The 125,558-nt window shown below is 48.1% G+C and overlaps 43 protein-coding genes across 43 annotated transcripts; 22 read left to right on the forward strand and 21 right to left on the reverse strand.

Moving 5' to 3' along the window:
* Positions 1–3,041: 3,041 nt before the first annotated feature.
* EDB91DRAFT_1082198 (uncharacterized protein) lies at positions 3,042–5,278 on the forward strand (the record flags this gene model as incomplete). Its single annotated transcript, XM_041315468.1, has 11 exons — positions 3,042–3,116; positions 3,207–3,379; positions 3,401–3,554; positions 4,057–4,083; positions 4,155–4,170; positions 4,247–4,278; positions 4,335–4,497; positions 4,748–4,849; positions 4,870–4,941; positions 5,005–5,066; positions 5,246–5,278. 11 exons carry the CDS (start codon positions 3,042–3,044, stop codon positions 5,276–5,278), a joined length of 909 nt encoding a protein of 302 aa, XP_041176915.1.
* Positions 5,279–5,718: 440 nt separating this feature from the next.
* EDB91DRAFT_1053589 (uncharacterized protein) lies at positions 5,719–6,180 on the reverse strand (the record flags this gene model as incomplete). The annotated part of the gene is made up of 1 exon (XM_041313762.1): positions 5,719–6,180. A coding segment is annotated over one exon (462 nt), but the record flags the coding sequence as incomplete, so codon positions are not given.
* A 291-nt stretch (positions 6,181–6,471) lies between these two features.
* On the reverse strand, positions 6,472–7,504 carry EDB91DRAFT_1248570 (uncharacterized protein; the record flags this gene model as incomplete). The annotated part of the gene is made up of 5 exons (XM_041322953.1): positions 6,472–6,974; positions 7,034–7,075; positions 7,131–7,141; positions 7,195–7,323; positions 7,374–7,504. The coding sequence occupies 5 exons, from the start codon at positions 7,502–7,504 to the stop codon at positions 6,472–6,474; spliced, it is 816 nt and encodes a 271-aa protein (XP_041176917.1).
* A 3,000-nt stretch (positions 7,505–10,504) lies between these two features.
* Positions 10,505–11,206, forward strand: EDB91DRAFT_1248571 (uncharacterized protein; the record flags this gene model as incomplete). The annotated part of the gene is made up of 4 exons (XM_041322954.1): positions 10,505–10,511; positions 10,562–10,683; positions 10,735–10,928; positions 10,984–11,206. 4 exons carry the CDS (start codon positions 10,505–10,507, stop codon positions 11,204–11,206), a joined length of 546 nt encoding a protein of 181 aa, XP_041176918.1.
* A 10,840-nt stretch (positions 11,207–22,046) lies between these two features.
* Positions 22,047–22,397, forward strand: EDB91DRAFT_1053467 (uncharacterized protein; the record flags this gene model as incomplete). The annotated part of the gene is made up of 2 exons (XM_041313756.1): positions 22,047–22,133; positions 22,194–22,397. The coding sequence occupies 2 exons, from the start codon at positions 22,047–22,049 to the stop codon at positions 22,395–22,397; spliced, it is 291 nt and encodes a 96-aa protein (XP_041176919.1).
* Positions 22,398–23,251: 854 nt separating this feature from the next.
* Positions 23,252–23,861, forward strand: EDB91DRAFT_1037218 (uncharacterized protein; the record flags this gene model as incomplete). Its single annotated transcript, XM_041312829.1, has 3 exons — positions 23,252–23,395; positions 23,447–23,660; positions 23,713–23,861. Coding segments are annotated over 3 exons (507 nt in total), but the record flags the coding sequence as incomplete, so codon positions are not given.
* A 5,241-nt stretch (positions 23,862–29,102) lies between these two features.
* Positions 29,103–31,357, forward strand: EDB91DRAFT_368426 (uncharacterized protein). Its single transcript, XM_041327021.1, has 4 exons — positions 29,103–29,158; positions 29,224–29,283; positions 29,333–30,612; positions 30,666–31,357. Exons 2-4 carry the CDS (start codon positions 29,253–29,255, stop codon positions 31,092–31,094), a joined length of 1,740 nt encoding a protein of 579 aa, XP_041176921.1. The 5' UTR covers positions 29,103–29,158; positions 29,224–29,252; the 3' UTR covers positions 31,095–31,357.
* Positions 31,358–31,405: 48 nt separating this feature from the next.
* Positions 31,406–32,763, reverse strand: EDB91DRAFT_1133891 (Manganese/iron superoxide dismutase). The gene is made up of 5 exons (XM_041318748.1): positions 32,469–32,763; positions 32,296–32,420; positions 32,034–32,244; positions 31,933–32,011; positions 31,406–31,889 (listed from the first exon to the last, which is right to left on the reverse strand). Exons 1-5 carry the CDS (start codon positions 32,695–32,697, stop codon positions 31,559–31,561), a joined length of 975 nt encoding a protein of 324 aa, XP_041176922.1. The 5' UTR covers positions 32,698–32,763; the 3' UTR covers positions 31,406–31,558.
* A 124-nt stretch (positions 32,764–32,887) lies between these two features.
* EDB91DRAFT_1248576 (DAD/Ost2) lies at positions 32,888–33,354 on the forward strand (the record flags this gene model as incomplete). Its single annotated transcript, XM_041322955.1, has 3 exons — positions 32,888–33,090; positions 33,140–33,238; positions 33,288–33,354. 3 exons carry the CDS (start codon positions 32,888–32,890, stop codon positions 33,352–33,354), a joined length of 369 nt encoding a protein of 122 aa, XP_041176923.1.
* Positions 33,355–33,580: 226 nt separating this feature from the next.
* Positions 33,581–34,028, reverse strand: EDB91DRAFT_1053745 (DUF1748-domain-containing protein; the record flags this gene model as incomplete). Its single annotated transcript, XM_041313772.1, has 5 exons — positions 33,581–33,610; positions 33,671–33,708; positions 33,758–33,784; positions 33,846–33,883; positions 33,943–34,028. 5 exons carry the CDS (start codon positions 34,026–34,028, stop codon positions 33,581–33,583), a joined length of 219 nt encoding a protein of 72 aa, XP_041176924.1.
* A 202-nt stretch (positions 34,029–34,230) lies between these two features.
* Positions 34,231–36,791, reverse strand: EDB91DRAFT_368473 (uncharacterized protein). Its single transcript, XM_041327022.1, has 4 exons — positions 35,172–36,791; positions 35,037–35,110; positions 34,796–34,982; positions 34,231–34,740 (listed from the first exon to the last, which is right to left on the reverse strand). The coding sequence occupies exons 1-4, from the start codon at positions 36,409–36,411 to the stop codon at positions 34,625–34,627; spliced, it is 1,617 nt and encodes a 538-aa protein (XP_041176925.1). The 5' UTR covers positions 36,412–36,791; the 3' UTR covers positions 34,231–34,624.
* A 464-nt stretch (positions 36,792–37,255) lies between these two features.
* On the forward strand, positions 37,256–39,059 carry EDB91DRAFT_1082207 (uncharacterized protein; the record flags this gene model as incomplete). Its single annotated transcript, XM_041315469.1, has 10 exons — positions 37,256–37,268; positions 37,522–37,634; positions 37,699–37,762; positions 37,947–37,997; positions 38,108–38,221; positions 38,262–38,353; positions 38,561–38,605; positions 38,716–38,756; positions 38,778–38,823; positions 38,904–39,059. The coding sequence occupies 10 exons, from the start codon at positions 37,256–37,258 to the stop codon at positions 39,057–39,059; spliced, it is 735 nt and encodes a 244-aa protein (XP_041176926.1).
* Positions 39,060–39,560: 501 nt separating this feature from the next.
* On the reverse strand, positions 39,561–41,271 carry EDB91DRAFT_1248578 (uncharacterized protein; the record flags this gene model as incomplete). Its single annotated transcript, XM_041322956.1, has 6 exons — positions 39,561–39,664; positions 39,715–39,901; positions 39,956–40,062; positions 40,114–40,288; positions 40,344–40,709; positions 40,765–41,271. 6 exons carry the CDS (start codon positions 41,269–41,271, stop codon positions 39,561–39,563), a joined length of 1,446 nt encoding a protein of 481 aa, XP_041176927.1.
* A 695-nt stretch (positions 41,272–41,966) lies between these two features.
* Positions 41,967–42,854, reverse strand: EDB91DRAFT_1053501 (Isochorismatase-like protein; the record flags this gene model as incomplete). Its single annotated transcript, XM_041313757.1, has 5 exons — positions 41,967–42,308; positions 42,360–42,517; positions 42,570–42,612; positions 42,660–42,724; positions 42,785–42,854. The coding sequence occupies 5 exons, from the start codon at positions 42,852–42,854 to the stop codon at positions 41,967–41,969; spliced, it is 678 nt and encodes a 225-aa protein (XP_041176928.1).
* Positions 42,855–43,265: 411 nt separating this feature from the next.
* Positions 43,266–47,504, forward strand: EDB91DRAFT_1133922 (uncharacterized protein). Its single transcript, XM_041318749.1, has 4 exons — positions 43,266–43,474; positions 43,521–43,965; positions 44,015–46,609; positions 46,679–47,504. Exons 1-4 carry the CDS (start codon positions 43,412–43,414, stop codon positions 47,119–47,121), a joined length of 3,546 nt encoding a protein of 1,181 aa, XP_041176929.1. The 5' UTR covers positions 43,266–43,411; the 3' UTR covers positions 47,122–47,504.
* Positions 47,505–48,247, forward strand: EDB91DRAFT_1133924 (uncharacterized protein). The gene is made up of 5 exons (XM_041318750.1): positions 47,505–47,643; positions 47,697–47,707; positions 47,761–47,831; positions 47,893–47,986; positions 48,048–48,247. Exons 1-5 carry the CDS (start codon positions 47,590–47,592, stop codon positions 48,067–48,069), a joined length of 252 nt encoding a protein of 83 aa, XP_041176930.1. The 5' UTR covers positions 47,505–47,589; the 3' UTR covers positions 48,070–48,247.
* A 48-nt stretch (positions 48,248–48,295) lies between these two features.
* EDB91DRAFT_1053640 (Aldo/keto reductase family-domain-containing protein) lies at positions 48,296–49,699 on the forward strand (the record flags this gene model as incomplete). The annotated part of the gene is made up of 5 exons (XM_041313764.1): positions 48,296–48,397; positions 48,451–48,572; positions 48,620–48,731; positions 48,792–49,119; positions 49,170–49,699. The coding sequence occupies 5 exons, from the start codon at positions 48,296–48,298 to the stop codon at positions 49,697–49,699; spliced, it is 1,194 nt and encodes a 397-aa protein (XP_041176931.1).
* Positions 49,680–50,992, reverse strand: EDB91DRAFT_368825 (ras-domain-containing protein). The gene is made up of 5 exons (XM_041327023.1): positions 50,578–50,992; positions 50,464–50,511; positions 50,340–50,412; positions 50,161–50,276; positions 49,680–50,034 (listed from the first exon to the last, which is right to left on the reverse strand). The coding sequence occupies exons 1-5, from the start codon at positions 50,743–50,745 to the stop codon at positions 49,801–49,803; spliced, it is 639 nt and encodes a 212-aa protein (XP_041176932.1). The 5' UTR covers positions 50,746–50,992; the 3' UTR covers positions 49,680–49,800.
* Positions 50,993–51,239: 247 nt separating this feature from the next.
* On the reverse strand, positions 51,240–53,425 carry EDB91DRAFT_1248584 (chaperone; the record flags this gene model as incomplete). The annotated part of the gene is made up of 9 exons (XM_041322957.1): positions 51,240–51,383; positions 51,441–51,661; positions 51,715–52,123; positions 52,174–52,630; positions 52,687–52,724; positions 52,775–52,896; positions 52,953–53,118; positions 53,172–53,351; positions 53,417–53,425. 9 exons carry the CDS (start codon positions 53,423–53,425, stop codon positions 51,240–51,242), a joined length of 1,746 nt encoding a protein of 581 aa, XP_041176933.1.
* Positions 53,426–55,414: 1,989 nt separating this feature from the next.
* On the forward strand, positions 55,415–57,565 carry EDB91DRAFT_369116 (uncharacterized protein). Its single transcript, XM_041327024.1, has 3 exons — positions 55,415–56,799; positions 56,860–56,948; positions 57,008–57,565. Exons 1-3 carry the CDS (start codon positions 55,503–55,505, stop codon positions 57,209–57,211), a joined length of 1,590 nt encoding a protein of 529 aa, XP_041176934.1. The 5' UTR covers positions 55,415–55,502; the 3' UTR covers positions 57,212–57,565.
* An 863-nt stretch (positions 57,566–58,428) lies between these two features.
* Positions 58,429–58,960, reverse strand: EDB91DRAFT_1248586 (uncharacterized protein; the record flags this gene model as incomplete). The annotated part of the gene is made up of 2 exons (XM_041322958.1): positions 58,429–58,865; positions 58,921–58,960. The coding sequence occupies 2 exons, from the start codon at positions 58,958–58,960 to the stop codon at positions 58,429–58,431; spliced, it is 477 nt and encodes a 158-aa protein (XP_041176935.1).
* Positions 58,961–59,071: 111 nt separating this feature from the next.
* Positions 59,072–59,721, forward strand: EDB91DRAFT_1133953 (uncharacterized protein; the record flags this gene model as incomplete). The annotated part of the gene is made up of 2 exons (XM_041318751.1): positions 59,072–59,212; positions 59,240–59,721. Coding segments are annotated over 2 exons (300 nt in total), but the record flags the coding sequence as incomplete, so codon positions are not given.
* Positions 59,417–61,336, forward strand: EDB91DRAFT_369145 (uncharacterized protein). The gene is made up of 3 exons (XM_041327025.1): positions 59,417–60,775; positions 60,826–60,926; positions 60,982–61,336. Exons 1-3 carry the CDS (start codon positions 59,521–59,523, stop codon positions 61,183–61,185), a joined length of 1,560 nt encoding a protein of 519 aa, XP_041176937.1. The 5' UTR covers positions 59,417–59,520; the 3' UTR covers positions 61,186–61,336.
* A 2,324-nt stretch (positions 61,337–63,660) lies between these two features.
* On the forward strand, positions 63,661–68,724 carry EDB91DRAFT_369253 (TPR-like protein). Its single transcript, XM_041327026.1, has 5 exons — positions 63,661–63,835; positions 63,895–64,034; positions 64,089–64,207; positions 64,296–68,396; positions 68,459–68,724. Exons 2-4 carry the CDS (start codon positions 63,966–63,968, stop codon positions 68,386–68,388), a joined length of 4,281 nt encoding a protein of 1,426 aa, XP_041176938.1. The 5' UTR covers positions 63,661–63,835; positions 63,895–63,965; the 3' UTR covers positions 68,389–68,396; positions 68,459–68,724.
* A 919-nt stretch (positions 68,725–69,643) lies between these two features.
* Positions 69,644–70,710, forward strand: EDB91DRAFT_1082214 (uncharacterized protein; the record flags this gene model as incomplete). Its single annotated transcript, XM_041315470.1, has 4 exons — positions 69,644–69,793; positions 69,849–70,387; positions 70,468–70,571; positions 70,625–70,710. The coding sequence occupies 4 exons, from the start codon at positions 69,644–69,646 to the stop codon at positions 70,708–70,710; spliced, it is 879 nt and encodes a 292-aa protein (XP_041176939.1).
* Positions 70,711–72,512: 1,802 nt separating this feature from the next.
* EDB91DRAFT_1223105 (fungal-specific transcription factor domain-containing protein) lies at positions 72,513–75,561 on the reverse strand (the record flags this gene model as incomplete). Its single annotated transcript, XM_041320930.1, has 7 exons — positions 75,346–75,561; positions 75,266–75,297; positions 75,150–75,216; positions 74,835–75,102; positions 74,162–74,787; positions 73,147–74,115; positions 72,513–73,077 (listed from the first exon to the last, which is right to left on the reverse strand). The coding sequence occupies exons 1-7, from the start codon at positions 75,507–75,509 to the stop codon at positions 72,513–72,515; spliced, it is 2,691 nt and encodes an 896-aa protein (XP_041176940.1). The 5' UTR covers positions 75,510–75,561.
* Positions 75,562–83,310: 7,749 nt separating this feature from the next.
* Positions 83,311–85,019, reverse strand: EDB91DRAFT_1053571 (Bystin-domain-containing protein; the record flags this gene model as incomplete). Its single annotated transcript, XM_041313761.1, has 8 exons — positions 83,311–83,473; positions 83,525–83,705; positions 83,753–83,867; positions 83,924–84,251; positions 84,308–84,368; positions 84,417–84,561; positions 84,609–84,815; positions 84,867–85,019. 8 exons carry the CDS (start codon positions 85,017–85,019, stop codon positions 83,311–83,313), a joined length of 1,353 nt encoding a protein of 450 aa, XP_041176941.1.
* Positions 85,020–85,410: 391 nt separating this feature from the next.
* Positions 85,411–87,132, forward strand: EDB91DRAFT_1329100 (uncharacterized protein; the record flags this gene model as incomplete). Its single annotated transcript, XM_041325309.1, has 8 exons — positions 85,411–85,440; positions 85,591–86,092; positions 86,151–86,297; positions 86,347–86,389; positions 86,438–86,571; positions 86,622–86,630; positions 86,689–86,852; positions 86,968–87,132. 8 exons carry the CDS (start codon positions 85,411–85,413, stop codon positions 87,130–87,132), a joined length of 1,194 nt encoding a protein of 397 aa, XP_041176942.1.
* Positions 87,133–87,240: 108 nt separating this feature from the next.
* EDB91DRAFT_1134027 (alpha/beta-hydrolase) lies at positions 87,241–89,582 on the reverse strand. Its single transcript, XM_041318752.1, has 11 exons — positions 89,104–89,582; positions 88,966–89,042; positions 88,864–88,917; positions 88,698–88,812; positions 88,615–88,641; positions 88,482–88,559; positions 88,370–88,429; positions 88,216–88,312; positions 87,839–88,166; positions 87,717–87,781; positions 87,241–87,664 (listed from the first exon to the last, which is right to left on the reverse strand). Exons 1-11 carry the CDS (start codon positions 89,392–89,394, stop codon positions 87,390–87,392), a joined length of 1,467 nt encoding a protein of 488 aa, XP_041176943.1. The 5' UTR covers positions 89,395–89,582; the 3' UTR covers positions 87,241–87,389.
* Positions 89,583–90,478: 896 nt separating this feature from the next.
* Positions 90,479–91,922, reverse strand: EDB91DRAFT_1134042 (uncharacterized protein). The gene is made up of 7 exons (XM_041318753.1): positions 91,662–91,922; positions 91,503–91,596; positions 91,119–91,432; positions 90,962–91,059; positions 90,862–90,904; positions 90,664–90,816; positions 90,479–90,608 (listed from the first exon to the last, which is right to left on the reverse strand). The coding sequence occupies exons 1-7, from the start codon at positions 91,680–91,682 to the stop codon at positions 90,564–90,566; spliced, it is 768 nt and encodes a 255-aa protein (XP_041176944.1). The 5' UTR covers positions 91,683–91,922; the 3' UTR covers positions 90,479–90,563.
* A 3,336-nt stretch (positions 91,923–95,258) lies between these two features.
* EDB91DRAFT_1329103 (regulator of G protein signaling domain-containing protein) lies at positions 95,259–97,593 on the forward strand (the record flags this gene model as incomplete). The annotated part of the gene is made up of 7 exons (XM_041325310.1): positions 95,259–95,521; positions 95,583–95,674; positions 95,730–96,277; positions 96,306–96,490; positions 96,551–97,318; positions 97,377–97,479; positions 97,508–97,593. The coding sequence occupies exons 1-7, from the start codon at positions 95,432–95,434 to the stop codon at positions 97,591–97,593; spliced, it is 1,872 nt and encodes a 623-aa protein (XP_041176945.1). The 5' UTR covers positions 95,259–95,431.
* Positions 97,594–98,253: 660 nt separating this feature from the next.
* EDB91DRAFT_1283465 (cytochrome b5-like heme/steroid binding domain-containing protein) lies at positions 98,254–99,492 on the forward strand (the record flags this gene model as incomplete). Its single annotated transcript, XM_041324761.1, has 6 exons — positions 98,254–98,516; positions 98,563–98,827; positions 98,883–98,963; positions 99,015–99,085; positions 99,133–99,226; positions 99,292–99,492. Exons 1-6 carry the CDS (start codon positions 98,392–98,394, stop codon positions 99,490–99,492), a joined length of 837 nt encoding a protein of 278 aa, XP_041176946.1. The 5' UTR covers positions 98,254–98,391.
* An 82-nt stretch (positions 99,493–99,574) lies between these two features.
* On the reverse strand, positions 99,575–100,489 carry EDB91DRAFT_370072 (uncharacterized protein). Its single transcript, XM_041327028.1, has 3 exons — positions 100,035–100,489; positions 99,717–99,983; positions 99,575–99,662 (listed from the first exon to the last, which is right to left on the reverse strand). The coding sequence occupies exons 1-3, from the start codon at positions 100,233–100,235 to the stop codon at positions 99,657–99,659; spliced, it is 474 nt and encodes a 157-aa protein (XP_041176947.1). The 5' UTR covers positions 100,236–100,489; the 3' UTR covers positions 99,575–99,656.
* A 1,971-nt stretch (positions 100,490–102,460) lies between these two features.
* Positions 102,461–107,353, forward strand: EDB91DRAFT_1134068 (nucleoporin Nup120/160-domain-containing protein). Its single transcript, XM_041318754.1, has 10 exons — positions 102,461–103,115; positions 103,169–105,220; positions 105,270–105,555; positions 105,603–105,808; positions 105,860–106,047; positions 106,109–106,274; positions 106,336–106,498; positions 106,557–106,767; positions 106,827–106,916; positions 106,967–107,353. The coding sequence occupies exons 1-10, from the start codon at positions 102,548–102,550 to the stop codon at positions 107,162–107,164; spliced, it is 4,128 nt and encodes a 1,375-aa protein (XP_041176948.1). The 5' UTR covers positions 102,461–102,547; the 3' UTR covers positions 107,165–107,353.
* A 7-nt stretch (positions 107,354–107,360) lies between these two features.
* EDB91DRAFT_1134072 (armadillo-type protein) lies at positions 107,361–110,476 on the reverse strand. Its single transcript, XM_041318755.1, is given in 15 exon segments — positions 107,361–107,611; positions 107,643–107,975; positions 108,030–108,137; positions 108,157–108,247; positions 108,300–108,463; positions 108,518–108,601; positions 108,653–108,732; positions 108,789–109,067; positions 109,092–109,112; positions 109,182–109,209; positions 109,270–109,608; positions 109,659–109,745; positions 109,820–109,877; positions 109,934–110,087; positions 110,140–110,476. The coding sequence occupies 15 exon segments, from the start codon at positions 110,423–110,425 to the stop codon at positions 107,507–107,509; spliced, it is 2,217 nt and encodes a 738-aa protein (XP_041176949.1). The 5' UTR covers positions 110,426–110,476; the 3' UTR covers positions 107,361–107,506.
* Positions 110,477–110,559: 83 nt separating this feature from the next.
* On the forward strand, positions 110,560–112,111 carry EDB91DRAFT_1134076 (uncharacterized protein). Its single transcript, XM_041318756.1, has 7 exons — positions 110,560–110,793; positions 110,844–110,962; positions 111,020–111,254; positions 111,301–111,415; positions 111,466–111,656; positions 111,704–111,801; positions 111,850–112,111. The coding sequence occupies exons 1-7, from the start codon at positions 110,607–110,609 to the stop codon at positions 111,964–111,966; spliced, it is 1,062 nt and encodes a 353-aa protein (XP_041176950.1). The 5' UTR covers positions 110,560–110,606; the 3' UTR covers positions 111,967–112,111.
* Positions 112,112–112,151: 40 nt separating this feature from the next.
* Positions 112,152–112,898, reverse strand: EDB91DRAFT_1082228 (uncharacterized protein; the record flags this gene model as incomplete). Its single annotated transcript, XM_041315471.1, has 1 exon — positions 112,152–112,898. One exon carries the CDS (start codon positions 112,896–112,898, stop codon positions 112,152–112,154), a length of 747 nt encoding a protein of 248 aa, XP_041176951.1.
* An 852-nt stretch (positions 112,899–113,750) lies between these two features.
* On the reverse strand, positions 113,751–115,550 carry EDB91DRAFT_1134082 (NAD(P)-binding protein). The gene is made up of 5 exons (XM_041318757.1): positions 115,458–115,550; positions 115,065–115,409; positions 114,811–115,015; positions 114,446–114,763; positions 113,751–114,391 (listed from the first exon to the last, which is right to left on the reverse strand). The coding sequence occupies exons 1-5, from the start codon at positions 115,511–115,513 to the stop codon at positions 114,074–114,076; spliced, it is 1,242 nt and encodes a 413-aa protein (XP_041176952.1). The 5' UTR covers positions 115,514–115,550; the 3' UTR covers positions 113,751–114,073.
* Positions 115,551–115,583: 33 nt separating this feature from the next.
* Positions 115,584–118,056, reverse strand: EDB91DRAFT_1134087 (uncharacterized protein). Its single transcript, XM_041318758.1, has 9 exons — positions 117,807–118,056; positions 117,582–117,751; positions 117,362–117,527; positions 117,199–117,307; positions 117,067–117,148; positions 116,614–117,008; positions 116,520–116,561; positions 115,973–116,461; positions 115,584–115,920 (listed from the first exon to the last, which is right to left on the reverse strand). Exons 1-9 carry the CDS (start codon positions 117,923–117,925, stop codon positions 115,780–115,782), a joined length of 1,713 nt encoding a protein of 570 aa, XP_041176953.1. The 5' UTR covers positions 117,926–118,056; the 3' UTR covers positions 115,584–115,779.
* A 17-nt stretch (positions 118,057–118,073) lies between these two features.
* Positions 118,074–120,446, forward strand: EDB91DRAFT_1134089 (Alpha/Beta hydrolase protein). The gene is made up of 12 exons (XM_041318759.1): positions 118,074–118,437; positions 118,500–118,585; positions 118,644–118,670; positions 118,729–118,770; positions 118,823–118,922; positions 118,972–119,125; positions 119,178–119,302; positions 119,353–119,446; positions 119,501–119,618; positions 119,674–119,699; positions 119,749–120,162; positions 120,212–120,446. The coding sequence occupies exons 1-12, from the start codon at positions 118,190–118,192 to the stop codon at positions 120,278–120,280; spliced, it is 1,503 nt and encodes a 500-aa protein (XP_041176954.1). The 5' UTR covers positions 118,074–118,189; the 3' UTR covers positions 120,281–120,446.
* Positions 120,447–120,968: 522 nt separating this feature from the next.
* EDB91DRAFT_1037702 (ferritin-like domain-containing protein) lies at positions 120,969–122,027 on the forward strand (the record flags this gene model as incomplete). Its single annotated transcript, XM_041312836.1, has 4 exons — positions 120,969–121,136; positions 121,194–121,527; positions 121,584–121,681; positions 121,731–122,027. Coding segments are annotated over 4 exons (897 nt in total), but the record flags the coding sequence as incomplete, so codon positions are not given.
* A 237-nt stretch (positions 122,028–122,264) lies between these two features.
* On the reverse strand, positions 122,265–123,815 carry EDB91DRAFT_370416 (RNA polymerase II transcription elongation factor-domain-containing protein). The gene is made up of 5 exons (XM_041327029.1): positions 123,579–123,815; positions 123,424–123,527; positions 123,284–123,367; positions 123,142–123,232; positions 122,265–123,083 (listed from the first exon to the last, which is right to left on the reverse strand). The coding sequence occupies exons 1-5, from the start codon at positions 123,727–123,729 to the stop codon at positions 122,335–122,337; spliced, it is 1,179 nt and encodes a 392-aa protein (XP_041176956.1). The 5' UTR covers positions 123,730–123,815; the 3' UTR covers positions 122,265–122,334.
* A 238-nt stretch (positions 123,816–124,053) lies between these two features.
* EDB91DRAFT_1053739 (Gcp-like domain-containing protein) lies at positions 124,054–125,482 on the reverse strand (the record flags this gene model as incomplete). Its single annotated transcript, XM_041313771.1, has 7 exons — positions 124,054–124,163; positions 124,215–124,291; positions 124,340–124,887; positions 124,943–125,031; positions 125,086–125,167; positions 125,213–125,273; positions 125,331–125,482. 7 exons carry the CDS (start codon positions 125,480–125,482, stop codon positions 124,054–124,056), a joined length of 1,119 nt encoding a protein of 372 aa, XP_041176957.1.
* Positions 125,483–125,558: the final 76 nt, after the last annotated feature.

The raw sequence follows: 125,558 nt of genomic DNA on the forward strand, positions 1-125,558 counted from the left end.
ACAGTACTTGAGGACTGTGGCACCTTCTGGTTGAACTCGTACATAGATAGATATACCTTTTCAATGTTCAGATAATTCTCGATAACTCTTGCTATGTTAGAAAAAATCTTGTTTAACATTATCATCTTTAGCAACTTTCTTCATAAACAGCTGTGATTGTGCTAATGTTACAATTTTATGTGAATTCTGCCTAATTTGCCTTGGGAGGGTTTTCCTGATGATGTAACTGACAGTCAGGCTATATAAAGCTACAGGAGCCGCTTCGAGTCAAACTAGTAAATACTTGATCCTGTAGCACACAACTGTATTATGTAGTACTGTAGCTTGTAAGGTTTTACTGATGTAGTAGTATTAATTTTAATCAACCATAGTGGCCACACAAAATGTATCAAGGTCAATATATGGATTTAAGTAGAAATCACTCGCCAACTCATAGGCTGTTGCACTGATCCACCTGTGGTCAACAAACTGTCCCATCTTCGGAATCAGATGACACAGATGAACAATTTCATCAACATGAAAAGTGAAAGTAATTGCCTCCAGAGTCCAGATGAGATGTGCCCTCACAAAGTGCAAAAGTGAAAGTAATACCAGACGCACCTGTCATATACCTGATCCGACCGCTCCGATATCAATATCTGCTCTGCTTTCCGACCACCTCTGCTCCACCCATCATCTGCTCCGTCCAATCACCATCCACATCCACTCCTACGCTTCCGCTCAACCGCCCAACCGGTCACCTTCTATAATGTCTCCATTCAACTGGAACCTCTTTCCCCTTTTAGACATATACTTTCCCCTTCGGTACATAGACCCTTACTTCCGGATCACCGGTAACTCTTCTTACCGCTCGATCACTGATCCGACATGTACATATTGATATCCACTCCGACTTATGTCTTCGCCTGTGTAAGTACTTACAAATTATATCCTTGGTACATAGCTTTACAACATAGTTCTCCTAATCACTGCCTCACACTTAGAAGTATATAACATATCCTGTACTTAGATATTTTCCTCAGTCTTAATATTACTTGTCTTCTTGCAGTTTCTACTTGTGAGAATTCTCAGTAGGACCTTGCCTCCTCCAGACACAAGTTTCATCTTGTTGTCACCTCTGACTTTCTGCTCCAACTTAGAGCCATGCTCTAAGTCTTCCCCCTTACCTCTCCACCTCTATCAATAATCCCCCTTTGCTCCTATCCACCCTCCACACTATCCTCCGCCTTCCCTGCTCCACTCCTAGTTGGCCCTGCCGCTAGTAGCACTTACCTCCCTGACCCTCAAAGCAGACCAAAGCAGTCTACTTGTCCTACCGTCGGACAACATTGGACCTACTCCAAATTTGGGGCACATACTTGGCTAAGGGTGCAGTGCATGAGCTGAAGCCAAGCCCCAACCCCTCTGCTTCTTGAGTCCCGGCACAGGTACCTAACAGCACCCTCACAAAGTGCAAGAGTGAAAGTAATATCACTGATTAGTCATCAGTAAACCGGTGAGTGTTAAGACCGTGCTCAGGGGTAAAGCGGAGTCTAAGGGGCTTGGCTTCAGCTCATATGCTGCACCCCTTACCCAAGTACATGCCCCTAATTTTGGAATGTAGTCCAACACGAGTTCTATGGGTTCCGACAGGACATCGGAACAGGGGTCCTCTGAAGGAGGACCGATGGACTACTAGGTGAGCGCGGGAAAGTTGGGCAGGGGTTGTTCTGCCCGACAGGAGGGAAGTGGGAGACTACTGCGGTCAGAACCAACAGTAGAAGCGGAGCGGAAGGAACTGCTTGGACAAAGTCCAAAGCAGAGCAGAACGGAGGGGACAGATGCAAGAGTGCGGGGTCTAGTTCTGACGCACAGGAAGTTGGAGGAGTGGAGGAATGGGGGAATGGGGGAACGGGGGAACAGGGGAATGGAGGAGCGGAGGATTGGAGGATGGCCAACCTAGGGAGTCAATCCCCTAGGCCGGCTTTTAACAGGAGTTGACTAGGATCAGGCCTAAGTCAGAGAACAGAAGAGCAGGGCTTAGAAAAGGTAATATTCAGACTGAGTATCTACAGACAAATGTACATATGTTTATATACTCTAAGTGATGAGCATAGCATAGCAGAAGGCTATGTGCTGAGTGTACAGGATTACAATAGGATGACTGAGACATATGAGAATAAGGCTCAGGGAACAGTATGTACGTGACGGATCAGAATCGCTAGGGTATAGGGATTACCAGTGATCCGAAAAGTGGAACTATGATACTAAATGGGGATAGGACCAGTTGAGTGGTTCCTGGTCTAGGAGTGGACCAGTGAGGCGGTCAGACAGACTAATAGTTAGGTGGGGGAATATGAGCGGAACTGAAGGATCCGTGCGGGTTGGAAAAGTGGAGGGAGTAGGAATAGGATCAGGCGGACCGATAGGGCGGAGGAGCGGAACCCCAGATAGGGTCGGATGGAAGGGGTATGGGGTTGGAGGACATAGGGGTAGTGTCGGAAGAGCGGAACAGGGTTGGGCAGAGGTAGCAGGGCTAATCCTGCTGAGATGCACTTTGTGCATTGTCGGGGAAGGAGGAATGGAGCGGATGGGGAAAAAGGGGGTCTGACCAGGGGTGGGGATGTTTACAGGTGGTATTGGAGGTGCTCGGATCCGGTATATGACAGTGAGCCACCAATATTCCCATATTTTGTACACCAAAATGCTCTTTCCTATACATGACATTATAAAACAATATAAAGTAATATAAAATAATGTAAAGCAATATATAAGTCTGAACTGAGCATGGACTGGCATGATTACATTGCTTTAGATTGCTATATATTACTTTGTATCATAATATACAGGAAAGAAGCATTGGGCTTACAAAATACTGCAAAATCTACTAATATCTGAGTCTCACCAGTTTACTGATGTAGGTGCACTTTATTTTTCAGGTCCCAGTGCTCTTTATTTTTCAGGTCCTGGTGCTCTTTATTTTTCAGGTCCTGTTGTTCTTTATTTTTCAGGTCCTGTCCCTGACACTACAGATAATGGCACAACACTAGTCTGGAAATGCCATGGGCAGCGAGAAGTATCCCCAGCAGTTGCACCTGCTTTGCCTCTTCACAACACTTCACTTCTGCATCCCAGCGGTCAGTGACAAGTCTTGCATGGCTGGGCATGCCACTGGCAGGCACTATTTCTAACAGTTGCAATTGTTTTGCTTTCTCACAGGCCTTCAGTTCTGCCTCCCAATGCTCCAAGACAAGTCTTCGCAAGTATGTCTAAGAAACAGAGATAGGGCCAGGCATTTGACAAAATGGAGGGAGCAGGAACATGGTGTTAAGGTCGTGCTCAAGGGAGAGGTTGCTCAAAGGGCTTTGGCTTCAGCTCGTGCGCTGCGCCCCTTACCCGAGTATGTGCCCTTAATTTCCAGGGGACAGAGGGGAAGTCTGATGGAAGTCCGGGGAGTTCCGGAGGACTTAGTGTCAGTGGAGTTCGGCGGAACTCCGGAAGGTTTATGCGGGGATGAAGTAAGGCTACTATGGAAGTCCGGAGTAGAAACTGAACAGAGGTTAGACTACCCTAAGGTAGAGCCGGAGAAGTAGTCCTAAGGTTTAACCCCTAAGACTCAGAGGTGGACAAGAGATGAGACTCAAGTCCGGAGATTGCAGGAATGAGCAGAACTAAGATGATATTCAAACTGAGGAGTTCCGGAGTATTACAGGGGTTTATATACTGTAGGTATCATGTAAGTAAATCAGTCAGCAAAGGTAAGGGCTATGTATGAAGCATGTGGAAAGTCTATTACTAAGTATAATGGATCAAAGCAGTGAAGTCGGAAATGAAGTAAGAATGGACGGATCAGTAAGCATAGTGGAATAGGACATAACCGGTAACCGGAGCAATAGCTAATCTAAAAGGAGTTAAAGGTGAGTGCGGAGATGAAGGCAGAGTGCCAGGCGGAATAGTAAGATGGAGGACCGGACTTCAATGAAGTAGATTCGGAATTCCAGATCCAGAGGCACAGGATATGACACATGGGCTCTGCATTGGGCACTTCATGTTTTGGTATGCTGGGCTCTCCACCAGGCACTTCAAGCTTTGGCCTGCAAGCTAGTGAGTATTTTGGGGTGATGAGGAGGGGTAACTTAATTCACCTTTTGACACCAATTTCCCCATCTTTACAGGTAGCTTTAGTGGATGGTGACATTGGGCTGTAATATTTGTCAGAGGATGGTGAGTATTTGACTTGAGCTCTGTACTGTTTTCTGGTTGGAAGTATCCAAATTAACACCCCCAGTGGTCAAAATGGTAAGCCCTCCATTCTTAGTACATGGCTGGTCTGATTTATATTATATATTATGAAGCTCATGCTGTGCATGTCACATGTACATGATGAACTCAAAATGAAGATGCAATCACTCACTAGTTCGTTTTTTGGGTTCTGGTCAAGTCATTTGAAGGAGGTGGTAAGGCAAAACCAAGATCTGGCAGAATCTTTGAAAGACTGGTTCAGCATTTGCCTTCAAGGTATGTAGTGCACAATGGCCTACATGACCCTTTGAGTCCTGACTGTCGGATAATAGGACTACACATTGAAGACAGGGATCTACAAATCTGAATTACTGCAAGACAGTATCAACATTATAGTAATTTGCAAACCAAAATGACAAGGGTGCCTGTCTACTACAAGTATTTCAACCCCATACCTAGTTGAGGTTGTTGCACTCATGCTTATAGCTGTGAATTATGTCTCATATTCTTATGTTAAAGTCAACAGCACTGAAAATTGATAGATTGAATGTTGTATTGACGAGTGGCTTGCAAGGCCTGAAGGAAGACATCAAATTCACTTCGGCTACTTATGCATCTATTTACCAAGGTCATTTTGGCTCATTGCAGGCACTTCCATGAACATATGGCACCTTACAAACTCCTTGAAAGACTTTGCAACAGTTTGCATGACAGGGCTCAGTATGTCACACTGTATTTTCACAAGTGCCAACCTAACATTTGTGGTTTTAAGTTTGCATGCAGGTGTTGAAGCACTCACTATGCTGTTGGCTGCATCCTGGATTGGTGACAAGGCATTTCATGATGTGATTTGAGAGTACCAGCTTGAGGAGTAGGATGATGCAGAGGCTACGGAGAGTTGAGGCTCATAGATGTGAAAGAGGATGCAGAGGATCACGCAAAAATCTATCAGTAGCTCTGTGTTATTCATCTGAATTCATTTGTTTCTGTGCTATTTTGTGTGCTACTCTATTCCTCTATATAGCTGCTAGGAGCTGCTGGTAGTTCCCTGTACTAGGTGGTCCTACTGAACTACAAGGCTACTTACATTAGTGCCTTGTAGCGCTACCTGATTCTACATAGCACTATGGAGCATGACATAGTTACCTCACTTTCTATATACAGGCACTAGTGTCCACTCCTTATTTTAACAAACTTATGACCTTTGGTCAGGGACCCTAAGTGTACATTTCATGACCTTTGTGAAATATTTCATACTTGTTATAAATTTTGAAAACATTGACAAGTCAGAAAACATTTAAAATATCATACCAGGGTACATTTTTGAAACTCAGCCTGGGTGTCAGAAAGCTGTTAGATAGAATGTTTTCAAAATGCATGGCACATTTTCAAAACATTAATATTGCAAGCAGGAGCATTAGAATAGTGGTAGGTAATGATGAGGAACAAACGAGGGATAGGTAGGTAGGCACAATGGTAGAAGCATGGTGAATAGAATTATTTATGGGGGCTAAATAAACACATCAGTGAATAATGATTGACAAAAAAAATATCAACATACTGCTTGCAGAGGGTAGAGGAACCTTGATCATTGTGAGTATTATGCACATGCTTCATGCTGGGGGTGCCAACAGTCACCATTTGACTCAACACCCAAGCCACATCACCCATAGCCTTTGTGAAAGAAATACAATCAGCATCATTAACAATAGCCTCACACCAGCATGCAAGGCTGAGAAGGACTATGAAAAACTCATTCTTCCCTCCACGGCAAAGACACAACCAATCCCCCACAGGATGTGCGTCCTCTTGGATGAGTACCTCCTTGTTGTGCCAATCTGATTGGCAGGAGGTCCACCACATGAACCACTGCTGAGCATAGCCAGGAATGTCAGTAACCGGCACCAAGGGGCATTTAATGGGGCGACTGTTCTTTATCCATGCTCCAACCTCGTGGGGTCATTTTTTGGATGGAAGGAAGGTTGAATGAAACCTAGATAGATAAATTATTTATCATTAGTATATCAATTTAAGCCCAATATAACATACAACATACTGAACTGTCAGAAAAACCAAGACTCTCTTCCAACTTGATCCACATCGCCACAATATTCTTCCAAGGATCTTCAAACTCTAAGACCTCCAAAAAATTCAAACCAAGTCTTGATCCACTGGACCAGAATCAGAATGTGAGTGGACAGTGAAACCTCTGTCTCATTTGGCGACATAATGTCAACATCCATCGAGTCTTCAAGCATTTCTGAATCCTTTGTTGCTGGTGGAGTTGGTGAGGGAGCAGGTGCTGTTGTTGTTGCAGGAGATGACAAGGTAGTCGGCGATGTAGCAGGTACCATTGTTGCAGTAGTTGTAGTAGAGGGTGTTACTGCAAGTACTAGGTGTTGCTACAGTAGCAAGTGTTGGAGTGATACTGAACTTAGTCACAGTGGACATTGTTGACATAGTGGTGGTGATAGCACCAGGTGTACAAGCTGTGACAGGCTGGGCTACAGGTTTGGTTGTGGTAGGCTGGGCTACAGGTTTGGTTGCAGTAGGCTGAATCGTGGTATCGGTTGGTGTGCCACTTACTGCAGGCTGCAGGGCCACAGACTGAGTAGCTGCAGCAACCCTTGGCATGAGGCTACACGACAGGGCTGTGGACTGAGTAGCTGCAGCAACCACTGGTGTGAGGCCACATGAGGAGGTCAACAGTGATAAAATAGGTTGCAGCACTCGAGCTTCACATATCTCAGGCGCTGGGGAGATGAACAGAATACAATTGATATTGTTGCAACATTGAGGGCTCATGACTCACGAAAGACATCTTGAATGAAGTTGTTAAAGTCACCAATCCAACCTTCCAAATCGGGTAGCACTTCAGTCGAACTCTAACTCATCACCCACTGTCTTACCATGATGCACACTGAAGGTATTGCTGATCAGCACCGAACAAACACCAAGACATATAATACATACAACCAAGTTGTGATCTGGCCACCCAGCCATGGCTGAGGACCCCTGATGAGGATTGCAACCATGCAACCAGTCTTCGCATATATCTGGTTAGCAGCCACATCAAGTGTCTTGGGCAAGGAGTCCATTGCACTGTGAGTTCATGAATACATTTTTGTTGTGTGGATAGTGTTTGATCTTACCTTTGGATACCATAGAGGTATTCACTGTCTTGCTCTCCATTGGCAGCTTCATCCTCATTGACTTGCTGACTGTTTTCAGATCTGCTCGACCTCTGCTTTGACCTCTGGTGTTGCCTCTCGAAGAAGCTCATTGAAACAATCCTTCTACCACTCAAGGAACTTTATTGGACTATCCTTCTTCGATGGTTGGAACAAAAGCTTGCACGTAAGCGCCATATTCCTTTCTCTGTCTTCATCTTGAATTTACCTTTGTAATATAGGTGAAAGTATGCTTGCCATGGCAGGAGTTGGCCCTTGCATTTGCCAGCGAGGTCAAGAAGTTTTCGTGACCCTGTACCACTTGTTGTGCCACACAAAAGATTAAAATACCAGTGGTAGATCTGCTGCATGGGGAATCAAGGACTGGAAGTGTGCATACAAACTTGCTTACCTTCTCCTTCTTCTTTCTGTCATTCGAACTGACATGTCCTCGTGCCTACTATGGGCGTCCACCAGCTTGGCTTCAGGTACAAGGAGTAAGCGGATAGGTGGCAAACCACTCTCTGTAAATGTCCTTCCAGAAAATCCTGGCATGCCTTTGTGTCTGTAGCAGCAAGGAACAAGGAAAGTCTTGACTCTAACCAAACAACTTGTTCCTTTGTTGCCCAAGCTGGTTGATCCATGACAGACAACAGAATTTTAAAATTGGGAGGATGTTTTGAAAATTGGCTCTTTTTTAAACCGTCTGAAGTTATATAGTAAGCCTGTTTGTATTTAATATATGCAAGGGTCTGACATGATGTGATATGTGATAATGTGACTTTGGGCAGGTACACTTTACCTACAAAAAAACACTGTTCATAGATGTTGCTGCTGTCTATCCCTGTTGAACCTCTCATTATAATCTGATGACAAGTGAGTTTTTAAAATTTTATGTTTCCACTTCCCACTCATCACTTCCAATTGTGACCCCACTCCAGGATTTTGTGTCTCCAGAGAGATTCTTCTGAAAGAACTTCCAGGACATCAATTGTACTCCTCCATCATGCTCATATCTTCATCGCCGCCACCCATTGTAAGCAACCTGCTGTCTGTGCCACCATATCAGTGCAGGAGGGCTCCAGCAGTGAACTGGAGCTCTCATCAAGCACACCAGCCTGCTATGGTGGTGCCTTACATCCCTGTTCATCCACCACCTGTTGAATCACCTGCACCACATCGAGAAAGGACAAGTTCTTTCAAACCTCCACCACACCAAGAATAGATGGTGTCCTTTGAAGACAAAAACCCGACATATACAGTATGTAATTTGGTAACACATTGTGTATATAGACTTAAGGATAACTTCCAGCATTGCCCTCATCCTAGTCATATAATTTGTGTTCAAAATGTACCACCTCCAGCAGTGCCAATGGTACAATTGTCATATGGAAATTCCCCCTCTTCAGCTCCCTCTTCAACGTCCTCCTTAACTCTCACACCATTTTCAACCCCCTCATCTGAGTTGTCACTAGCCCCAACTGCAACCAGTAGCACACTTGTACTGTCTCCTGCATCTGAGATGCCTCCAACAGCCAGGAGTAACCAACAGAAATTGGGCGCACTTGATTTTCTTGATTCTGCTTCCATCACAAGTACAGAATATCTCAATGCTCAAAAATTCTACTCTGTTCGTGTTGGTTGCAAGATAGGTGTCTTCAGCTCCTGGTATGTGTTTTTCCGTGCTTTGAACTTTAGATAACCTATTTTTCAGGTGGGAGACCTACAGACAAGTGTGTCATTACCCTGCTGCAGAATACAAGGGTTTCCATAGTAAAAGGGATGCAGTTTATGACTTTGTGAGTTACTGTACACGGATTCAATGGGATGCGTAATAGGGTTCTTTTGTATATACTATGAAAGAGAAACCGAAAAGTTACTACAATCATATTTAGAGTTATTTCATGTATCTAGAACTTTAGAACAGTGTTTTTGAGTTGTATATACCAGCAATTTGAAATCATGATGTTTGCAGCCCATAGGACTATGATACAATGGTTTTGCTTAGAATCATGTTTTTGATTAAGTTACAAGTAGTATGGGCATTATTATATGCAAGTTCTCAAGACATTACTTAGATTTGACGGGGAAAGACCAGATACAAGGCAAACAGCTGCACACATGCACTATGACTGTGAGTTTATTATGTTCTAGTACTGCTAAATATTGGATACCAATGTTAAATGACATGCATACACTGGCAGGCTTCACAGAAACATGCATATGTATTTGACAAAGCATAGCCACCACATGTATGCTTTAATCTTTGGCTATCTGAAGTAGCTTTTCCTTCTACTAATCCTGCAATGTCAAAATGTGCAGCTAGCAGCTCTACTGCAGGCTCTTGCAAGAAACCTCATGTTTTCATAGTTGACAAGAATGGACTGTCATGCATGACCATGAGTCAATGTCCTTCACAGTTATACCATTACACACACCATAACCAGGTGTCCTGGCCAACGACAAGTTTGTAACATATCAAAACCTGCAGAAGCCATTTCACATCATCCACCGCAGCCTCCACCACCTCTGATCATGGATGATCCAGTGACCAATCAGCATGAGGGATATTCTTGCCCATGGAGTCAGAAGGATAAGCCTTCAAGCTTCAGGACCGGTAAGTTTTTTGATGTTCCTCTAGTGATTTTGCTGACTTAAATTAGTCACAACTAGAAGCATGGCTTCAACTTTGCCTCTACTGTTCTCGATGAACTAATTCGTTGTGATGGATTTTGGGAGGACCTATCAGGGATATGTGCATGCAGGTCACCTGACCAATATTGTTGTTGCAACTGCTTCAATGGTACCTTGACATGCAAGGAATGTATCATTTCGGTTCATCTAATGCTTCCCCTTCACCGCATTGAGGTAAGCACCTTTAGTGCTGTTGATAGGCAACTGATATTGATCCTTCATACACTTAGGTTTGGCAAGATACTTATTTCCAATGGACCTCTCTATGCTTGCTGGGGTCATCTGTTCAGCTTGGCCATTGTGGCCATTGTTGTCCAATGCCCATCCCAGCCTCATATCAGTTTACGGTCCTGGATGTTAGTGGGGTACATGTGGTCTTGCTGTTTTTTTTTGTGGCTGCTACAATGCACAATCTCGTTATGTCCAGTTGCTCCATGCGGGTTGGTATCCAATGACCATTGACCAACCTTGCGCAGCGGCCACATTTACAGTGCTGGAATTTTTTCATGAGTTGATCCTGCAAGGGAAGCTCAACATCTTTGACTTCTACAATACCCTTCTCCGCATCTCAGATGGCCCTGGAGTTACAGACTTCATGGTATGTGTCATTCATCAATATTAAGTCATTGGCTGACTGTAGCTCTACTAGAATCACTATAACGACCTTTCACGCATTATGCGTCAATGGCAGCATGTCATGTCCCTCAAGCGAGCTGGTCATGGACATGATCCAGCAGGAATAGAAGCCACCAGTGCAGGATCATTGGTCATAGAATGTGCTGCTTGCCCTCATCCAGGACGCAACTTGCCTGATGGTTGGGAAACTACTACTCGAAATTCTATGTTAGTGTGTATTGTTCTCTGTCATGGTGATTGTAACTTGCTCATACTTTACTAGGTACCTTTACACATTATATCTGTCAATGGACACAAACTTTCAGCTTCCTCTGAAGAACCACCACTTAAGAGATATTGAACTTGCCCCAGGGTGGTCATTTTTTGTGGAGGAGTCTGCATTTCAAGCAGTAATAGCTGAGTCTGGGGAGCGCAACAAGGGGAGCACATGTCAAGTCAAGCATGACCCCATTGTTCGTGCCAATGTCCATAACAAAGATGGGTAGAGGAACTTCTTGTTATCAAGGAGATGCATTGAGTGTTGGCGTTTTTTGAGTGGAAGGCTGCATGGTGGTTATCACAGGCCAATCTTCACACCAATATCACCCCAGCTCTTCACCATGGACTGTCTGCCAATGCACACAAGCAGGCCTCCATTCTCACTCAGTGTTAGGTACCATGCCGGCTCAAGAGGCAGAGGGGTCAGGGCTTGGCTTCAGCTCTTGCACTGCGCCCTTAGCCGAGTACGTGCCCCGAATTTGGAGTGGATCCGACGTTGTCCGACAATAGGACAAGTGGACCGCTTAGGTCCATTTTGAGGGTCGGGAAGTAAGAGCTGCTAGCGGCGGGCCGACTAGGAGCGGAGCGGAGAAGGCGGGGAACAATGTGGAGGGTGGGTAGAAACCAGGGGGATATTTGATAGGAGCGGAGATGGCGGAGGATAATGTAGAGGATAGGAAAAGGGGTGATAGGAGGATATTGATAGGGGCGGGGTAATAAGGGAAAGACTTAGAGCACGGCTCTAAGTCGGAGCGGAGGGTCGGAGGGTCGGAGGTGACAACAAGTTGAGACTTGTGTTCAGAGGAGGCAAGGTCCTACTGAGAATTCCCACAAGAGGTAACTGCAAGAAGACAAGTAATATTAAGACTAAGGGAAAATATCTAAGTACATGATATGCTATATACTTCTATGTATGAGGCAGTGACCAGGATAACTATGTAGTAAGGCTATGTACCAAGGATATCATTTGTAAGTACTTTACATAGGAAAGACATAGGTCGGGGCGGATATCAATATGTACGCGTTGGATCAGTGATTGAGTGGTAATAGGAATTACCAGTGATCCGGAAGTAAGGGTCTAAGTACCGAAAGGGAAAGCATATATCTAAAAGGGGAAAGAGGTCCAGTTGAATGGAGATGTTATGGAAGGGGACCGGTTGAGCGGTTGAGCGGAAGCGTAGGGCGGAATGCGGGTTTGTGATAGGACGGAGTGGAGAGGGTCGGAAAGCGGAGCGGATATCAGTATTGGAGCGGTCGGATCAGGTATATGACACAGTCTCTACTAGTGGGAATTCTCTGTAGGACGAGTGGTGTTCATTCCTTTTTTCACAATATATGACCTTTGGTCAGGGACCCTAAGTGTACATTTCACGACCTTTGTGAAATATTTCATACTTGAAAACATTGACAAGTCAGAAAACACTTAAAATATCTTACCAGGGCGCATTTTTGAAACTCAGCCTGGGTGTCAAAAACCTGTTAGATAGAATGTTTTCAAAACTTGGCCAGGGTGTCAGAAAACTGTCAGACTCAACCTGGCCACATTTTCAAAAAGACCCAGACACATTTCAAAACAACTGACACATTTTCAAAACTTGAACTGACTACCAGACATGGTAGAATACACCAGCAAATGAATAACATCAACCTAACACTATGTTAGCTTACCAGAAGAACAACACAATGAAAATGAACGAACCTTCAATCATATCAGGGTCCACATCCTCAATGACATCATTGTCAGAAAGAGCATTGATGTGGTCGTATACTTTGTCACATAGGGCCATAGCACTGCTGATGGATAATGAGACATATTTTGACTGCCACACTGGCTTGACACCACGACCCTTCAGGACAGGCAACCATAGATGGGCGAATTTTGTAGCTAGCTGAGTGTCATATACCTGATCCGACCGCTCCAATACTGATATCCGCTCCGCTTTCCGACCCTCTCCACTCCGTCCTATCACAAACCCGCATTCCGCCCTACGCTTCCGCTCAACCGCTCAACCGGTCCCCTTCCATAACATCTCCATTCAACTGGACCTCTTTCCCCTTTTAGATATATGCTTTCCCTTTCGGTACTTAGACCCTTACTTCCGGATCACTGGTAATTCCTATTACCACTCAATCACTGATCCAACGCGTACATATTGATATCCGCCCCGACCTATGTCTTTCCTATGTAAAGTACTTACAAATGATATCCTTGGTACATAGCCTTACTACATAGTTATCCTGGTCACTGCCTCATACATAGAAGTATATAGCATATCATGTACTTAGATATTTTCCCTTAGTCTTAATATTACTTGTCTTCTTGCAGTTACCTCTTGTGGGAATTCTCAGTAGGACCTTGCCTCCTCTGAACACAAGTCTCAACTTGTTGTCACCTCCGACCCTCCGACCCTCCGCTCCGACTTAGAGCCGTGCTCTAAGTCTTTCCCTTATTACCCCGCCCCTATCAATATCCTCCTATCACCCCTTTTCCTATCCTCTACATTATCCTCCGCCATCTCCGCTCCTATCAAATATCCCCCTGGTTTCTACCCACCCTCCACATTGTTCCCCGCCTTCTCCGCTCCGCTCCTAGTCGGCCCGCCGCTAGCAGCTCTTACTTCCCGACCCTCAAAATGGACCTAAGCGGTCCACTTGTCCTATTGTCGGACAACGTTGGATCCGCTCCAAATTCAGGGCATGTACTCGGCTAAGGGCGCAGCGCAAGAGCTGAAGCCAAGCCCCAACCCCTCTGCCTCTTGAGCCGGCACGGTACCTAACAGACTGCAGGAAGACAAGTAATACTAAGACTGGGGAGTAGCTAAGTACATGGTATGTTTTTAATATACTTCTATGCAGGGGGCAGTGACTAGTAGTCCTTGGTATGAGGCTATGTACTGAGCATAATTTGTAAGTAGACACAGGTGAAAAAACATAAGTCAGGGCGGATATCAATATGTATGCATTGGATCAGTTAGTCAAGCGGTTATAGAAAGTACTAGTGATCCAGGAAGTAAGTGTTATGTGCAAATGGGGAAAGTATATACCTAAATGGGGAAAGAGGTTACAGTGAAGTGGAGACAATGCGGAAAGTAACTGATGAGGTGGTTGTTGGACTCCAAATGATCCGAATGATAACTTGCACTGTCTGAAGGATCCTGAGATGTCAGTGCGAAGCGCAACTAAAAGGAGTGATGGACGAACGACACTTTGACAGTCAGTTCGTACCACTTAAATATTCCATCTCTCGATCAGTTTTATTTTGGTTTCCATCATACGTACTATAAAGTTACGAGCTGGTCCATACGAGCATCTCAGTTCTGACTACAGACTGAGATGTGAGTACCCGTTATTTTACAGATGCGATACAATGAGTTAACGAGTCACTAGTATTGTTCTAACTAGGTACATGACTTGTAATAAAGAGTTCTGACTACAGACTGAGATTATTGTTCTAACTAGCATCCCTCCTGTCCACTTGTACCTGTAATTCACTACAGGTTATGAGCCCTGCCATGGCCACAGATATCTCACTCCCCGGTACCACCTCATCCCTATTCAACATCCCCAAACTTGCTGAAGATGGCTCAAATTGGATTACCTATAAGGAGCGAACATTGACTGGCAATCAGTGCTCAAGGTTTGATGTGTTATGTCGATGGTCGCGCAGATAAACCTAAGGCCTTCACCACTAACCCTACAACAGGTCTAGTACAGAATCCCAATGGTATGAGCCCCACACAGACAGACTTGGACAACCTAGACAAAAGGATTGATGAGTTCTATCAGAAGGATTCACTGGTCAAGCAGCAAATTTTTAGCACCATCACAGATCGACTGCTGCTTTGTGTCCAGAAGCTCGAGACTGGCCTCACTGATCTGGGCAGAGATCTGTCAGATTCACGAAGGCAAACATGGAGCTTGTGCAGATTGACTTACATCATTGTCTGCAGGAGACGAGACAAGGTGTGCATGAAGCTGGGGATGTCAAGGCCCACTTCACTGAACTCTTGAGGCTGAGAGAGTCACTCGCTGGCATGGGCGTGGCACTCAATGATCGAGATTTTCACGCTATTGTTCAAGGCTCCCTTCCTGAGTCATATTCACCCCCTCCTTTCATCAGTAAACTGCCAGCTGCTAAGATAATGAAGAAGCCTCTCACCCCCAATGAACTCATCAGTGTCGTTACAGAGGAGTATGAGCATCGCCAGCTCACAGACCATCACCCGACGAAAAAGGGAGGAAATGCTGCACTGGCGGCCAAGGGCAGGCAGCCTGTGAAGTCACGCATCTCAGGCGCAGCGAGTGGTGCGAATGCAGATGTTATGTGCTTCAACTGTGACCGCAAAGGCCACTATAAGGTGGACTGCTGGAGACCAGGTGGTGGAAAGGAAGGTCAGGGTCTGCAACAAGAAACGAGGCAAAGGCAGACGCACCCAGAAGCAGAATGCTAACTGCGGCTGCAGAACCAGACACCCAGGACCAGTATGCCTTTATAACGTCAGATTTGGCTGGCAGTGGCAAAAGGGGTTGAAGGTACCTGTTGATTGTCATGGAGCCATCATGGACTCCAGCACCACCTCACATTTTTGTCCTGATTGATCAAAATTCACCAACTTCATTGATATAGCCCCACAGGATGTCCACACTGCAGACAGTTCCACACTCAGTGCAATTGGTCGTGGAGACTGTGAGCATAGACTTACCTCTGGGTAAAAACATGACAAATGTCACATTGAAGAACGTCCTATATGCCCCTACCATGGCGTTCACACTCATCTCCACAGAATCGCATAGCTGCTGCCAGCCTCGCCAGTACTTTTGAGGGCCACATGTGCAAAATCCTATCCCGAAGGTCCCAAATGCAAGGTCATCACTGAGATTCCCCAAGTGGAAGGGCTCTATAGCATTACCGCTTGCACAAACACCATGCACATGCAGTGAAGGACGAAACTTACTGTCTCCCAACTTCACTGCATCCTCGGCCATATTTCCCAGATGGCTGTGCAACAGTTAGTCAGGAAGGGACTCAGTCGAAGGACTGGAACTCAACCCTACCTCATCACCCGAGTTCTGTGATGCATGCGCGAAGGTGAAGTCAGCCAAACACCCTGTTCCCGGACTGAAGCAAAGAATAGAGCATTCAGCGATGTGGAACTCGTGCATACATGATCTCTGGGGACAGGCCCAGACCACCAGCCTAGGTGTGACCAGCTACCTATGTCAGTTTTATGGATGACTTTTCCTGTGAAACGAGGGTCCACTTCCTTAAGGCGAAAAGTGAGGTGCTAGAGGCTTTCAAGGACTATGAGACACACCTGGCTCATCAGCAATCCAGGCGTGCTGGCTGTGGAAGATCCGGTCGGATCGCAGTGGAGAGTACCTTAGTGAGGAGTTCGACAAGTACCTGTGGGAGCAAGGAATTGCGCGTGTCAGTTAACTGTCCATGATTCACCTCAAGCAAAACAGCGTTGCTGAACACCTAAACTGTACCTTGGTAAAACTTGCCTGTGCCATGCTACTCGTGAATGACCTACCCAAGTTCCTATGGGCTGAGGCTATAAGCTATGCCACTTGGTTGAAGAATCACCTGCCTGTTGAAGGCCATCCCTGGCCATACAGCCCTATGAGTTAATCCATCACAGTAAACCCAACCTATCCAATGCCCACAGAGTTCAGTTCCACTGTCTACAGTCCATCCGGAGCATGCAGGAAAGCTGGAGGCCAGGGTGGAGGAGGCTCTGTTCGTGGGGATCGACACCGAGTTGAAAGGTTTTAGAGTGTACTGGCCAGGGAAGCAACACATTTTGGTCAAATGGAACATCACCTTTGCGCTGGTAGCTGAGGTTATCAGAGAGGATGTACTGGACGAGGGGGAGTCCATCAATGCCGATTCTAATGCAACAAAGAGCAAGAATGCACCTGTCAATGGCATCCAGACTACCTCTCCTTCCCCATCCCAGCCACCTTCTACCCCACCCAGACAGCAACACCAATGCCCCGAGACCCCACCCGCTGTGGGTGAGGAAAATAGACTCTGGGGTGATTCAGATGTCTAACAAGGGTGCGAGACTAATACTTGTCCTGAGGGGATTGCTACTGGGTAGTGGGTCCTCAAGTAAGTGCGAGGAAAGCAAAGACTAGACTCTGTCTAGTGACCCGAAGGGTTCCGGTCCTTACTAGGACTTGGAACACACTGATACGGAGGGTACGTGACGAGTGGAACAAAGCGTGTGATGAACAGAACAAACGCGCAACAAGTGAAACTAATGCGCAACAAGCGGAACTACACACAACAAGTGGAACTAATGCAGAACAGACGGAACAAATGGCGAACAAATGGAACTAACGGAGGGAAAAGGAAACTATGAGCCTGCAGGATGATTGGGCAAAGTCAGACCAGGCTTGTGTCTGGTACTTGCTCCAAGTCGTCAGATCTGATGTTGGGTGTTTTGACCGGAACTCACAGAGGCGGGAACATTGTGATGAGATCAGGAATAGATTCAGGAAGATATTTTAAACAGTGAGTGGAGTACTGGGAAGTACTCTGTAAGTGGAAGTGGAGTCGGGTCTATCAAAAGGTAAAAAACTAAGATCCCATCTATTGCTATCTATATAGGAAGGGGTTCCGAAAAGCACTATGCTACACCCGGGTGAGGCTGTGAGATAAGGAACCGGTTCCAAGTAGCAGAAGGATCCGTATAAGTATTGTAACACATATGAAATGAGATAGGAACATGTCAGTAACACGGGGAACATAGCTAGTACTCACCAGTGAGGATGGAAGGACGGGGACAGGATGGAGGAGGACATTCCGAAGTCTAAAGGGATATGATGCGCGTGGTGTGTGATTGTTCCGCTAGGTTCCATGTAGCGGATGGGTCGGATAAGATGCGGATGGGTAGTGGAACAGTAGCAGAATGCACGGGAAAATGCTGGTAAGGCTTGGGAATTATATGGGATACGGGCCTACAGTGGGGATGTTCCCCACACCGTGCCAAGAATAACCTGAGTACACCCACCTCCAGGATACTTTGCTGCCCTTAACAAGGGAGAGAGAGCAATGTTGGCCGCCAAAATCTTCGAACTAGAAGACTCAGCCTTGAAGGAGCAGGAGGAAGTCACTCACCAGTATGCCCTAGTGGCTGTCCAACCTGAGCCTACCCTTCAGTAGGCCCTGAATGGCCTGGACGGCAAGGAGTGGCAAGAGGCAGTCGACTATGAGATCAGTCAGCTGGAAAAGCTTGGAACATGGGAAGTGGTTGACTCACCGCGCAGCACTAACATAATTCCATGTCATTTTGTTCTGGCTACCAAGTGAGGACCAGACGGAGAGAAGCTGAAGCTGCACGCCCATCTCGTGGCGAACAGACAATGTCAGCAGTATGGGGTCGACTACTTCAATACATTTGCACCTACCTCCAACATGACAACCATCCAGGACGGTGCTAATGATGGCAGCTCAGTGCGACTGGGAGATACACCAGGTAGACATCAAAAGTGCAGTACCTATATGCAGATGTCCAAGAGGATATTTATATGAGGGTGCCACCTGGGTACTTGAAGGAAGGAGAGAAGGGAAAGGTGCTGCAGCTTGAAGAGAAGCTTGCCAGGATTGAAGCAAGCAGGGTTCAAATGGGTGGAAGAACTGGCCAGTGTTTTCCTGAAGATTGGGTTCAGTCACTTGAAGGTTGACCAAGCTGTCTATTTTAAATGTACCTCACAGGAACACACAGTTGTGACCTGTGTCCATCGACAACATGGCCGTCACCTTCTAGCCATACTTCCCACATTCAGCGGTTCAAGTTGCAACTGCGCTGAGTTCTTCAAAATCTCTGACTTAGGCAAGTTGAGTTGGCTTCTAGGTTTGAAAGTCACCTGCGACCGCATCACACAGACCATCAGCCTGTCCCAGAAGGCATATATTGACACAGTTCTAGAGCGCTTCAACCTGACTGATGCAAAGAGTGCTCAGATGCCTATGGATGCCAGGCACTATCCTATCTGCTGATCAGTCTCCCTCCACTCATGCTGAACTGCAAGCCATGGCTGACGTCCCATACCAGCACACCATCGGTTCTCTTATGTATGCCGCTACCAGCACTCGCCCCAATATTTCTTTTGCAGTCACCACCCTCTCCCAATTTATGCACAACCCTGGAAAGGCACACTGGGAGGGAGCGAAGTGCAGTCATGTGCTACCTAAAAGGCACAGCGCACTTCAAACTCACCCTTGGCTCCACAGATGGAGGTCTTGAGGTGTTTGTTGATGTGGACTGGGCGTCCCAGCCCCATCAGCATTTGATGTCGGGCTACATTGTATTGCTGAATGGTGGCCCCATCGCTTGGAGCACACATAAGCAGCCCTCGATCGCTTTATCAACTGCTGAGGCAGAATATATAGTGCTAACAACTGTTGCCTGAGAGCTACTATACCTGCAGTATCTCTCCAAAGAACTGTATGAGCCCCAAATTCTCCTGAGTCCCATCTACTGCAACAACCAGGCTGCCATCGCCCTGGCATCGAATGAAAAAATTCCAGTCCTGCACCAAGCACATAGCCATTCAGTACCACTTCATCCGAGCCCACATAAAGGATGGCACTTTCCAATTGTTCTACTGCCCCAGCGAAGACAATGTGGCAGACACGTTCACCAAAGGCTTACCTTGCCCCCGTCTACAGAAGCTCAGAGCTCAAATGAGTGTCATATACCTGATCCGACCGCTCCAATATTAATATCCACTCCACTTTCCGACCACCTCCGCTCCGTCAAATCATCATCCACATCCACCCCTATGTTTCCACCTGACCGTCCAACTGGTCCCCTTCCATAAATGTCTCCATTCAACTGGGACCGCTTTCCCCTTTTAGATATATACTTTCCCTTTCGGTACATAGACCCTTACTCCCGGATCACCAGTAATTCCTCTTACCGCTCAATCACTGATCCGACGCGTACATATTGATATCCGCTCCGACTTATGTCTTCACCTGTGTAGGTACTTACAAATCATATCCTTGGTACATAGCTTTACAACATAGTTATCCTGATCACTGCCTCATACTTAGAAGTATATAACATATCCTGTACTTAGATATTTTTCCTCAGTCTTAATATTACTTGTCTTCTTGCAGTTTCTACTTGTGAGAATTCTCAGTAGGACCTTGCCTCCTCTGGACACAAGTTTCACCTTGTTGTCACCTCCGACCCTCCGCTCCGACTTAGAGCCGCGCTCTAAGTCTTCTCTTTACCTCTCTGACCCTATCAAGTATTCCCCCTGCTCCTCTCCACCTTCTGCATTATCCTCCGCCTTCTCCGCTCCACTCCTAGTTGGCCTACCACTAGTAGCTCTTACCTCCCAACCCTCAAAGTGGACCTAAGTGGTCCACTGGTCCTATCGTCAGACAACATCGGACCCACTCCAAATTTGGGGCATGTACTCGGCTAAGGGTGCAGTGCAAGAGCTGAAGCCAAGCCCCGACCCCTCTGCTTCTTGAGTCAGCACGGTACCTAACAATGAGCCTGGATTGCACTCGAGGGGGAGTGTTGGACTCCGAATGATCTGAATGATAACTTGTGCTGTCCAAAGGATCTGAGATGTCAGTGCGAGCGCAATAAAAGGAGTGATGGACAAACAACGCTTTGATGTTGGTTCGTACCACTTAAATATTCCATCTCTCGATCATTTTATTTTTGTTTCCATCCTACATACTATAAAGTTATGAGCTGGTCCACACGAGCATCTCAGTTCTGACTACAGACTGAGATGTGAGTTGTCATATACCTGATCCGACCGCTCCGGTATCAATATCCACTCCGCTTTCCGATCACCTCCACTCCATCCATCCTCCGCTCCATCCAATCACCATCCGCATCCGCTCCTACTAGAGTTTTAAAGTCCAGTTAAGTTCAGTTTTTTTGGTAATTTTGATGCAACTGGTCTTGGAAAAATGACATTATAGTTGGACCTTGAACTGGACTTGTGAAGACTAATTGCTGTTGCAGTTGTATGATTTTGCAACCGGTCTGGACCAGTTGTGGTTGCAACTGGTCTAAGACCAGTAGAGACCGATTTGAACCAATGTTGAGTCAATGTTATAGTACCTACTACATGCATTTAACATGTGTTGTAGCCTACATAGTCACTAAACTGAGTCTACCAGCACCATCCTCCCTCTATCATCATGTCAGGCCATTGAAAATCCACTCATATCATAAGACCGACCGAAAAGGCCAGTGTGGCACCCAATGTATCACATTCTCATAATATGAAAACTGCACGAGCTCATTCACCAAAGTCAAAGCCATCATCAAAGAAGACAGGAAAGAGAAAGGCTATAACCAGTAGCGAGGATCGATCAGACATAGAGTCAGATGATAGAATCATACAGGCACAATGTACCTCGAAGAAGGTGGCAACTAAACATGCACGGCGCTTCAAAGATGTCGAAGTCAAAGTTGAGGAAGACATACGGCCCCGGGAGACCATCAACATAGTGGATGAGCATACTAGTAGGACAGTCAATAGCACTGGGGAAATGGTTGAAGAAAATGGGGACTGTGATGAGGTTAGTTTTTTGTTCTGAATATAATGATATTAGCTCAAGACGAACTGAAAAAAGGACACTGATGGTATCAATCTTGAAGATGTCCATCGTGCCGCACTCCCCAAAGGAATAAAGACAAAGAAAAGTAGCGCCAATGATCTACTCACTATATTCTCAAACGCATGTACTGTCAGGTTTATCAGAACAGACAGCAAGGTGGAGACAAAGTGGGGGCACTGGTGCAATATATGCAAATTAGTATATTGACTCTGAGAAATATTAGAATACTCACCTGCAGTGTTAAGGGAAGATGTGCAATTCATTGCAGAAAATGGCAAACGGAAGATGTTCACGTTGGCAGTAATTCATCTTGCTGTCAGCATATCCAAAGCCACTACAATGTATACAAGAAAAAGTGTGCAGAATTGGGGATATGCGAGAACCATCATGTACTTCCATGAGCATCAGTACAAGCCCAGGAAGAAGCAAAGAAGAAGAATGTTCAGAAGAAGCTAGATGGAATGTTTCTGAAGGCCTCAAAGTTACACCAGTTTTCAAGAGAGGATGTCCTGCATGCGGTTGCAAAATTTGTGGTCTGTGATGATCAGGTGAGCACTGATTAGCCATTGATATTGATCAATTACTGAACTACGATGCTGACTCAACAGTCTTTGGCTGTGGCAAACAAGGCCACCTTTAGGAACTGTTCAGTCACAATGCGGCCAGCTGCTATGAAGGCCGATATTCCCTCAGTGCATGACATTACAACTTACATCCACAGTGCCTTCCTGGATTTCTTTGTGCAATTAAAGTCTGATATTCAGGTAGATGATTTTTATTATCATAGTGCACTAGTACTAGCTACTGACTAACTCAAGTCTGCCAACAGTGGTTGCATCTCAACAACAACAGACCTCTGGTCTGTTGACCAAACTAAGGCTGCATTTTTTGGACTTACTGCACACTGAATTGAGGTGGACGATGCAACTGGTGGATGGACTCTTCAGGCACAAGTTATTGCATTCAAAGGCATCTCGGGGGCTCATAGTGGGGACAATTTTGGGCATTACTTCATTGGTTTATGTGAGCATGCTGGGATTGTGGTGAGCCAGTCATCTAAGGTATGCAATGATAGATTTGTTTATATTATAGTGTTTGCTCACAAGCTCAGCAGCTCTTCTGCATCACAGCAGATAATACCTCAAACAATGACACCACATGTTCCACAATTGAGACCATCCTCCATTGCCAAAACATATATTCATTCGACACAGTTCAAAACTGTCTCCCATGTCTAGCTCACGTTGTCAACCTTGGCGTCGTTGCTCTCATGTCCACAATCACATGCATTGCCAATGTAGAGACTAGCACTGCTATCTGGGAATTCGACCCTACTAATTCTAGCAATTGGGTTCTTGGAAACTCTCTGGACATTGTCGCTGTGGTTTGTACTATTGCCATCAAGGTACGTTATTTGTTATATATTCGTTACTGTAACTAATCTGACCTATTGCAAAGATACAATGTTCTGGGCAGCGCATAGAATACTTCGAGACCCTGCAACAAAACAGTGGCATTGACAAGGTCCTCAAGATCCCTTTGCACAGCAACGTCAGATGGGGAACGGCAGACAGCATGCTCAGTCATGCTTATGCACTGAGACATGTACGTCCCAGTCTTTTTTTCTCCCAATGCTTGCTGAATTATCTCACAGCCCATTAACTTGTTTATAAGCACTGCCGACGAACTCTTTGGACCAATAATAACCATTCAACGCAATGGAAAACTCATCAAGAAGATACCTTGGTCCACATTCACTTTCAAGAGTGCCAACTGGGAGCGTGTGAACAATACACGAGAAATTATTGCAGTAAGTTCATTTCTTATCATTTATCGCACACACTAATTGTTTAAATTATAGGACACTGATAATATTCAGCAGTATTTCTCATCTGAAAAACAACCTACACTCTGGCATGCTATACCTGCCATCAAGGAGCTTCAGACTGCATGGGGGGTGAAGCATGATTTACCAAAGTATGAGATGTACAAAGGTGCCATCCAGAAAGGTCTCGACAAGCTTGGTAAGTATTACAAAAAGTTTGACAACAAGCCTGTCTATGTGCTTGCTCTCGGTGCATCCTAGTTTCTGCATGCGCACATGGCTACACTAACTGTTTGATTTAGTCCTCCACCCATACTACAAGCTTGCATACATTACAATGCAGTGGGGCGGTCCTGAAGAGCAGGCAGCGGAGCATGCTGTGGGGAATCTGAATGCTGTTGATTGGTGTAACGAGGCCCTGAAAGTAGTTGAGTCGACTATGACAGAATATATGAAGCATGGACCCAAGGCACCTGCCCATACCATCATCACAGCAGCCAAGTCCAACTCCCGCATTATTGAATCTGAGTTTGATCATCACCGTTGTATGCTGGTGGAACAGGCATCCCGTGATCATCATGCAGACTGGCATGCTGAGCTTCACCATTATCTCAGTGATGTTCCAGATGATGTGTTGAAAGACACTGATGTCGTTAACTGGTGGTTGGTAAGTTGTTTTCAATTATGCATGTTTTTAGCAAATTAATTCATTTCATTAGAAACACATTTCTACTTACCTGATCCTTGGACGAATTGCAATGGATGTGTGTGCTATCCCAGCTTCATCTGTTCCATGTGAACGGTTATTCTTGGCTGGTGGAGAGACTGCCACTGATCGGTGCTCACATTTAGGTGCTGAGCATTTTGAACAGATGCAGGTCTTGAAGTTTCTGTGGCGGGGTTCTGTTGCCAACCATGCTGCTGATAATTCAGTTGTCATTGAAGATATCATACTCGAAGATTTTGAAGAACTATTGTGGCTTGATGGTGAGGTGTCTGACTGGGAGTGTGACAAGGATGAGCTAGTTATTACTTGATTTTCATAGTCTGTTGTAGTACATACTTTTTGCATTACGCCTTGCCTCGACTGGCAACCGGTTCATAAAAGACCGGTTGCAGTCAGTCTTGGTCAGTTGCCCATACCGCTGGATTTCTGAGCAACTGCAACCACTGGTGTTTGGATGTTCCAGGGACCACAACCGAAGTCCAGTTCAAAAAAGTCCAGTTTTGGTCTGGTCCCGGTCTTTTTTTCAGTCTGGCAACCAGACTTTAAAACTCTAGCTCCTACGCTTCTGCTCAACCGCCTGACTGGTCCCCTTCTATAACATCTCCATTCAACTGGAATCTCTTTCCCCTTTTAGACATATACTTTCCCCTTCGGTACATAGACCCTTACTTCCGGATCACCGGTAACTCTTCTTACCGCTCAATCACTGATCCGATGTGTACATATTGATATTCACTCCAACTTATGTCTTCGCCTGTGTAAGTACTTACAAATTATATCCTTGGTACATAGCTTTACAACATAGTTCTCCTAATCACTGCCTCACACTTAGAAGTATATAACATATCCTGTACTTAGATATTTTCCTCAGTCTTAATATTACTTGTCTTCTTGCAGTTTCTACTTGTGAGAATTCTCAGTAGGACCTTGCCTCCTCCAGACACAAGCTTCATCTTGTTGTCACCTCCAACTTTCCGCTCCAACTTAGAGCCATGCTCTAAAGTCTTCCCCCTTACTTCTCCGCCTCTATCAATAATCCCCCTTTGCTCCTATCCACCCTCCACACTATCCTCCACCTTCTCCGCTCTGCTCCTAGTCAGCCCGCCGCTAATATCACTTACCTCCTGACCCTCAAAGCGGACCAAAGCAGTCTACTTGTCTGTTAAGGTCATGCTCAAGGGGGAGGTTACTCAGAGGGCTTCGACTTCAGCTCGTGCGCTGTGCCCCTTACCTGAGTATGTGCCCTTAATTTCCAGTGGGCAGAGGGGAAGTCCGACAGAAATACAGGGAGTTCCGGAGAACAAACATTGGTGGAGTTCGGCGGAACTCTGGAAGACTATGTGGGGATGGAGTAAGGCTACCACAGAAGTCCAGAGTAGAAACAGAACAGAGGTTAGACTACCCTAAGGTAGAGCCAGAGGATTAGTCCTAAGGTTTAACCCCTAAGACTCGGAGGTGGACAAGAGATGAGACTCAAGTCTGGAGATTGCAGGAATGAGCAGAACTAAGATGATATTTGAACCAAGGAGTTCCAGAGTATTACAGGGGTTTATATACTGTAGGTATCATGTAAGTAAATCAGTCAGCAAAGGTAAGGGCTATGTACGAAGCATGTGGAAAGTCTATTACTAAGTGTAACAGATCAAAGCAGTGAAGTCGGAAATGAAGTAAGAATGGACGGATCAGTAAGCATAGCGGAATAGGACATAACCGGTAACCAGAGCAATAGCTAATCTAAAAGGAGTTAGGGGTGAGTGCGGAGATGAAGGCGGAGTGCTGGGCAGAATAGCAGGATGGAGGACCGGACTTTAATGAAGTAGATCCGGAATTCCGGATCCAGATGTATGGGATATGACATTGTCCTACCATTGGACAATGTCAGACCCACTCCAAATTCAGGGAACGTACTCGGCTAAGGGCGCAGCACAAGAGCTGAAGCCAAGCCCCAACCCCTCTGCTTCTTGAGCCCGGCACGGTACCTAACATGAGTACCCGTTATTTTACAGATGCGATACAATGAGTTAATGAGTCACTAGTATTGTTCTAACTAGGTACATGACTTGTAATAAAGAGTTCCAACTACAGACTGAGATTATTGTTCTAACTAGCATCCCTCCCATCCACTCATACCTGTAATTCACTACAGCGGTCAAGCAGAAGTGCAGGAGCAGATGTAGGGGCCAACTAGGTCAAGCAGAGGACAGACAGAGCGGAGGTGGTAGGAAAGCAGGGAAAGTATGAGGTCAGGCAGAGCAGATATTAATATCATCAGAGCGGTCAGATCAGGTATATGACACTGACAAGCAGACCGGCTCAACATTCACTTGGCTCAACTCACCCCTTCGCAGTCAGCAGCAGGTGAAAACACTTGTTAGGACAGTCCAAATTTGTAGTTGGTACAAACATGATCCTGATATGAGTGTACATTAAAATTTCCATTTACTACAGTGAATCACAGGTCATTGAAATGCAAAAATGATATTTGATGTGCTACACCGCCACATCACAACTCTGAGGCTCCACTGTATTTTTCCCATATAAACAGACATCTCACAAGTAGACCTATATAATTTTTATGAGTAGATTCCCAGTAGTTTGAGCACCATGGCAAATTTAGTGGAGGGACCTTGTTTTCAGTATTTCTCACTGAATGAAACACCATATTATTTCCTTATCCATCATTATGTAAGCTATCTATTGCACATCATTGATGTGGACCCTGAAAAACCTTCCTTGAACTGTACCATGTGCTATATCATTCAAATTTCAACAAGAGTATGCTCTCCATGTAGCCACCATGCTATTAGACTTGATACATGCAATATTTTGACAAAATATGAGTGTTCTGAGTTGAGACTGGATGGTGAAATTTTGAAACTACCAAATTTGGCGCTGTGTAAGCACCCATTCTTTCTGTCTCCAGCATTTTCTCAAATTAAGTTTGCTTCAAACTTGACAACAGACGAGGTCTACAGGATCTTCATGCATTCCAAATATTTTGAGACATATATTTTGTGTGGTTGTTGAGTAAACAAGGATGTGTTTCAATGACCTGTGGTGTTTCAATGACCTGTGATTGACAGTATCTGTGACTCACAGACATTGATACTAGGCACCACCTCCAAAAAAGAAACCAACTGTCAGATGGCAAGATATGTTATCAACCATTTTTGGTGGCAAGCGCAAGCAAGGGAAGGAAGGTGATGACAACAATGAAACTTCTGACATGGACAATGATTTCACAGATGAGGTTGAAGCACCTGACAAGGATAACAACTCAGACTCGGATGTCACTGACCCTGAGGATATAGCCGAAGATGGTTCAAGTAAAGTGGATTCTTTAAACAGCAAAGGTTTTGATGCTGCCAGTATCATTAATCTCGACTCCGGGAAACTAGCTGATGTGCTTGCTAATAAGGATTTGGTACCTGCAACACCGAGAAACACTGTCATTCTTCCACCAGCACACACCTGTGTGCAAGAGAGGGTCTTGACAGAGGCAGACTGGGCATGGTATAGATGCTACATAATATATCTTCACTTAGTATTGGTGAATGAATGCAAATTTCGCGAAAACGCGCTATGGATTGAAAATTTTTGCAGCGCCCGGATCCGCCGGCCCGGCTTTTGCCGCCGGTGGATAACTGACCCCCAATTTCTCCAGGGATATCCACGGTACACTACGCCGCAAGCCAATCTCATGGACATGTCACGAATGCGTCACTGATTATCACCGCAAGTCACACATTGCCACGCCACATACAGAAACAAACTGAGAAACACACTCAAAATAAACAGCAGCTGTCCAGGCTCTAAGGTGCCAATAAGTTTTAATGTTCGAAACAAGCGAGATTGTCACTTTCCCGTCCTTGTCAATATCTTACTTATGTATAGACATTGGCTCTCTCAAGCAGTGGTTGGGGGTCTGACCAAACGAATGTGCTCAGCCGAAGCTGATCCGATGAAGCTCATCACTCTCGCTTGTCTGCGTTTCTGCCCTTGTGGGAGCTTCTGAATCACGCGCTTACTTGTATAACTTGCGAAAACCAGGGAATTGCCAGGGCACGAGCTGGGACAAGTGAATGAGTGGATTTACATAAGGTGCCAATAAGTTTTAATTTTCAAAACAAGTGAGTACTAATGCCAATAAAAGTATCAAGCACGTCGTCGAATCTGATCAGACCAAGATGATGCAGCCTGGGTTGAATGACGCTCTTAAGATACCCGCCGCGTCCGCCTAAACAGATATCATAATATAGCAAGGAACGCCCCATGCATGCACCCACCTCCGCACTTGTTCGATTATACCGTCGTCTTCGAATCGAACTGAAATTTTAGAGTAATTGTCTTCAAGTTCCGCCACAAATTCTCTAAGCAGTTACAGTACTCTATAGTGGTACGCTCATCATCGCTTATATTATCTGGCATTGGATTTTTTCTGTGGTTTCCTTGGATCTACTGGGGTTCTTTCTGCCTTGGATTGAATTAATGCGGGTCCACCCGAAAGCGGCGAAAACGCCAGCAATACATTTGTGTTCGACTGTCAAGACTGTCCAAAGTCCCTCAAAGCCCCCACTAACATGGGAGTTGGGGAAAAATTGGCTCACTCGAGCTCACTCGCCTATCATGAGGCTGTATGCCGTGCACCGAAGATGGCAACTATATCTTCTGACGAACATCATCTGATTGCTTCGAAGTTCGCTGTTGACCAGGAACAGGAACCCGCTTACATGCAAACGACGTCACGGGTGCTCGGAGCACCGACATTCTCGCCGTTTTCGTCTTTTCTTCAAGAACCGCGTTCGCTCGTTTCTTGCCTCTTGTACAATGACACGCTCGTTTTTGGTAATACTGATAATTCTATCCAGCGCCTTCCTTGACAGACACAGGGATTTAACGCACAAGACGCCCACTCTTCACACGATAGTAGACAGAAGCCACCGATCACAATGATTCATAAAACACACTGGTGGCCCACTCTCAAATGTATTTTGACAGTGACATTCCTACAGACCATCCGGGTGAGACATTTTCAGTCAAGCATATCAAGGAATCGATGTTAATTTCTTCAACGAAAATCATACAGTATCGTGCACTATTGGCCAATAACACTGCATGCGCTTGCATACAGGCTCTCAGCTGGCATGTAAGTGCAATGAGTGGGTTTTATTTTCTCATTCATTCCTTCTGCCTAGGTCTCCTACTACTGGTGCACGCTGTCCAACAAGTAGCTGGAGTCAACTTCACTCAATGTCTGATTGGCATTGTAGCGAATGCGAATGCGAATGCTACCCAGAATTTAACTGGTCTACTCAATGGCGACGGAGGCCCCGTTTCGAATGCTTCTGATGCGACATCGATCAGCTACTCGCTGTGTACCTCTGCCTGTGGGACCGGACAAGAACCTTTTCAGTGGTCTGTATTTTCGCAAGATTTCAGTGCATGGCTACTGCCCAACCTTGCATTGATTTCGCAGCTCCCCTTTGGGGCACAGTACAGGCTTGACAATCTCATGTCTGCTGTGTTAACCGTTGGGTCACCGGCACTTGCTGGGTACTCTTTATTCATCACGCTCCTCAATTCTCGCTGGATTACCCAGCAATTTCGTCAATCGGCGAATTACCCCAATTCCCGTTCCGTGGTCTCTATCTTGAGCAGCCTGCAGCAAGTCCCACTAAGACTCCATCTCGATCGCGTCCCCTCTCTCCTTGTCCTTCCGGAAAACGACTGCTGGTGGAAATATTTCTCTGAATTGGTGGACTACACACACACGTGGTCAATTGCGTCCGCAACCTCCATCGCCTGGGTAGTTGTCGCCTATATCGTGAATGTAGTCAACTCACCAGCGGATATGTATTCTGTAGCCGACGGTGATCCCACTGGCTCACTGTGGCTGTGGTTGATTCCAATAGTCGTCGGATGGCTGCAGCTCTCCCCCAAATGCGATTACGATCGCTTGCAAGCGGCTTATGATCGTGCCGACCGACATGCGCACCCAGGACCAGCAGGTGCTCATATGAGAACGCCACTTGCGTTCACACGAAGACCTTTAACAATCACTGCTAAGGAGAAGGATGTGATGTCTCCAGACGAACTCCTTACCCCTCCAGTGTTTAATTACTCGCGTTCGCTGCCATGGGCATCTACAGCCAACGCGATCTCCCTGATGTTCGAGGTAGCATCAGAAAAGGCTGAATGCCGTATTCCCGTTCGTTCTGGGAGCGAATGGGTCGAGTCCGACACTTCCGAATCCATCCACCCCAGCAATCGATATGGGTCCTCCGAGGAAATCGCCAGGTACTGTGCAGAGCCCTACTGTGCAGAGCCCTGTGGTGCAGAGCCATTGGGTGCAGAGCCCAGCCATTGGGGGCCTGGCGTCTTCACAAGAATGGCCATCGCTTCATGCGCTTCGCTCATATTGCAATGGGGAACGGTCGGATCAGCGTTTATAGCGGCATGGTTCACTCCTACGACAGTGCGTTTACTTGATATACATGATATGTGGTCGGGTTGGCTAACTTCAGGCAGCGCATGGGGTGTCGAGCTTTGAGCTACCTCCTCTATGGAGCCATATCGACCTTAATTTGGATGATGCTCCTGACGTCCAGTATTCTCGCGCACTACGCCGCAGGTTATTCCCATCGACCATCACTGTCTGCACGCATTGCTCTAGCATTGTCGCACGGGCTGCGAAGGATGGGCAAAATATTAGCCATTGCAAACTCCATCTGGGTGGTGGTGTCGTGCATTTTCGTGTATTCCAACTTCTACGATACATGCTACTGCAATTCCAGCGTGGTTAGTAGGGGAACGGGTTCATACGATGCGATCATCGAAACTGCACCCCAAGCTGCAGTTCTTAGGGCTGCTTGGATCGGTGCCGTTGCGATGGCATCTACCTCAGCGTTAGCATTCCTTGGTGTCATGAATCTTTTATTGGACAGACTTCCGTTGTAGGGGCCGATATTTCTTGCAAGGTCATACCCGTTATCCCATTTGTCTTGAACAACATTTCTCATCACTCCTTTTATTCAACTTGAAGTACCCTTGATTCCACCCACCTCGGCGTCACTATATCTAGATTTGATTTATATATCACTTGCTTGTCACGATCTACCTTTTGCCAAGTTGTTCATCGTCTTTGGTGTTGTTTTAAAATTGTTATACGAATTTCCAGCTACCAAGCTTGGGCATGTCCAAAGTCTGAAAGCCTCAAAAGTGTCACGCAGATTCTTGCGATCATGCTCTAAGTCTGTAGCAGCCTCACGTCCTGCCAATTTATGATCAATAGATGAAATCAACAGCATTCCGGAGGAAGTTTAAACGGACGTATAAGTATGTACTTTGTAGATCTAGGTAGATCGAGCAGGTGAATTATGCCAATTAATCCAAACACTTTAAACTCCTGCAACTCCATCCACCTACATTCGCAGTGGCTGAGGGCCAGCATTCGCACTTTTGAATGTTGAATACCGTTCGCTAACCTTATTCCAGTTCAGCACGCTCCAGAGCTCCTTCATATATTTCTCCTTGCCCCACACTCCGTGGTCGAGAAGCCAGCAATGCTCGTGAATGCTGACACAGAATAGGGGATAGATCCTTTCACCCAAGTAACGGAGGCTCCTCGTAGAAGGGCCAGACGCCTGCTCTATGGGCTCGCTATCATAAAAAGAACGCGCGCCATCCTGGCGGCTGCGCAGCGATGAGTGTAGTGTTCGTACAGGGGCAGAGGGGATGCAATGGTGCAGGACCCTGCGACATGCCTGACGTGGGAGATGTCGGTGTGCTACCCAACCCTGTGTTCAAGTGCGTTGGCTGTGGGCCGTCGCGGAACCTGCCCTCATGAAGCACCTCGTACTGACCCGCAGGGTTTTCTGTGCACGCACGCGAGCGAACGAGAAGCGTGCCGGCTGCAAATGTGGGCTGAATGGCAAGGTTGCCCTACGGTATCCGTGATAAGCCAGATGTAGCCCGACCCCGACATCCCCCTGGCGGCGGAAGAGAAGTTATTGATGAAATGCGAGAAGCTGCCGAATTGGGAGCGGATGACTGGGGCTATGGAAGTATTGTGAATGAAATCTTCGTAGTGCTTTTCTGTTGGAGTTTGCTGTCAAGGTAAATTAGCAATGCAAGAAGTAGATGGACGAATTAGACATACGAGGCAGTTGAGGAAAAAGGAGTTGTTGAGGGCGTGACTCGCGTAGGAGAAGCCCAGGGCATCTTTCCCAGAGCTTGCAGTATCGATCACGAGCTGTGTGACGCTCTTTCGCTGGTCAGCAGCATCTGTATGTGCATAAGTCATAGGCCAGCTACTCGCAAAACATCACTTACCAGGGAACATCTCGTTCAGCCGGTCGAGCAGGCCTTGCTGGTACTCTTCGGAAACCATTTTGAGCGTCCTTGGAGACATGAAGTTTCCAAGGCCCTCATCGACCTTGTAGGGAAGTTCTATTCGCGAGTGCAGGTGCCTGCGTGCACCCCAGAGTTGCCTTGGACATTTCGTGCTCTTCCACGCAGACAATGCGCTTGATGACGCTAGACGCAGACCGACACTGCTCATGATACGTCCACGCGAAGAATAATGACTACAAGTGGAGGTAGGTCTTAGACGCGACGTGCAAGTTGTAAAAGACTAATATTTTTTGAACGTGACGGGTCGGGGTCTTTTCAAGTCACCGATTGACTTTGTTTGGACGAAACTGTTCCTCCACGTCGTCCGTCAGCAGCGTATTTGCCGTCCCTCGTTCAACATGGCTGGCCCAAAGTCATCCTCCAAAACGTCACCCACGTCCTCCGTCGCAGTTTTGACGTTGTGGAAATCGTATCTTGATCAGACCCCCGACCGCCTCAAGTTCATCGACGCATTCTTGGCGTTCATTGTGCTTAGCGGGGTGCTGCAATTCGCATATTGTGTACTCGTTACGAACTATCCTTTCAATGCATTCCTTGCTGGGTGAGTAGTAGTGATGAGCGTGTCAGACATGCGCTGAGTCTTGTCACAGATTTGCAAGTTCAGTGGGCCAGTTTGTTCTGACTGCATCCCTCCGCGCACAAGTCAACCCCGAAAACAGATCCGAGTTCAAGGATGTCTCGCCTGAGAGGTATGTCCGTCCTTTCATACGTTTTGTATTGACCCTCATTTTCTCCCAGAGCATTCGCAGACTTTGCCCTTGGCTCCATTGTGCTGCACTTCTTCGTGTTTAACTTCCTAGGATGAACATGCATGATATTAGGTGGAACTGGTCACGCAAGAAAACAATGTCTTGATTTGCTGCAAGCCATTCGTGAAGCCTTAAGGCTGTAAGCAAATTCTGTGTTCGTTGGAATAAAATATTACAGAGTAGTGAGTGCGGTCCGCTATCGACAATGCGTAATTGGCAGGAGACATGCATAATTGGGAACATATTGGGAATCGAGAAGTTGCAAAAGCCAGTGACTCAAGTTCAATGCCTCCTCTCGAAAGAACTAGAGCGCTGTTGTACTTGTCAGCGGCATGCACTCGGAGATACGACAATATAATGCCAGTTACATACCCCGAATATAACGACTGCAAAGTCGAATGCGTATTCACCTAGGATACATGAGCAAATGAAGAGCTAATCCGGAGACAGTCTACACACCAACTTCAAGATACGATCGCAGCAGCTCTAGTCGAGAACAATCATGTGAACAAGTGTTCTTAGGTCAAGTAGTGCAGCCGGGACTCACGACGAATGTCCTTGTTAGGAACCTGAGACAGTGCAGGTCTGCAGTAGTATAGAGGGTCAACGTTTCGCACTAAGTATGACATGGATAATAGACGTACGTGAGGCCCGTCGAGCGTCTTATGCCAGCGAGGAATGCGCTGATAATGAGGGCATCCAGACCGAGGTGAAATAGCCACCCAAACATCTTGTGGGTTTACAAATGAAGCGAAGCAAGACGCTGGCGGTTTCCTTCTGGAGTCGTGGATGAGAACGAGTACGTACTTATATGCGACAACGACACACACAGTACATATTCCCACGGTGCTGGTGATAAGATACGTCCAGTTTGGTCTCACTTCAGGCCCAAGACTGCCCAAGAGCGCCGACTACAACGAGAGGGACAATTTCTTCATGTCACATTTCATGCCTAGCCTCAGCGATTAATGTAATATCGAAAAACTTTCAAGTTTCGTTCTAAGGTAAGTATGTGGAATGAATTCCAGAAGGATCTGATAAGGTGAGGTATGTTAGTGCGGGTATGTGAAAGAGTACAAATACTATCCAGCGTCCAGCGTCGTACTATGTACTGTAGTAAGGAAAATGTCCAATGCGAGGATGCGTAGGCAAACGGGAAATTGTGTCGCTACATTAACTGTGCATCTGTCCATTGTCTGTCCGATATGCTTGTAGGATTTTCGCTTGCGATATCCGAGCATAATTTTGTATCGTTCGATTGCATTGACTATTCACACCGATAAGCTTGCTGGCATTAATTCAGCTCCTCTAATGACAAAGAATGACTTAATAAACACCTTTTACAAAAGCAAGGACGTCTCGCGACATGGACGGGACCTGACGCTGGGGCCAGCAGTAAACGCAGTCCATCTTCACATCCGGCAGGGGGTGATCGCTCGTCCCTGTGTAAGAAAAACGCGTCAATACTGTATCCTCGCGATATTACAAGCACCCTACCAGCATGACAATACGGGATTCCGTCTTCCTTGTGACCCCACCACATCACAGGCGACCACTCGTCCACGAGGTTGGCAAGCGTTTGGAGGTGACCGTATGTGGTCGGCTGGGGGCCGCGGGGTCGGCGCAATGCGACGAGAGTGACGAAACAGATAAATATAAAGAGCGCTATACACAGGTTCCAGAACTGCACGAGTGGGTGAGGACGTTGTAGCAGCAGTACTTGCACAGTAATACGAACCTGAGCTGGAAACATGAATATCTTGATCCCTGAATTCGAGCCGATCACAGTAAAGGAAAGACCAAACATCCAGTCTAAGTACATCATTAATAATTTTCAAGACAACTGGTCAAAGGATGCACATGAATGACTCACGTAGTGCAGACTTGAGGACCAGAAGTACAAGACTGAACGCATCAGTGAAAGCCAACTTGAACGAGTTCGTCGCCGTGTTGAGTCCTTTCCTTCCGGTAGCCCGTCTCCACTGTCTTTCATCTCGAATGACATTAGCGATAAGCTCCGCGAAATGCAGCCCGAGTGTCATCCATCCCTGGAGACTCGCCAGGCTGGCAAAAGCCAGCACCCACCCCAGACCACCCGAAACCCGAATGGTATACGAGAGGTAGTCGGACCCCGCGCTGGGGAGGAACGTCCAGGTGAAAGATGATCGGTAAGTCGCGAGCGCGACCGATCCCACGTATATAACGACGATCACCCAAAGCGAAATGATGACTTTCCGGACGCTAGGGTGAGCATGCCACGCAGAGGGCTGTGTTTGTGACGGCTTCGTTGGACCTTCACCTACGTCCAGGTCAGACGCGCCACGCATGCACTGGAGAGGAACCGGGGTCAATTGCGTGTGGTGAACCAGGGCGGCAGTCAAGTTGAAAGGTGAGGAGCTCCACGTCAATATTTTGGCAGCCCGCATCCCTGCCAATGCAATCACGATCTGCAGAAGAAGTGTGATTCCCAACACGAGGAGGGGGAGCCCTGCTGTCCCTATCGTGATTGATGTGGAATCGAAAACAAGGGGCGAAGAAGAAGTAGTGGTGCCTGCTTGGTCGGCGTAAAATACGTATTGTAATACAACAAGCGAGGATGAGCTATAGGATAGAATGAGGAGGACGGCCATGATGCAATTAAGGAGGACGCTATTGGGGTTGTTCCATCCGCGAGCTGCGGTCATAAGACGCAGATTGGTGTTGAAACGAAGCCGAGATTCTGAGGCTAGCGCAGAGCGTAAAGAGATGCCGTGTACGAAGCCTATGGATTCGGTGCATAATGTGACGATTAAGTTCAGTACTAGGGCCAGTATCTCTCTCTGCTTATCGGTGCTGACTGGCGTGTAGGCTAATCCTGAGGCTCCGACCTTGGCTACGATGATAGCCCCGATAGCGATGGAAGTGCAGCTGACGATAGTCGAGCATCCCACTCCAACAAGAGCATATCTGCGACTTGTCAGACTGCTGTCGTAGAAATTGGTTCCAGTCTCAGCAGTGGACTTCGAATCGAATATTATTGATTCAGAGTCATCCTGGCGATTCGGGAGTGCGTCGTGTGCAAGAACATTGGATAGATGCCAATTTTCTTCTATCGATTTGGAAGAAGTTGCCATGAGAGAGGTGACAATGGAGGGCCAGCACGTCAGATTATGTAGAGACTTTGCCCACGATACGCACAGCCTTTGAATTCGATCATCGGGCTTATTTGGACGTTACCTTGACGAAAAATTTAGACATATTGATTGATGCTGCGTTGTGGTAAAGGATGGTCAAGAATTGGCGTTTATGGGCAGTTATGAGCATGGTGCGCCTGTCACCTCGAGCTTCCAAGGTTACTGACGAGCTGCAGACTGCAGTACTAGAGGGAGGTGGTTTGAGACCTCACCACACACAAGTCGAGTGGCAAAGCCCAAATTCTCCTCTCTCAAGAGTCGAGGGACGTAGTCAGAGTGGCCACGAATCTCAGTTACCTGTTTGTACACCAATCTATGACATGTGTGATGTATCGAAGAGATTTGTTACCGAAGATGCGTAGCATCATCCAGTGTGCACGTCGCCAGAGTAAATTAATAGTAGGATCCAGAAGACAGTAAGAAGCGCCTATAAAATCGTCACGAACATTAATGTTTGTCTGTACACACACACATTTATGACGATTTTAGAGTGTAGCTTCGTCTGGCGCAGGTGTTGGGCTGGACCGAGCGTTACTTAATAGGGGCCCTCAAAGTTGGACGCCCAACGCCCAAACGCCCAACCACGTGACGAAAATGAGTATACCTAGAATAAAAAGAAGTAAATACAAAGTAGCACAATCACTTACCTAAACCTTATGGCGCGAAGCGCCGAAACCTTCGTGAATTGTTGAGCGCGCGCTAAACCTCGATACTTATTCCTAACCCTCAGCATTGCTAAACCTGCTAACCCCTAAACCTTGTCATAATTTTTTATCATAGAAGTATGTATGTACTCAGTATGTTAGGAATAGTTTTTTAAAATCCACTAAATACCAAACAGAAAAATCATGCCTAAGCCTTGAAAAATATATCTTGACAATGTTTAGTTCTGGCGAGGTTTAGGGGTTAGCAGGTTTAGCAATGCTGAGGGTTAGGAATAAGTATCGAGGTTTAGCGCGCGCTCAACAATTCACGAAGGTTTCGGCGCTTCGCGCCATAAGGTTTAGGTAAGTGACTGTGCTACTTTGTATTTACTTCTATTTATTCTAGGTATACTCATTTTCGTCACGTGGTTGGGCGTTGGGCGTTGGCCCAGCGCCTGGGCGTCCAACTTTGAGGGCCCCTATTGTCACGCTGCACAGCCACGACTTAAGATTCGGGTGGTACGTCGATCACCGGAACGACTACTAGTCACTCGAAAATGCGAATTAAGAGAATCCGTCCCAGTGGATTAGCCTGAAAGGATCTCAGCAAGAAGGCTTAGCCGTTGCAACGCAAATGTTACGAAAAGGTGATCTACATATGAGGTCTATCTTACTAGAAGGGGGTTGACTGGAGATAAGTCGAGTGGCAAAGCCAAAATGCTCTCTCAAAGATGTAGTCATTCAGTGTGTACATCGCCAGTGTTGAGGAGCCAAAAGGATCCAGAAGTTATTATGTGGAAGCGCTAATCGTCACGATGCATATCTTGATAGGTCCTATCGAGTCTCGACAGCTTGACACAGACGGGCTGGTCACCAGTCTAGGTCATAATGCCCATTGGTCGTTCCTATTTGAAAGGACTGGGCAATAATTTAACTGGGTCATGATCATCCGATCGACTGGGAATGACCTTGCTTCCTACTGTCCCCTTCAGGTCTAATTGATCCCATATCACATCCTAAAAAAATGCTGCGCCTGTTACTTAATAGTGGCACTCAGCTGGTTCGCAAGCCGGTGGATGTGCATACCTTACTATACGCGAATGTATGTTAGTCATGCTGGGCTCGGACGCGCTACCGTTTGTGTAGTCACCGTCACCGTGGGTCTTGTCACGGTAGCGTCAGATTTTATCGTTTTCCTGGTGGGAAAGCGCTCCTTCACAAGCGCTAGAGAAGGGCGAGTGCGGTGAAGGATGTAGGTGATGAAGTGGGGCACTGAGCGGTGAGAAGTCACTCCATCCAGCACTGGAGGACGAGAAGCCTAGGCTACAAATTGTTCGGGTTACAAAATCAGTTACTTATTCGGGCAAGGAATCATGCATCACTGCGAGCGAGGAGGCATGACCAAATAACGCCACTTTGCACCGTGTCGTTCTTCTTAAGTTTAGGAACCGAAGTATTTCGGAACGGTAACAGGTCGAGCGGTCGACTACGTAAGTACTAATACGTATACTGTCCCTTTGTGTATGGAGGCAACCAAGAGTTGGGTGTGACATGCAGAGTTAGCATCACCTGATTGGAGCGTGACATGTGAACAAGTCAGCAATCAGTGGCGTTGGGTGCTCGTCAAGGCTGTCATACTAAGTATGTCTGAGTGTGGCCTAGTTGCTCGGACTCTGTTGCGGAGGCGCAGATTGACGATTTAGTACTGGTAAGTACTTAGACTACCAGTGAAAACTGTATGTTGCCAGCCTGAACCAACCTGAAATGACAAAATCTGTGCCCTCTAAGGCTCAACAGGGCCTATCTTCAGAACCCATCTCTGCTTGTGCTGTCATCCAGGATACTCTTGGTGTTGAAGGGGCTGGTGTCGTGGCTGCTGATACTGCACTCATGATGTACAGCGAGGTGACGGACATGGACTGGTTGCTGCGGGAGACAATGTGAACATATGGGCACTCGTAAACGAGCAGGATGGTGGCCCAGGAGCGAAAAAGCAGTTATAGTATACAATTTCTCAGCTTTTGTCACATACTCTTCACTAGCAACCGACCCTGTGATGCGTTACAGGGGTAAATACACAAAGGTGCAGTGCGCTCCAACTTCAAGTCTTCGACTCACCGAAGATTTTTCAATCACACAGAGTTTTTTTCACGACACCGCGTTCTTGCATACACCGAATTCTTACATCATATCGAGTTACACTAAATACACCGAGATTACACTATCTCTACTTCGATTCATCAGAAATTGTTGTGCGTACGGCGGATTTTGAATTTATCTCGGTGTGAGTAGCAGCCCCCGACACCGGCAATAAATACAGATGCAGAAATGAAAAATGAAAACATTTGAACACGGGAGCATCAGCATCCCTTAAAATCATTAATGAGTAGGTCTCCCCATAATTTTGAATTAAAAGCGCACATTGCAATGTAATTTTCTTTCCTTTTACAAAAGCAAAGCCATCTCACGGGATGGATGGACGGGAGCGGCATTGAAACCAGCATAAACGCAGTCCATCTTCACCTTCGGCAGCGGTTGATCGCTCGTCCCTGTGTAAACGCGTCAATGCAGCATCCTCGTGATCATCCGAGTACCCTACCAGCATGGCAATAGGGGTTTCCATCCGCCTTGTGGCCCCACCACATCACAGACGACCACTCGTCCACGAGGTTGGCGAGCGTCTGGAGGTGCCCGTATGTGGCCGGCTGGGGGCCACGCGGTCGGTGCCGTGCGACGAGAGTGCAGCCACAGGCAAATATAAAGAGCGCCATACACATGTTCCAGATCTGCACGAGTGTGTGAGGACGTTGTAGCGGCAGTACTCGGAGAATAATACAAACATGAGAGGAAAACATTATCAACATGGTCCCTCCCTCCGTCCATTCAAATATGAATGTCACCATGTACTGGTATGAATACTGAGTGAATGAAAGCCCAAACATCCAGTCTAAGTATATCGTTAATATTGTCGATCGAAAGAAAGACATGAAAGGCTCACGTAACGCAGGCTTCACGATGAAAAGTATCAAACCGAGCGGATTAGTGAAAAATGTCTTGAGCGGGTTTGTCGTCGTATCAAGTCCTTTCTCTCCTGTAGCGTATCTCCATTGCCTTTCGTTTTGCACAACACTCGCGATGAGTTCCGAACAGTGCAGCCCAAGTGTCAATGGTCCCTGGATAGCCGCCAGGATGACAAAGGTCAGAATCCACCCCCCTGGCATCGCCGACCGGAAGGTTCAATGTCACGTAACCGGAATTCTCGTTGAAGAGGAATGACCAGGTGTATATGCCACCATAATGCGTGACGAGCGCGGCCAATTGTGACGTATGTAACGACGACGACCCAAAGATAAATGATGACTCTCCGGATGCTAGGGTGAGCTTGCCATGCCGAGAGCTGTATCTCTGACGGCTTCGCTGGACTTCCGTCCACGTCCAGGTCAGACACGCCACTGCACAGACACGCCACGCATGCATCGCGAACGAACTGCGGTCAATTGGGTGCTGTGGACCATCGCGGCAGGTGAAGTCGAAAGGCGAGGAACTCCATGTCAATATTTCGACAGCCCACATTCCTGACAATGCGATCACCACCTGGAGAAGAAGCGTGATACCCTAAGAAGAGCAGGGGATATCCTGTAAAGCCGACAAGTTTTATCATGGGTGTCTGATTACGGTCGGGATCGACGGGAGTGTATATGACAAGTGAGGATGAGCTGTAGGACATTATGAGGAGGACAGTCATGACGCCATTAAAGAAGACGCCATTGGGACTGCACCATCCATGAGCTGCGGTCAGGAGGCGCAGGTTGGTGTTGAAATGGAGCCGATTCTCTGAGGCTAGTGCAGAGCGTAAAGAGACGCTGTGTACGAGGCCAATGGACTCGGTGCACAATGTGACGAGTAAGTTTAGTGTCAGGCCGAGTGCTTCTTTGTTGACACTCAATGGCGCGCCCGTGTAACCAGAGGTTCCATCACTGACGCAGATGGCACCGCCTACAATGATGCAACTGCAGCTGATGATAGTCGAGCACACCACTCCAACAAGAGCATATTTGCGACTTGTCGGAGCGCGGTCGAAGGACTCAATGCCAGTCTCAGGGGAGAAACTGGATGGATCCCCATCTTCTTTCGTCTGTTTGGAAGAGGCTGACATGGGAGCGCTGACAATGGAGAGCCAGCAGGTTATGGGCACGCAGGTTATGTATAGGATTTGCGCAACGTAACCACAGCCTTTGATAGGCTTATCTGTATGTGTACTTAAAGCTTAAAGGGCGGCAGCTTGTCCATCAGCTGGCGTTTATTAGTATGCTGAACGCCGTAAGAGCCTGGTGCCTCACCTTCCAAGGTTCTATCAGCATCATGCATGTATAACTCATGTCCGAGTATGTCGAAGAGACCTGTCAAGTACCGAAGATGCTTAGCATGGGCGTCAACGAACCGGAAAGATCCAGAAGAGTGGAAGCGCTTATTCAATCGACAAGAATGTAATGCCTTGATAGAGGTTTTATCACCATCATGCATGCATACCTCGTCCCAACGGACAATAAACTAGGATTCAAAACAAAGTATATCTCATGTCCGAGTATGTCGAAGAGGTCTGTCAAGTACCGAAGATACTTAGCGTCGTTCAGCATGGGCGTCAACGAACCAGAAAGATCCAGAAGAGTGGAAGCGCTTGTTCAAATAATGCCTTGATAGTTCCTGCTATCGCCTCATGGGCGGGCTAGTCTAGGTCTTATAAGTTGATATTATCGTTCTGATTTGGAATGACTCTTGGCCGGGTCGTCGCATCCATTGGGAAAGGGTCTTGCTCTTTCGATTACGATACGTAAACAACTGCAGGAATTTCTACAAGACAGCGCGGTATTGCAACAGCTTCTGTGAGGTCCTTACCGTGTTATCTTTTTCTTCCTTTATGATATTCGAGAACAATTTAAACCCAGAAACACCAGCATCCCCTGGAACCGATGAGTCAGAGCAGGCCTCCCCATAATTTGCAATAAAAAGCGCACGTTGCAATTGAAAGGCCGCACTCTCACTGGTAGTGATGTATCCACCACTCTGGCGAATCCGTGCCAGGGCGAAGGGGACTTCTTCTTTGTTGCAGCTAGAGACACCATCTGCTATGACGTGGACATTGTATCCTGCCTCGATGAGATCCAGCGCAGATTGCAACACGCAGACATGGGACTGAATGGAGTGATGTTAGTGATGAAGGAGTCGCTGTAGGGTGAAACTGACCTCAATGCCAAAAAGCACCACAGATTTTATCTGGGGGCGTTCGTGGAGTAGGGCCTTCACTTCCGGTGTCATCATGGAGAAGAGCCCTTTCTCGATGTTAGCAATGAGAAGTGGCCCTAAGGAGGGCAAATCGATGTTGGGGGTGGTGTTTCCGAGGCCTGTACGTTTTGGTGAGTTCATTTCGGATAGGAAGCACGAGGATGAGCCTACCTTTGGGGTTCTGTTCCGTGACAACGACGGGGATCTCCAATACCTTATGTATTGTTACAACACAATAGGGAGTTGATGCGTATTTTATACCTTTGCGATCTTGAGCATCTTATTGATGGTCAATACAAGCTCATCAAAGCCGAATATGGCATTTTCTGATTGGTGATAGGACAGTAAATTTCCGCGATTTACAGTGGATCGAGAATCAAGCTTACTGAAACGTGTTTGGACGTCACAGAGGAAGAATACAGTCTCCTGTGGTGCAAGCTTCGCAACGGCGGGCATAGCTAGAGATACTATGATATGTAACCATCAGGGTAACGCAGGGGAAACCAAAAGAAGGCTCACAGACGATGTGATTTAGTCAGACCTTTGAATTCGTTCTTCTTTTAAATGGTGTTGGCACGGAGCTCGCTGTCAGTCTGAGAATATGAAGTCCAGACCTTGGGAAGCGCACGCAGTTCCGGTTTCCCCATCGGGAGAGACGCTTTGCCTTTCAGTACTTTGTAGCTGCGATGGACCAAGGAATTTTTGCCACCTCATGGTCACCTGCACTTTGTTCAAGTACACGTTTCATGGTTTTCGGGTAACCCGATAGTATAATTAATTCATAGACGGTACATGCAGGGTTGCACTTGCGGTGGGGAAGCGGAGTTTAAAGTGTTATGTACATACTGGATTGAAGTTTGGTTCAAGTTCAGTTTGCTGCTCGCCATCATCAACCTCGACGTTTGCCAATATTCCGACGTCTTAAGTCGTACGGTCATTCCTTTCATTATAAGCTCACAGTCCACCCGACAAATTACGCTCTTTCATCGAAACCACCAGTTTTCAGCGTCATTATGGACCCAAATTTCGACGTCTCTGCTAAAGTTCAAGAATCCAATTTGGCAGCTAAACAGAGGGTTAGTTAGTATGCTCTACCTCTAGTTTTAACTAATATGCGTCTAGTTCGAATCATTCAAGATGGGCGGCGGTGCTCCAGCCAATAGTTTAAACAATTACCTCCCAAAGCATTCACACGGACGATCTCGCTCTCGCAACAGTTCAATTACTTCTCTTTCAGCTCTATCTATTTCTGCCTCGGCACCTTCATTTCCCTCTTCAATTGAATTCAATAGCAATGCACCTTCAAACGCACCCCCTTCAAAGCGTCCACATTCACATCACAGTCGTCGTTCTTCTGTTTCCACCCGCCGCGAGTCGGCGGAACTTATGGGCGCATCCCTTCCTGACCTTCCCGCAGCTCACCCAGATGACAATATAAATCTTGGCGACAGGGACTCTATTCGTCGCAGGGCCCTCTGGGCTCTTGAGGGAAAGCCTGACCTCGCTTTCGCAAAGGTCGAAATTCCTGATATCACGTCCCCTGATATGACAAAGTCTTTTGAGTTCCGTGAGTTATGCCACATTTGATCCGACAGCTGATACTTAAGTTTCTGTAGCAACAAAGCCGTCTTTCCCTCCTGGTACTGGTATCAGTGGGCATGGCATTAGTAACCTCCTGAGCAAGCGTGATTCATTCGGAAAAATGTTCCCTTCCACTTCTACCTCCAAAGATCAACTTCAGACTTTAGTTGAGGAGGAGGAAGAGGAAGATGATGAATCCCAACAAAGTCCTGCTCAAGTTACCGAAATTGCCGAGGAACTCACAGAAGCTCCCACTATTGCACTCGCTAATCCAGTCTCCACAGCAGTGACAAAGTCTGCTTCACGACACCGTCCTGCCAGCCTCAATCTTAGGCCTCTTTCTCTTGTTTCTGGATCTGTTGTCACTTGCACTCCCGGAAATCTCCCCACGCCCACTCTTACGCCCAATCCTCGGCCCAACGGTCTGAGATCTCTCGCCTTGACGTCCGCCTCCGACACATTCTCGGCTACGAACGCCAATGTCACGAAAAACAGCCATCCCGTCACTGTCATGCCTTCTTCCAACGGTTCCTTCAGTCTCGCTTCACGAAGCTCTTCATCTATTTCATCCGAAAGCTCCGACTTCAGTAGAAAACGCAGCAGCATTTCCTACAAGCGCTCTGTTGACTCCATCCCTCGCGGCATGGGCTTTTTGCCCTCACCTGATGCGACTCCTACCGACCGTCGTTTTTCGGAATTTAACGATGTCGAAAGCGTCCCAGAACAGCCCCTAACCGCAGCCGAGCAACATTTTTTATTTAGATCGCACAACGTGCTCTTGGCTCGCATCATGGATCTCGAGCGTACGCTACGGTCCCGATCAATGTCCCGATCGCGTCCCCTTTCCATGGCTTCGGACGTTTCTGCGGCGTCTTCCGAGCCAAGCGACGAGATGCTGCAGCTAATTTCGGATTTGAAGGCTGAGCGTGACGAACTGAAGAGAGATGTGGATGGGTGGCGCATGCGTATTGCTGACGCAGACAAACAAGCCACCGTCCTGACAAGGCGGGTTGAGGCTGAGAGAAGAGAAGCCTGGGTTGCTCGCTCGCGACTTGGCCTGTTGGAAGTCGAGAAGTGTGGCTTGGAAAAGGCCCTTGGTAGCAAGAGCGCTGAGCTTGAGCAATCAGTAAGCCAGAGCAAGCAGTTGACGAAGGAACGCGATAGCATGAGGGAGGAGTTGCACAGGTTGCGTGCTCGTCTTCGAGATGCTGACAGTGCAGTTGATGAGTGCATCCGTCTCCGTGCCGCACTCGAACAAGAGCGTACCAGACGCGCGGACCTGGAGAAACTTCTCGACGATGCTGGACTACTTAATACGCCCACCATTCCGCTTTCCGTTGACGGCCAGGTAAAGAATTCATTGCCTAGTCGGTCTTATGGCACCCGTCCTCGTGGATTTGGCTTTCAGTCCATCGACTCTGACGCCTCTTCAACCGATGTAGAGTCTGTCGACAACAGCTTTACCAAGGCTGAACTGACTCTTGATGCTGTCACAGAGGAGGACGAGGACACCTGTGACTTTTCTGATGAGGACGAGCTTGCTAGTTATGAAGACGCAGAAGACTCCGATATCAGCTTCCAGAGCCCAGACGGTTCATCCATCGGTTCCGAGGACGACCTCGACATCAACCCAGTCACAGTCCTGAACGAAGCTACAAACCGACTCAACTCGTTGTCCAAACCTGTTGCGCCGACGTCTTCGCATGCTCCACGCGCTTCACTTTCCAAGACGTGGACATTCCCTAGGGGTCAGCCTGTCACTATAGTCAAGCATGATGTTGACGAGATTGACCGGTTCTTCGGATGCCTCGATGACATTGAAAACTCTCCCCCGCTTGATTCTGAGGAGATGGGCAAAGCAATGTTCACGTCGACGTTTGGTCCTGCGTACGATGACGAGGACGAGCTGCCACCTTTTGTTATCCCTTCAGACGTTGGCACTGTCGTCTTCGAACTTCCGACATCGAGGAGCCTTGACGTTGTGCCGGAAGAAGACGAAGAAGATGAAGGCGAAGCTGATGACGAGAATGAGAATGAACTCCTTGGTGAGGAAGTCGAGGGCGGGATCCGGTTTACATTCAATGCTCCGCCTACTATCTGCATCAGCCCTCCGCCAACCATCTGCCTCAGCCCTCCACCTATCATCTGCATCACACCTCCGACTGAATCTGAGCCGGCACCTGCTCGCGTTGTCGCGAGAGAACGTGTTGCTGTCCTTGAGCCTTTTGACGACGAGGAAGATGATTGTATTTCTCTCTTCACTTTCCCCCAGTCCAAAGTCCAGGAGCCGATCACTCCGCCGTCCTCTTCACCGCTGACTTCGGAAAGTAGCAGCCGTCCATCGAGCAGAACAACTAACTCGCCATCGGCAATTCCTCGTGCAACTTCCCTGCGGTCGTTTGCACCGCTCACACCACCCTCTTTAGCCACGCCGCCAAGAGTTGCGTCTGGTCGCTTCATTGCGCCAGAAAACTATCCAGCAACATCATTTATTACCCCTCCCTCACGGCGCGGTGGGACTACCCCGTCCTTTATTCCCCAACCTTTCTCGCCGTCGCCATCCAAGACTTCCAACCCTACGAAATCACGCGTTCCTGTTCCGGTGTTGCGTTCCAAGGGTGCCACAAATGGTTCGGCATTTAAGCCTCACCTCAGATTATCTATGAGTGGGTTCTGACTTTTCTCTTTGGTTTTCGCAGCCAACGATGCGACTCCCAGATTCTACGGTACCTCTGAGAAGATAACGGATCCCTCCGACACCTGTGAATACTATGAACAAGAACAAGCCCCAACTTCATCTTTATCGTCAATTATGTCTTCACCGCTTGCGGTACGATTTTCATTCCAAGCATTATCAAACTTTGTTCCCCTCTCGTGGACGCCGGGTGCGGCTGCAGTTGCGTCGCGCAGTACTCCCAGCACCCCAGTTAGCTCGAGTGATGATGCTGCAGAGGCAGCATCGTTATTCACTGGTGCTTGTCCTGGTGTACGACGCTCGGCTGAAAGGAGATTTGTTTCGAGGGAGCAGCAGTTGGAGAAGTTGAGGAATCGACTAGGCAATAACCATAATGGCATTGGCATAGGACGCTGTCTTGCGGTTGATCCCTGCGGTGCTTGCAAGGGTGCCGATATTTTCTTGTGAAGAATCCTGCCAGTACGTTCCTGACTCACATATGATAGCTGAGTCTGTAAGCCCATTGCCTGTCCTAGTCGTATGCCCTTTCCTTTTCTATGTTCCCCCTCTATCTCCAAATGACGTGTCACATACTCTCACCTCACCTCCCCTCACCTTTCTTTGTCGTGTTGTGACTGCCTGTGAGGGGAAAGTCATGTTATCATGTTTCAATACTGTTGTTTTTGTATTATATTATTAAGTGCCCTCTAAGAACACTCTGAGGACACTCTTTCGTTCATGCTCATAATTTTATTGTCATGTCTATGCATTTCTTGGGTCCCTTCGAGTGCTGGAATACCTGAACACATGATTTGTGAGACTTGTGCGAGACTGGAGTCGGTAGGTCCCGGCTGCTGCATAGGCGTGGGAACAACACGAGTCGGTCGATCCAGAATTCAGCTTCAAGCTTCGACAACAACTTCAACGTCAACCATCATGGTAGCACCCCGGGGAGCACGCACTTTCATGCGCAATTGGTATGCCATCGAGGTACATTTTCCATAATTTGTGCTCGCTTGAGCTGACCGGTTTACTTCCCTTAGGCAATTCCTATGTGAGCTCGTATCTCCGCGTTGCTGAAGTTGAGTTTTATTGACGACTGGATAGCTACGCCGTTATTGGTATAGCCGTCGGGGGTGCGGGCTGGTATCTGACCCGCCTCGCGCGTGGTCCTACAGGTATAGTGTACCTTCATTCCGACCTTACTCGCATCTGCTAACGACCGAATGGAATGAACAGTCGTTTGGACAAAGAACAACCCTACTCCCTGGAACGAGGTCAAACAAGATGAAAACACTAAAATGTTGGATGTTAACTCGAGGTTCTCAAAGAGGTGCGTTTGTTTACCCGGTATGTCGGGTTATAGGGCCGGGCTAACCCATTGGTATTGCCAGCTGGTCGAGGGACAAGTTATAGCTTAAGCTCGCACTGAAAGGGTGCTATACCATTTTTTCGGTCGTGCTCGTTGTCATAATACAGTCCAATTACATTCTGTTTTCCTGCGCTGATGATTGTTCCATGTGACTATGTTATTGATGTCGGGCCGGATAGTTGCTTTTAGTTCCCTGGTCTTGATGTTAAAAGACAACCTGTAATCTGTTGCACTACTTATTCTCTCATCGACTGTTCGACTGTGGTGTCCATGATGGGCAAATTCGACGCTCCTGACGCTTATTATCCTCTCCCTCCTCTTGATGAGGTACCGGATGACGATAGTGACAAGCCGAAGGAGGCGGACAAGCTTGTAATTTACCTACAGAATGTTTCGAGTCCGTGCTAACTCTAGATCATCGAAAGCCTACAACACCCAGTGGCTTCCCTTCAATCATCTTTGGCGCCGCCTCGTTTTCTCACTTCTATAACGAACGCGACCATATTTCCGGAGTAACACCCCTGCGCGCTACCAGACTGGCTCTGCGGTGTGTGGCGTGCCAGAATATGGACGTTGTTTCTGAGCAGTTGACAGCTATGGCATCAATGCATTCGATACTTCGCCATACTATGGGGATTCCGAGATTATTCTTGGGAACGCTCTTAAAGCTCTCGAGCAGGAATTTCCTCGCGATTCGTATACGTTGGTGTGTTCACCCGTGTATGCATGACGCTTAGCGTTAACGTTACGCTGCTTTTGGATGCAGATAACAAAGGTCGGCCGCTATGCTACCGAATTCGACTATACCCCTGAGGGCATCGAGAGTAGTATTGCACGCAGTCTTCGGCGTATGCATACGGACTACCTCGACGTCGTATACCTGCATGATGTCGAATTTGTTGCAGACGAGAAGCTCTCTAAAAGAGAGGGAGACCACGTTACTGCCCTGGGCAGTGAGAGGGAACTATATGGGTTGAATGAGGGTCAGGAGGGCGAAACATATACGGAGAAGGATCACAAGATTTTGTCTGCTGTCGAGAAGCTTTTCGAGCTGCGAGATGGTAGAGGCGTCATCAGGCGCGTCGGGATTAGCGGTAAGTGCACTTGTAAATCTGGTAAGCTCAACCTAATAGAAGTACGTCAGGCTTCCCGCTCCCAACCCTCCTGCGGCTCGCTATCCTCATCCAGAAACGCCTCGGGAAGCCATTGGACCTCGTGATGTCCTACTGCCACTTGACCCTGCAGAACAGCACCATCGAGCAGTTCAAGCCCGCATTCGAATCACGCGCGAGAGTGAAGCAAGTCATCAGCGCCTCACCGTTGAGCATGGGTCTCCTGCGACCTGACTCCCCAAAGTGGCACCCTGCGTCGCCCGCGGTCAAGGATGCGGCGAAGAGCGCTGTGCAACTCTGCGAGGAGTGGGACGCGTCTGGGGCTGGTCTTCCCAACCTGGCGCTGCAGTATGCATTTGCGCGTACGAGAGAGGTAGGGATGCCTATTGTGGTGGGGCTCAGCACTCTTGAAGATGTCCATGCGAGTGCGAAGGTTTGGCGTGAGGTAGATGTTGAGGGGTTGGCGACGAAAGAGGAGTGGGTTGCTCGGGTTAAGCGCGTGCAGGACTTGTTCAGGGATGCGCAGGTTATGGACTACTCCTGGGCGACGCCTGCTCTTTGACCATCATAAGTCGGGCAGATACAGTTAAAGTTGCAGATACAGTAGTTAACGCCGCGAGAAGCTACATATGCATTTGGAACACAACCTCTTACACATCGAATCTAACATGCACAACGCCAACTCCTACCGTCCTCCTTGCTCTTCGCAAGTAGAACATTAACAGTTTCCGGTGTCACAAATGCCCACAGCTCTGGGGTCTCAAGAATCTGCGCCACCAGCTCCTCGAATATCTCGCGTACCCCGACGGCTGTCCTTGCAGAGGCCTCAACAAAGAGGGCATTCTGACGAGAGGCAAAAGTGGAACCCTCGGTGGTGGAGACTTGACGAGAGTCTTCCTGGAATAGGGTTGGTGGTTAGTAGAATGACAGGAAACAAGTAGCGGGGTGCAAGTGTAGTGTGAATAGGATAATGAAAAGGGTCCAGATCATAACAAGATCACGAAAAGAGAAATTAGCAAGTACCTGATCGACCTTATTTCCAACAATAATCTTCGGCACTGCGATTGAGACGTGGGGGTCGACTTCAGAAAACCATTTCGGAAGTGCTTCGAATGACCCGCGGTCTGATACGTCATACACTGTACATACCAACATCATCAGGCCTCTGAACCTTTGTCTCGTATAAGCAAGCGAGCACGCACCAAGTATGATCCCTTGAGCACCACGGTAGAACGGGCGTCTGATTGAGTTGAAGCGTTCTTGGCCGACTGTATCCTACAGAGCACATCACACGCACCGATATAGGGAAAGAATGAATCAACGCACCCATATATTGAGCCTCACTTTCTGCCCGTTGACTACCATCTTATGCACCTATGCCCCGGACATCAAGGTTGGCACATGACATGTGTAGAAGAAAGGAAGGATCGATGAACGCACGTGGAGATCAAGAACAGTTACGATGTTCTTCTCGGGAAACTGTTGATCATCCAACAAGCGGAGGAGTAAGCTACTCTTCCCAACTGAAGCGTTTCCGATCAGCACAAGTTTTAAATTCACATATGAGTTGGTAGAGGGGTATTTTTTCATGAGGTCTGTTGGAGGCATGGTATGTGATTTAAGGAGTAGGTTGTTGAAGGTGAGAAGGAGTAAGCAGGCGGTTGGTAGAACAATACAAGTGTCTCGAGCAGCGACGGATGATGCTGGTAGTAGACAGCACCGGTCCTGGGCAGCAACCCTCGTGTGCGGCACGCGGATTGCGCGTGTTCACGGGGCCTCGAGTTAATTAATGAAAGCAAAGCCATAAGAACTTTGTACACAGCCAGAAGGCTAAGTTCACCAGCGGTTGGCCCAGAGATCTCGACGATGATACCAGACTTGGTTGAGAACCACTGACTTCCGTATAAAGTTTGAATGTGAAGTCATCGCTGAAACCGAACGAGCGTAATATGACAATATTAATATTTACCTTTATAAGTTGCGCGAAATCTGTTATGTACACGCCATAAGTAAAGGTGTTGATAAAACAAACAATTGAATCGATACAAGCAAAACAACTACAGTAGTGTGGGATGCCCTTCATTCATACACGACCGCGCAAATCACCTCGTCTTGATAATTCCTGCGTTGATGAGTTTCATAATCTTCTGGCGTACCACAGGGTTCTTCATGTGATCTTGCAATGCGCCGGCATTGCCCTGCGCTTGCTGCAAAATTTGCTGCATCACGGGGTCGTTCATGATTTGCTGAAGAAGAATTTCTGGTTAACACCATAGCGTTTGACAAGATCAGATAGCACTCACAGCAACTTCGGGGTCCTTCATAGCTCGCTCGAGTGTCTGTTCCTCCGTCTCTCCGGCACGCTGAGTAAACAAGGCTTGCTGGATCTTGAACTCCTGAGCTTGAATCTCCTGAGAGTGTGCATTGGCAGTGTCTGCTGATGAAGCGGCCTGTAGGGCTTCAAGAGCCTTGCTATACTCGCGCATCGTTTGCAGGATGGTGCCTTTCCGGATATATGCCTTGACTGAAGTAAAGTTCAAGAATGGCATACGAAGAATCGGACGCAATCAAACTCACCAAATGTAGGATCGACCTCAATTGCTTTGTCGGCATCTTTCAGAGCTTCAACCAGTGCCATAAGCTTCATGTACGCTGCCGCCCTGTTGTTGTATCCTCTTGCATCGGAAGGATCACGCTTGATACTCTCTTCATACAACTTCACAGCCTTGGCAAAGTCACCATTCTTGAATGCGGCATTGCCCTCCTCGCGTGCGATGGCAGACTTAGCAGGGTCAATGTACGCCTGCTTCTCGGACTCAATGATGGCTTTCTCGGTGGCTTGAAGCTTTGCCAGAATGGTAGCGTCACGGTGTTCAGACAGCGACTTTTGATAGTACTTCTTCGCGGACGATAGGTCGTTCTTTGCAGTGTACGCAGTCCCAATACGGCCGAAAATTTTGGCGATTATCTTGTAGTCTGCGCGGAGCTGGGTCATGCGTTAGAAATTGGCACGTGCATTGGACGGGAATGGCTCACTCCTCGGCCCTCCTCAACAGCCGACTCGCATGTCTCAATACATTTATCGTACTCTTTCGCCTCGAGATATGCAGCGCCGAGGTTGCCAAGGAACGTGATATCCTTCGGCCACAAATCCCAAGCCTTTTTGAAGTATTCTGCCGCTTCGGCGAAGCGCTGTGCCTTGTAGTGCTCTGCGCCCTGAGCCTTTGCGGCAAGTGCGTCTGCTTTGGCTTTAGCCTCCTCGAGGTCCTCCTCTGTCATCTCGACGTCTTCTGGCTCAGGGGCTGGTGCTGGTGCTGGCGGTGTCTTCGATTTGGATGCAGATGGGGTCGGAGGGGTTGGGGCCTTCGGGGGAGAGGAGGGTGTGAAGCCGGGTGGGAGTTCGTCAGAGCCATCATCGCGCGAGAAACCTTGCATATCAATGCCCATAGCGACACCCAGGACGTCGATCATGCGGGGGTCTGATGAGAGAGCGCTAATAGGGGAGGGTTAAGTGGTGCTAAGGGACAGGGTTTGAGGAACTAAACTTACGATTCAGCGAGTGCGGGGTTTTGTTGGAAGAGTTTGATCTGGTAAGATCGGTTAGTTGTGTAGAGTGAGATTTTGAAGGATGAGATACCTTTTGCACGAACGCTGGGTCTGCCAAGTGTTTTTGTGTTCGAGGATTGGTGGCTAGCTTTCCGATGAGATTTGGGTCTGCAAACATTTTACCGAGGCCAAAGGATTCAGATCCATCCCTAGCTGGATTGAGCAGCGTGTCAATGAGTTTTTCATCTGGGTGAATGAGGGTGACCTACACTTTGCATCTTTCACCTCTTGTAAACCCTTGCGCAAGGCAGGGCTGTCCTCAAACTTAATACCTGCCTCGTATGCCTCGATAGCCTCATCAAATCGTCTTTCACCGTGCAATGCAGCCCCTTTTCTTGCATAGCCTTTGGACCACGACGGGTTGAGATTGATACACTGAATCACAGTAAAGACATCAGTATACCAAATTCGAATCCGACAAAGCTCACCTGTTCTGCGTCCTCGAGTGCTGCAGCCCACAGCTTCTTGCCAGCTTTCGCAGCACTCCGATTTGAAAACAGGACATGGTTGGAAGGGTCGAGGGCGATGGCCTCTGTGAAAAGCTCGATCGCTTTGTCGTAGTCCTTAGCAGAAAAGGCCTTATTGCCCTGGTCTTTCAGCTGATTTACCTAAAAGTGTTTGTCCGCGTCAAATTGTGCAGTCACGCAAATGAATTGGATACGATGTCACGCACATCTGACATGCTTTCGTGGAATGAGGTTGCTGAAGGATCTCAGCTGGTGGGCGTCAAGTCGTGAAGATGGAGTTGGATATTTGCTGTGTAGTAGAGACTACTAGGTCTTTCACTAATTATACTACTTCTCCTCTGTCTTGGTACTTTTATACAATCTCGTCAGAATGAACCGGATATTGAGGAACCTTCTCGAATCTTCGAGCAAGGAGAGTCCAAGATTGGTCCAAGCGCCTAAAATCGTTATCTTAATCTTATCAAAAACCAACCAACCATGTCTACTAGTAGATTGATACTTCGAAGAAGGACCTGCAGACTTCAAAGACAACTGCGCTGCTGCGGCGTGTATTCTTACGATCGATTCAGGGCGGATTACCAGTACATATATAAGAGTAGGGTTCGGAATCGCAGTTCTTCTCAATATTTTGTGCGCGCAGGTACTTAACGCACTTACATTTAATACTGGTTCTGCCTTTGACGGTTACAGGTTACGCAGATTCAAAAGCCCTTCGGTTCTCTTCGAGCCCTTGCCATGGAGTCACCTTTGCATTTCGATTCTAACATGCGTCTATTCATTCCTCACCGTGGCCCAAGCGCAATACAGCCAGGGCGATGAGAACCTGGAGGAAAAGTACCACATCAAGAAAACGAACCTCCAAAGACCTGCCGGCGTAGAAGTCCAGCCACGAGAAAGTGAGCAAGTTTGACCCTAATGTCTACCTGTAGCTCGTTTCCCTTTGACACAACTGATACAAGTGCTCGCTTGGCTTGCACGCACTCAACTTCCCCACGTTAGCAACCACCGTCGGTCCCGTCCCCTCACTCATTAACTCCCCATCTGGGTTGCACACCAGAGTGTCTGCAAGATCTGACAGTGGCTACCATTGCACATGCATGTTGCAAATGAAACCCCTTAGTGAACTCCTCGGTGCGGTACGCTCTTCCAGTGGGCGCAAGATGGATCTGGTCCATAGGCTACTTTGATGCTATGGGTGTGGAGGAAAATGAGCGATAAGGAGATGAACATGTTGGAGAATTTTGTACTGGCCGTCCTTGGGAGCTCACCGTTGAGTGCTGTTAGTCGCGAACGTGAAACCTGTCCTACGTGAGTTTTCAAATCGTCCAATTATCTGAACAAGCGTTGACGAACACAACAGATGGTAAATATGTGCGAACGGCAAGACACTGTTTGATGGGGCCTTCATCTCAATGTCTACACGCCGCTCATAGTTCCATTGATCATGTTTGACGTCAGAGTCGAAAAAAAGGATTTTGGTGGCCATCGTCGCATTCTTGGCAGCAGCATTCACTGAGTGTCATTACGCCAGCCAAGGCCCACAAGTATCTGAATCCGGCAAGTTGCATAATTGGTAGACGACTGATTTGACACAAATTGCTGGGGCACCAGGGTGATAGCGGTGATATCTACCGTGCATGTGAGCTTTCTCCTTTCTCAACGAGCAGTAGACCTTATGTCTACGCGCATGCATTGGCGAGAACAAGTGATCGGCCGCAGTTATCACGTGGATACAAAGCAAAAACAGTCAGCTTGACCTATTCATAGGGTGTCATGGACGCTTGCCTCAAGAGAACTGATGCTATCACGCCTCGGTCGCATCAACTGACTTTTCATTCGCACAAAGGTAAGCATCTCAGAAATCACATGTGCACAGGTCTATGCTTGCGTGGTCTATTTTAGTGCAATATTCCGATGGTTCACACCCCCAGGCATATCCGACTTCTTATAACGTTTCCGATAGGTTTTCGAGCGGCCTTATTCTTGTTGCATTTCTTGCGGCATTTCACGGCGCGCAAGAAATCTGACATTGACCCCAAGCATTCGCCTCAGCTTACGAAGCTGCGAAACTCCCGGCTGTCCGACTTGTCCGACACCGCAATGAGTGACCACTGACAAGGTGATCGCACGATGCACAGGATACCGAAACGCCCGCTCCAGCCACCGCCTTTCTATCATACATACTCGTCAAGGTACTCAGATGGTCCAACAAGGCTTATTTTCGGCCAAAGATCCTACGTACTTAACCTGCGCGACCATTAATGTGCTGTCCCTCCATTCTCAGCCTCTCTTATGGCAGCTTCTTCCAAACCGAGAGAAGGAAATTGGTATCCATACGGTCTTCTTGCATACGACACACTCCCGAATCGCCAAGATGACTCTGAATCGATAATAGTCGACCCGAAGCCCGCTGCGGGGGCTAGCACCGATTTCTACGACCGCGGTCTGACAACTCGCAGATATGCTGTTGTTGGTGTGATGTGTACGGGTGTCATCAGCTGCTGTTGCATCACTGCTGGCACGGTCACTTTAGCCAATCACGGAGTCTGGGGAGTAACCAATATAATGGCACTGAGCAGCCCGAGCAACAACACGACTCGATTGTTCCACCAGAGAGAGATACTGGCCCTAACACTAAACTTAATCGTCACACTATGCACCGAGTCCATAGGCTTTGTACACGGCATCTCATTGCGCTCTGCGCTAGCATCAGAGTCTCGGCTTCGTTTCAACACTAATCTGCGGCTTCTCGCCGCGGCTCGTGGATGGAGCAACCCCAATGGTGCCCTGCTCAATGGCATCATGTCAATCCTCCTCATTATATCCTACAGCTCATCCTCACTTGTCTTGTGTTTCGACACGGAAGTGACATTTACTTCAGGACTTGAATTCGGAGGCGATTACTTCGAAGAATATGTTACCATCACTGGGTTGCCTCTACTCATGTTGGGCCTCACACTTCTTCTCCAGGTGGTGATTGCATTGTCAGGGTTGCGGGCTGCCAAAATATCAACGTGGAGCTCCTCGCCTTTCGACTTGACCGCCGCTTTGGTTCATCAAACCCAATTGACCCCAGTTCCTTTCCGATGCGTGCGTGGCGTGTCAGACCTGAACGTGGATGAAGGTCCTGGGAAGCCCTCAGAGACACAGCCCTCTGCGTGGCGTGCTCATCCTAGCATCCGCAAAGTTATCATTTCCCTTTGGGGGATCGTCGTAGCATGCGCTGGATGGGCCGCGCTCGTTATGTTCATCTGGCACAAGTATAACGGCAACGAGTACTCCAACACCCCTGCGCTAACCCTACAATCATGGTCATTCTTCCTCGGCGCGCAGTCTAATTACGTCACGTATGCCGTCCCGGGTGGCAACGTTCAGGGGTGGATTCTGGTCTATGTTCAGATGGCAGTTGTCCAGGGACCGTTGACACTTGGGTTGCATTACTCCGAGCTCATCGCGAATGTCATTCGAGATGAAAGACAGTGGAGATGCGCTACCAGAAGGAAAGGACTCAGAACGGCGACGAACCCGCTGAAGGTTGTTTTAACTGATCCGTGCTGTCTTGTACTTTTCTTGGCGAAACCTTTTCTGCGTGAGTCATTCGCGTCTACTTTTTTATATGTACTATCTAACACGATTATCAACAATATAGACTGGATGTTTGGGCTTTCTTTCATTTCGTCTCCCTCAGCCGATTTCAGGTCAGTCAAGGGCCTCTGGGTAACCATGGGTACAGCGCAGGTTCGCAAATACTGTCCATGATAGCCGCTACACCATCCCCAATGCTCACACTCGTGCAGATATGGAACTTATGTATAGCGCTGTCTATATTCGCCTGTTTCTTCACTCTCATCGCACTGCACCGACCGCGTGGCTCCCAGCCGGCCGCATACGGTCACCTCCAGACACTCGCCAACCTCGTAGACGAGTGGTCGCCTGTGATGTGGTGGGGTCACAAGGAGGACGGAATCCCTTATTGTCACGCCGGTAGGGTACTTGTATGAGCACGAGGATGCTGCATTTACGCGTTTACACAGGGACGAGCGATCACCCGCTGCCGGGTGTGAAGATGGAGTGTGTTTATGCTGGTTCTGGTGTCAGGTCTCCACGAAATCCCCGCCCTTGAAAAACAAATTCATCTTTGTCGACTCGGGCTGATATGGTACCTAGTCAGTAACGGCGCGCGCTGCGCACAGCTCGAACGAGGCTGTCTGCCTCGTCGCAGGTAGCTCGGGATGTGTCGTATCATCTTTCTAGCTGTGTCGATTTGTACGACTGACCTACCTGGAAGTGAACACCGTACTCTTGGACAGTATTATTTACACACGATATAGACATTGATCCAGATGTTCACTGTGTCTTCTTCACATGATACTCGACTTCTCTTACTACAGAAGTTAGTACGAGGCAACATGGCATCTGAACTGCAGTTTCACGAAATACCTCGACTCTCCCCTTCGAGACTCAGGTGAAACGAATCCTTCTTGAACACTATGTCTTCCCTCAGCACGATAAGCATGATGGGGAAACCTGGAACCAAGTGTCATTGAAAACTATGCATGTCTCCCTCGCTAAAAGCATGACGCTTGAAACTGAGAGCTCGGTACGCGTATCTTCTACCCGCGCGGTTAAAGCGTGACTCCTTTACCGCAGAATTAGAAGGTAGGCGTAGTGAGCCTCAAGTGTCTCCCCCCGTCCCCCAGGACTTTGATTCGTCGAAACATCGCACTTACGCATAAAATACGCACAACATTACAGAAAAACGCACTAACAAGAAATAGGTGCAAGAAATAGGTGCACAACGCGGAGAGCGCCAGATCGAGCACGTGTGAAGAGTAGTCGTCGTTCGGTAGGGGGTTCGTTATCGATGAGGCGCTAAGGGAGTTGGTCAGCATTGTCATACCACCGATCGGCACTTCCTCGACGTGTTGTCATGTCATCATGAAAACAGACGGTGATCAGAAGACCGAGTTTGTCCAGATTGTCAATCGAGTCAAAGCTTCTTTAAACAAGGTGTGGTTAGAGAAGCAGTGAGAAAATACTAAGTGAGCATAGTCATACCCTGGGGAACAGTGTAGGTCACAGACAGCTTGAATGCATTGTCGATTCCTGTAACCTTCAACAGATCGTGCACATGTGGCAACCGAGTAGAAAGGGATGCTAGAAATTGTATGTCAATGACAGGGTTTAAGAATGAATAATGTGTGCATCAAACCTACCCTCAAAGCCGAGCACACATCTCCTTGACCTTATTAACAACATCCATCAAGCGATTCACACCCTCCCATTGGAGAACATCGCAGTTCCAACGAGTGATGGGTGCCACGTCGGCAAGAATAGGAGGGTGAGCTTCAATAAGCTCTGGTTGGAAGATACGGGTGGCTGAATCACATTCATAAAAGGAAAGCCGAGTGCCAAACGCACTGACGCCGTGAAGGATAGGAATGGCTGGGTTGCCCGCGAAATCCATAAAATATTTTCTCATTTGTTCATCGGCTTCTTCACGTCTAGAGTCGTAGATAAATGAGGCAGGAGGTTGAATCTCCATGAAGAAAACAGGACGATGCTTGACCTCCACTACAAGAGCGATGATGTCGAGGCTCTCCTGGGAGTGGTACAAGGGTGCCCTTTTGAACTGTGGTACGATTTCATATGGCTCTTAAGAGAGAAAAGGGTCAAGAGAAGTCGTGTGAATGGACCATAGAAAACGGACTCGTCACGGCCAGAAGGATTGATGAATGTACTTGGGCCATGGAAATTCTGCCATTATTGAAGAAGACAACCCAGTAGACTCCTAACTTATCTTTACTTAGTGACCAAATAGACACAATCAACTACTACTGTCATGACAAAAGGCACTCGAGCTCGTGCATGGCCTATGCCCCATACATCAATCTTTTAATTCTACTATCGCGAACGATCATAGCGGCGATGAACTCGTCTTCTATGGGCCATTCACACGACTTCTCTACACCCTTTTCTCTCTTGAAGGCCCATATGAAATTGTGTCACGGTTTAAAAGTCGAGCATAGTCCTCAATTGACTTGACCGTCGTTTTTGTATCACTATCCCGTTTTCTTCGATCCCCTACCTCATTTTCCAATCCGTCTGTAGATTGCGGGCGAGATGAGTATCTACGTAGATCCGTGGTCCAGTTTCACGCAATGCTAGTGCAATTACCGCCACATTAATATTGCGATGATTCTGGCAAAATCGACTGCTTATGGCGTTCCAGAAAGGCATCCCAGTAACCGTATCATTGCCACCTCGAGGCTGTGGTCATCTTAGCGAAATGTTATAATCCGCGTCCATCATGATGACAAGTTGGTCATCTAGTAACTATCCTCTCCCCTCCGTCATGGCAGCTTCTTCCAAGCCAACAGAACACAATTGGCATCCATCCAGTCTTCTTCCCTATGATGCACTCCCGAATCGCCAGGATGACTTCGACTTGATAATGTCTAGTGTGAAGTCCACTGCTGGGACTGGAACCGATTTCTACGACCGTAGTTTGACAAGTCGCAGATATGCCTTTGTCGGAGTGGCTTTCTCGACTGTCATCAGCTGCTGTTGCATCACCACAGGGATTGTCATTATGGCAAATCGCGGAGTTTGTGGGGCGATTCCCTTGTTTGAAGAAGACAGTCGCCTGTCAAAGGAAATGCAGACGTTCACATTGAACTCACTGGTCATGATATGCACCGAGTCTACAGGCTTCGTACACAGCATCTCGTTGCGTTCTGCGCTAGCCTTAGAGTCTCGGCTTCGTTTCAACACCAATCTGCGCCTTCTGACCGCAGCTCGTGGATGGAGAAACCCTAATGGTGCCCTGCTTAACGGCATCATGGCTGTCCTCCTCATTTTATCCTACAGCTCAGCCTCCGTTGTCCTATATAACGACTTCAAATCCACTTCAAGAACATGGCTTACTGCCATTGCAGGGTTGCCTCTCCTCCTGTTGGGCGTCGCACTTTTTTTGCAGGTCGTAATTGCATTGTCAGGGGTGCGGGCTGTCAAAATATTGACGTGGAGCTCATCACCTTTCGACTTAACCCCCGCTCTGATTCACCACACACAATTGACCCCGGTTTCTTTCCGGTGCATGCGCGGTGTGTCCGACGTGTATGGAGGTCCAGCGAAGCCGTCAGAGTCACAGCTTTCCGCGTGGCTTGCTCACCCTAGCATCCGGAAAGTTGTCATTTCTCTTTGGGGGCTCGTTGTAGCATGTGCTTTGTGGGCAGCACTCATAACGTGTCGCCCGATAATAATCGACCCCCCAGTCCCCATGCAGTGGACGTTCCTTCCCGATGGCAATTATACAGTTGTTTACATGTCCGAAAGGATCGGTTTTCAGTGGGGCCTGTGGTCCCTTATCAACATCGCGGTTATACAGGGACCACTGACACTTGGGCTGCATTGCTCTGAGCTCATTGCGAATGTCATTCAAAATGAAAGACAATGGCGACGCGCTACGAGCAGGAAAGGACTTCAAGCAGCGACGAGTCCACTGAAGTTGGCTTTCGCTAATCCGCTCGGTCTTGTTATTTTCGCCGTGAAACCTATACTACGTGAGTCATTCGTGTCTAGGTTTTCTTGAACAATATCCTTAACGATACAGATTGGATGTTCGGCCTTGCATTGGGTTTCGATGGGTGGACAACCAATGCCTCGTATGGCAGTACAGTTGTAGAATTTGGGATATCCATGTATTCCACCCAGGTTCGCATTTATTGTCCAAGTACAGCAGCTACAGCATCCTCACACACTCGTGCAGATCTGGAACTTATGTATAGCGCTCTTTATATTTGCTATTTTTTTCACTCTCGTCGCACTGCGTCGACCGCGCGGTCCCCAGCCGGCCACATACGGGCACCTCCAGACGCTCGCCAACCTCGTGGACGAGTGGTCGCCAGTGATGTGGTGGGGCCACAAGGAGGACGGAATCCCATATTGTCATGCTGGTAGGGTACTTGTATAGTGATGAGGATGATGCATTAAACATTTTAAATAGGGACGAGCGATCATCCGCTGCCGGATGTGAACATGGACTGCGTGTATGCTGGTTCCGACATCGACTCTCCCGCACCTGTCTTGTGAGAACCCCCGTGTTTGAAAAGAAATTTATGGAATTGTCTTTGTCGACAGATCTAGATAGGAGCCAAGTGCATATCGGGAGGGCTGTCGATGCACTCATTGTATTGACAGTGCACACGGCCAGCCACGCCGTCGAACGAGACTTTTGTGATTTTCATCCTGTCTGCGCATTTCACATAGCTCGGTATGTTGTCATATCATATTGCCCCTGGTCACGCTTTCCAGTCGTTGTGGTTTTGTATACTTTGGACTGTTCTACTCGACCTCGGATTAGCAGATTCGCATTGTCATCTTCACTTGGGACTTGAATTTCTTTTGCTACACAAGCTACATAGTATAAAGTTATTGGACTCTATGGTTTCACACACTGAATAACAATTATCTTCGGAATGTAGGCTTCACAGCACTGGGACAACTTCATTGAGCTTCCGAGAACGGTCAGCACTGCAAAATTCACTGACATATTAATTCCCTTACCACTGACTTTCCTCTATCTCATGCCATCACGTCACTATTCATAATGACTTCCGAACAGTGTCAAAACACCTGCACAAAACACCCACATAATGATGGCATTAACTTAGGAAGCATACAGGCCAGGCACATTGATCATGCGCCCACTGGAATAGCATATTACACTAAGGCGGTGGACAGAAAGCCCATGAAGGTGTTTCGAACATGCCACGTACTGTAGATAATTGTACCCCAATATATATATGCGATGACGGCCACTTATAGATAGTAGGTGATGTTGTTGATGCCCAGTATTATGCGCAATCGCAAAGGAGGGTTGACGACAAGAACGTCCACAATTTCAAACTTGTACAGGCTACAAGCTCAAAACTATGATAGTCTTGACCGTGGGGGCCCAGCTGTTGCCTTCATATTTGTCGGAGATGTATGTACGTCCAGCGCATGCTACAAGGAGCCCCCAAGAGAAATGGTATCTTCGCGGATGCTTGCTGTCGAGTTTCATTAGACCACTTCCGAATTTTCGCAAGTGTGTCATGATGACATACCTGCAATGACGCAACTACACCTGACGATACTCGAACACGCCGTTCTAATAGGCATATCTGCGACTTGTCAGACTGCAGTCATATAAATCTGTTTCAGTCTTAGCAGTGGACTTTGTATTAGAGTCAAAGTCATACTGGCGAATCGGGAGCGCATCGTACGCAAGAAAACTGAACCAAACTTGTTCTGTTGGTTCAGGCCACAAGAGAGGCGGAGACATGGTGGTTAACACATTCAAATTGGCACGCGGATTAAGAGTAGAATCTTTCACCAAGATAACCATCCTCTGGGTGTATGCAACTTGGAGTCGGGACATCAGCTTGACGTGGCTGAGTCGAGGCGACCATCTCGCAACGGTAGGTGTACCGTATACACAATTTTCCTTCGTCAAACTGCTGATAGACCAGTGGTCGAAGCCGAGAGGAGCGTTGCATCTGTGTTCTCGACAAGTGACTCACTGATAAAGTTCATGATGAACCATTGGCTGTTCTTCACGTTTGTGGCTTTGCCTTTGAGGCGACCCGATAGTTGATGACCTGTTATGGGGAGGGCTCATTGAACTGAGGGACGTATTGTTGTGCACTGCTCCCCGTGTTGAACGTTGAACCAACTAGTGAGCCGGGTAAGCTTGCAGAAGGCGTTAGCCTGCATCTTGGGGGAGCCGGCGGCATCTATTTATAGAACCTAGCTCTAAGTACTTGGTACTTAGGCCTATCCATTCGACTCTCAGATAAGGCAGCTGCTTTATGAAACACTTTTACCTATAGCTACAACAGGCTACAACGTGGTAGGCCTAAAAAAAACTGACGTGTGCCAGTGAAGGTCAGGTGGCATGTTAAGCTTCACCCCAAGTGGAGCGTAGATGGCATTGTACGCCACATTTTGATGATCCAGTAAACCTGCAAGAAAACTAGACTTCTTATGGAGTGCAGGAATTTCAGCGGCCTTATCCTAGCTCATTCATAGGTATGTATACATTACATCAAGGGTCGTCACTATCCTGACACATTCTGTTTGTTGGCCCCGACTCCAGTACATCAGCGCTGTGCATTGCATCGCGGGTGGGTGCCACGTGTATGCTGTGGTTCCCTCTTTTATCTTACAAGCACTGCAGTGTTTCACGACTGCTAGCTAACATCTTACTCTCTCACGAATTCGTTCATATCCATCATTGAGCTGCCATTTACCAGATGTCGAAATTTGTATTGGATCATCTTGATGATCCTCCACCCTTGGGTGAGGAGCCAAACTACCCAGAACACACCCAGGACCCGGGCGAGGTGCACCCCAGTGAAAAGCAACAAATCGTCATTACCAGTATGTGCCATGTATCTCAAACTAGCACATATTGACGATTTCCCCTAAGGTGTTCGTGCGACTGATCTCACCCTTGGTCTCCGACGGATGCATGCTGGCTTCCACGTGACGATACAGGTCGATGGTGCTGAATGGCAGACAAGCAGCAAACCTGTACACATAGATCAGACCATCGTCGAATGGAACGAGCACGTACTTCTGTAAGTTCCTCTTCATCTCTTCATCCCATACCTCCTGCTGTTATTGAGGACAATTCTAGGCCATCCGAGCCATCTTCTGAAGTTCGGGTCAGTGTGTGTGCCTCATTTGAATTGGAGCCCATGCTTGGCGATGGAGAACGCCTCCGCACATTCGAGATCTCGGTTGGAGAATTACTGGATCGCAGTGAAAAGTCAAATCGTTAGTAATTTTTGATGTGGATGGCTCGTGACGGGTGTTAACGAGATAACCCAGCCATCGTCTTTCAGCACAATGCGGAGGAAGTTGTATCCCCATGTAGTTCACTGCTCATTACAGTGGAGCAGCGACGTTTTGATGAAAACGGTGCTGCAGTTCTTCGCCCCATTTCTACTGTGAGTGACCAATGCATTCTGATATTCTGATGTTGAGTGCTTGTAATGTGCAGCTCACATCCAGCGATATGCATACACTTATACAAAGGACGGATGCCGGACATTTTCTTCTCGCACGGTACGGCGGGACGCAGAACAGCAGGGATCTCGATCAATCCATAACACACTTCGAACACGTCTCTGATCTCTGCCCTGTTGATCATCCCTGCCGCCCTGCAACACTGTCCAATCTAGCAATCGCGAAGTTCGTGAGGTACCAGGTTAATGGAATCTACCTCGACCTTGACACCCCCATCTCCCTCTTTCAAGATGTCCTTGATATGCGTCCCACTGGTCATCCGGACCGACCTATCACCTTGCTCCATCTTGCCTTTGCTCTGCTATACCGCTATGCAAAACGGGGGTTTGAAGCGGATGCCGATATGGCCGTAGAGTTACTGAGCGACGTCATGGACATCTCCCACGCCAACAGCCAGGTTTACAGAGCAGCTGAGCTTGGAATCGAGATATCTGCTCTGCCCCCAGAGGAAAGCATCGATGCAAATGATTGTGGGCAGGAGCGGCCCATTGTACCCTTGTCGCCGAATGAACTTGTTCATCGAGCAGAGCTTTGTTTGCAGAGAGATGACCCCCATGCCTTAGATGAAGTCATATCTCTTCATTATGATGCGCTAAGATACCACAGCACGGCACATGATCAGCGAGGGAAAATTCTGGGTAATCTGGGTATAATGCTGCACACTCGCTTTGAGCGTCAAGGCAATAGTGAAGACCTTGACGAGGCCATTCTGCTTTACAGAGAAGCGCTGGCATTGCTCCAGGTTGGTCACGCGGATCGGCTCGGCGCATCAAACAACCTTGCCGCTGGACTCTCCACCCGCTTCGAGCACCGAGGCAATGACCAAGACTTGGACGAGGCTATTGTGCTTCACAGGGAAGGACTGACTTTGCGCCCGATCGGTCACCCAAATCGATCCACATCTTTAATCAACCTTGCAATTCAACTCTCTACCCGCTTCGAGCACCGAGGCAATGACGAAGACTTGGATGAGGCTATCCCGCTTCAGAGGGAGGCACTGGCGTTACTCCCAGTCGGTCACCCAGTTCGGTCCGCGTCATTGGATAACCTTGCAAATGAGCTCTCCACCCGCTTCAAGCACAGAGGCAATGACGAAGACTTGGATGAGGCTATCCCACTTCACAGGGAAGCATTGGCTTTGCGCCCGGTCGGTCACCCAGATCGGTTCATGTCATTGAATAACCTTGCAAATCAACTCTCCAACCGCTTCGAGCATCGAGGGAATCATGAAGATTTGGACGAAGCTATCCCGCTTCACAGGGAAGCGCTGGCTTTACTCCCGGTCGGTCACCCAGATCGGTCCGCGTTATTGGATAACCTTGCTATTTTGCTCTCTGCCAGATTCAAACACCGAGGCAATGTCGAAGACTTGGATGAGGCTATCCCGCTTCACAGGGAAGCGTTGGCTTTGCGCCCAGTTGATCACCCAGATCGGTTCATGTCATTGAGCAACCTTGCAAACCAACTCTCCACCCGCTTCGAGCACCGAGGCAATGACGAAGACTTACATGAAGCTATCCCGCTTCACAGGGAAGTGTTGGCATTACTCCCGGTCAGCCACCCAGATCGGTCCACATCATCTATGAACCTTGCAAATAAACTCTCTACCCGCTTCAAGCACCAAGGCAATGATGAAGATTTGGATGAGGCTATCCCACTGCACAGGGAAGCACTGGCATTACTTCCGGTTGGTCACCCAGATCGGCCCATATCATTGATCAACCTTGCAAATCAACTCTCTACCCACTTTGAGCACCGAGGCATTGAGGAAGACTTGGATGAGACTATCCGACTTTACAGGGAAGCGCTGGCATTGCTTCCGGTCGGTCACACAGCTCGGTCCATGTCATTGGATAACCTTGCAAATCAACTCTCCACCCGCTTCGAGCACCGAGGCAACGACGAAGACTTGGATGAGGCTATCCCGCTTCACAGGGAAGCGCTGGCATTGCTCCCGGTCGGTCACACAGATCGGTCCACATCATTGATCAGTCTTGCAAATGAGCTCTTCGCCCGCTTCAAGCACCAAGGCAATGACGAAGACTTGGATGAGGCTATCCCACTTTACAGGGAAGCGCTGGCATTGCTCCCGGTCGGTCATGCAATGAGGTCCCCATCATTGCATAACCTTGCTGCTGTGCTCTCCTCTCGCTTCGAGCACCGAGGCAATGACCAAGACTTGGATGAAGCTATTGTCCTTCACAGGGAAGCACTGGCTTTGCGCCCGGTCGGTCACCCAGATCGGTCCAAGTCATTGAGTAACCTTGCAAATTACCTCTCCGTCCGCTTCGAACACCGAGGCAATGTCCAGGACCTCAACGAGTCACTAGAGAACCTCCGCTATGCATTGGCTCTGTCGGCACAACACAATCCTCATCATTTAATCATCCATCTGTCACTAGCAAAGAACTATCTGACGCTGTTGCTCCATGGATCAGGACTTGACGGCACTGACCAAGATACTACTAACAGTCTTAATGCTGTCATGTATCATCTCAAGGAAGCAGCAAATGTTGTCTCTGGCGGTTTGCTAGCTCGCTTGCGAGCGAGTCTATTATGGGTTCACCATGCTGCTCAACATACACATGGCACTGAACTGGAAGCTTATGCAACTTCTATGCGACTTCTGGACACATACCTATCTGCGACAGCTTCGGTGTCATCTCGCCATCATACCACGAAGAGCTTCCCGCACACACTCGCAGTCAATGCTGCGTCATGTGCTCTTCATCGTGGCGATGTGTGTCGCGCTGTAGAGCTGCTGGAACAAGGCAGGACTCTCATTTGGACCCAGATGGCACGACTCCGTACGCCTATTGACAGCCTCCAGGAACGCGGAGATCATGCACAGGCTCTGTTGAAGAAATTCCGATACCTCAGCTCCCTTCTCGACAAACCTCCTCCAGAACGTGAAGGGACACCACGAGTCGACATAGAAGCAGAAGATGCCCGGTACAGACGTCTAGTGGAGGACTGGAATAAAACTGTGGAAGACATCCGGAAGCTCGAGGGCTTCGGTCGCTTCCTACTTCCCCCTTTGATCTCCGACCTTCAAGATGCAGCTCGTGATGGGCCTATTATCATGCTCATTGCAAGTGAATCATCTTGTGATGCCATTGTTATCCCGCACGAGCAGCCTCCGACTAGCATCCAACTCTCTATCGATTTAGAGAGACTCCTGCAATTGGTGGATGCACTCCGCGAGACAGTTGACAAAGATGTCGGTCCCAAAGGGACACAGCCAGTGCTGATCAAAGCTTTGCGGGAGTTATGGGACGATGTAGTCAGCCCTGTGGTTGAAATTCTGGGTAGATTCGCACGACAAGGTTCCCGAATATGGTGGTGCCCAACTTCTGCCTTCAATTTTTTGCCGTTGCACGCTGCTGGGGAATACAAGCGCGGCGGAAAGTCCCTCTCGCAGCTATATATCTCTTCATACACTCCATCCCTTACCGCGCTGATCCGGGCACGCAGAAGTTACGACAGATCCTCGTCCGCGTCTTTCGCTGCCATTGGTCAGAATCATCCACCGAAAGCTTCATTTGTTTTGGAATCCGTCGAGCCTGAGCTGGAATTGGTGCGGAGTCTCCTCCCCCCTCCCCCAATTGTTGCTTTCACCAAGGTCACGAGCGTTGAATCAACAAAATCGAGAGTCATGGACGCATTACAAGATAACCACTGGCTCCATTTTGCGTGTCACGGAACGCAAAATTTCGTCGAACCGTTTAAGTCGGCCTTTCTCATGCGCGACCAACCCCTTTCACTACTCGACATCACACAAACAAATCTGTCTCAGCATGAATTCGCATTCTTATCCGCCTGTGACACCGCAGTTGGTGACTTTGGAACGCCTGACGAAGTGATACACCTGGCAGCTGGCTTACAATTTGTTGGGGTGAAGAGTGTCATTGGGACATTATGGAAGGTCAATGATGCAACTGTGCGGCGCTTGGTCGAGGCATTTTACAAATACTTTTGTGGGGATAGCAGAATGGATTCGAAAAGAGCCGCCCGAGCGCTGCACAGAGCAGTCCAGTCGTTAGCTTCTGACACGGACATGCCGTTGGACCAGCGCATCGTGTTCATGCATATCGGCTTATGATCAATTTTGTGCGTCCTCTTATCTTGTTGATCAAAGTGTTCTTGAGACAATCTGACGACTACACGTGTAGCATCCAGCTTTGGCTACGTGCAGCTTATGACCAACACCGCCAGTGGGTCGCTCTACTCGGATAGTATTTAAACAGGACTCGGATGTATAACAAGGTCTTCAATGTTTCTGGATACCATATACCTTCTTCGCATTGTTATCATGACATGAGACTCGGATTTCTCTTGCTACACAAGTTGGTACGAAGCTGCATATATTTGGACTCTGGTTTCACGAACATCCCCGCGCGCGCTACAATATCTTGCCTCCCCTTCGGAACTGAGGTGAAACCAAGCCTCCTTTCAAAACATTCAAGCTGACGAGAAGTAGCTCCCCAACTGTGAATTAGTCGAGATCTACTCGCGACTCGCTTAGTATCCGTATTTGAATTACTTTTTTTTGAGTGCTCCAGCTACATAGCCAAGCCCTTGTTTATACTTCCACGACCTCTGGACTCGTCACTCGTCTTTGACTAAGTATTCTAAACCTCCAGCTCAACACGTTGACCCAGGGAAAGTTCGAGCTGCCCAGCTGTGAGACAATACTCAGCGCCCACTGGCTGACTCGGAGCCTCTGTGACACAGCTGGGTAGCTTACCAGCCATCGAGTGCTGAGTCACTGTAGCTGGCGGGGATCTACTAGGTATGCGTCATGTTGATGATCTCCCGGCAGTACTTAATACTTATCACCAGCGCCAATGCAGACTATGTTACGCTGTTAATTCCCACTGGAGTCCACAGGGAGCGCTCACGAGCACCCTCGATGATTTTGTTACTCCCTTCCATCAGTCTCATCTCAGCATATATGGTCTAGTTTTTACGCAATCATTCTAGTACAATCAGGGCCCTACCGCCACATTAATATGATGATCCTGGGACCTGCAAATCTGCAAGCAGAATTGACTTCTTCAAGTTATGGTGTTCCCGAAAGGCATCCCAGTGGCCGTATCATCTCATCTAGCAGATACCTAGCTCATTCACAGGTATGTGTACAGCACACAGGTCGTTGTCGCCATCATTACTGACGCCCTTCTAGTAATGTTGCCGCGATGTGAGTTACCGTAAAGATGAGGTGACCTCCCAATGCACACCCACGGTGATTGCGACCCCAAAGTTGTAAGTAGTTATCTTGGCGAAATGTTGCATACTTATATAATCCGCGTCCATGATAAGTTGGCCATCTAGTGACTATCCTCTCCACCCCCCTCATGGCAACTTCTTCTAACCCAACAGAACAAAATTGGCATCCATCCAGTCTTCTTCCCTACGATGCGCTCCCGAATCACCATGATGACTTTGACTCGATGGTTTTTAACGCGAAGTCCACTGCTGGGACTGGAACCAATTTTACGACCGCGGTATGACAAGTCGTAGCTATGCCCTTGTTGGAGTGGCATTCTCGAGTATCATCAGCTGCTGTTGCATCACTACAGGGGTTTCCATTATAGCAACTCGGGGAGTTTCCTCGGTGGCACCGGTGATGGGACAGTGCTGTCGGCAGAGGCACTGACACTGATACTCGACTTACTCGTTACGATATGCACGGAGTTCACAGGCTTCGTACATGGCATCTCGTTGCGCTCCGCGCTAGCCTCAGAGTCTCGACTTCCTTTCAACACCAATCTCCGCCTTCTGACTGCAGCTTGTGGATGGAGAAACCCCAATGGCGCCCTGCTTAATGGTATCATGGCTGTCCTCATTATATCCTACACCTCAACATCACTTATCCTATATGATGATTTTACTGTAAAAGATGATACGGATATTGTCATGGATATTGCCATTGCAGGGTTACCTCTCCTATTCCTGGGCGTCGCACTTCTTCTGCAGGTCGTGATCGCATTATCAGGGATGCGAGCTGTCAAAATATTGACGTGGAGCTCCTCACCTTTCGACTTAACCGCCGCCCTGGTCCACCACAGTCGATTGATCCCGGTTCCTTTCCAGTGCATGTTAGAGTCACAGCCTTCCGCGTGGCTTGCTCACCCTTGCATCCGGAAAGTTATCATTTCTCTTTGGGGGCTCGTTGTAGCATGCGCTGGATGGACAGCGCTCGCCACTTATTTAGTGAAGATGCATGGGCGCCGGTGATGTGGTGGGGCCACAAGGGAGACGGAATCCCGTATTGTTATGCTGGTACGTACTTGTATAGTCAAGACGATGATTAATACATTGAGTATTTTAAACAGGAACGAGCGATCATCCGCTGCCGGATGTGAAAATGGACTGCGTTTATGCTGGTTCCGGTGTCGACTCCCCTGCAATTGTCCCGTGAGAAGCTCCCGCTTTTGAAAAGACATATATTGATTTGTCTGCGTCAACAGATCTATATAGGAGCGAAAGTCATACAAACTGGGCTGGTGTTGCATTGACGGAGCGCACGCCTTCGAACGAGACGTTTATAATTTTCCTGCTGTCTGCGCGTCACAGGTACTAGCCCGGTACACTGTCATACGACACCAGCAGCGGGCAGCTTTCCGGCCATTTTTGTCTTGGCCTTAAGTATGCGTTGGACGGATCTTCTCGGACAGTGTTTATACAGGACTCGGATGTAGAAATTCATCTTGACATGGAACTCAGATTTTCCTTGCTACACGAGTTGGTACGAAGCTACATGGTATTTGGACTCTGGTTTCGTAAACATAAAATACCTACCTTGCCCTCCCCCCCTCTGAGGAATTGAAGTGAAACGAAGCTTCCTTTGGAAAAAAAAAAGTCTCCAAGCTCGGTCGCGATAAGATAACGCGACCAACTGTCATGATGCTCATTTTCGATAGCCCCTCCGAGTGAGTCTTGCACATAAAAGGAACGCAACGTACATCAGAGAACCGGTGAGCCGCAGATATTGTGATATATATGATCATGTAAAACCACCGCAATCTACATAATCGCTAGCAAGAACTCACCGGTTCACTGATGCTATAGGCCGGAGGGGAGACTCACACTTGCAACCAATCACAAAACTCATCGAAGATGGAAAGAAACCTTCTCAAAAGACCATGTCTCCCTCACTTTGACCGGCAGTTTGCAGTCGTATCTATAGGATGATCGTAAAATTATGGTTTCGACCGGCTCAACTAATACACTGCCCCATACTAATCCGAGTCCGCTCTTGTCAATTCATTTCCGTCGAAGATGAAACGAAACCTTCTTGAAAACCATTTCAACCGGCTTTTCGCAGGAATCGTAGAGGATAGCCGTAATGTTATGGTTTCGATACTAGGTAGACTTCGACTTGCACGCTGCCTCGTAAGCACTTCCCTGAATTCCTGAGAGGACTAAGTAGTTTATTCATTTCCGTCGAAGATGGAACGAAGCACCTTGAAAACCCTTTTGACGGGCGCGTTGCAGAGATAGAGATAGAGGATAGCCGTAACATAATGACATTATCGTTTCGATACTAGACTCCCTCGACTTGCACGCCACCTTATACTTTTCCTTCCTCAGCTAGAACTTCAATTCATCGATACACCGCACGTATGCATATTGTTACACACAACAAATCACAAAAAGCAATATACAAAGAAAAAACGCACAAAGCAGGACACAAAACAACTATGTACATAGATATGCCGTACATGAAGAAAAGAACGTCAACGTCAGGGGTATGTCGAACACGTTGTGTCAGGGTCGTCGCTCGGTGGGAGAGGATGGGGGGTGGGTGTCCGTAGACGGTCGTTCGTTGGGGGTTGCTTCCGTGAGGTATTGTCGTTCAGAGGTAGGGTGGGGGTCGTTCGATGGAAGGTGGGTCGTTCGAATTTCGAAGGGAGAGTGAATAACGTACACAGTCAACCCATTACGAACCATGCATTCGCCACTCAAAAAAAAAAACACAACAATACGTATGTGTAATAGTAGATGCGCATGAGGAGATAATTAGAAATGCAGCGTCGATTTCATAGCTAACTTTGAAAAAAGTGCGATGCAAAAATGCGAGGTATCTAAATCCAAAAACAAGGGAGATAAAACGTACATGTTGTCGTAGGCGTAGGCGTCGTCGCGATCGTGTGTAGCGGGACGAGGGCGAGGCGTTTGTGGGGCATCTCACTAATGTGATGGACTGATGGACTGGGCGTCCTACCTTTCGTTTGTAGGACGCTGCATCACATCTAGAAACCGCGCCCATTCTGCTTGGCTTAGTGATGCTCCCCACATTGATTCTTCTTCTACTGGGGTTGGGTAGGTGTAGGGGTACGATCCACTCCCGCTCCCGCTCCCACCCATGCCGGCATGCACGGGATAAGGCCGTGCATCGGAGTACGGCGCTTGAAGACCGTGTTTCCCATCAGACGTAGTTGGATACGGTCGTGCTGATTCAGAGTATCCTTGCGTCTGCGTTGACGCTTGTGGTGGTGCAGGGTACGGATTCCCAGATCCAGACCCAGACCCCGAAGGCGGATACGGATTTCGTGCGGGTGCAGGTGGTGCTGGAGGCGGCGCATCCGGGTACGTCGTCGTCGAACTACTACCAGCAGCAGGTGTCCCCCTCGTTGCAGCATCTGCATACCCCCTCGTCCCATCATACGACCCCCTCACATCACTATACCCCCTATTCTCAGGGTACGGATAGGGCGGGGACGTACTCGGTGGTACATATCGCGCTTGACCCGTATGCCCATGAGGCGGGTAATCAATGCTATTTCTCCGTGCATTCGCATTCGGGCTTCCGCCAAATCCCGCCACGCTATTATTAGGGCTCCCAGCTGCGTACCCACCCGGTGGGCTGCCAATGTAACCGCTTGGACTGCCGCCGTAGCCCTGGGGGCTATCGCCTGTCCCGCCTCGACTTGAGCGTGCTTGGTCGTGATATGGGAATGCAAGGGTTTTGACGAGGCCTAAGACACGTCCTTTGACGCCTTCGCGTTCGCTCTCTTCCATGTCTGCGAAACCGATTTCGTAGAGGGGTTGAAGTGCGCCTAGGATATCGAGCGCACGGTCTGCGACTGCTTGTCCACGACTTAAATCGAGAGTCCCGAGCGCTTTCTTGATATTCGCACGAAAGAGCCCTGCGCCTGGTTGGTTTGGGTTTGAGATGAGTTGGAAGGAGAAGAACATAGCTGCGCTGAATACGTGGAAAGGACCCCATGACATGTGGCCTGGTACAGCGAGGCTCGCGTTTGCGAGGAAGTCTGGGCGGGAGTGGTCGAGGAGAGTGATGAGTTTGTCGGCGCTGCCGACTGCGATGTTGAGGCTGTTGGCTTGACGTTCGGATTTGGCTGTGTCCTTTGGGTCTTTGTCGGATTTGTCGTGTTTGTCTTTGTCAGAGGGGGAGGAGAGGAGAGCGGAGGCGTAGGGTCGGTGAAGAGTGAAGCGGATGTGGTAGTAGCTGGATCGGATGATGACGCTTTGGACGCCTAGTCTTCGGACGACGGTGTCTGGGCTTGCGAGGGCGCGTGCGATTCTAAACTCGTCTAGATCTAGCTCCTGTGGCAAGGTGTCCATCCAGTTGGTGAGCGCTTTATCGTGGGCCAAGACCGTTTCGTATGGTACGGAGCGAAGCGAGACGGCGCTGTCCATGATGTCGCCGAGGACGTAGGCGAGGCGGAAGAGGGCGAGGTTTGGTGCATAAAGGCGTAGTTGGGGAGGGTTCGTGGGAGTGACTGGGGAGATGGAGGGAAGCTGCGTGTCAAAGTGATGGGAAGCAACGGCAAGTGGCCTTCCGAACATGAAGGCTTGCCATCTGGGAAGAATTAGATATGTATGTGTGAGAAGGACGTTGCACGCACCGTTCGAGCAGTACGATGTGCCACCAGGCCCAACGCTTTCTCTCTGCCAGCTCCTTGTTCATTCTCCACCTGGTTGGGTCACGGTGAAGGCCCATTGCGAGGCCCATGCTGACTAATTCGCCACGGACGGCCCAAATTTCCTCGCTGTCTGTCTTGCTGAGTGTGAGATAGTGACAACGGATGAGGAGACATTCGACAAGTTCGAGGGAGTAGGTTCTGGACTCTGCACGATGTCGATCGAGTGCTGTGCGCATGACGTCGTAAAATCGTCTTCCGAGTTCCTCGTGGTTGTCAGCGAGGTGTGCAATGAGAGGGTCGCGATGTGGCAAGTAATGTACTGCGATGGCCATTATCATGCAAACGGTTGCGAGGATGACTCTGTCTGGAGAAGAGCCACTCTTGAAACGAGACCACGCGGATGTGAATGCTAGTTGGTTGACATGGCGGTATATCCAATTACAGTATTCAAAGTAGTAGATTATGAGGGCGTCAATTGTGTCAAGCGCTGGTAGGACCTCAAGGAGATCTCGGTCGTATTCATGAGTTGAAGCGGCGATTTCATCTGTGACCAGGCCTTCCTGAGAGGGATGTCTGTCCATTGGGTCGTCTGAAGCGCGGGTGTCGTTCTTTGTGGGGTAAGAGAAAAGAAAGGGGGCGGATAAATAAAACTGACCATTGTGAGGTGGGTGACGACTGAGGTAGTACCAGCGTAGAATCCGCCATGACCCTGGGAGCCGAGTAAACCAGGAGCATTATCACGTTCTACGGAGTCAGATTCTTGAGGTTCTTTCTTGAGTGGACTTGGGGGACCTGAGGGGGGAGGATCGAGTGGGCGCTTGAAAGGTAGATTGCGGTGGTTTGCAATGATAAAAGTTTCAAGAAGTGATACGCTATGTTTGAGGCGAGTGATTTCTTGCATTGGGTCGACGCGGGAAGCGTTTCTAGGGGGTGACATGAGGTGGTGTACCAATAAGTTGTATGTGCTTACTGGTCATCTGGACGTACTAGGTCTGATTCATGACCACGAGCGTCCTGGTAGCATAGTGCGATAGTACCTGTAGATATTTCATGGGTATAAAAAATCAAACAAATAGTTAAACTTACCTCTTAGAACGCAACTCGAGCATGGTCGATTTCTAAACTATTGAGATCAACGAACACTTGAGTTAAACCTTTGAACATACCTATCACACTTGAGTTTTGAATTTCTACAAGGTTCGCAGTTTATAGCTTTTCTTGCTCTCTTTGTTGGTGGACGTTGATCAAGTTCTGGACTTGTACGAGATCGTACGTTTGAGTTTCTTTGAGTTGTCGTCGTCTTTGAACGAGTTGACTGTTCGTCTGACATTCTCTTGAGGAGGTGGGATCAATACGAAAGTCGTTTTCACTCGAGTTTTCACTCATGTGGAATCTAACCCTAATACGCACACCCCGCATGCCACTTACCAAAACCGATCATATTTCCTAATTTAGTTTTTCTATTTCAATAAAATAATATTTCCTAATTGAAACACTCCGCCGGCCTCCCAACACTTTGCTTCCGCCGTCAATTCCCGTTTTCACCACCGTGTTCTCCGCGTGGACCTCCCCGACAAATCCGGCTCTTTCCAGGTAACCTCCTTTCCTAGATTCTCTCCTATCTCCGCCATAGATCGAGATTCTGCCTGACCTCCTCCGCGACATCGGCTCATATTCAGACGCCGTCCTTGCTTCCTCCGTGTCTATGTACGTAGTACTACAACAATCAAGTGGGTGCCCAGGTTATCCCCTTCTTTTCTTGAAACTTACCGTACCTTTGTACCCCCTGTGCCTACGTCGTCCAGGTCATCGGTACTACTCCCTTCTCAGCGTCTTTACAAGGGGGCTTGGCACCGTTCCTCCTGGTCCCTGTGTGGCAGCTGGACCCTGTAACTTCTCTACGCAGCCGCAGTACTTGATGCTTCTCCTGCGCTACCGCACCTTGTTGTGCTCTAGAACAACCTCTAACCTCGTGCTAGTAAAGCCAACGTCTCTTGTCTCCCAAAAATACTTCCGATCATCATTTTGAGTTTATTTTCACCTTATACTCCTTGTCAGGATCGTATGCCTATTCCCTCGTTCTCGGTCTGCTACATCCAAGTTCGGTCTATTTTTCTCGTCTCAATTAATCCGCAGTCACCGTATTCTGCACCTCATTTGTATTCCCGACACTTTCAGCGGTGTGATTCGACACAAAAAAATGTATACCGAACTTCCTTTCTTTTTCTCCTTCGTCCCCAGGTTCCCGGATAACTCACCCGTCTGCTTTGGATTCGCGATAGCCATCGAAACTCGTTTCCCCACATTGCGCCATGGGACATTTCCCCGCATCATATCGTGACCGAGCTCAAGCCCCACATCACCATTTCAAAGACCCCGCCTGCGTCACCCATCACACTTTCCGATCCCTCAAATTTACAGCCCCGTCGTTTCAATCTTGGCGCCCGTCCCTCTTGGCGCCTGATTCCTACAATCCTTCACACAGACCCACACAGCCCGATTTCTTTGGCACATGTGATGCTCTTCACTCACTATCAGTGATGTAGCCGAGCTTCAGGAAAAGATTGCTGACTAGTCGCTCACGACTGTCAGCTCCTAAAATTCCTATCTTGCTCTGCATCCGGCGGGATCCTCCTCATCACAATGATTACCGCGACCCAAATAGCTGCCGCCGGGAGAAGGGTCCTGAGTGTGTGTCCTCATGCACTTCGAGATCTTCATTTTGGTTCTCTTTCCCCTCCATGTTCTGATGTCTCATTGTCTATCTATCCACGAGTGCATCGGGGGCCGCAGAAATGAACACGTGCCCTTTGCTCCGCATAGATTTCTCTGTGGATCTGACATGATTTGTTTCTTGTTCGAATGACACCGCAGATCTCATACCAACACGACGTAAATCCTGCATATGAATGGGTGGATCTACGGTCTTTCAACAAGACACATAATCTGTGGTCTCGCATACAATGTGCACGTAGGATTTGCGCTCTCACGGTAGATTTTGGCATGTGTACGACAAGATCTGCAGCAGCGCTATTCATCTTCAATCAACTTGAAAGTTGAAATTCATGCGGCGTGAGTTCCACTCATGCAAGTCGTACACGTGCCCGAACTGTTAGATATTCCAGATTCCTCTTCTGCTCCGCCACCGCCGTTTGTTGCACGCACTCCTAGTCCCGCGGCTTGATTTCGACTTGTCCAATAGACTCCGGATGTTCTTGACGGAGGATATATAACTCGTCCACCAGTCACCGTTCTCGAGTTTAAGCAGGCATGCGATGAATGTTCTCTTCTGCCAGCTTCTCCTATACAACTAAGTTCGTTCCATCTTCCATCCGGCTCGATGTGCCGATGATACTAGCCTCGTTGTGGTTGCCTCGACGCGCAACTTGAATCCACATCTGCACGTCGTCTGTGGCGGCATCGCCGTGATACCCAACCATCAAGCTGTCCATTATCGCTATCGTTATCGCCTTTTTGACAAATTCTAGTAGCATCTCTTCCCATTATCCAGCCCTACGTGCGCCGAGAGAAACGGAAGTGGAAGCGCAACGCCATCTTCACCTCACTAGTACTGTTTGTTCGATTTCTAGACTTGTTCACCATCCGACATACATCATGATGCCGCCGGTATTTCAAACTTGAAGTCTTATCTTCGCAAGAGCTTCTATCATAATCAACATGCATTGTGTTTTTTTCTGCTTCTTGAGCCTCCTGCGCTTCTCACTCGTTGTTTTGGGTTTGTCTCTGGAGTGGGGAATCACTTCTCACTCGTTTTACGATCATGGATTTGTCTTCAAGTTTGCGATGGGGAATCGGTGCGCTCGTTCTGCATCCACGGTACTATGCGGTATGTATATGGTATTTTGTTACTAACCCCCCGCGTCTATGTAGTCGCCGTCACTGATTACATATGTAGTCACCGGTCAATTGGCGGCTTAAAGCGAAGGTGACAGAGCGGACTGAGTCAGCCGACTTTCCCCCTCAGGCTCCAAGTTGTCCCTCTTCCCTCCCTCGTCTTCTATCTAACGCCACAGACTGGTATGAAACTTTGATAAGTGCCGACCGTCGCACTCGTCGCTGGGAAGAGAACTGGAACTAGAACTAGAACTAGAACGAGCACCATCGCAAGAAGCCTGAAGGACGTTCTTCGCCTCCTCACCCTGTGAGCGCCCATTTTATTCTGCCAAGTATTTACTCTAGACCCATTCGTCTTTTACCAGCCCTCCCACTTGAACCGATCGGGGCCGCAGACTTACGTATATGCGATCACGCATGACGAGGAAGATGTACTGCCACTGACAGTCGAACCATTCCTTATGCCTCAGACCTCAGGAACTTGGGATGTTGTAATGATGGATTGGCATCTCCCGTCGGTGAGGATGGTGTAACACTGGCCCATCGAAGCAGCCTAGGTGAGGATATGATAATGATAGCAAAATGAGCTCATTCCAAATCTCTTATCTCGCTAACGACGCTGGCGCTCCGACAGCCCTGGATGGTGGCGTAGCCTATATGTCATCATCATGTTCATGCCTACCGCCAGGAGATCCATTGACAAAACCCAGGGAAAAAGAGAACAAGAGTAGTCTCTGAGTTTTCAGATATTTGCCTGTTCTCTTTTTCTCTTTGTTGTATGATCCATATTTACTGGGGACGGGACTGGACTGGAGCTAGTGTGGGAGCTTTCTGATTGAACCGAAGGTTAATCTGTCTTTCCTTTTTGTTGAAATTATCGGCTTCTGTTTGTCTAGAGTTGATGGGAATGATGTAATTGATCGGGGTCTTGGATTTGGGTCAGTCTCGCGTCTCGACCTGGAGACTGGAACATTCGCGCTGCTGATGCTGGACCTCTCCTCATGTATATGTTTTCGATCAAATCATGTAAGCCACTGATGTATTTCGGCTTACTAGCGGCTCCGTTGCCAGATGGCCTGTGCCCCCAAGTCACGTCCGTAAACCGGAGGCCTAGCTTCTGCGCCAACAACTCCCCGTTACACGGGAAGGGGTGGAGCAGAAGCGACGTCTCTACAGCCCAGCTCCATCGAAGTTCATGATGGACTCGAGAGTTATTCTTGACGTCCGCCACGGCGTCCATGGATCAGGTCAGGTTTAATGGATAGATTTTTTTTCAAGTGCTATTTGTATTGACCTTGAAGTACCTTACGAGTCTCTGAATTTCTTTTCGTGGCTGTATTTTTAGGATCGATGGTGTAAAGCCTGAGAGTAACCGTGGCTACCAACAACTTGAAGTACATCACGAACGAAATTTGGTGTCTTCTCCTTCAACAAGCCGAGGGCTGCGAAGTTGGTGAGGCGCTTCGTCCCGCATAAACACTAACCACCTTCACAGCTGGGCGCCCGGGCACATGACTCCGTTCTCCTTCACGTCATATCACGCAGAATTGGCGAGCGTTTTGCGAAGTTGGTGAGGCGCTACGCCCCGTAGTAGATACGGTCCATCTTCACAGATGGTGGAGGGGTGGAGTGTGGTCACCTATGTCCTCATGGGCAGTTCGGGTACATGACTCCGATCCCTCCTTCACGTCATATCACGCGGAATTGGCAAGCGTTTTGCGAAGTTGGTGAAGCGCTACGCCCTGCGTAAATATGGTACCATCTTCACAGATGGTGGATGGATGGAGTGTGGTCACCTATGTCCTCATGGGCGTTCGGGTACATGACTCCTTCACGTCATATCGCGGGAAATTGGCAAGCGTTTGGATGTGGTCATACTTATGGGGCCCTGATGTAAAATTCTTGCAACGACATTCGAGAAAAAGGAAATATTGATGATACTCGAGTTCCAAACTGTATGATGATGGCAAACACTCTGGGCCGTAAACATATTGACTCCCACTTCGATCGAGGACCCACTTGCACCGCCGGTAAAACTGAACTGAACGTGATCGAAAGATAGCTTGGAAGAATCCACATCATTCCGTCATGAGTGCGTTAGATCGATCACTTGGAAGAACATCAGGTATCCACCATCATCCTTCTTGCTAAGGCGTGCCGCACGCCACAACAAGTATTCGAAGAACGATAACAGCTTTTGTGAATGCTAGAGCAGACATTTCGGCTGTGTCCCGGATGATCTCTTCAGAACATCGTGTAGGTGGGCCCATGCTCCAAGGGATCAGGGTTGATTCGGGTGCGGTGGACGATGAGTGCTCTATGTTGCATGCCTGAAGACCATCCGAAGTAGGAAGGCAACACCCAGTAAATGCGAGGGATTTTTGCTATGCAAACAACAGCAGGCGCCTTTTGCCGAAAGTATCTGTTGACCGGTCATTAAAAGACGAGATGACAACGAAAGCTGAGCTCCAGGATGATCGTAATAGCACCACTGACCGGTCATTAAAGAGGAGATGACAGCTAAAGCTGAGTTGTAGGACACAAAGATGATCGTCATAGCACCACTGAGCGAGTGGTCATTTGGATTTCCCTGCCACGACCCACAGTAAGGCTGCGCGAATGTGTGTTGAAAATGAAAGTTTGGATTCTGCGGCTACGGCGAAGCGCGATATTAATGATATGCTATGCACGAAGCCATAGACTTGGTGCACGATATATAGAAGCGAATCCAGCGTGAGAGCCAGTACTCCTTTCTACAAGCTTAACTGTTTAAGAGAATAGTGATCGAGCCTTCAAGATCCGCAGTGAAGACGATAACCTGATGCAATCGGGCTGCCTCGGAACGGACCACTCCAACGAGGGCGTAGTTACGACACATTAAGCTGCAGGCACAGAAATTAGCTGTCGACTTTGTGACAACTGCGATTCGGTCAGTCACCTTCAGCATGTAGGCATACGTCAAAACGCGTGAAGGCTAGACAGAGTCCAGTTTTGTCGCCAAGTTGGTTATGTTGGCAGAAGAAAGCAGGATTTAATCAATGGCAGCATGTAGCATTTGCAATATGTCACATTTGCACCAGCTCTCGTGAGCGCAGTTGTTGGCCACGCCGTACCAATTTGAGCACCGCCGCCTCGACCGAAGGCGATACTGTGAATTAAATGACAGCAATGCGTCTTCACGAACCTTCATTGTTCAACCAGAATCTGAATTCTGAATTAAAATCTGACGATGAACACCGAGGCTGTGTCCTAACATCTATCTTCGAGAGTCGTAGGGTATCGGGAGGACCTTCAAGTGGCGCCTCGGTAAGATGGCATTGATCAAACCCTGAAGTGACATTACCACAAATGGCTGGCTGAGAAATGCATGAACATCAAACAGTTGATATGTAGAACTTACAGAATAAGGTTTCTCGTAACTTCAAGCCGGGCAGACAGACAGAATTACCTAGCGGAAAAGACCTACAGGTGGCGCCTCGGCAAGATGGCATTGATCGTCGAATCTCGATCATCAAGCCCTGAAGTGGCACGATCACAAATGGCTGAGAAATGCATGGAGGTCAAACAGTTGATAGTATGTAGAACTTACAGAATAAGGTTTCTCATAACTTCAAGTCGAGCAGACAGACAGCATTACCTAGCGCCCTGAGGAGTGACGGAGATCACAAAGGACAACAGAATAAAGGATGGCCAACGGAGTGTCGATTGCTTTGCACAACCGCTAGGGGAAATATGACTCGAACCGGACAGACGTTCCTCCTTTGCCAACAACTGTGTCATGGAGTGCCACGGACGCACCTGGCGAGAAATAATGATACAATGGTATTGACGTTCGTTCTCAAGCATGAAACACAGTGGACTAGGGCTCGGAATATTCGGGGTCTCTGCGGCCGTTTCCGCAGCTTAGTCAGCCGGTAGTCGCTGCGCTCGCTGTGCCCCTGTCCAATAGGAACCCATTTATACGACAGTGATATTTGGTGCGCATCGCGCAGATCGGCGGCCGAGTGAGGGTGTCCAAGCCGTAAGTTCTATTGAAACAGAAACTTGAGGCTTATCTTTGTAGCGTAGTCAGCCGATGAAAATCGTTCATCGTCCGTCGTCGTTCCGTCACGACCGCCGTATCACACTACACGGCGTGACGATCCATTGCTTTGGAGCCGATAGCGCAATCTCTTCCGAAAGCGATGCAACACCGGTATTCAGGGGGGTTAGTACACCATTGAACCCATAGGAAACTTTGAAGTCTTATGGTTATTCAAAGCGAAAGGAGGGACCTGGTGCACCGAGTCTTGGGCTCTAAAGGCGAGTCGTGCCGTCAAGTTGCCCGACTGCTTTGTGCTACTTAGTATTTAATCTCCAGCGGCCGATGTCGGCGGGAAGTCCATCAATTTAGACCACACCCTCCCAGCTTGCATCGTGACAATTGACTCTTAGCCAGTAATTTCTCCACCTTCACAGTGCCACTTAGCCTTGGAATGAAAGTAGTTCGTGGTCAGAAAAACCTTGTTAGTGCTCAGTGAAAGCCATTAGCTAGGTACACTGACAGTGTCAGGTGTCAGCATACCAGGCTAATGGCTCATTGGATCACTGTCGTTCTACTGATCAAAACTTATTTGGCTGTTGCAGATCAATTCTTCACATATCCTTCCCCAACTTCCGCTTTCCCATGACGACATCAAACAAAAATATTCTCTCTCCACCGCGCGAACTACGTCCATAGATATATTTGTAACACTAATACAGGGGACGGATTCAAATTGGTAGATTTTGATTGGTCGGAGAACAGGGGGGATCCGATACCCAAGGCCGATGAAAGGATATGACTTTCCAGAAGGTGATGGCCAGCTGTGTATGAAGGACAGCCCTGGCTAATTCACATGTTGAATTGCATGTGTGCGATAAGGTAGCTAGCCCAGGTATGTAGCGAAGAATGCCAGAAAGGGACGTGCCACATGATGCTGAAAATGGTGACGGTTGAGAGCACACCTGTCAACGTCGCGCACATCGCGAGTGCGATGTTCGGTTCTGCACAACAATGGGGGGATCACCTGGGATCACAACAATTGGCGATGAAGAACGGCGTTTGCTGAAAATCATGAAGGAAACCAGCGGAAGGCGCACCCCGTCCGTACGGGGTCATAGCGCTGATTTAAGCGTCCAGGTAACGAAGATTGCCCTTCGAAGATCACAGCCTGGCCGTCTCGTCAGACCACTTACCGTCAAAGAATGAATGAATAAAATAAAAAGGCGAAAGCAGACACAGCATTGATGGTATTTCATGACATGTCTACGTCTTGAGCGACATCTGGTCGAGGTTCTCCTCGAGCTACTGAGTTAACCAGCTCTCTTCTCACTTCAGCGCCAATCTGTAAATGCGGGTTAACGCGAATAACGTCCAGCAGAGCGTCTTTTTGGTCAGGGGTGAGATCTGGCGAGTATCTAGAAAGCCGAATTGAGATGGGGTACTGATGCAAAATGCAAAATCCTGACCTCTGGCAGAAAGCTAACAGACTTTGATGCCATAGCACAGGGAGTGTTTGGGCGTCACCACGTCCACGAGCCTTGTAAGTGTTGGAAAGACGAATGAAATGGAACACCAGGGCATCAACAACTTTGTATGGAAGTTGGTACTTTTTATCAATCAGGACGCGAATAAACAGAGAATTTGGCCCTGAGAGTAATAAGTTACCATGCAGATAGCGAAGAATGGTATTTTACCTGTATAATCCATGTTTGCTATTCGAAGTAGAGCTGCTGCTGAATGCAAGACAGGCACTTTTTTCTTGGCAACGACAGAAGCAATGATAGCGGCCTCCCTGAGGCTACAGCCGTTCTAGTATGTAGTAGGGCCAAATAAGCTTGGTGAAAGATGTATTTGCGATAACCCACCTCCAACATCGGAAATACAATACCCTTGAAAAATGCCGCGGGTTTGAATAATGCACGCTTCAGGCATTCATAATATTGCACATTGAGCTTTTTATTGCTTTGTATATCCTCCCGTATTGCATCCAAGAGAACGACGGAAAGAAATAATTGAGCCTGAGCAGGCTTCATCGTGGACACGAAAATTCGTGTTGCTGCTCTACATGCGTGGGGGCTCCAATTTTCAGGACGAGTGAGCGCTAATACTCTTGCCCATGCTGGGAGCGAGGGAATAACTTTGAAGAATTTTGGTAGTGGCCCCGACTTATACCCGTGCAAGAAGATCGCGAGTCTGCAAGAAAGACAGCGATTCAGTGAACACCATTGCGTAAGCGAGAATATGCATACTTTGAATAAGATTCTACCAATCTAGGATCGAGACCGAGTGCTGGATCAGGGTGTTCTTGATCTAGGAAACATGAGATAACAGCCCAACCGACCAAGATCTAATCCGTACCCTGCTGCACCTTTTGCATGACATTGACACCATTGGTCTCCCCACTCTCCAATTTAGCAAAAATGATATCTGCTAACGTTCGACGTTCACCAGAATTAGATGGTAGTAGTGTATCCAACGCTTGGATATCTCCAGAATCCAATTGCTAGGGGGTGATGAGAAAGCAAGCCGAGCATATCAGAATGCACTGACAAACATATCTTCTACGTCACCATTATCACTCATGTCATCATCGTCGCTCTCCTCATCATGACCGTCCATGATTTGTACTCTGGGCTTGAAGTTCTCGCGTTCATCTTCATGTCGAGGCTCATCCTCATCCTCGGGCATATCAACTTCGTCTTGTTGATCTCTAGCGAGCTCGAAGATTCTCCTCGACGTCTTTGGGTCAAGAACTACCTGAGCGTTCTGCGATCAGTTATTTAACATACATGATTGGCGAGTACATACCTCTGTGCTCTCTTCATCACCCGAGGATTGTTGCCGCTTCGTGCGTTTCCCCGGTTGTGATACGCGACCATATTTCGCTTGTGTATCATCGACATCTAGCTGCGTGTAGAGAGGGTCATGCCTTTGCTTCACTGATTTCTGTACTCGAGGCATGATAGACTGTAAGATTTTCTCGGAAGCATTTGAAGTTATTTTCTTCTGGATATTGATTATTACCTAATTATGGGGTAAGTCATTGATTTCGATCTCCCAGTTGTTGAAGCCTTGACGTCTGACTCTGACCTGGTACCTGCTCCTGACGTGAACCAGCACCGCGTCCTGACAAGCTTCCAGTAGCTCTCCGGCGCCCAAAGTTGTCCTAGTCGAGTGTGAGTCTGGTATAAGTTTTAGGTACGTTCGGCATTGGGTCACCGTTGCACGCCAAAGCCTTCCCGGATTAAGATTCTCGGGTTAAATATCGTTTCCGCAGTGACAGCGCACTCCAAAATCTGACCACTAATTTCTTAAGGCACGCCGCACTATAGCGCACTAGGTATCTCCCAGGATGCCCTTGTCTTCGGAGTCGGTTAAAGTTGTGAGCCCCATTTTTTCGTTACGCCACTTGCTAAAGAACTCCTCTTCATTTCACCTCCACGTGCAATATGGCAAACGTCTTATCTGAACGACTTGTAATTACCATCTTTTTCTCGTCGTTCTGTGCACTCATGCGTTTCTCTGCTCATAGATCCAGACACTGGATAAGAATGGCCAAGAAATCAAAAGCGTTGGTTTCCAGCGCTTTGGGTTCGACAGCGAAGTGTCTATTGATGTCCTCCGATCACTTTATCTTCGATCACACTATGTGGTCACAGCTTCTGAGTCCCAGGTCCAGGAGCTAGACGCCAAAGAAGAAGAAGGACACGTGTCTTTGACTCAAGGCGTCAATGCCTATCAGTCCAGGTCAATCTTCCATCCAGACACGCAGGCGATCTCGTACACAACACTTTCCCGGTTCCCCCCAGTCAAGCTTTTACCTCCCTCATCGAGAAAGCGCGTTCTTGTCACCGGTGGTGCTGGTTTTGTGGGTTCGCATCTCGTCGATCGTCTCATGCTCTTGGGCCATGATGTTACCGTCCTGGATAACTTCTTCACTGGCTCAAAGACTACCGTGAGTCACTGGGTTGGTCACCCAAACTTTGAATTGGTTCGCCACGATGTTGTCGAGCCCTTCATGATCGAGTGCGATCGTAAGCCTTTCGGTCTTTTGCGCTATTCGCTTCCTGGCTGATGGCCCATCAACCCCAGAAATATACCATCTTGCTTGTCCCGCATCTCCTCCGCATTATCAGTTCAATGCAGTGAAAACCATCAAAACTTCGTTTATGGGCACTCTAAATATGCTTGGCTTGGCCAAGCGTACAAAGGCTAGGTTTCTTATCAGCAGTACATCTGGTATGGTTGCTATCAGTATTGGTCGTCTTCTTTGCTCATTCCGCTCTAGAGGTATACGGTGACCCTGAAGTCCATCCTCAACCGGAAGATTAGTAAGTCGTGATCTTCTGGGTTCGATTGTGTTGCTTATTTATTTCTAGTTGGGGTCACGTCAATCCGATAGGACCTCGTGCTTGCTATGATGAGGGTAAACGTGTTGCAGAAACACTCACGTACGGTTATCATAATCAAGATGGCGTGGAAGTTCGGGTCGCGCGTATCTTCAATACTTACGGTTCGTCTTGCACTCTATTGCCGTTTCTGTTACCTAATGCGTACCCCTAGGTCCCCGAAGTTTGTTCTCGTCATGCTTCTAAGGAAACACAAATGCTGATCTAGGTTGATACCACAGTGAACCCTCACGATGGTCGCGTGGTGTCCAATTTCATCGTCCAAGCGCTGCGCGGCGAGGATATGACCGTCTACGGTGACGGCAAGCAGACTCGTTCCTTCCAATACATCCACGACTTAGTTGACGGCCTAATTGCCCTCATGAACTCCGATGAGTCGCGCCCAGTCAACATTCGGCAACGGCGATGAATTCACCATTGGTGAATTCGCGGAACTTGTTCCGAGAGATCGTAGAGAAAGTGCCAAGAAGAAGATGGTGTCAAACCCGAGCGCCGCGTAGCAGATTGTTTACAAGCCAATCCCAACTGACGATCCTCAGAAGAGACGCCCTGACACGACTAGGGCGAAGAATAGCCTAGGATGGCAGCCCCGTTGGACAGTGCGGATGGGCTTGGAGGAAATGGTCCGATACTACAAGGCCAAGATGTCAGAAGGGAGCATTTGAGATGGATGTATGCTCAATCTTATTCCGAGTATTGTTGTTCGATTCTAGTCAACGCAAATTATACGTATTGCCAATTACTTGAACATATGTAGTAGCATACTGTGAACTTTGAGATCAGTATTTATACATGTTCCAAAACATATCAGTAGCTGTGAAGGATCCAAACGTCGTATGCGTTCTGTAGAAATAGCTTTGGTAAAAGACAAATATGAGTGAATATTTTGTACAGATATCATCAAGATATCATGATCACCGAGTCATGATGGTAACATAGCCTTCGTTATTATTCCCTTTGGCAGATGAGCACTTTGTGTTACCACCTTCTGCATCGTTCCTTTGATAACGTGCTTGTCGACCGAACTAGCACTGTAGGTCGTTCGCCGCATGCGACCATCCTGTGCCACCTCGTCTGTGACTAGGCTGTCTTTGTTCGTAGTTAAAGATCCTGCCACTGGACGCTCCGGAGAGTTTGAAGATTTAGAGTTCGAAATTTTGTACTTGAAGTTGCGAGCGGCTTTGAGCTCGGAAGTGTCTGTGGTCACATGAAAAACGGTAGGGTAAATATATAGAGCACGCGAACATACCGATGTAACTATTGCCATGCTTATCTCCTTGGAACCAGTGAGCCTCCTTCTTCCGTTCAGAGTACCTTGGAGTAAATGTTAGCGAAATGAAATTGGGAAACGAACTCGGTGAGTCGACTGACTTCCGCATCGGTCGACCATCTCTCCCAAGTGGACAGTATGCTTGATCCAAGTCCTTCGCGTAAAACAGTAGATTTTCCATCTGACTTTTCGCGACATCGGGTTTGACGCATGAAAACGAGAGGGAGGAACGAGGATCCCTATGAGCAATGGATGGGTCGCCGACAAGGTCAGCAAGCTTCGATAGAGCGATCTCCGACCGTTCCCGTATGGACATCCTTGCAGGAAGAAGATCGGACCGTGAATGAGGCTGCTGTGCAAGAAACCCCGAGAAGACCCGGTTCACTATCGAGGCGCTGCCAGGGTGGATGTTCAGGCAAGCTTTAGCACCTGCAAAAGTCGTAAGGCAGGTCGCTATGTGTGATTACAGCACGCCTACCCTTGACAACGTACAACCGAGGTCCATCTTTGGCGTTGATTAAATGCTGTTTAAGTTTCTCTGCGTATTTTAGTGGAGCTGTCGTACTTGATTCTCCCTGTGGATATACATCAACACTTTGATCATTCTCAAACCAAATTGTAGCAATGAATACCTGGATAATAAGAACAGGGCAAGTGATACTAGCAAGTTCTTCGGGCTTCAAAAGTGTGCGCTTACATTACAGGTGAGTTGAGAACGCAAATGGACGCCCGTATAGCGCTCACGTTCATCATAATATTGACAAGCTCCACTATCTGCAAACGTTTCGTCGGAGGTGTGTATTTTTCCCAGTAGGCTATTAACTGTTATAGACGGATCCAATTAGCATTGTGGGACAACTGGTCAGAACTGACGTACGTCATCTTGAAGGTCTAGATTGTCGCTCTGCATATGGCTTCGTCAGTTGACCAACAACTGGCATGCTATGATCCGTGACTTACCTCCCCAGTCATGAAAGTCACCACTTCGTTGCCCGCATGTTCGAATGAATCAAGGTCAGGCGCGTAACACCACAACTGAAGGAGCTCGTCGTAAGCATGGAAGACCCATTGAAGTCTGAGAACAGTTATTAAAAGACAGTCGAATAAATACCGAAAAAGTACAAACTCTGTGGGAGGGGGGACGTCACATAACGTTAGACTGAGGACTTGTTCGGGCCACCTTGACCGACAGTCAGCTGCTATTTATCAAGCAGTACACGGAACATACAGTGCAGTAAGTCTGAGAGCGGCATTGACAGAGATTCCCTCGAATGCCAATATGTGTGCAGGAGGCAAGAGCAGTGCCTTCGAACAAAGACGTAGAATGTCAGAAACCAGGCCATGAACTCCGATGAACGAATCACACCTGACAGACCATAGCAAGATCGGCTGCGTCAACGTAGCTGTCGTGCCATTGGCTGGGTCTACACCGCGACCGTCCGCAAGTCCGCTGATCAAAGGCTATCAAGTTATAATCCTGGGACAGCCTGGGATCATCGAAGTGTCTTATGAGCCAGCTCGAGTCCAAAAATAAAGGATGGAGGAGGATGCAGGTAGGCCGCTCCGGGTCAAAGCTGCCCACGTTCCCGTATTCGGAGTTTGTGATGTACCATATGGAAACGTAGTCGTCTCTGGATGGGATGTCGATGTAGGGCATACGGGAGAGCAGAGCAAAAAATGTACCGACGGCAAGTTCAGGGCATCCACAAAAACTGTCTTAAGTATAAATGAAAAAGGGTTCAACCGCATTGAGTTGCTACCTAAGTGTTCATGCTGTGATCAAATTTCTTCGTTTTAGCCGAGTAGTTAGATGATCAATGATTGTAAAAAGTAGGAACCAAAATTTGCGGAGCAAACTTGTACATACATAGAATCAATATCATATCCATGATCGACGCTGCCTTCTAAACGTCAATTAAAAGCATATGAGCCTCCTCTAGGGCTCCTGTCTCAAGTCTGCCTAGCCCATCAGTATGATCATCTCTGCCGCTCCAATTTTAGTGCGTTGTTGTTTGCTGTTTTCATAGATAAATGACAGTCTTCTTCTTTACTCTCATACTAAAGGATCGCGTCTCATGGCCAACATTATCCCGTACTCCTAGTCTTCCAAGAACTCTGATTGACGTTAGGACTCGGAGCTACGTAGGTGCACCATACAACCTTCACGGAATGTCGCGGCAGGTCCAAATTGAGCTTGGCAATATTCAAAACGTCCGCGGATCGTGCCACTCTTGCCGTGGCCCATCCAGCCTAAAATTTAGTGCCTCAAGATATTAAGTATGTACCAAGGTCCGAGAGCCTATCTGGCTTCTCCCAAGCCTGGGGTCAGGTTTGTTTTATCAGTCTCAGTTTTCTCGGTCAAAATTAGTCATGTGTCGATGCGAGAATATCCGAGGAGTTCTGCTCCTCATGTTGCCAGTGTTGCGTAGGATAAGTGAGATTCGTCACTGCATACGTCATGCCGGAATGTAAGCAATCGGAATCGACTCAGGTTGCCTCTCAGAGTTTCAGTTCCTCTCACGTCCTCGTCTCCTGGAAGTAAACAACTCGGGTATGCCATCTTGTGCATGTAATTTGAGCTCGCCGATATAACTAATACCATGTTCTTCATTACTGGGACGGATCGTGCCAGATCATTGTTCGATGGGCATGCAATCAGAGGCAATCAGCTCTCGATGTTCGCACGCAACCTCCGTTTTGGGATGAGGCTGGGGTCGAAGCTGGTCGAAGGCACTTGCAGGTCCCGACTCTCGAAGACTCAAAACTTAAAAGGATCCGTAAATGGCAAGACAAGACACATTGAACAGAAATATTCACAATTCTTCATCACCCCACTATACCTTCCAAGACTTGGATTACTTTCTGTTGTTTCTAGTAACGCGGCGGTAAGATTGGTCCGTCTTTCGGTCGCTGCTTCGATACTCACCTCTCTATCAGCCCGCAAATCAGTAGGGAACATAGCTGGTACTCCGAGGGCTTCCAGCGTAGATTGCTGCTTCTGCAAGAGACTGTCCCATGCGAAAAGCACGCGTTCCGCGTCAAACTTTTGCAGCTCTTTCCGAAATGCATCGTTCAGCATCTGGCATGTGAGTTAGAATGGAAACGCGGCGTTGGTTGCACTTACATCCGCCTCGTGTCGCGATATTCCTGCGCCAATCAACCCGGCTCTGCGAGGAACGTCATTAATAATTGACGAGAATGTGTCACTGGGAATGTGTACGAACTTTGTCTGTGCAACCTTGACTTTATTCTCGTGTTTCTTATGTATAGCGAGCCGTTCTTCCCACAATTGTCTTTCCAAATCCTTCTGTTCTTCTCGTACCTAAAGTCAGGGATCAGGCCTCAGGTACCGCGCGCGTGCAGGCTGCACGATGGACATACGCGCGCTACGGCAGCAACAAAGTTTGCACTTTCTGCCAGTTGTGTCAGATGCGGCAAGGCTTGCTGGAACGACATCATGCGAAGGTCTTGCCCGCGCGTGGAGGCCCTGGTTCCTGCAACTGCCTCATGGACCGAATTCTCTGAAGGCTGAGGGGTGGATTGGCTCGCTGGTGTTTGTGAAAGTTGCAGGGATGTCTGTTGCGTAGTAAAATGCGATGGTGAAGGTTGTGATGGCCTCGATGGAATTAGCCATTCAGATGAGTTAAGTTGGGACAGTAAATCGGCTACCGAGGAGGACGAATTAGACGCATCAGCTTGTGGTAGCGGGTGGTTGCGTCAGGGGTGATGTAACCTGAGGTGTGGTTGAAGTCGGCGGCGGGGAACTCTTTGCTATGCCGCCGGTGTCCACGCCAATACTCTCTTGCCAGGCCTGCGACGACCTCAGTTGCTCGAGTAGAGCCTTGATGCCTGCAGGATCCTAGGCCCATCAGTGGTTACGATCAATGTCAGTACGCGTTATATCTTGATCAACTGATCGTTTACATTGATGTTCGTGAAGTTCATGAAGTTGATCAATGACTAAGTCACTTGCTCAATAAAAGTTATTATATTATTATGTATATATACAACTTTGACTCATCGTCATGAATATTCGAATGCTGGAGTCAAGCTGGAGCACTTAGATACGACATGCATGTTCGTGCAGAGCTGAGCAACGTACTCAGTAGTTTAGTGCTTAGTGGTTCCGCTATAGAGTTTTCAGTTGCTCAATTGACGCTCGATCGACCAATTAGACTTGTGTGACTGTAGGGAAACACTTACTCATCAATACTCACATATATACCCCGGCGTAAGTCGGAAACTATCTGCTCTATCCCGGTCCGTCCCGTTACGCTGCGTCTCTCTAATAGTGATTATCATGAACTCGACTACCGGAACAGATGCCACTCCCTATGACTCTGTCCATTTTCTCGATCGCCGGGTTTATTGAAGACACGTGTAAGCACGTGCATTTGTGAGAGGCGGCAGTTGGGCGGCAGCGCCCTGAATCGTACAATGTATCGTCACGCGGCCTCGATCGTGCGGCCCATCGGAAACCATCGGCAACCGTAACCATCGTTCTAGTCCATTGCAGACTGACTTGGATAATGATGATCCAGGATTAATTCATTGCACATAGTCGCACATATATCAAAAAATAGAAACTTTGACAGGGGCACGGTATTGTGACCTTTTACCTATGGCTACCCGAAGTTGTTAGATGCATCCGCGTCAACGGTTGAGAGCGACCTCTTGGCAACAGAGTGAGCGGACAACGAACAATGGGAAAGACAAACCAACGTGCCCCTTCAAAATATGGGCGTCGGTTTGCAAATTATTATGCCGCGGAGATGGGTCAATTGCGCAACGGACGTTGCTGACATGCTGTGTGATACGTACATATAAATAATAGACACGTCCGCCGATCCACATCATCACATACGAATTACGTACACAATTCGAGCCGTGACAGTGACAGAGACTAACAGCCACAGAGTCAGTGTTCTACCCTAGCAGTACAAGTTAGCACGGGTTTGACTTTTTCGAAATTATGAAAGGTACATTCACCCGGTACCGACTACTTTTCCCATAAATGCCAATGAACTCTCTTGACATTACGTTATTCCATGATGAATCGAGTGAATGTACTTTAATATACAGATACTCAGAGAGCCGATCTAGTCGTACGTGCGATTAGCCTGGAACATGTAGACTGAGATTACAGGGAGAAGAATCTACTCATCGATGACCGATCACCGGCTGGTGGAAAATTTTCGGATCATCTATATGCTCTGCATCTAATGTAAGACATTTATACTTACAACTCGAGACCCCAGTCATTCGAATCAGCTGGAGAATAGCCTTTGATACCGATCGCCGATCCGCGACTGAACAGAACGAAGGTACTGCGGCAGGCTGTCTGCATCATTTCCAATTGATTTCCGCAGTTCTTCTTCAGCTTGACGAGGTCTGATGAGGTCCGCGCCGTCGTTTGCCGGCGGTTGGATGACTCGAGTGGATCCTTCTTCGTCAGCATTCTCATCACAATATCGGCAACTAGGCCGAACGGCATCGTTGCGAACTTGTCCTTTGTGAACGTTCCACGAGAAGTGGTTCAGTTAATAAGTCGTCGATTTCGCCATTTGGCAACTAGGCACAGTTGGATGTACAAGTTGATGAATCAAGAATAGACCCAGTAAAAGGGAAACTGCAGTTTGGGGTTTTCGCCCACTTCGTACCTACGACGCAGATGGAGTATCGTCACTTGATTAGCTAGGCGTTGAACTACAAATTTCTGTGGGCGCGACCCACAGGCTCACTCTGTAATAGTTTAAGTGAAGGGATAAAACCATCACATAACCACTCACAATTGAAGCTTTGTCCCTTGGGGTATCCCGCTGACCTGAAAGAACATGTTGCTCAGATCAGACATATGCTCGTAAGCAATGCGCTGCTCGTAATACGACCCTGTACAACTTTGCACACGAGTTAGTCTCTCCTGGGGCAAATCAAATAGAAGGATGACAGTAGTCTCGAACCAGCCTCTACTGACATCCCAAATTGGGAACCGAGACTGGTTCGAGACTAGGATGAAGGATGACAGCCGTCCCGTCTCTATGATTCACATAACTATTACCTTGGGGATATCGCTAAGTTCTAGCTGTGTGGCGGTGTCCTTAGCAGTATAACTCCACATAGTGAGTGAACCCGGTGATCACCCATGGTGCTCTGTTCGAGTGCTTCTTACCAGCCTTCGGCATTAGACTCCTGCTGAGGCTGAGGGTCCGAGTGCTTCGAATGCTATCCAGTGGTCCATATACATGGAAACAGGATGTTTGAGCAGAGACGCCTGATATGTGACCAAACAGCATGATACTATTGTATGGCGTATGCCATCATGCGATTATGCCATCATGCGATTATGCCATCATGAAATCTGCTCAACCTGTCAAAGCTACTTACGTCCAGGTCCCAAGTTGTAGGTCCTTGTCCCTGTCATTGTCAGTAAATTTCCCACGAAATGCAGTCTGAGGTGGTTGTAACACTAACCGAAGAAGAACGGAGCACGGCCATAACGCCGTGCAAAGCAGACTCGTCATGCGATGAGGGAGCAAGGATAAATCTAATGATTCCCTCGGGGTACCCGCATGCAGCCTGATTTAAACTAGTACAACCGACCAGATTTGAAGGTTCGAATTTTGCTGCAAATATATGATCAAGCAACGCGTAATTCTGACTGTAGATAATATAATGGTCGATAGGGGGTCGAGGAATTGAAGTCGAGTCAGTCACCATGTTACGGAAAGAGAGGAGGGTGCCTTCTCAGGATAATAAAGTATGTTTTCGGGACTGCTGACTGTTTCCAAGAAGACAGGGTCGGTTTGTGTGACGGCAACATTCCGTAAATATGACCAATAGGCAGTGCTAAAGTGGCAACATGAATGAATGCTAGCGCTGAAGCGGCGCCGACGACAACAAAAAGGATTGTCGGCTGATTAGTAGAAGGCGCAGAACTTCTGGAGCAGAGAACGTACTTGGGGAGAATAGAATGCCATCTAGTGGCGAAATGGATCCGTTAGCACAGGCCGCCACTCGCGGTGATGCGAAAGCCAAGAGTATTAGTTACATAGCGAAGAAGGGCTCGGTTGCGAGAGGCTCGGAGGGGTACAGTGACGGATCATTCTGTCATGAAAACATGCTGCATGATTGCCGCAGGCACGTCTCGGGGCAGTGTGCCGACGTTTGTAGTTGACCCGCCAGTCCAGCACCTGCCAAAAAAAAAAGAGTCTCACGCAAAAGCGGAAATGCTTCAAGCTGTGCAAAGCGAAAAGCGCTTGAAGCTGGGCAGCCTGGGCTAAGTCTCGGCACTCTACAGAAGCGTACTTAACGGATGGCAAGTGAAGGCTCTGAGAATTTTAATCTCGACTTGGGGTACCTACGTTGCAAGTCTATCAGACACGTTAAGGGACAAAATATGTACTGGCTTTGTGGTGTCTAGCAAATTCGCTGTGGGAGGAAAGGTCACAAAAAGAGAAGGCGGCCGAATTATGTCCAAATTATTGTGACAAAATGTGACAATAAATATTATTATAGCCACCCGAAGTTTACTCACGATTACCGAGCCTCTTTCCTCTTTACGCCCTGCCTCGCTGCCATCAACATCTTCCTTCTTATTCTTCCCTCCTCCGTATTTCTTGCCGCGTCCGTCCTTTAATTCTGTACTTTCTTCATCTCTATACTCCTTGATTTTAGCCTCCTTTTTGTCCTATCAAATGACCTCCGTAGATCAGGCAGAGCAGTCTGCTCAAGCAAGTTCGTCTCATATGATGAAGACGACAAAACGGGGGAGGCCTTTTCTCAAGGTGAGCATGCGCACTATATCTTTTTAATGATACTAATAACTAACTCGTTTCTATCCTAAAGGATACCCTTGACCTTTTCGCAACACTCATCGTATCTCTTAATCTCACCACGCACAAGCAATATTTTCGCACTTTCCCCAATTCATTCTCTACGTTCGTGCTTCATTCCTAATGATTCACGCACATTCGTCTCATACTCTTTTAATAGGGACGAGGCTGCTGCGAACTTGGCGTCTCTCAAGTTCTCTCAATCAAATCGTGGGCCGGATCCCAGAGATAAATCACGAATAGTGACGACTACGACCACCACGACATTCTCAATGACCCGTGATATGGCGAAGGCCATGTGCCAACACTTCATGGACGCTCGCTTGATCGAAAACGCCGCCGATCTTGGCAGCAACCTCTTCAAAGATCGTGGTACTTACGTCCTCACGCCCAAGGGTCTCCATGTTCTAGAGCGATTCATATCCAAGAATGGCATGAATTCCGACCATCTTCAACCTGTATTCGCCTCTCAACCCATATGCATCAAGCTCTTACATTTAGAGCGTCGGTCAGCTGACGACGAGATCATCGTTACACAATCAGTCATAACTGCACTCTTCCGTCGATTCGTTGGTCGTCAGCCCAACTACCCCACTCAGCTCTCGGCCAATCCTCCAGACGTTTTTCAAGAGTACCACGAGCGATCTAAGGGCGTACCACTCATGGACGTGCAAGAGCGCGCTCAACCTTTATTGGGGAAAGCCTACAGTCATGCACAAGCACTGTTTTGCTGCAGTGAGTGCTCTTGAATGGCTTTGCGACTTCACCTCCGTGGTTGGAAGAGAAGAAGCGGCAGAGATGGCTGCCCAGTTTGTTCGCTTCGGCCTCATCACATTGGTCAGCGATAAAAGGAAAAACAACGACTCTGCCATCATCTTCACCGTCCGTGGTTCTACCCCAGGCGGGAATTCCCCAGTCAGCGTAAGTACCTATCAGTGATTCATTCATTCACAGATGTCCTTATCGTCTCGTTTGTTCCAGCAACACGGAGAGTTCCGGTGTACAGCTAAGGCTATCTATAGAATCACAGATGAAGGCAAGCGGCTCGCTCAGTGGGATGAAGCCAGTTCATCTCCTCAGAGCTCGACGGTGAACCTGCATCTTACCGAACGCCCGTCGCTAGAGAATGACTCCATCGATGGAACTCCGAAGACGGGAATTGAAGCAGCTGATGCTAAAATTCATCGTCGTATATCCATGGCGGAGAAGCTTAATTCCAGTTACGAGGCTGCGGAGAAGAAGGGCAATGTCAAGAGCAGTACCGATCGTCTCAAATATATCCTGGAAGAGCCATCTTATCGCGCTCTCTTCCGTGATTTCCTGAAGGCGAACTTCTGTGAAGAGAATCTGGCGTTTTGGATGGATGTCGAGGATTTCAAGCGCAAATTCAATACGACTTCCAGTGCACAAGCTGCAGCTCCTGCTCGGTCGGGGAGCAAAGGAACTCCTGGACAAGCCGCCATGGAGAGACATCATGAGGCTTTAATTCAGACCGCTTTCCAAATTTACAACAAGTACCTCGCACCATCAAGTCAGAACGAGCTCAACATCGATCACGGTCTCCGTCTCGATCTCGCTAATTATCTCGGTGAAGTCATGAACGGGCTGCACGGCAAATCGTTCGACGGACAAGTGGATGCCAGTCAAGCTACCTCTTTTAACGCAACGCAACTGCAGGTTCTGATCAAGCTTTACACACGCATTCAAACGCACGTTCTTCGGCTGATGGCTATGGACTCGCTGCCCAAGGTATGCTTCTTTTTACTGCCAAGATTTACTCATTCTTATGTTATCAATGTGTCTGCAGTTCATTAAAACGCAGCGGTTTCTGGACGCACGGCAGTGGCTGGGAGAAGGAGATGCGCCAGGTGATGACGTCCATTTCCTCACCAGTCCTCCTGCTCCTCCTGGTCCTCGGTTCTGAGGAGATCGGTGGAGCATACATCACGGTGTCTTTGAAAGGCAGTGAGCGGGAACACCGGCAACACCGCAGAGACATGCCAGGGTCGCCACAGGTCTCATGAGCGGATGTTCTCGCCATTTCGCTTTGCATGAACTTATTCATTGCTGCTCTAATTATGACGTGCTGACGGAGGCCTTGCACGACATCGTACATTCATCATCCCGGCTGACCGCAGTATGCTCACCATTCATGTTGTTTTCTTCTTCTATTGCATTTGATTCCAAACCCGGGGGGTTATCGTTCATACTTTCTTCATCACCGTAATTGTTTTTTTATCTCTTTGGCATCATCCAGTATAGTATCCTGGGCCGGCTTGTCATGCTTTAACACTATTCCCCAATCCTGTCGAGCCTTCCCATCTCATCGCATTACGACGGTATCTTCTCTACATCCAGTCCCTTCGCGGTGTACAGTCTACTTAATACCCTACACTTACCTACTGCCTTGTTATGTAGGTAGCACTTAATTTCATGGCTTCCTGTCGTATATCCAGGAGTCGTATGTTACTTGTTGCATGTATGTACTTGAGCTCGCTCTGGAGATTGATTGGAAGATCTTTCGCATGATCTTTGGCAGCAACTTGTCGAGCGGTTTCATTTCGGTTTACAGCTGTTCATTATTAAAGACGGACGATTGTATTGAGAAATCAATCAATGTAACGATCCTTGACGCATCCGAGGGCTTAGCACTGAGCGTTTAGGCCTCCAATAGTGATAGGCGTTGGAGTTGGGCCCTGAATCGGACCTACTAATCATCAACATAAGTGCAAACATGCTGATACTATTGCTTCCGGTGACGAACTTCGTACTAACGTCCAACGCGTTTGACAGGATTCTCATCTGCGAAGTCGTCAACAAAAATGTCTTGGATCATGAACCCTGAAGGTGATGCTCCTAAGCCACCAGCAGAGGACAATTTGGTGGAGGACCCATCAGACCCTACCAGAAAGGTGACCAAGAAAACCGCCAATCAGCCCTTCTTAGCGTACGTGGTTCTCACCTGCTTGCAGACAGCAACTTATCATTTGTAGCCACAAGCAATATAGAGAAAAGCAGGAACAGGAACACCAAGCATGGCTCCAAAGAAAACGCGAACGCGAAGAGAAACTTGCCAAAGGAGAAGAAGTCGGTCCTGAAGAGGAAGATCCTACTGCCGAGCACGAAGTGGGGTTCCTTGGGCTGCTGAAGTTCATTGTATACTTGATTCTCATTGTTGTGATCGCGGGCAAGTTCTTCACTGGCAGCTTCCTCTGGGAATACGAGGGAAAGTGGGCACGATTGAAGACATATTGGCCAGTTCGTCTAGATATCCAATTCTTCATCAGCGTCTCTGACTCTGTTCAATTTCTAGGAGAATAGTGGGCGACTCTTCTCAGAAACATATTTGGCAACATTTGATGGTAGTGACCCAGCAAAACCCCTGTATCTGGCGGTATGGTCAATAGTTTTAAGTGATCACACGCACCTAATCACTCTCGTGCAGGTTGATGGTGACGTATTTGATGTCTCGAGTAATCCTGGAACGTACGGTCCAGGAGGTCCTTACCACCATATGTGGGTATATACCATGCTTCCCAGATTTCCTCATTAAGTCTTTGCAGGGTCGGAGTGGACGCAGCTAGGTCATTTGGTACAGGATGCTTTGCCACTCACCGAACGCATGACCTGCGAGGTCTGTCCGAAAACGAGCTCAGGGTCAGTGATACCAGCCTTACCGGTTTTTTCCGTGTCACAGAACTCATCTGTTAATACACATGCAGGGTGTCGAACATTGGAAGAAGTTCTTTGCTGAACACAAAACATACTATAAAGTCGGCAAAGTCCTGCACCACCCAATTGATCCTGAGAGTTCAATACCTGAGCATTGTGATCCAAAGAAAGAGCAGAAAAGTCATCCGACAACGGGGGATGCTGATCCGAGTCCGCATTCGAAGGCGAGATCAATCCGCGAGGAATTATAGTTTACAAGCAGAGCTATTGATGTCCATTATAAAGGTAGTAAGCACGAATAGCATGTGTGATTAATATAGTGTTCCCATATTTGCATAGGGTTTCTTCATGGAGTAGCAGTCCGTATCACAGAAGCATCTTCGGGCCAGTAGGCGCATACATCTAAGCACCCTTCCTAAGACTAACGGGAATGATTAGCACGATGTCTTCGACAAAGAATCACTCGCGTGCTTACCTGAGGTGCGACGTGCGTCATAAAATAATTCCTCAAGATTGGAAAATCAGCAATTGACCCATTCACCATAGACGAGAAAGGGCTCTCGCGATACTTGGCGATGATGATATTTCCGCGCCACGCGGTTGCCTCTCTGAAAGATCGTCCCTGGATCTCTCTAATGCACTTATTGATAGGGAAGGGCATTCCGTCACGAGAGACGGTTGGGTAAAAGATGACGTATGGATTAGCGAACTTTTTGTTCATACCGTCGAGTGCCTCGACGAGCTATGAGCAACGTCAGATCGGCAGCAGAAAGTGAGGTGCGACTGTGCTTACATGATAATGCCAGGCTCGGGGACCGAGACCCTCGGCGATGTAGTCCATGTAGACTTCAGGATGGGGCATCCGAGCAGGGAGGGTGCTGTACGGAGCGTGGGGGTCGGGTACCGACATGGGACTTGTCATCAAAGCCACCATATGCGGATTGCGACCGTCAGAAGGAAAAAGGAGAGCTTCAAATGATACTAGCTGGTCCATGACAGGTCACCAGGAGGAGACGAATGCAACAAAAGTGTGTTTGGTTTTCGAAGTCTGACCAGAGAAGCTGGAGATAAAGTAAGATCTAAGCGGAAGGGGTTGTAGACCTCAAGTCTTAGTGTGGACCTCAAGTCTCAGTGGTGCAGTCGAGCACTTTAAGGAGAAGAGGTATGAGTGGCTTCTTTATAAGTTCTTACCTGGGGGACATGAGGCCAGGGCGCCGAGATCTGTGAACTATAACAAACAGCCATCACGCCCAAACTACAACAGTATTAGTGCAGGCACGAGGACGGTCAATAGAAACAAGGTCATGATTGAAATTGGACGGCACCGGGAAGTAGATGAGTCGCGTCAAGTTGAATTGGATTTGCCATTCGATGATGGGCTAGTCCACCCGATCTACCCTTGACTCAGGCTATTCAGTCGTTTTTAGCCTGCCGATGATCTTGGTTAGTGACAGTGGGTGCGGGAAGCAACACAACATATAAAGCCATACTAAGTAGTATATCATGATGGGTGGTCTCGATAAATGGGGAAGTTCTGGTGTGATACTAAAGCTTATCCTCCACCATGTCGCTCTTGAAGTTGTCAAGGACATAAGAATCGCAAAAGTTGACATAAAATTCAGGTATTATCAGTACATGCCTTTAGGTCGCGCGAGGCTGTTTCTGACAGTTTTGGGGTCGATCATAAGGCGCGTGTTTGTCTGTGGCGTGCGCTAATTTCTTGGTCCTTTAAGCACTTGCTTGCTCTACGCGCTCACTTCGGCTCGGTACTGTCGCAGCCGCGGCCGGAGGTCGATCTTATCTGAACTCGGCTTGCGCAGTGAGTCGCGACCAAACTCGACAAACTGATAAGCAGATAAACCTCGCCAGACTGATAAACTATTCCAAGAGATCTCATTTTTTCATTTCGCTGCAGGTGTTTCACGTGTTGCTGGGTGCGTCCAACCTGGCGGCTCCGTAAATCCGGCGCACGAGTCGTCGACTGTACTAAGTATGGTCAGTTTGAAAGCGGAGGATTTTAGAGATTGGATGCACGGGATCTTACACATTATACAAATAAGTGTACAGGTACCGCCAGCACAAGACTTCGATCCACGTTCATACCCCTTGTCTACACGCCGTATTGCTTAACGGTCAAGGCTGTCCAACCGTCGCCTCAAAAAATCTCGTGACGAGGAGGCTCAGATCTAGGCCCCTAGCTTCAGAAAAGGTTTTTTTTCCATTCATTTCCCAAATCTTCTGATCCGTACCCCCAGGGTTCAACGTTGTAGTGACCTTGACCACTGGGTCTAGAGCATGTACATTGTCCGACTGTGGCGCGACAGTTTTCGCGCCCTATTTTCAAATGGTGCGTTTTTTTTCTAGGGAGATGGCGATTTCACTGAAGTGCCACTCCAGTAATGCTGCGAGGCTGCTGGACTGGCTCCCGCCGAGCTCTTCTGAATTGCGCCTGTGAGTCCACCAATACTTCCAGTGCAAGCACAAATTTTTGGGGTTCGCCAATTACATGCCAGTGAAGACTTCAACGGCGCGATACGCAAACCTGATTGAGACGAATCGTTAATGACCGGCATACACACGAGCGCGTGTTCGCGATCGGATCCACCATGAGTTCAGTGCTACTAGTACATGTGGCGTTTTGACACGGCGTGCTGTTTCAATCGAGGCTAAGATAAGGCGAGATGCGAGAATATATTGAATCTTAGGGGAGTAGCTATACACCAGCACTGTCCGCAGCGACATGTGCTGTAAGGAATGCGCTTCAGTGAATCGGTGAATGTACCCTTCAAGTTTGGGACCCATTCGATCGAATGAGAGATTAACTTCATGACTCGTCAAATTCATGTCCGCGTGGTAGTAATAGATCATGCTGGTGGGCGCGCGCAGCACAAACAATGTATAAGATCTTCTGTGTATATACTGTATACACTACATACCAAATCGATACGTATACCGATACAGTCCAAACTCCATGGGACTTGCAAGCTTGAACATTAATATTGATAAGTAACTTAGCGTGTAGATCTCTCGATCTGGCATGCCCTTCGTGATGTCTAACTACGAAAAAAAAGCAAGAAACTGCCATGCGAGTGCCATACGACATTAGCCCAGTTTGCAGGAACTGAGTCGGGGTGATGCTGTTAGTGATGCTGTAGGCGCTTGTTAGCCGGAAAAGGTAACTAGGTTTAGATTTCTGAGCGTCTATTGTTTTCCAGTAGGAATCGACCGTGACCTAGTACAAGTCAATTGTTGCTCTGTCTTATCTGCTCAATTGTGGACAGTCTGGCTACTTTCAATTCTGGAAGGATGAACAGCGGTAACATCCTTGTTGCTGCTCAGCTCTCGACCCTTTATCCTTCCTCTAATGCCGTATCCTTAGTCCTTCAGACTGAACGTCGAAACTTGCCACTCCCCCCACCAAATACCGACACGGATTCGTCCTCGGAACACGCATCTTATTCATCCATATTTCATACTCCTCATACAGGAACAATCCTTCTGCGTGTCATTCACGGTGGTCTCATATTGGAACTCGTCTCTCTCTCCACTGATGTTCCCCCGATTCGATTTGTCTTCCCCTCTGCAGTCTTGCCTGCTCCTGCTATTTTTGCATGGGGCGAGAAGGAGCTACACATACTGGCAGTAACATCTAGCGGCTCGTTGTTCCGTTTAGTTCTACCCACCGTCAACTCGACACGATTGTGGCACGATCCATTGCCCAAGCAGTGGAGTCGAGAATATCTAATCAAAAACGTGTCAGAATCGTTTTATGGCGTGGTGCAAGTGCAGGGTTTACTATGCGTGGCGATTGGGTTGACAAATGGCTCTCTTATCCGCATAGAAGCTGAGCATATCGGAGATGACAACTTCCATGGTATGTACTTTTAACGTCCGTTAGGTAGTCTTTGACATCATCCTGCCGTGTAGATCTTTGGGCGGAGCACGTTTACTCGCCAAGTTCGTTTTTGGGAACACTCACTGCATATTTGCCTAGTTTACAGTCCTCGAGCACTGCAGGGTCAGAGATTCTCTCTGTCGCTAGTAGGCCGCAGCCCACCGAGCTGGGTCATATATGGACGCTCTCACGGGATCGCACATTACGCCTCTGGACAGCAAAGGGTGGCTGTGTTGCGTCCAAAGCTCTGTCTTTGTCAGGCAAGGCGTCGTCTGGCGACTCATATGTGGTCTCCAACGGCATCAAATCTGAACTTCTTGGGGCTGAGCCACGCAATCTCCTTCGGATATTTGGAAACGGGGGCGACGATGAAACTACGTACGCCGTTGCGTTTACGCCAACTCCTTCATATCCACAGTCTGGCGGCTATTTCCAGCTCGTTGCCACCAATTCCGACCAAATGCGCGAGGTTCAGACCATCGAATGTTCCGCTGCCAGCGTTTATTGTCACCTTCAAGATTTCATAATCAATGATGACTGCCTGTACACATTATGGGAACGTCAAGGGTCCTCAATGACGGAGAGAACGAGGTTAAATATAGCAGCGTCAGGTGGTTCTGATTATGCAATTTGGGAGACTGCCACATATGGAGAAGAGACGGACTTGACCCCTACGTATCTTGACGAGCTCCTTCACTCCCCCGGCTCGTTGACCGACAAATTCATGGCGGCCGTCTTGAGACCTGGCGTATTCTCTCCACTTACTCTGCGAACTGCTATAGAGCAGTACACAGATGCGTGCCTCTCTGTCTCAGGACCTCATCCACCCCCTCAACTCACGTCCTCTCACTCCACCATTGCAGAAAATATTGCTGTGGTAGTCGGCTGTACTGTGACCTTAATGCGGGATCCGCAGACAGGGGCACTCCAGCATGATCAGTATTGGAATGCACTCAAAAGAGACTGGGAGGGGTTCGTTGCACGTTGCCGTGAAGTTGAGCGCAGCGCGCGTTGGCCTCTGGGATTGGGTAAAGGGAAGAGCAGAGATGAAGTGATCGTGATCGAACGAGAACGCGTGGGTGTCTACGTGAAGGAAGACCTGCCACTAACCGTACACCGGTACCTTTCGGACTCCCTCCCAGTGGAGCCTCATTTTGCCGTCTTGGACATACTCTGGACGCTTTGTGACAAAATAGGGCACGAGGCGCTTCAAAATTTGGAGACCAGGATTGTTGATATTCTCCATCAAGAGATCGCATTTTCCATCGTGGATATTATTCAAGACCAAGCGCAGCGCTTCAACTTTAAGGCTACGCTTGACGAGCCATCAGAAGCCAGCATTATCGCAAGATTGCAAGGCATAGAAGACCTTGATGCTGCCGTCCGGATAATCCTAGATCTCGTCGCAGGCTTTGAACAAGAAGTAAAGCGGGAAGAAGATGAAGTCGAGCTGTTGCTTCCAAGCAGTCGATCTGATTGGACGACCGCGTTATCTGCATCGTACATCGCGACAACGGTACATGCCCGTTACGATATCTGCATTGTACTGGTCACCTTGTTGTTCTTCCTCGCCAATGACCTGCAGGAATGGGATCCTTCGCTGGTAGAAGAAGTCTTCGCCGTGTTCCGAGGGTTGGCGATGATACGATCTGTAGCACGCCAACCTGCGGCGGATACGGGCGGTGAGCAAGACACATCGGACGAGTTATTAACCACCGACGATGTCATTGCTCGAATGAGCAATATGCATGTGTCTAGAAATCACGCTCGCTTTATCCCAACCTTTCCGCTACTTCACCGCCTCGCAGCTCAGTCCGGTGAGACAACTGAACTACCGGGGGCAGCCCATCGTTTTTTGGACGCGACCGGCATGCTTCAGTCTACTTCCCCTGCTCGGGTGACGCAGTTCGAAGCACTCTTCTGTGAACGTCTCCGCCTTTTGGGATACTACGAAGTCGCTCGCGACATGCTTGCATGGCTACCGCGCACACCAGGCGTGGTATTCATTGCTGCATGTTTGCACATTAATACTGGTCGTGCTGAAGATGCTGCCCAACTGATGGAAAAAGTTGCTGGAAGCTTTGGTGAGGGTGTTCCCTTAGATCAACCCTTTCCTGCTCATTGTACCCCTAGGTCACGATAGTGGGCTCTCTTTGGAAGATGCGGAAACGCTGGCCTCCATTTTGCCTGGAGCCGTTCTCTTCGATTCTGAATTCACTTTTTACATTCATGCATCTGCCATCTTCAAGTCAAATGGCTTGACCCAACAAGAAGTGTCCTTCATTCGGCTTGCGCTGTCTGTTGCACCCCGGGACGTTGACACATCTGAATTGTGGTTCGGACTCATTCGAGGATATATAGATCTCGGCTTCTATGAAGATGCATACTCAGCAATTATTGCGACACTATACGATAGCGTGTATGTCTTAAGATTAAACCTCCGATATTTACTCACAATAGTCACAGGAAAAGGGAATGCATTTCCCAGTTGGTTTATCGGATGTGCGAGGAAAGCGCAATCGAGCAATTGATGACATTCAATTTTGCTACTTTTTCGGCTGAGATTGAAGATGCATTAGCGTTCAAAGCGCGCAACACGGACCCTCGAGCACGTCCATTCTACTCCAGAATACTCTACACGTGGTATACGCGCAGGGGGGACCATCGCAACGGTAAGTTTTCGACCGTCTAACTTCGCATCACTTCTTGAACCCTTGATCCAGCTGCGCGAACCATGTATCAGCGTGCACGTAAATTACAGGAGAACGCCGCTCAGTCAACTGACGTTATCGCCCTGATGGAAGAGCAACTTGAGGCGTACTTGCTTGCTATAAATTCTCTTTCTCTCTTGACTACTAAGTGTGCTTGGATTGTAACGCAAGCTCCGTCGAGCGCATTGATCGATGCTGAGGTAAGTCGCCAAAATTATTTGCTGTTTTTTGTGCACGCTTTTTATTGACATTTGCGACCAGTCTCACAAGCGACGGAGGCTTTCGAAAAATATTCCCGATTCAACATTTACTGGGGATAAACAAGATTCCGAGATTGTCAATCTCAGCAACATTAAGTACGACTACACGCTGCTTTCTGCCCGACTATGGTTGATCCGAAGAGATCCCGCGTTGTTGTCTGCTGCAGGCTAGTCGATAAATTAGACATTAGTCTTCGTCACACTCACGTAAGCACTTTACCCCATCAGATGTCCTGCTTTCACCGGTATCAATCGTGCTCCGGTTGGGCCAAGCAAACCAGTTTGACATGGCAATGGCTACTGCTCAGAGCCTCGATGTTGACATGAGTGAATTATTTACGACCTTAACAAGCCAGTGTTTGCGACTATCCCGCAACCCAGATACTGTACTGTGAGTTGACCCTTCCCATCCCACTCCTATAAATCGTGCGACTAACTAAAAAACGCAGTCAAGAAGACACATCGGATTGGCTACTCACTGACAACGTCTCTTCCTGGCCTGGCAGCCCTGCCGACCGTGGGTGGCGGTACCTCCGTGTCACTCTTGAGCGCCACGATAGCGCAGAGACGGACTACAAGTACAGTAAGACTGCTCTTGAGACAATTCTGTCGTCCGATAGGTCTTCGCCTCCGCCTCCCTGGTTGGTCCACTCGTTAGAAGTACGTGCCGCCTTTGACGGACTCACGAATCATGGATGATTATGCTAATTGATGTGCAGGAAAACCATCACGAATATCTCATAAGAACGAGTCTCCGCTACGACATCATCGAGAGCGCACTAGAGCACACACTCTCGCTCTTGCGCAAGGTCCGTTTTCCCCCTTGTCTCACCCTCATTTCCTCAAGCTGTCTTTTTAGGCCAACACTGCGCTCTCGCGTGCACCCCAGAAAACCGCTAGTGTCACCTGGCTCCCGTATACTCTTATCGACCAGGTGCTAGCCGCCTCAGCCCAAAATGAATTGACCGCACGCGGACAAAGACTTCGCACCGAGTTGCAGACGGAGGTGAGCAACCGCGTCAAAAGAATGCAGAAGATGAGCCGCTTTGCGGTTTGATGATCATAGCGTGTATTGCCCTATATATTTGACTGCCACCACATGTACATACGTGTTTGACAATGATCGACCGTCACGGCGCTGTGAGAATTGCCGCAACTGCCTCAAAATGAGGTATTGACGAGGGTCGATACACGACCGTGTGACTCCACCTTGCGACCCTCTTGGTGATTACACATAAAATAGTTTGAAGAATGCAAGTTAGACGAACAACGTAGGGAACGTCCCGATTCCCGAGGACAGGTACGGGATCGCTATCGATTTATTTTCTTTCCAGAATGAAATACAGAGATCCGAACGGTAATGACGGGAAAGAGCAAGCGGTTTGGAATAGAGCTACATTCAATATTTCCTCTGCCTCTTCCCACGGCCACTATCGTCACTTGGAACTGCTCGGATTGCTCCTAGAATATCCTGTAGACCTTGATCCATTGATTTTTGCAGCGACTAATTTGTCAGAGCCACCGGTTGCACTGACGGCAGTTCGCTTGATTTTTACTCCCAAACTCGTGTTGAAAACGGCGTCGATCTCGTCTTCAGGCCGGGTTCGTCGTTTCTTGGATGCCTTGGATGGATGAGAGACTTCGGCGTCCTCAGAGCTGGGCCTCTGCACTGTCGCAGAGGGCGCTGAAGGAACAACGGAAGGGGATGAAATTGATCCAGAGCTTGATTTACTCTGTGATTGCAATTCTCTCCACTCTTCTGGTCGTCGTTGTAGAAGATATAAGTTGATGTTTCGAGCGAAGAATTTTCCGAAATAAGACGCTACAAGAAATTGCTCGTGCACTATGAGAGAGCGCGCAATTTTCTCCTGCAGAAAAAAATTCTTGTAAGGTCGAGTGCAACGGTGAAGTCAATGACATACTCTTAGATATGTATCGGCGAAAGCCCAACACCTATCGCCGACTCTGCTTCCTATTCGGTCATCAACCAGTGTGTGGTAATGACCGATGAGAGACATGACGAAAGCGCGCTTCACTTTAAAAGGGCACAGTTTCCGACTCAAAGAGTACGTCTATAACCCTAGAGCTTATCGGATTGTGAGATAACGAGATCAGATCTTCTGTGGGGAGGGACGTGATGCTGTAATCACTGACGTCAATGTGATATACTCGACCGTCATGACCTAACCCACCTCTCGGTAACAATCATACAATGCGGCTCACTGAGTCGAAGCAAACTTTGCAGTATCAAAGCACCCTGGACTTTCGGTTCCTTTGAAGTATCCATATTTCCTTTTTTCGAGTTCTTCTGCGGATCTTCCGAGCCGTGTTTTGTAGACCCTGTTGCCATGTATTCCTTTGAAATGTCTATGAGTTCAATGTCATTATGTGATTTAAAAAAAACAGTCACCCGAAGAGGCTTTAGAACTAATACACAAGACACGAGGCGATTGCGATCTCTTGGTTCAACTAGCTCAAACGCATCACACACAGCCTATCAAAATTGCCTTAATCCAGCAATATTTAAAGAGTAGTTATACCATACCTGGCAGATATCATTTTCGTGGACGCGAAGAGTGCATGCTCTATCGATCATGGCACGTAACACCCCAGTTCGTGCCGTTCCTATGTTCATGTAAAATATTAAGAATGAGTAAGCCAGGTGGGTGAATATAACATACCAATGACCTTATTCCACGAGGTATTAAGCTCATCAAGAGCAGCTTCCAACTGCGCTGGATTTAACCTCTCTGCAGCTTTAGCTACCACGAAGTTAGCTACGGGATGTGTAGCCAGCCTCGCAAGCTTCCCCTGGAAGTAAGTCGTCCAGAGGATCGTAAACGCAGGATCAGGGCAACGGGAAACCATTGTTTCCAGCAAATGAGAGGAAGTCGGGTCTCGAAGAAGCGTGACAAGGTAGTCAGATGCTTCCGGTTCTTCATCGCAGTTTTCGTCTGGCACTATTCAATACCTGATCGAGATACCTGATAGATTGTGACCGGGAACTCACGACAAAGTGTAATAATTCCAACCAAGACGCGATCCATGAGAGAGTCAGGGCAATAAAGCTTCACCATGATCGGCTTCAACCTCAAGGATAAGCTGCGAAGTCGATCAGTTTGCATCAGTTTGCATCAGGTTGGGCGTTTGGGCGTCGTGCACCTGAAGTAATGGACTGGCCACTTTATTAGCAGCCAATGCTCGGACCTCGTTGTCGCTGAGTTCGCTCTTCAAGGTGCGTATAAACCTCGCAGCAGCATCGTGGAATTCCTTCGGCACCGATCGAGTTGAATCGACATGCTCATGGCTCTTATTTTCAGCAAATACAGACTTCATGGTACCCTGACGGGCCTTCCACGCGCTGCTCTTCTTCGACCGCACGTTTGACTCTGCTTTATGACTTGTAGAAGAACTTGAAGGCGATAACAAGAGTAGCAGAGCACGGAGAACATGTGAGGCATAAGGGTCCATTACAAGGGTCGTGAAGGCCGGTGTAAGTTCCTGTTGCAGAGGTTATTGTGGCGCAAGACTGCTAAGAGAATGCTACAAACCTCGCATATGTCTAAGATGAGGCGTGTCAGAGTCCGCAGCTCACCCTTGTCTTTGGAATCGGCAACAGACGGATATATGCCCTTGGTCTTGCAAGAAATCAGGAATATTCACGCATTAGTAAGATACGCTTACTTCTCGCAAGACTGGTGTCTCCTGCTACTATGAACAGTGTTTGACAGACATGCGAAGCAAAACGATGTTTAATGAGCGCCTCGTATCTACAAATTACTGAACATTTGGATAGCGCAAACTACAAAGAACTGTCCCTACTCACGAGCCGCTCAAACTATCCAAAAGCACCCTTCGAACAAAGTCATCCATGGAGTGGGCCATGCGCTCCAGAATAACAGAACAATCTGGATCGGTCGCCAGTTGTTTCTCTTTTCCAGACATTTCAGTAAGTGCGGCAACCAGGAATATCCGCCTTGCTAGATACAAGTGTTGTTAGACACTTTCCGTATCGTAGCTGCTATTCCAAACCTTCATTCGGATCGAGGTCTGGGGTTTGGTCCTCCTCATAAGGTCTCTCCTGCTGCCAAGTTCGAATTTGGTCATCGACAGTTCTGAAATATGCCTTTATGTCGGGGTCTACATAACCGAATGGTGCCTCTGGATGGGCCTCTTCCGATTCTTGTGTAGGGACTATCCATGACGGCCGATTGTGATGCTCGGAATTTTGGGAGTCGTAATTTGTGTCGCGGGAAGGTTGGCTATGTTCCTGCGTTTTCTTATGCTTCTTCCCTCGTTTCCTATTTTCCTTCGGCATGTCGACAAGGACGATAGCTCGGAGAACTTAAGAAAGACAAATAATTCGAGTGTCGAAAAATAAGCATAGGAAGGACCCCGAAATTCGGGCCGGATTTGGACCCCAGGTTTCTCCGATGATTCATAGTCACCTTAGTCTGACGTCTAGCACTACGACAACACTTGGACAAGACCTGTAATACATGGCACCAACTTCATGCTCTCTATGTCGTGACGCTAAGGCAATTCTGAAACGCCCTAAAACAGGGCAGCAGATTTGCAAGAACTGCTTCTTCTTCGTTTTTGAGACAGAAGTCCATCATACAATCACAGAAACAAAGCTCTTCAAGTCAGGCGATCGAGTGGCAATCGGTGCTTCAGGCGGGAAAGGTAAGATTACTGTTGTCAACTGATCTGGCCTTTCATTGCTGTCGTGGCAGATTCGACTGTCCTTGCGTACGTCATGAAGACCCTGAATGACCGGTACAATTACGGCCTCGATTTATTTCTCTTGTCCATTGATGAAGGGATCACAGGTTATAGAGATGACTCCCTAGAAGTACGCTATTATTGCGCTACACGAGAGGATCTAACACATTGACTAAACTTTATGCAGACAGTTAAACGGAATCAGCAGCAATATGACATGCCACTGAAGATACTCTCATATGATGAACTCTATGGCTGGACCATGGATGCCATAGTTGCACAAATAGGAAAGAAGAACAACTGTACCTTTTGCGGCGTCTTTCGCAGGCAGGCGCTCGACAGGGGCGCAACTACCTTGAATGTTGATCATATCGTCACTGGACACAACGCAGATGACATCGCGGAGACTGTCCTCATGAACAGTACGTCCAGATTGATGTCTGTGAAAATACATTGACCATTATTCAGTTATGCGTGGCGACATCGCTCGACTTGGACGGTGTACTTCAATTTGTACCCAGGGAGAGGATACAATCAAACGATCCAAGCCCTTTAAGTACGCATATGAGAAGGAAATTGTCATGTGAGTACTGCGACAGGGATGGATTCTTTCTGACTGGCTTGATTTTGCAGGTACGCCTACTTTAAAAAACTAGATTATTTTTCAACAGAGTGTATATATTCACCCGACGCCTACCGAGGACATGCACGCACATTTTTGAAAGATTTAGAAGCTGCTAGACCCAGCGCTATCATAGATATCATTCACTCTGGTGAGGCATTTGAAGTCAAGGAAGAAATCAAGGCGACTCAGAAGGTCCAGCGTCAGTGATGTCATTTTCACATCGTCGTCATGCTGATTTGCCCACAGAAACATGCAAAAGATGTGGGTACATGTCCAGTAATGATCTTTGCAAGGCGTGTACACTGCTGGAGGGTCTGGAGAGGGGCATGGCGAGCTCCGTCATAGTGAGTTTAGGTCTATGCAACGGTTAACAGGCACTCATTTTTGTCTAGACTGACCGTGCCCGCAAGAAAATGGACGCTATGGGTCCCGCACCGGATAACATACGAACTATCCCATTGTTCCGTTCGACACAAGAAATTACAGTAGAAGCACCTTCACATGCTTGAGTGCGCAGTGGTGACATACATATCCGCCTAATGAATACTACGCACTACTTAATGCGCTGGATCATGTAACTATGGAATACAAGGGACGGCTTCATAGTCATTAATATTGTGACGTGCAATTCTATCATGATTCATGACTATAACAGAGTTTAACTATACTAGAAGGCGTGGAGATTTCGTCTCCATCAAAATGAAGACTCGAGGCTCCCCCCTGCTGCCTCGAAGCTCATCTCTCCTTGGCCAGAAACACTAGCACTTTGTGTTACCCAAAGTTGGTGGGGCTGCATTTTTCTACGGGCCTTTATCGCAAGGCCCTGGGCATGAAAACCACGAAGGTTGAATTGACGCGCAGTGATCTCCCCACAGCCATCGCATGTCGCGGCGAATTTAGCAAACATTGTCTCCAGGTTCCTGTCATCCGCATTCTTCATACGACATTTCTTCGACACAGTCGTCCGCATTTGACCCTTCTTCAGCGCAGTCGTAGCAGAGAGTCGCACGGCAACACCGCTTGCATTAATAAATATAGGAGTAAGAGGTGCGGAACGGCCTGCCGCAGCGCAGACAGGGGATGAAGATGCCTCTGTCATGCTTCGCGTGAATGTCGCATGCCCACACTTTCTTTCTGGCACACACGTCATACCACCGCTCGTGCACTCTGGGCAGATCACAGCATTGTCTGACCAGAAACAGCAGCGGCCTTGGCATCTTCGCCAGCCCGGTAGCTTGCATGCCATGCAGGAACCACGCTTGGGAAGGTGGACGCGAGTGGATTGGGCGCAGGCAATGAGCAAATCCACATCCACATCCAGAATCACTTTACTGTAGGGGGGGTGAGGAATCGCCGGGATGCTAACGGGATGTCCTCTACACGAGGACATATCTATGGTGCAGCACCACGATTTGCACCCGGGACACTTGTCTAGCTCCATGGAAAACATAACACCATGTTCGGATGGTTGACACACAGTGCGAGGGGGTGTTCGGAAGATTATTTACGTGACGCGCACGATCCAACTTTACAGCTGTTGCAGTGGATAAGACAGGAGGCGTATATAGAGCATCTGAGTCGCACAGAACCTCGTGGTTTACTGGGAGTGGCTGTGCCACCTGCCTGATGGTATTTCTATCGCAGTCAATTCGCACCTAAACAAATCAACGCTTACTTCCACTTGCATCTGTTTCCATATCCTACGTCCAAAACTATACTCCGATGCTGGGTTCCACTTGGTGGCGGACCTCCTGAGAACGAACTGACGAACTCACCCACATATGTCCATCGGACTGGAGTAAGCTCGTAGGGGAAGGAAATGCACATGTTTTGCACCTTGTCTTTGATCTGCATACCACGAAACACAGCAGAAAGCGCGTATCAGTCTGTGTGGAAAGACACAAATGGAAGAAAATGCTTAATATGTCGGGGAGAGCTGGCTTTTCTTGCGAGACTACGTATCCGAGAGTGGCGATGTGTTTTACTTCATCAACTGTGGAACTCTGTTTGGTTGATGGGTCCAACATCATCAGAGAACTGGCGAGCCGCAGATATAGTCTTATAAGACCCTTATATCGTAGTGTGTGGAAAAGGATTTCATGACCCGGTATACGTTTGCGCGCATCGGATGGCCATTGTTTTTATCGCGCGAAGCAATGGTTGCCGGTTTCTGTTGCGGCGAAATGATTGTCCAGGTAGGCATGCAGAGCAGGTATCGATGGATAAGAGTGCAGAAAAACAAGTGGATGTGAAGTGGACATGCCAGTAACACGCGTTCAGGGTGATTTCCTTTCCTGGCGACGAGTCGGTGCAGGGCAGGGCATTACAAAATTATGTAGGTAACAAGTAATCCCCTTCGAGCGGAACGGTGCGGCAAGAAGCCATGATGGCAAGAACTAAGAAGAATATCGAAGAGGCAAGACGATACCAAGGCTGGCATGAGGTGTCCTCACGGTATGACATGATGTTGATACAATAGATCTACCAGCTACTGTTCAACGTTATCCGCCAGCCAGCTGCTCGATGTGGGGCGGGACGATATTCAGTGGTAATGTGTGCTTAATATATAGAGACATCGAAGAGGTAGGGTATGATTACTGACCACAGATATGCTCATTAGGATCCTACGGTGCGTCCCTCGGCTTCGCAAAATGCTGTGAAAAGACGGTCGCAATTGTCCAAGAGGTCGTCGCATTGTTTTTTCTGCTCTTGGGAGCGCGTCAGCTTCATCGTACCAACACGCTCCCTGCCCCATCTGTCACATTCTGAGACATAACGGATGCCCACTTCAACCGGAGCTGTCGGGTCTGAATCGTCTAACTCTGCGGAGCTAACAGTGGGAAGGAAAGCCAACGGCACTAAGCAGAGATGTACTGCAGAGATGGATGCCTTGAATGCGCTGATGAGGTGGTATGGAGATCCAAGAAAACGAGCCTGAGACGTTTGGAATTATCAGGAACGGATTAGCTACATCAATGCGTAACTCACGAGATAGAAAGACAAGAACATGCACATTGATGAGAAAGTACCCAAAAGTGCGCTGGCGATGTTTGTGCCAGCTACACCAGGTAGTACTATCAGGTGTCGCGTGGGCAACTCGTTAGATGTTTGCAGTGACACCTGGTCCAGCTGATGGGCGATCAAATCCATCTGAAATTTCGAGCTTTCGTATGAATGCGCAGATTTGATCAACTGCCAGTCAGCAGGATCATAAAAGGTTGGGCTTGATTCGTGGGATGTCATCCAAATTACGCGGGCGCCTGTAGATACTTTGTACTTTGCTAGGTGAGATTCCAGGGCTCGAAACTGGAGCAAATCAGCATATAGATCAGTTCGAGGTCAGCTACACGTACCAGGACATAGTGTCCAAAGACATTGCACTGCCATACCCACCCTAACCCATCTTGACTGAGTTGTCCAACTTCTTGCGTATAGTATATAGGAGCTGTCACTGCCTCGACCCAGTCCGTGGCGAGTTGCTTGATAGCTAAAAACCAGTTGATGCTAACGAAAGAAGCGACTCCTGCATTGCAGATGAGATGCGAGACATATGGGTACCTAGAGTGCGGTCAACTATCTGCATCAGGCCTACACCAAATATCCTCACGTTTTGGTGATTTCGTCAGCGAATCGGAACACCGTTTGAATGTGCGACAAGTCTACGGTATGAACCACAATGGTTAGATGTTTCCTAAAGGTCTCCGCGTGTCCATCGTAGCCTGGAAGTATTTCAAGGCGACGAACTTGTTCGTCGACCAACCGGTATAACTTGTCGCGAGCAGCCTCTCCTCGTTGTCTACTCCGACAAGCAAGGATTAAAGTCAACCCATTGAAAGAAACGTCGTTGTCTATCTTTTGTTGGACATGGAAACCGTAATGAGGTTGAGCATCTGTTGGGGATTTAGATATCAACTGGACGAGCAAACGCTGGCAAATTCCTAAACCAACGCCGCTGTGGAGTGTTTCAGTAGAGAAGTATGAATAGATTGCTTCACCACACCTGTTTGCACCTGTCACAACAATAACTGGCCGCGAGTCCGACGAAGGAGGAGACATCCGAGAAAGACGTGCGTGAGACGTTCCTCGGTCTGATTGGTTACTTATAATTCAGAAATATTACATCGATCATATATTGACAGTCTCGAACCAGAACATCTGGACTAGATCATACTATGCATTTCGTTAACACTGTAGGTTGTCGCAGGATATGACGAGCGTCTCATTCAAATGGAAATCCAAAATATTGTAAGATGGCGGTAACATGAAGCACACATGAAGGTAGAAACAACAACAGATTACAACTCTCATGTCATTTTGCCAGCCTACACCTCCGACTTCTTTTTCTTCTTCTTTGGCGGGTCAACGGTCGCTTCAGGAGCTGCTGCAGCTGCAGCTGCCGCAGCCTTTTCTGCTTTGCGTGCCTTCTTCCTAGCTTTGCGTTCTGCTTCCGTTTCTCCATCCTCCTGTGGTTCTTTGGTTGAGTTGCGGGGGTGGGAGTAGCATGCATTTGCTTACCTTGAGAGCTTCAGAACCATTGACCTCGCTTTCTCTTCTCTTCCGCTTCTTATCCTTGGTTGGCTTCTCCTCCTCGACATCCATTTGGTCATCGTCCGACTCCTTCGCCTTCTTCTCCTTTTCGGCTTTCTTTTTCCCATGTTTTTCCTCCTTCACCTTCCTCTTCTCCTCCTTCACATCAAGAACAGCTTGCACCGCTATCTCCATAGGGTCACGTTGTGCTGGAACCAAGTCTACAGCGTCCGCAGCCATATTATATGTCGTCGTCTGACCCTTCATCTCGAAGCGTTGCGGTTGTTGATTTTTGTCTGTAAATCGTCGTACACCAGACATATCGTTTTGGTGTTCCAGTGCACGTAGGCGAGACTCCAACTTTGCCCGGTTTTCAAGCCCTATTGAAGGAGCGGTTTCTTCTGATTTACCATCAGCGTCCGTTAACGCGTCAACACGGATCGAAAGTGCGGCTTTTGTAGCAACCATACGAGCCATCTCAAAGGGCATTATGTCAGCCTAACGAACCGTTTTAGTTCTTAGAGCAGCAATTTACCTTGCCCTTCAGTTTGGGGGGTGCTTGGCCAATGAGGGAGGCCTATGCAATGTGAGCGGGTTGGATTTCCAAACAAGAATGATCAGGAACTCACATGATAGATGAGTCCATATTTCGGGGTATCGTGCTTAGTCTTAAGGGCACGGAAGAGAGCCTTTTCTGCTCCGAGAATTTGCACCGTACTAGCTGGGTGCTTCGCTAGACTCAACAAACTTCCGGCGTGTGATATAAGTCGTGCTCCAACAAGGTCGCCGACTAGTGCAGTAAGGTTTGGTGCCACTGCGTTCATGCGGTTCCGCAGGTACTCTGCAAGTTGTGCACGATACGCAGAAATGGATATGACTTGGTCACATAGTGCGTGTATATGCTGTATATCGGTGTCAGATATTTCAGTTCCCATGGATATTTCAGCAGCAGCTTTTAGGACGGCTTCAAGGTCTTCTGGCAGTACAGTTTCAAACTGTGTTGTAGCAGCATTCGTGCGGAAGCCTGGATCCAAAAAATCATCAGTACTGAATGGTTGGTCGAGGAAGTACACCAAACTTACCCATTGTTCGTACAACCTTAGCATAGGCAAGGTTGTCAACAATAATCTTTCCCATCTCGGGAAAATGCCATCCGTACCATTCCTCGACGCCAAGTGAGACTTCAGTTGTTAAGATTGGATAAGCTCTCTTACCTTCACTCGCATGGAATATATATTGATTTCTTTGTCAAGATCATCCAGAAGGGCAATAGCTTGCACGATCATTGTGTCGACTTTATTTGGAGAGAACTTGAGTTTAAATCTGCGGGAATATGTCGTATACGTTGCCTATCACAATCCGACTCCATGAACTCACCGCGAGAGCGAATGACTGAGACCTAAGCTCATGGTAGCAAGATCTTTTGGGTCAAGACCGTCAAGTAATGCGGCAATTTGACTTCGGATACCCCTCCACAAGTCACTATGGTCTTCTGGTGAGGGAGCAGTGACTTGGATGCTCAGTTTTTTTGAGATGGAGTGGGCTTGTCACAAATTTAAGATGCACGTATAAAATTGGTACAGATGATGCAACGCACCTAATTTTGGGTCCACCACCACCAAGGTTTCTTTCCCCTTTGCTTTCTCTACGACCTGTTCGGTCAAGAATTTCTTCAGACCCTTCCCAAGTTTACCCTCCTGCACGGCAGTCAGATCCTCTACTGCGGTGGCCGTCGACGTAAAACGATGAAGCGCCTTCAGCTTTAGCCTTGTCCATCAAGCCAGTATTAGTAGTGTCCAGCATACGAACATCGCCAACGTACAATTTGGTCGCCTTCTCTGGGGTTTCAAAACTTTTGTACAGATCTGCTGACTCGAGCTTGGCCGAGTCAGACAGTTTGAACAGGCAATAGCCCATTGCTGTCTCGTACAACACCAGCATTCTGGAAGAGTCGAATAAGCAGAAAACCAATCGCAAATCTTTGCTGCAGAACTAAATAAGAAAAAGTGTATCTTGCACTCACCGGCATTTGCCGAACCACATTAGGGATGGGGTGACAGAATTGTCACATGGTGTCACACAGCGTCACATGCGACTTGTCCAATTCCCTTGGGCCTTTTTAATACGAAGCTATCTTCCTTCGATTGGTCTGGCTAGGGGAGACTATACCTTGGGTCTTCGTTGCACTCAAGACATCGATCAGATATGCTTATCAGGCTCTTGACATTAGTGGCTCTACTTGCACTAGCTGCCGGCATTGGCGCGCGCAAGCAGGTGACTTTCACGGATGATAAGCAATTTCACGGTGAAACAATTCCCAATGCCCTTCCTATCGTGCTAGAGAGTCTGGCCTCTGTTACATCCGAGGACTCTTTCACAACATTGTCTCATGCTCAATTCCCTCACCATGCTGTTCGCATCAAGAAGTCACGCTTTTGCGACCCCACTGTTTCGTGAGTGCTTCGAGTTGGGGACGAGATACGAGTGGAAGGGATTAGCTCAAATGTTCGTTTAGTATGTTCACCGGTTATCTTGATGTCGATGAAGGAGCAAAGCACTTGTTCTTCTACTTCTTTGAAAGTCGCAGAAACCCAGAAACTGGTGATAGCTGTTGTTTGGGCATCCCCTTCTGCATATTGATTTGAATGGTATTCTTTAGATGATGTGATGATGTGGATCAATGGAGGTGTGGTTTATCCGAGTCATGTCGCTAAATCCTTTCTTTCCTCTGTTACAACTCACAGGTCCCGGGTGTTCGTCCGGGATTGGCTTGTTATTTGAACATGGTGCGAGCATTGCTCTACATGACATGATTCATCCAAACAGTTTGAACGCTAGGGCCATGTAGCATCGACGCCAGCGGATCGTCTCAAAATGGTACGAAATGGAACCCATACTCGTGGAATCAAGAGGCCAATATTTTCTTCCTGGATCAACCGTAGGTAAATGTATCACATCACATACGTTTATTGATCTGGTGGACGTAGAGTTGGCGTAGGCTACTCATACGCCGACTTCGGTGAAACGGTTGAGACAACGGAGGATGCTGCTAAGAACGTGCATGCGTTCATCACAATCTTCTTCGAGGTTTTTAAACAATTTGAGGGCAGACCGTTGCACCTTGCTGGTGAATCTTATGGCGTAGGTAACAGGTTACATGATCTTGCATGATTCCGATAACGTTTGCTTCAAGGGGCGGTATCTTCCTGTCTTTGCCAGCGAAATTTATGACCAGAATCAAATTGCAAAGGCAGAGGGACGACCGACCATCAACCTTCAAAGCATCCTGATCGGGAATGGTATCACTGATATCTCTACGTGAGCGATTTACTCTTTACTGTAGTTTCGACAGCTCTCATGAGTTGTAGGTTGTACCAAGGGCGTTATGAGATTGAATGTGGCACTGCTGCCCTAGAAATACCATTTCAACAAATCAGCTCGTGTGTGCGCATGAAGTCAGCGGTGGGTATTTATTCTTGCCGCCATCCCTTCGTTTTCTGATGACATATCTCACAGTTACCTCGGTGTCAAGCTTTCATGCGTGATGGGTGCATTGACCAATTTGATCACATGAATTGCGGGGCCGCCGTTGCTTTCTGCGACGCGCAGATTAGCACTGCATATTGGGCAAGTGGTCAGTCGAACCAAAACTCGCCGGGAATCACTGCTGAATTGCTTTTGTATGCAAGGTCGGAATGTGTACGACATCTCAATGGTTGGTGGATCCTCTAAGTAGCATGATATGTCATGCTCACTTTTTTAAGACATGCGAGGACCAAGAGCTGTGCTACGCAGAAGACGCCATCATCCGAGATTTCCTTGATGCACCAGAGACGCGGAAGATGCTTGGTGCTGAGAGCCCCGGTAAATTTGCTCTCTGCTCTAGCGTTGTCGGGGGCAACTTCTTCTCCCACCTTGATAAGTGGGCACACCATACCCAAGACTACGTCACAGCCCTCCTGGAAAGGGATATAAGAGTGTTGATTTATGCCGGTACTTATGACTGGCAGTGCAACTGGATTGCAAACAAGCTATGGGTGGATAAGTTAGATTGGACGGGTGGTTCTGCATACGTGAAAGAAAGCTGGAGGTCATGGTACGTCAACGGAGAGAAGGCGGGTGAAACCAAGAACGCTGGTCCTCTGACATTTGCCACTGTACTGGGTGCTGGCCATATGATAAGTCCTTCGTTGCTCCGGCTTTGACCTTCGTCTGACTCTTTCACACGTCCCTCATGACAAACCTGCAGAAGCGCAGGCTTTGGTTTCTAGATGGCTCGCTAATCAGGCCATCTAAAGCATCACACATACACACAGCCGATGTACATAGCTGCCTAATAGTCGAGCGTCGCTATTTTAGTATCGAGAAGGAAGTGGCGAGGATTTGTACTGGATTTGTCTGGATTTGTCTTGGTTGCGATAAATTCAATTTCAAATTGAAGAGCTACAATCATGCGACGGTCATCTACGGTCATGCGTAACTATGGCGGCGACACTGAACAACACAGCTGTCAAAGGGCCCCTGTCTGCAAAATCAGTGTATTGTAACACAGCCGATCGCCAGGGCTCGAGATAAAACAAAATGCATCGCGCGATCAGTTGCCCACCTCTCCTGCAACTTCCGTTCATCATTCGTGGGCTTTCCCTTGAGGTATGTCTAGCGTACGGTAGACCCGAATGGACATAACTCATGGATTATTGCGCTATTCAGGATCCCCTGTAGTACTTCATCTGGGTTGCACGGGTGCACCCAATCCTTTCCTTTCCTTTATATATATTCTCGCGTCTTTTCGTGCAATTTTTTTTTTCGTTTCGGCCTATGGCTTTCACTTCACTGTACTCGCTTTGTGGCGCTGGCCTCGCCTTCCTTCAGCTGCTAGCTCCAGCAGCGGCACTTCCAGTAGCACGGTCTACGAGTTCTCCTACCTTAGTGGCTCTTCGTGAGTGTTTTCAATTATTTCAAATCAAGTGCTCACGATAGAACAGAGTTCGCCAACGTTCTGGAGCAGCTGGAGTCCACATTTTATTCGCAGGCCCTTCAAAAGTTCAATCAGTCAGATTTTATAGCAGCTGGCTTCGCTTCTGCACAGATCCCCTTGCAGCAGTTTCAGGCCATCGCTGCAGATGAGTCCACACACGCGACCACATTACAGGTGCGTTAAATTATATGTTATCTTTGAGTATGGACGTTGAATGTTGACACCGCTTAGACGGCTATTAATGCGTTGGGCGGCCAGACGATATCAGGCTGCACATTCAACGTTTCTCCCTTGCTCACCGACGTAACCACTATGGTAGCAGCAGCGAGACTTGTAGAAAATGTTGGTGTAAGCGCCTACCTTGGTGCCCTGACCTTGATCAACGACACGGTTCTCTCCACCGCGGCCGCTACCATCATGACGGTTGAGGCACGCCACCAAACTATTCTTAATTTGCTGTCAGGGGCCACTGCGATTCCTCAAGCGTTTGATGTTGCCTTGAATCCATCTGAGATTCTCGCATTGACAGGGGGATTAATTTCCGGGTGTAACCTTGGAATTCCAGGTATGCTTTTACGTAATTTTATTCTCCTATCGTTCGTCTTAAACACGTTTGTTTAGCAAATGTTCCTCTCCAGCTGAATAGCTCTGGTCCAGTTCAAGCAGGAGCGAAGTTGAACTTTACCTCCGCCGCACTGAACGGAACTATTCCGATAGAGGTCTGTTTATATCCGTTGGTTTGTTGTACAACGACTTACTTTACGCCAGAAATTGTCCTGTCAATTCCTCGCCGGCGGCTTGTCTGTAGCCATCTCGCAGCCCCTAGCTGAATGCAGCGTCCCGCCGAACGTCACTGGTCCTATGTTTGCATTCGTGACCAACAGCAGTCAGCCCCTCGCGAATAACATCCGCGATGCCGCGACTGGCACCATCGTCGCTGGTCCAACGATGATATTCGTTGATAATCAACAAGATGCGCTGGCCATTGCAGCGCGACCTGGTCTAAACTCTACTGTAGCTCAAAATGGCAGTTCAAACGCTACAACATCTTTTGCGGCGCCAACAACTATCACTTTGACTCCAGTTACTCCGACTTCGTCGGCCGCGAGTGGTGCCGTCAGTCCAAACACGACGTCTACGATTCCCACAACCACCAATTACTGGATGGTTGTGACCAAAACCATCTCGCCTGCTGAAGCTAGTGGTATTATCTCGAGTGCGACGTCAACTTAAGGTTCGGGATAAAGGTTGGGAACTGATACGGGGTTTGAGACGCTGGATCGAATTATATTGCACATATATCTAAAGTACATCAGAAGCGAGCTGGCTGGCCAATGGAGTATTGATAGAGTACAACGATAGCAAATAAAGATTAATCTTCGTCACTATCCTCACTGGATGATGTCTCGTCTTCATCCGCACTAAGTTGACCGCCAGCGAATTGATTTAGCGACATGGGTCGTCCAGAGACATTTGTGACTGGTTCGAGATCCGGGGACATTGCTGTCGCCAATATATCCTCGTCAGACTCTTCAAGTTCTGCTTCCATCTCCGCCCCAAAGGCGTCAAGATCTATCTCTTCCTCCACTGGTTCATTGTGGGTGACTTCATCCCAGTCTTCTTCAGAGTCCGATTCTGCCGCAGGCTTGGTGGGAGGAGCGGGGGGTAGGAAGGAGGATGATGTCCCTGGCAAGGCTAGTCCTGTTGTGACAGACGGCTTCGGACGTTTCGAAGCGCGAGCGGGGACGCCAAAGTCAAGAACTTCTTCCAAGTCGGAATCTTCTCCATACAGGTTGAGTTCTCTCTTCGCCTTCGGCACTTCCTTAGGTTTGGGTCTGGGCTTCGGCTCAGACTCGTGCTTTTTCAGTGGTAGAGCGGCAGGGCGGGAGGCTTTAGGTTTCGGAGGTGGTGAGGGGGCTTTGCGGGGAGGTATTTCAATCTCCTCGCCCTCTTCTTCCTCTTCCTCTTCTTGCTTCTCCGCTGTGACCTTCGCCAGAATTTCATCGAAGTCATCCACAGCCTCACCATCTGCGTCTGAGAGCCCTAATAAATCACGTTCCAGTTCTTTCTCTAGATCATTCGTGTCTTTGAGCTGTCCTGAGGGAGGAGAAATCGCAGAGGCTGGAAGTCATAGAGTATGAATAACAATACCTGGCAGAAACGGAGGTAAAGTACTTACGAGACTTGCGGGCAAAGCTTGAGCTGGAAGAGGAGACTTTCTTGTCGTACGTAAAGCCCATGAAGCATTCTACCTTTTCGAGAGTGAATGTCTGAAGCGGTGTCAAAAGATGGATCCAAAATGCAAGAAGACGAATACTCACGCCCAGTTCCTCATCATAAATTAGGACACAATCATACTCCTTTACAGGCTGTTCAGATCCCTTGAAGAGATGGTTCTCGCCTGCCTAACAAGATCATCAACCGGAGATTTAGAAAGCTGAACATAGCACAAGCGCCATACCTGTGTGCTAGGGCGCTCTAGAATAACGCTGGTCGAGTCCTTCCCGCGTTTGACTTCGACCGTTCCAGACCTGCTGGGTTCTATTGACTCTGGCTTGAAATTGTCTGCCGCATGCTTTCAGCGCGCTCAGAAACTGACAGTGGAAAGATTCTTACATCTGAAGGAATAGAAGTCCTTGTCAGGGATATTAGAGCGCTTGGGTTGAGCCACGCCCTTGCGGGCCCTGAGAGCACGCCTTAATGAAGTTCCCATTGTTACTTGGTGTCTACCTGTGGTAGGCATCCATTGGGTATCTGCAGTCGCCATCGTGTGTTGAGGTTTGGCTAAGGCGAACGGAAAGACTTTAGTACATAGATATCGGACCGCTGAAGCAGTGCTGACGTAAGCGTCCACAGTTTCACTTGTGGATCCAGGTGGCCTTATACACCGTGACACTGCCCAATAATGCCCTCATGACAATGGAATGTTTTATCTCGATCACTAGCGACTTCATATTGCTAACAGTGAACACGGGAAGGCGGACTCTTATATACATCGAATATATCAAATTTAGTACTCGATTGACGACAGTCCTTGCGCGAGTAAGGTGATATTGGAGTAATGACATACGACAAGCCACACCTATACTCCTCACTTGATATTCTCAATGCTCCACTTGGCACGAAGGTCTACCGTGTAGTCATCATAGTCACCAGCGAGGAACCGATGCATCGATGCCCATGCTATCATCGCTGCGTTGTCTGTTTCGAATTTCAAATTCAGTGAATCAAAGGACATATTGAAGCACTGACCTGTGCATAGTTCCGGCGGGGGGAAATGGAGCAATATACGCTCATCAGAGTTGTACCCATCCAGCGTTTCTCGGAGACTATCGAAAGCTAAGTGCAAGAGAGAAAGTCGAACGTGAACAACTCACCTTTCGCGTAAAAAGACATTGCTGGCGACGCCGCCGCTAACGACCACGTCCCTAACTTTCACGCCCTTCAGCTCGAGTTTTTGAAGGCTCAACGTAAGCTTGGCGCAGAGTTGGCGGGCTGCGGCTGTCTGAAATGCACGAGCCAAGGCAATTTTATGTGAAGCGGATAGAGGTTCTTCCGCAAGGGAAATGTAGCGGTCAACTGAAGACTGTAGGGATGCGAAGGAAAAGGCAAGTTTTCCCGGCATCGGCACGGAGAACGGTTTAATGTTGGGTAAGGGTCCCAACTCTTCGTTGTTCATGCGGCAGAATTCCTCAAGTGCTGCACCAGGACCTCTGGTCCCCCAGGATAAGCCAAGCCCTCGAGCTACCTTATCAAATGCACGTCCAATACTTGCATCTGCTGTTGTTGCGAGGATCTGGAACGAGGTAAGGGATGAAGCTAGAAGTAGAAGTGTATGCCCTCCAGAGATGAGCAGTGTCAGGAAAGGAAATTGCGGGAGATCAGCAGTTGGAGTCGTGAGGAGAGGAGTCAAAGCGTGAGCTTGCTGAAAGTAGATGAGTGAGTGTAGCGCTTGAAAAAAAGAACATGCGTGAACGAACCATGTGGTGAACACCGACAAGAGGCTTGCCGAGGGCGGCGGCGAGCGACTTTGCGGCATTCGAGCCTACGCTAAGGCAGCCTCCAATTCCTACAGACGGTTTATAGGAACGCTTACTGCAAATTAGAGGGAATACCTACACACCTGGACCTCTCGTAAACGCAATACCGTCGACGTCGTGAATGCTAATATTTGCTTGTTCAAGAGCCATTCTGACGGCACCCGGCTGAAGACTTAAGAACAAGTGACTTCAAAGAACAAACGCATTCACCATGTTACGCTGGTGCGCTTCAATAGCTACAGATGGATGAATGCCGCCGAAACCTTCGTGGCTGATTGATTTGGGTTCAAACATACACTGTACATAGAAGGGAGTCATGGGCTCTCACAGATCGTGCTGCTTCACAACAACATTTGAGAGTATCTGACGTGAGGACGTCACGACAGCTGCACAGGTATCATCTGCTGAGCTCTCGAAACCGAGAACTGTAAATGTGCGCGTTCCCGTATGTGCTCGGAACGTCTTATGCGCTGACGACATTTTTGGTTGGTGCCAAGCGACAAAGAAGAGAAAAGACTTACCAGTAAGATGCACATCCCTCAGCGCTCGAAGTAAG

Source organism: Suillus paluster (assembly GCF_016628075.1).
Source record: "Suillus paluster strain FC165 chromosome Unknown EDB91scaffold_27, whole genome shotgun sequence".
Lineage (NCBI taxonomy): Eukaryota > Fungi > Basidiomycota > Agaricomycetes > Boletales > Suillaceae > Suillus > Suillus paluster.

What these genes read in the sequence shown, in the direction of transcription:
- EDB91DRAFT_369253 (XM_041327026.1), top strand. Translation starts at nt 63,966, where the DNA reads ATGGAGAACGCCTCCGCACATTCGAGATCTCGGTTGGAGAATTACTGG. An exon ending in TCGCAGTGAAAAGTCAAATC is followed by an intron (nt 64,035 to 64,088) that starts GTTAGTAATTTT and finishes GAGATAACCCAG; the next exon opens with CCATCGTCTTTCAGCACAAT. An exon ending in TTCTTCGCCCCATTTCTACT is followed by an intron (nt 64,208 to 64,295) that starts GTGAGTGACCAA and finishes ACTTATACAAAG; the next exon opens with GACGGATGCCGGACATTTTC.
- EDB91DRAFT_1134087 (XM_041318758.1), bottom strand. Translation starts at nt 117,925, where the DNA reads ATGCTGGTGTTGTACGAGACAGCAATGGGCTATTGCCTGTTCAAACTG. An exon ending in AATATGGACTCATCTATCAT is followed by an intron (nt 116,562 to 116,613) that starts GTGAGTTCCTGA and finishes CACATTGCATAG; the next exon opens with GCCTCCCTCATTGGCCAAGC. An exon ending in CCCCCAAACTGAAGGGCAAG is followed by an intron (nt 116,462 to 116,519) that starts GTAAATTGCTGC and finishes ATGCCCTTTGAG; the next exon opens with ATGGCTCGTATGGTTGCTAC.
- EDB91DRAFT_369145 (XM_041327025.1), top strand. Translation starts at nt 59,521, where the DNA reads ATGATGACAAGTTGGTCATCTAGTAACTATCCTCTCCCCTCCGTCATG. An exon ending in CGCCGTGAAACCTATACTAC is followed by an intron (nt 60,776 to 60,825) that starts GTGAGTCATTCG and finishes TTAACGATACAG; the next exon opens with ATTGGATGTTCGGCCTTGCA. An exon ending in TATCCATGTATTCCACCCAG is followed by an intron (nt 60,927 to 60,981) that starts GTTCGCATTTAT and finishes ACACTCGTGCAG; the next exon opens with ATCTGGAACTTATGTATAGC.
- EDB91DRAFT_370416 (XM_041327029.1), bottom strand. Translation starts at nt 123,729, where the DNA reads ATGGCGACTGCAGATACCCAATGGATGCCTACCACAGGTAGACACCAA. An exon ending in TAGAGCGCCCTAGCACACAG is followed by an intron (nt 123,368 to 123,423) that starts GTATGGCGCTTG and finishes TGATCTTGTTAG; the next exon opens with GCAGGCGAGAACCATCTCTT. An exon ending in AAGCTTTGCCCGCAAGTCTC is followed by an intron (nt 123,084 to 123,141) that starts GTAAGTACTTTA and finishes TATGACTTCCAG; the next exon opens with CCTCTGCGATTTCTCCTCCC.
- EDB91DRAFT_1133922 (XM_041318749.1), top strand. Translation starts at nt 43,412, where the DNA reads ATGGACCCAAATTTCGACGTCTCTGCTAAAGTTCAAGAATCCAATTTG. An exon ending in ATTTGGCAGCTAAACAGAGG is followed by an intron (nt 43,475 to 43,520) that starts GTTAGTTAGTAT and finishes ATATGCGTCTAG; the next exon opens with TTCGAATCATTCAAGATGGG. An exon ending in TTCCAAGGGTGCCACAAATG is followed by an intron (nt 46,610 to 46,678) that starts GTTCGGCATTTA and finishes TGGTTTTCGCAG; the next exon opens with CCAACGATGCGACTCCCAGA.
- EDB91DRAFT_1134027 (XM_041318752.1), bottom strand. Translation starts at nt 89,394, where the DNA reads ATGCCCTACATCGACATCCCATCCAGAGACGACTACGTTTCCATATGG. An exon ending in GACGTCCCCCCTCCCACAGA is followed by an intron (nt 88,813 to 88,863) that starts GTTTGTACTTTT and finishes AACTGTTCTCAG; the next exon opens with ACTTCAATGGGTCTTCCATG. An exon ending in ATCTAGACCTTCAAGATGAC is followed by an intron (nt 88,560 to 88,614) that starts GTACGTCAGTTC and finishes CGTCTATAACAG; the next exon opens with TTAATAGCCTACTGGGAAAA.
- EDB91DRAFT_1134072 (XM_041318755.1), bottom strand. Translation starts at nt 110,425, where the DNA reads ATGCCGAAGGAAAATAGGAAACGAGGGAAGAAGCATAAGAAAACGCAG. An exon ending in ACGAAAATGATATCTGCCAG is followed by an intron (nt 108,602 to 108,652) that starts GTATGGTATAAC and finishes CAATTTTGATAG; the next exon opens with GCTGTGTGTGATGCGTTTGA. An exon ending in TCGCCGATACATATCTAAGA is followed by an intron (nt 107,976 to 108,029) that starts GTATGTCATTGA and finishes TTTTTTCTGCAG; the next exon opens with GAGAAAATTGCGCGCTCTCT.
- EDB91DRAFT_1133924 (XM_041318750.1), top strand. Translation starts at nt 47,590, where the DNA reads ATGGTAGCACCCCGGGGAGCACGCACTTTCATGCGCAATTGGTATGCC. An exon ending in CCTCGCGCGTGGTCCTACAG is followed by an intron (nt 47,832 to 47,892) that starts GTATAGTGTACC and finishes TGGAATGAACAG; the next exon opens with TCGTTTGGACAAAGAACAAC. An exon ending in AACTCGAGGTTCTCAAAGAG is followed by an intron (nt 47,987 to 48,047) that starts GTGCGTTTGTTT and finishes TGGTATTGCCAG; the next exon opens with CTGGTCGAGGGACAAGTTAT.
- EDB91DRAFT_368825 (XM_041327023.1), bottom strand. Translation starts at nt 50,745, where the DNA reads ATGCCTCCAACAGACCTCATGAAAAAATACCCCTCTACCAACTCATAT. An exon ending in TAACTGTTCTTGATCTCCAC is followed by an intron (nt 50,512 to 50,577) that starts GTGCGTTCATCG and finishes TCCGGGGCATAG; the next exon opens with GTGCATAAGATGGTAGTCAA. An exon ending in TGCTCAAGGGATCATACTTG is followed by an intron (nt 50,277 to 50,339) that starts GTGCGTGCTCGC and finishes TGGTATGTACAG; the next exon opens with TGTATGACGTATCAGACCGC.
- EDB91DRAFT_1134068 (XM_041318754.1), top strand. Translation starts at nt 102,548, where the DNA reads ATGAACAGCGGTAACATCCTTGTTGCTGCTCAGCTCTCGACCCTTTAT. An exon ending in AAAAGTTGCTGGAAGCTTTG is followed by an intron (nt 105,221 to 105,269) that starts GTGAGGGTGTTC and finishes TTGTACCCCTAG; the next exon opens with GTCACGATAGTGGGCTCTCT. An exon ending in GCGCATTGATCGATGCTGAG is followed by an intron (nt 106,048 to 106,108) that starts GTAAGTCGCCAA and finishes ATTTGCGACCAG; the next exon opens with TCTCACAAGCGACGGAGGCT.
- EDB91DRAFT_368426 (XM_041327021.1), top strand. Translation starts at nt 29,253, where the DNA reads ATGCGCTTGCATACAGGCTCTCAGCTGGCAT. An exon ending in TACAGGCTCTCAGCTGGCAT is followed by an intron (nt 29,284 to 29,332) that starts GTAAGTGCAATG and finishes CCTTCTGCCTAG; the next exon opens with GTCTCCTACTACTGGTGCAC. An exon ending in CATGGTTCACTCCTACGACA is followed by an intron (nt 30,613 to 30,665) that starts GTGCGTTTACTT and finishes AACTTCAGGCAG; the next exon opens with CGCATGGGGTGTCGAGCTTT.
- EDB91DRAFT_370072 (XM_041327028.1), bottom strand. Translation starts at nt 100,235, where the DNA reads ATGGACCAGCTAGTATCATTTGAAGCTCTCCTTTTTCCTTCTGACGGT. An exon ending in CCCGAGCCTGGCATTATCAT is followed by an intron (nt 99,984 to 100,034) that starts GTAAGCACAGTC and finishes CGTTGCTCATAG; the next exon opens with CTCGTCGAGGCACTCGACGG.
- EDB91DRAFT_1133891 (XM_041318748.1), bottom strand. Translation starts at nt 32,697, where the DNA reads ATGAGCAGTGTCGGTCTGCGTCTAGCGTCATCAAGCGCATTGTCTGCG. An exon ending in GCTGAACGAGATGTTCCCTG is followed by an intron (nt 32,421 to 32,468) that starts GTAAGTGATGTT and finishes ATGCACATACAG; the next exon opens with ATGCTGCTGACCAGCGAAAG. An exon ending in CCAACGCACTTGAACACAGG is followed by an intron (nt 31,890 to 31,932) that starts GTTGGGTAGCAC and finishes GGCATGTCGCAG; the next exon opens with GGTCCTGCACCATTGCATCC.
- EDB91DRAFT_368473 (XM_041327022.1), bottom strand. Translation starts at nt 36,411, where the DNA reads ATGGCAACTTCTTCCAAATCGATAGAAGAAAATTGGCATCTATCCAAT. An exon ending in TATTCATGTTTCCAGCTCAG is followed by an intron (nt 34,983 to 35,036) that starts GTTCGTATTACT and finishes CCACTCGTGCAG; the next exon opens with TTCTGGAACCTGTGTATAGC. An exon ending in AATCCCGTATTGTCATGCTG is followed by an intron (nt 34,741 to 34,795) that starts GTAGGGTGCTTG and finishes TTTCTTACACAG; the next exon opens with GGACGAGCGATCACCCCCTG.
- EDB91DRAFT_1134076 (XM_041318756.1), top strand. Translation starts at nt 110,607, where the DNA reads ATGGCACCAACTTCATGCTCTCTATGTCGTGACGCTAAGGCAATTCTG. An exon ending in CGGTGCTTCAGGCGGGAAAG is followed by an intron (nt 110,794 to 110,843) that starts GTAAGATTACTG and finishes CTGTCGTGGCAG; the next exon opens with ATTCGACTGTCCTTGCGTAC. An exon ending in GGCGACTCAGAAGGTCCAGC is followed by an intron (nt 111,657 to 111,703) that starts GTCAGTGATGTC and finishes ATTTGCCCACAG; the next exon opens with AAACATGCAAAAGATGTGGG.
- EDB91DRAFT_1134042 (XM_041318753.1), bottom strand. Translation starts at nt 91,682, where the DNA reads ATGAACTTCACGAACATCAAT. An exon ending in CACCGGCGGCATAGCAAAGA is followed by an intron (nt 91,433 to 91,502) that starts GTTCCCCGCCGC and finishes CGCTACCACAAG; the next exon opens with CTGATGCGTCTAATTCGTCC. An exon ending in TTGTTGCTGCCGTAGCGCGC is followed by an intron (nt 91,060 to 91,118) that starts GTATGTCCATCG and finishes CCCTGACTTTAG; the next exon opens with GTACGAGAAGAACAGAAGGA.
- EDB91DRAFT_1134082 (XM_041318757.1), bottom strand. Translation starts at nt 115,513, where the DNA reads ATGTCTCCTCCTTCGTCGGACTCGCGGCCAGTTATTGTTGTGACAGGT. An exon ending in GTTGTGACAGGTGCAAACAG is followed by an intron (nt 115,410 to 115,457) that starts GTGTGGTGAAGC and finishes AACACTCCACAG; the next exon opens with CGGCGTTGGTTTAGGAATTT. An exon ending in TCTTTGGACACTATGTCCTG is followed by an intron (nt 114,764 to 114,810) that starts GTACGTGTAGCT and finishes GATTTGCTCCAG; the next exon opens with TTTCGAGCCCTGGAATCTCA.
- EDB91DRAFT_369116 (XM_041327024.1), top strand. Translation starts at nt 55,503, where the DNA reads ATGGCAGCTTCTTCCAAACCGAGAGAAGGAAATTGGTATCCATACGGT. An exon ending in CTTGGCGAAACCTTTTCTGC is followed by an intron (nt 56,800 to 56,859) that starts GTGAGTCATTCG and finishes TCAACAATATAG; the next exon opens with ACTGGATGTTTGGGCTTTCT. An exon ending in TAACCATGGGTACAGCGCAG is followed by an intron (nt 56,949 to 57,007) that starts GTTCGCAAATAC and finishes ACACTCGTGCAG; the next exon opens with ATATGGAACTTATGTATAGC.
- EDB91DRAFT_1134089 (XM_041318759.1), top strand. Translation starts at nt 118,190, where the DNA reads ATGCTTATCAGGCTCTTGACATTAGTGGCTCTACTTGCACTAGCTGCC. An exon ending in ATTTTCTTCCTGGATCAACC is followed by an intron (nt 118,923 to 118,971) that starts GTAGGTAAATGT and finishes TGGTGGACGTAG; the next exon opens with AGTTGGCGTAGGCTACTCAT. An exon ending in TTGCTGGTGAATCTTATGGC is followed by an intron (nt 119,126 to 119,177) that starts GTAGGTAACAGG and finishes GTTTGCTTCAAG; the next exon opens with GGGCGGTATCTTCCTGTCTT.